A 144,179-nucleotide genomic window follows, 5' to 3' on the forward strand; every position below is an offset into this window, starting at 1 on the left:
GTGATGGTGTTGTGGTTTCTTGTGTTTTTGCCTTGCCTTACTTGGCCTTGCTTTGTCTTGTTTTTGTGTTGTCTGTCTTTTTGTAAATAATCCAGACGAGGCGTGTTGGCTGAGTTCTAAACGTTTACTCATAAAGCGTGCTCATCACAACATTCTAGCTCCCGGCATGGCCACATACACCACCACATCTCTGGCTACCGCGCATGCTCATAACTCCCGTTGCATGCTGGGTAGTGTAGTTCTTATATTACCTGGAACATAACATCACATCTTCCCCCCTATAAAGAAATAGTGTTTAACTCAACAAAGTGTTATTTTTTTTTTTTGTTTAGCATTGTAACCACATTTGCAATCATATAATTTTCTCTTTATAGACATCTCTTTCAACAAAGACACATAAACAGTTATGTCAACACTTTTTTTTTTTAAACTCTCAAGACCTCAGAATCCTTAACAAGTCTCAATCAGCCTCTTTGGTGGCTGAACATGTCTCTTCGGTCTAGAGTTAGACAGTCTCTCAACAGCAGGTGACGCGGACGCTGCTGTCAGTCCTTGGTCAGCAAGGTCAGGCTCCGTGTCAGCAAGTTCTGCAGGTCCAGCTGAGTCCTGTTGAGCCTTCTCCTGAGCTGCAATGTTGCCTTCAGTCAGCTGTAGTTGAAGATCCGTGCGGTTCCTTCTCAGAGTCGGTCCATTTTCCATCTGGATCCTATACGAACGTGGAGCAACTTCCTCTTCCACCTGTCCTTTTTGTCTCCAGGTGCCTGTAGAAATGTCTCTGAGACGCACGACGTCTCCTGGCCTCAGCATAGGCAGGTGTTTTGCCGTTCTATCATGCAGCTGTTTTTGCTTCGCTTTTTGTACTTCCTTAGTGTGTCTGATTTTGTGTGCGCCTTTGGGTGTCAGCAAATCCTCGTTGACTGGTAGGTTGGAGCGAATGCGCCTACCCATCAGCATTTGGGCGGGTGACAGTCCATTTTGTAGAGGTGCACTACGGTAGATCAGTAAACTTTTCTGAAAGTCATCTTTGTCCTGTGATTTTTTTAACAGGTTTTTTACTGTTTTTACAGAGCATTCTGCCAAGCCGTTGGACTTTGGATAAGTTGGACTTGATGTGGAGTGTTGAAACCCCCATTCCTTGGCAAAGGCAGCAAACTCACAGCTAGAAAACTGGGGACCATTGTCGGAAAACAGTTCGCATGGAACACCATGTCTGGCAAAAACAGTCTTTAAATAACTGACAACTGCTTTGCTCGTTGTTGACTGCAACGCTCCAATTTCCGGATAGTTTGAAAAGTAGTCTGTGACTACCACGTAGCTCCTTCCATCAAAGTCAAATAGATCCGTTCCTACTTTGTAGTAAGGTCTGTGGGGCACTGGATGAGTCATCAGTGGCTCCGCTTGTTGTTTTGGCCTGTAAGTTCGGCAAACTCCACATGACGCTGTTGTTTGGCTAATATCCTGATTGATCCTTGGCCAGAACATTACTTCTCTAGCCCTCCTTTTACACTTGACTTCACCGAGGTGGCCTTCGTGTATCTTTTCGAGCATCTGTTTGCGCAGTGAGTACGGAATAACAAATTTGCTCCCTTTTAGCACTATGTCATCCACCACTGTAAGCTCAGCTCTACAATTCCAGTAGTCTTGTATTTTCAAGGGGCAATCCTTTTTGTTGTCAGGCCATCCATTCTGTACTGTGCTCTTGAGTTCTTTCATAGTTTCATCAGCAATAGTCTCTTTCCGTATTTGTTCTGTTCTGTCTGCAGTCACCGGCAAAGATGTCACTACCATATCTACATATGCCTGTATCTCTGTGCTATTATCACTGTCTGCAAGTTCTCTCTTGTCCACTGCTCTAGACAATGTGTCGGCTGTGTACATATATTTTCCTTGTGTATATATCATGTGCACGTCATATTTTTGCAGTCGAATTAGCATGCGCTGTATTCGTACTGGACAATCATTCAACGGTTTGTTCATGATAGACACCAACGGTTTATGATCGGTTTCCACTTGAAACATCTGTCCATATACATATTGATGGAAACGCTCACATGCATACAAACTTGCTAACAGTTCTTTTTCAATTTGAGCATACCTGGTCTCTGCACTTGTCAGTGCTCTGGAAGCATAGGCGACAGGTAGCCACTGCTCTTCATGTTGCTGCAGTAGCACTGCTCCCAGGCCGTACTGCGATGCATCTGCCGAGATCCTGGTGCTCTTCTCGGGGTCATAAAACTTTAACACGGGCTCCTGTGTAAGAGTCTCTTTCAGTTTCAGAAAACATTGTTCTTGCTCGTGGGACCATATCCATTCATTCTTTTGTTCAAGAAGACTCCTGAGAGGTGCTGACTGTGTTGACAGTTGTGGGACAAACTTGGCAAGATAGGTGACCATCCCCAGGAAACGTCTGACCTCATCTTTGTTGGTTGGCCTTTCCATGTTGTTGATTGCTGAAGTTTTTCTCGGGTCTGGCTTCACGCCCTCTTCACTCACAACATCTCCCACAAAGGTAAGTGACTTCACTCCAAACTCACATTTTTCTTTGTTAAGTTTCAGGTTCACCTCCCTTGTCTTGTCTAGCACTTGTCTCAGTCTTTCGTCGTGTTCTTTTCGGGTTGAGCCCCACACTATGATATCATCCATCATTGTCTCAACTCCGGGTATGTGCTCAAAAATCATGTGAATGGTCTTATGATATACTTCAGGCGCTGACAAGATGCCGTATGGTAGACGAAGAAACCTGTACCTGCCCTCCGGGGTGTTAAATGTGCACAGTCTTGAACTCTCCTCGCCAAGCTTCATCTGCCAGAAACCTGATGAAGCATCTAATTTGCTGAACCATTTTGCTCCAGCAAATTGTGCCATGATCTCTTCCCTGGTTGGTAACTTGAAATGCTCTCTTCTGATTGCTTTATTTAGGTCTCTTGGATCCAAGCATATTCTTAGGGCACCTGTTTTCTTTTGCACAACAACCAGCGAGCTGACCCATTCAGTTGGCTCATCTATTCTTTTAATGACTCCCAACTTTTCCATTCGCGCTAGTTCATCTTTCAGTTTTTCACGCAGAGCAAATGGGACTTTCCTGCATGGGTGCACAACAGGAAACACATTTTTATCTACACATATTTTATGTAGTCCAGGTAGACATCCAAGTCCTTGAAAGCAGTCCTTATACTCTTCCATGAGTGTGTCCTGAGCATTTGTAGTTTCTTGAGATGTCACCACAAACACTCTTTTGACAAGATTGAGCTTGGTGCATGCACTGAGTCCCAGGATTGGTTGTACACTCATATCCACGATCAGTAGCTGTGCTCTCATTTGTCGACCCTTGTGTTTAAAAGTTGCAATACATCCGCCTTTAACAGGAACTCGTTCTCCAGTGTATCCACTTACTTTGGTTTTTACTGGATGGATTTTGCTCTTTACAGTCAGTGTTTTGTAATCTTCCAAAGATAGCAGGTTTACGTGAGCACCTGTATCTAACTTGAATGGTATTGTTGTCTGATTCACTGTAATTGGAACAATCCATTCTTCTTTTTCAATTGTGCATGCTTGCACCACATTGACAATAAACTCCTCCTTATCATCATCTTCTTCAACTGTGTGAACTTTCTTTCTTGAAGCTGCTTTGCAACACTTTGCATAGTGATTGCTCCTTCCACAGTTGTTACATGTTTTTCCATATGCAGGACAATATTTCGGCTTGTGGCTGCCTCCACATTTACCACATTTAAATTCCATGGATTTGTCTTTTTGATCCTTTTGTTTGGTACACATTTTATTTTTCCATTGTTCTTTATGTATGGCATGCACTGTTGTTTCACCTCTCCGTAGCTCTTTTGCTTGAGCTCTGGTGGTCTCAGCTGCTCTACACATACTGACACACTTATCTAACGTAAGCCCAGTTTCTCGAAGCAGTCTTTCTCTCAGTGCATTATCCATTGTACCACAAACAATTCTATCTCTCACTAATGAGTCTCTCAGAGTGTCAAATTCACATGTTTTGCTTAGCGTGTGAAGCTCTGCCATGTACTGATCAAAAGGTACTCCTTGCTTTTGGTCATGTGTGAAAAACTTATACCTCTCAAATGTCACGTTTTGACGAGGCACAAAGTATTCTTCAAACTTTGTCATTAGCTGTTCCAGAGTCAAATTAGCTTCATCCAGCTGAAAGCTATTATATATGTCCAAAGCATCTTCTCCAATAACATGCAAAAGAATGTGAGCTTTCAGCTTTTCATTATCAGCTCCTGCTCCGCTTGCTGCTAAATATATATTAAATCTTTGCTTAAAACGCTTCCAGTTATCGGCAAGATTAGCATTTAGTAGCATTGGGCTAGGTGGACTTAGCTTTTCCATGGCTGTACTTTGGGGTAGTTACCGGGACTCCACAGCTCTTTGTGTTGTTGGCTTTCCTCCAACTCGGGCACAAGATCCTCTTCTATTCGTTCAATCTGTCCCTTGTCCTCTGTGTCACTTTACCGCCACTCAAAGTCTTCACACACGCAGCAAACTCCTCAGGAATGTGGCGTCCTTCGCACGTTTTCACTCACGCGACCGGAGACATCTTCCTTCCGCTCGTCTTTCGTGGCTCCCTCGTGGCAAACATTCCGTCCGACGCTGCTCACGGCCACTTCTGACACCATGTGTTGTCTGTCTTTTTGTAAATAATCCAGACGAGGCGTGTTGGCTGAGTTCTAAACGTTTACTCATAAAGCGTGCTCATCACAACATTCTAGCTCCCGGCATGGCCACATACACCACCACATCTCTGGCTACCGCGCATGCTCATAACTCCCGTTGCATGCTGGGTAGTGTAGTTCTTATATTACCTGGAACATAACATCACAGTTTTTGCGATCGATAAACTACTACCTAAGAAAGGGACCCTCTGTTTGCAAAGTGCCTGCATTCTCTGCATCCTGCACCGTCAACAACAACTGTGCACATTGTATAATGATTTTAGCACTTCCTTCAGCAGGTTGAACTTCTTTAGCAAGACATTTATCACAATTATAATTGGCAATATCAATAACAATATCAACACAATATTTAAACTACAAACCCCGTTTCCATATGAGTTGGGAAATTGTGTTGGATGTAAATATAAACGGAATACAATGATTTGCAAATCATTTTCAACCCATATTCAGTTGAATATGCTACAAAGACAACATATTTGATGTTCAAACTGATAAACGTTTTTTTTTTGCAAATAATCATTAACTTTAGAATTTAGAAAGAAGTTGGGAAAGGTGGCAATAAATACTGATAAAGTTGAGGAATGCTCATCAAACACTTTTTTGGAACATCCCACAGGTGAACAGGCAAATTGGGAACAGGTGGGTGCCATGATTGGGTATAAAAGTAGATTCCATGAAATGCTCAGTCATTCACAAACAAGGATGGGGTGAGGGTCACCACTTTGTCAACAAATGTGTGAGCAAATTGTTGAACAGTTTAAGAAAAACCTTTCTAAACCAGCTATTGCAAGGAATTTAGGGATTTCACCATCTACGGTCTGTAATATCATCAAAGGGTTCAGAAAATCTGGAGAAATCACTGCATGTAAGCAGCTAAGCCTGTGACCTTCGATCCCTCAGGTCACTGCATCAACAAGCGACATCAGTGTGTAAAGGATATCACCAGATGGACTCAGGAACACTTCAGAAACCCACTGTCAGTAACTACAGTTGGTCGCTACATCTGTAAGTGCAGGTTAAAACTCTCCTATGCAAGGCGAAAACCGTTTATCAACAACACCCAGAAATACAGTCGGCTTCGCTGGGCCTGAGCTCATCTAAGATGGACTGATACAAAGTGGAAAAGTGTTCTGTGGTCTGATGAGTCCACATTTTAAATTGTTTTTGGAAACTGTGGACGTCGTGTCTTCCGGACCAAAGAGGAAAAGAACCATCCGGATTGTCATAGGCGCAAAGTTGAAAAGCCAGCATCTGTGATGGTATGGGGGTGTATTAGTGCCCAAGACATGGGTAACTTACACATCTGTGAAGGCACCATTAATGCTGAAAGGTACATACAGGTTTTGGAGCAACATATGTTGCCATCCAAGCAACGTTACCATGGACGCCCCTGCTTATTTCAGCAAGACAATGCCAAGCCACGTGTTACATCAACGTGGCTTCATAGTAAAAGAGTGCGGGTACTAGACTGGCCTGCCTGTAGTCCAGACCTGTCTCCCATTGAAAATGTGTGGTGCATTATGAAGCCTAAAATACCACAGACTGTTGAACAACTTAAGCTGTACATCAAGCAAGAATGGGAAAGAATTCCACCTGAGAAGCTTAAAAAATGTGTCTCCTCAGTTCCCAAACGTTTACTGAGTGTTGTTAAAAGGAAAGGCCATGTAACACAGTGGTGAACATGCCCTTTCCAAACTACTTAGGCATGTGTTGCAGCCATGAAATTCTAAGTTAATTATTATTTGCAAAAAAAAAAAAAAGTTTATGAGTTTGAACATCAAATATCTTGTCTTTGGCATTCAATTGAATATGGGTTGAAAAGGATTTTTAAATCATTGTATTCCGTTTATATTTACATCTAACACAATTTCCCAACTCATATGGAAACGGGGTTTGTATTTCATTATATTCTTTTTTTTTTTTTTTTTACTTTTTTCATTTATTTATTTATTTATTTCAGGCAATGACATAAAAAAGTACAAAGTTGACAACACATAATAATATAAATGAATATAGTGCAAAAGGTAATGTATAGTATGTAATGCATGGTTGTCCAGTTTTGCCTGAAAGGGAGTGGGAAGAAGATCATTTATTTAATCCCACCCCCAGTTCTCCATTCAGTGATTATTCACATGAGTTTCACTCTTACTTTGTTCAAGGATTATAATACAGATGTTGTATCATAGTGGCATTACCACAGGTAACAATAATTATTACACTGTAACAATAATTTGTATCAACAATGTAGGAATAATGAATATACCAACAATGGTAATAGACAACATAGCAATAATGGTTAGGAAACATTGAGCACATGTAAACACTTTGAGACAGAGTATAGCAGCAGGTAAATTTAAAGACCCTCATCTCTATATTTGAACCAGACCCCATGTTTGTATAATAGTTTAAATTGATTAATAGTTTGGCATTGCTTGTGTTGTAAGTCCAGTTTGTTCCATAGTTTTATTCCGCATACGACACACAAAAACGTTTACGAGTGGTTTGAGCTCTCGGCAATAAGAAATATCCAAAGCCTCTCAAGTTATGAGCCTGCACTTGTTTTATAAAAAAACGTTGTAGATTAGGCGGCAATAATTTGTTAAATGCTTTATATAAGATTATTAATGTATTATATTTAACAAGGTCATCAAATTTGAGCAACTTTGATTGCATAAACAGATTCTCACTAACTTCTTGTGTGGGGAAAACAATAGAAAGTTTTGTGCTGAAAAAGCTTATGCCAACTGTGCTTGACGTGTGTAAAAATCAATATGCATATCTGCCTAAGCACAGTACTACAACAGGGCAATGCACACCTGGCTTACCGAAACCGACTCCAAACCAACGATGGTGAGAGTACTGTTGGCAGATATGTCGAGAGCTTTTGATGTAATTGACCATGGGATCCTGATGCAAAATATACTGGATCTAGGACTGTGCCCATATCTGACAACCTGGCTACATAGTTACATCTCAGGAAGGAGACAGAGAGTGGTGGCAAATGGAGCTCACAGCCCCTGGATTGAAGTTACATCTGGGGTGCCACAAGGGGGTGTTGTCTCCCCATATGTCTTCCTCCTTTACATGGCCACCCGGGATGCTGTGTTTGAGGACACCCTTGATGTCGGTTATGCAGACGACATCGGGCTATCGAGAGCGATCCCCATATCCAGCATCATGTCAGACACAACGATGTGCCAGGAGGCACAAAGGCTGGACGAATGGGCAGCAAATAAAAAAATGATACTCAATGGGAAGAAGTCGGTAGAACTCCAGATATGTTTTGCCCGAAATCCATCACAACCTCCTGCACTGATGTCGGGGGGACAGGAAGTCCCTGTCGTGGAAACAACAAAGTACCTGGGTTACCACCTCGATCAAAACCTGACTGGAGATGTGGACATCGAGAAGGCAATAAAAACCGCCTCCAAGCGGTTGCACTACCTCACAGTCATGGCGAGACATGGACTACCTGCAGACGATCTTGTTACAATCTACACCACTCTCATCAGGCCGTGTCTGGAATATAGCTCAGTGCTCTTAGTGGGCTGCTCCAAAAAAAACAGGCAGAGCTAGAGCGAGTCCAGAAACGTGCCTGTAAAATCATTACGAGGAGAGCTGGAAACATCTCACAACCCCTACCATCACTCCAGACCAGGAGATAGGAGTCTGCAGTGAAGCTGGTCAGGGATATGCATGATGAGCAACACCCTCTGCATGACCTGCTACCTCCAACACGAGGCAGCCGCACTGCCAGGACATTGAGGAACCAACATAGGCTGGCTGAACCTGAGCCCAAAGCTAAGACAAAGAGACTTAAAAACTCTACCCTGCATACTGCAATTAAGCTGTATAATGACACTATCTAATTAAATAAGTAATACAGTCATATACCAGAATGCTAATAGTTTCCATGCTGCTGTTGCCCTGAAAATGTTTTGTTATATAAAATACTGTCTGTTCTTTTCATTTTTTTAATTTTTGTTTGTTTGATATTCATTGTAAAGTTCAGCTGTTTTTCAGTGGGGCCCTGGCTCCACTGCAAGCCTGAATTAATAAAGTCAAGTCAAGATTATGAATATGTTCTAAATAACCAACGTTGTGAATGATCCGCACTGCTCTTTTCTGTAGTATGTTCAGAGGATGAATTGTGTTGTGGTAAGTATTCCCCCATACATCAACACAGTATGTAAGGTATGGCAGTACCAAGGTGCAGTATAGAGTACGGAGTGCATTTTCATTGAGGTATAATTTTGCTTTGTTTATAATTGAGAGGCTTTTGGAGATTTTTGTTTTAATGTGTCTGACATGAGGTTTCCATGATAGTTTACTATCAATTATTACTCCCAAAAATGTATTCTCATTTACGATTTCAATTTGGTACCATCAATACTTATTTTCTGTTCAGACGTTATGTTGCGATTTCCAAACATCACTATCTTAGTTTTATTTATATTCAAAGATAATTTATTTGTGTCCATCCATTTTTTTTACTATGTTTAGTTCTGTGTTTACTGTATTTATGAGCTCATTATAGTTATCACTACTGTAGAATATATTTGTGTCGTCTGCAAATAGTATAAATTTCAGTACTTTGGATGTATTAAACATATCATTAATATATGCATTAAACAGTTTTGGCCCCAACACGGACCCTTAGGGGACACCACAAGCAATGCCAAGAGTATCAGATAAAAATTTACTCATTTTAACAAACTGTACCCTCCCTGTTAAATAACTTTTTAACCAGTCGCCAGCCAGCCCCCTAATTCCATATCTTCCCATTTTATCTAGTAGAATTGAATGATTAATTGTGGAATTATTTTATTACATACAATTGTTTGATCAAAACAAAGTCCACTTTACACAATACCTAAACAAAAGTAAAAACTACTATCCAGTATCGATCATATACTGATACTTTCCTTGGCAACGAGACCACCGAATTATGGATGGATCCGCCCTCCTGTCACATGTTGTGTACTGACTGTGACAAAGCTGACACAACAACAGTTCTCCTCAATTCTCTCTCTTTAGGCTAGAGATGGGCAATAAAATTCCACAATGACACCGGTGCCAACGTAGATGGAAGTAACTAGACCAGGGGTCGGCAACTCAAAACGTTGAAAGAGCCATATTGGACCAAAAATACAAAAAACTAATCTGTCTCGAGCCGCAAAAATCAAAAACGTATATAAGTGTTATAATGAAGGCAACACATGATGTAAGTGTCTATATTAGCTATATTAACCTACTATCAAAATGACTATGTGTCGCAGGCTGAAGCAAATCTTCGTTGACAGAAATGTTGAAATGTAATAGTTATTCTACACATTTTTACAACATTAGAAACTATTAGTAAATCAGAGGCTACTCAGAAGGTCAGATAACTCCTGGAAATTACTGGCTTTTAATGGCCAAAAGTATAGATCTGTGTGTCTAAGTTAAAGGAAACAGCATGCTGTCTTCTTTTAATAGATTTATTACAATCTTTGGCAAGCTAGGTAATGTTTGCTGTGGTCTGGAACAACATGGCACACAAACAACATGAAAAGCAACCAATATTACATACAGTTAATGTGTCGTGAGACATGCAAAACTAAATTATATACAAAGAGGATAAAAGTAAAGGATATTAAATGAGCTCAAATATACCTACAAATGAGGCATAATGATGCAATATGTACATACAGCTAGCCTAAATAGCATGTTAGCATTGATTAGCTTGCTGTCATGCACTGACCAAATATGCCTGATTAACACTCCAACAAGTCAATAACATCAACAAAGCTCACCTTTGTGAATTCACGCACAGCATGAAACTTTTGGTGGACAAAATGAGACAAAGTAGGAGTGGAAGATTTTACATGTAAACAAACTGTTGGCACAACAATTGGGAATTTTTGTGTCATGTTTGTCCTCAAACAAAAAACATCCTAAAGCAAAAAAAAATATTTTTTCCCCATCTTTTTCCATTTTCAATCCTGTTTTAAAAATGCTCATGGGAGCCACTAGGGCAGCACTAGAGAGCCGCATGTGGCTCGAGAGCCGCGGGTTGCTGACCGCTGAACTAGACCGAAAAAAAAAGCCATCAGTGCCTAATGTCGGTGTACACGGAAGTGTTCTCTAGCAATGCTACATTATCAATAACTATTGTTCATATTTGTTGTTTTATGTCTTGCTGACTAATACAACAATTGTTGCACGCCATTTTCGTACGTAAAGATTGGATGAGGGAAATGTCGTTAAATACCTTTCAAAATCTTCTTTCTGGGTTTTGGTGGTAAGTTTGATGTCACTGGTCCGTAGTAGAAGTAGAGGATGTGGGTTTTTTTTCAAATATTCTTATAAGATGTTTTTATTACGTGTCTGCTCTTAGCTGGAAGTGACCGAGGGAACGCCCGACTTGGGCGTGACATCCTACTGGACTGATGCAGCGGGTAACGTAGCGTTTGGTCCGAACGCTTCAAAGAAAATGAAAAGTACAGTCACAGCAACGAAAGTGCAGAAGACAAAAGGTAAGCAGGCTGACATTTAAACAAGATGTCAACGAGTAAACCGTAACAATGTTTAGTTCCAGTGGGAAAGATGGAGAAGAATCAAACACAGAAGCCAGGAGAAGAAGACGAAAACTTTATAGGCAAAGTTACATTGGAACCCAAAAGTGACCCTGATGACCACATAGCGACCTCTAAAGACACTACTTGAAGAAAATACAAAGCATTAATAGTATACACATACAATATCATTGAATAGCGTACACAGTGACTAATATTCTATTCATAACCATCAAATATATGTATTGTTTATCGGTGTGTTTCCAATGTTGTGCCTTTTTTCATCATATCCATGCCAAATAAAATGCTTGCAAAATTCAAATGAAATGTTCAGTCATTTAGTTCAGTCGCAAAAACAAAGCAAAGGATGAAAGTCTTCAGGTGCGGAAGTTGTCAGGCAAAGAGGAAGAAGAAGCAACATCATCATCAAGTCCAACATACAGCAATTCAATTCAAATTCTAATTCAGTGCAAAACTAATAAAAATCATTAAGAGTCATATTCTACCTGTGTTGCTTGAAGTTTTGTTTGTTTTTCTTATTTATATTTTCCCATCCAGACTGGGGACATGCCCACTCCAAGTCAAGGAGACACAAGCGTTGTCATTTGAATAATTTAATTGATGAGCAGTCCCGGCCCAAAGAGTCAGCCATGCCCGTCCTGGGCTGGAAGCTGTTTATTTGATTTGCATCTTTTTTTTTTTTTTTTTACATCGTAGCAGTTAAAATAAGATGATAAGTCAAGGAGACACAAGCATTGTCATGTGATTCATTTAATTAATGAGTAGTCCCGGCCCAAAGAATCAGCCGTGCCCGTCTTGGGCTGGAAGCTGTTTATTTAATTTTTAATTTTTTTTTAACATCGTACCAGGTCAAATAAGATGATAAATAATCAAAACAAAGGCACAGATATGTTAGTTGACGCATAAAAACGAGACGAAAATGTTGACCGAAACGAAATCCAATCATATTTAATTTAATCTTCTTGATGAGTGGACGACTAGTTCGGAATATGTCCAATCACAGCTCTTCAACGGCTTACATTGAAAGAGGGTTTGAGGTTAGTTATGAAGGACAGCCAATCAGGTGCTTTTCAACACGGGATGAGGAAGTCACCGCCAAAAACAAGATGTGTGTGTTATGGTAAATGGGTTATTCTTGTATGCCGCTTTTCTACCTTCAAAGCGCTTTGACACTATTTCCACATTCACACACTGATGGTGGGAGCTGCCATGCAAGGCCCTAACGACGACCCATCAGGAACAAGGGTGAAGTGTCTTGTTCAACGACAACGGACATGACGAGGTCAGTAGAAGGTGGGGATTGAACCAGGAACTGGCACGGCCACTCTCCCAACCGCACCACGCCGTTGGGAGAGTGTTGACATGTTCCACATCGTAATGTGTGCATAACTGGGAGCAAGTGAACACATTTTATTTTTACTGCTTTTCTGGCATCAGCAGGCACGTCATCGATCGTCATCACCAACTGTAAGTCAAATATTTTATTTGCTGCTTTCGCTGTTTGCCAAAAGCTGATTCCCGCCCCGTGAGCGAGCATCGCTCGATAACACTGCACTGCCGGGGCGCCATCTGTCCACAACTGATTACTACATGTAAGACAAACCCTTTAAAATTGTGGATCTTGTAACAGTGTGTGTTTAAAATAATTGAAGCCTTCATCGTGTCCAAAAAATAAAACAATTGGCCATTTCTATTTTGGTATTGTATAGGACTGTAGCTGATGCGATGATGTGCTAAAACCTCTTTCTTGTTTAAAAGCAACATACAATATTGACCGGTATTTCTGATTATCAGAAGGCAAAATACTTGGTGCCAAGTGCACACAAAGATACCCTTATGTTTGAACATGGTAGAAGAGGGGTCAGCGGGGCTGCAAAAACAGGAAATATAAGTCATATTCGGCCGCCATTTTATTTTTTTTTATTTTTTTAAGCTGTCCGCCATCTTGGTGTAGTCCATACATAATGATTTATTCCTACAGACAGAAAGGGGTATTTTTGTAGTTTTATGCTGTCCGCCATTTTAGTTGTAATTACAGTTATTATAATTATAGTTATACTGTTTTTAAGGCTTTAATCCACCCTTTTTTAATTAACTTTAATTGTACTTAAGGTAGTTAGTGCATTTATGCTACTATTTCACAGCATTTCAACTCAATTACAAAAGTTTCTGTCATGTCTGTGTGATCATGTTTTGTTTTAGTCATGTTCGGTTTTGTTTTTGGACTCCTTGTGCACTTTTGTTTGTGTTGTCACCATAGAAACCCATTAGTTTTCACCTGTCATGTCACGCAGCTGTTTTCACTGATCATGTCAGTATTTAAGCCTGTCTGTTTCTGTTGTTCGTCCTGGTGACATCTTCTATCATTTCATACCATGCTTCATCTATCCATCCATGCTACTGCTACCCACGAGATTAATGTTTATTATAGTTTATTCTTCATGCCATGCCAAGTAAGTTTTTGTTATTGTTCTTAGTTTTTTGCCTTTGTGCATGTCTTTTGTTTTCATAGTCAAGTTTTGTACTTCCGCCATTGTGCGCGCCTTTTGTTTATTCTTTTTTTGAGTGTTAATATTAAATCATGTATCTAAATTCACGTCTTGCCTGCGCCAACTTTCCGTTGCCTTCTGGAAAAACAAATCCCAAGGACCAAGTCCTGACAGTTTATTTCTATGCCATCCCAAACCCATATATTATCTTATTTTAGTTGTCTTCTACTACCAAGGGTGTTTTATAACGGATTTGAGTTATAATAGATATGTTTAACTTAATATAATTTAAATAAAAGTTTACTATTTTTTCTTATTCTAAAAGTATAAAGTTGTATAATTTTATCTTAAATAAAAGTGAACTATTTTCCTTTCAAAATAATTTTGTATTTAGGCTGTTTTATCTTAAATCAAATGTAACTGTTGCATTCGTATTAAAAATAGTATACTGTCTACTTGTTATCTTAAATAAAAGTTTACTATGTATCATATAAAAGTTTCTTAACTTTTATATTTCTTAAAAAGTATATGGTATAAAGGTTGTTGTCTTAAAAGTTTATGAGCTATTTTTCTATTTTAAAATAATATTTCAGTTTACTCATGTCTAAAATAAAAGTTTGAAACAATTGTTCTTATTTTGAAATTAGAATTATGTATACTTTTGTCTTCAATAAAAGTTTGTCAACTTGAATTCTGTAAGACTAATGTAACAACTTAAACATCATGTCTATTTTTTGGTCAAAAATGTTTTTTTATTTTTTATTTTTTTTAAAAAGGTACACTATTAGCTAAACGACTAATGAAACAATCCACGCTCTGTATCTGTCAGCTACTTGCTGTAAGTGTTGTGGCCTCAAAAATAAGAATCCAAATGCAGATCTGTAAAAAATCTAATTAATTGCAAAAAAATCACTGGACAAAATAAATCAATTGTAACGAAAGATCAGCTCCAGGAAAACCGGGTCAGAGGTCTGTCCTCCACCTGAGGAAATACAAAAGACAGGATTACAAAAGGTTCAGGGCAAAAGACCGAGTAAGTGAGCTCAGGGCTAGATTCTACCGCAGGCACCGGCTGAGTGGAGATCCAGGGTTTAAGTCTGGTGGTTGATTAGCAACAGGTGGGCTCGGATGACTACCAGCAACCTGGAACTAATGACAGGGTAGGAGACTTACAGACACAAGAGGGGAGGGGAGTAGGATAACAAGAGGAAAAAAAGCAGGAGAACTGCCCTCATGACAGTAAGACTAATGAAACAATTTAAACATGTTTAAACTATTAGCTATGAAACTAATGAAACAATTTAAACATTATTCGTATTTGTCTACTGTTAGCCATTAACTTTAACGACATCCAGTCACAGAACATGCAAAAATATAAATACATACTTAAATTTGATTCGTGTATTTTGCTCAAAGTTGAATCATAGTGTCGGCTCTTCGCTGCTCCTCAACTGTCTGGGGCCCATCAGGAAAACCCACAGCACTAGAACACCCCCCACTTCTCTCTGTCCCTCCCACCTATCCCCACAGACACACACAGTCACACTTTCACGTACTGTATTTTCTGTATTTTTATCAAGTCAGTCCCATTTTTTAATCCATGGTAGAGACAGGTATTGTTTTTAAAGCCTTTGTTAGAGGTAGCTTTAACCACTTTGTATTACCAAAGGTTGTTTTGTAACAGTTTCAGTAACAGAGAGTAAAAATACCCTATTTTAGGCATTGCTTCAAAGACATTTGTCACCGGAAGGAGTTGAGGGCCAAATGGTGATGCTCTCCAAAAAGTTTAATGGCTCTTTACTACTTTGCTTTATTTTCCTGGATACATGATGACTTAACTTGATGTTGTGTTTAATTATATCAAAACACCAGTAATGTCTAAGCCACATAGTTCTTTAAATAATAATTAACACATTATTTTTAATTGTCTGTCATTACACTGTAGGAATATTGGTAGTTTTCCTCTATTTCTATATATTCTTTACATGTTTAATATACATATGGTGAATTCAAGATGCATTCGAAGTGTATTCTGGATAGATTTCAGGGTGTATATCGGCTGTTTCTGCTTTAATAAAGGTTTATGAGCTATTTTTCTATTTTAAAGGAATACTTCTGTTTACTTGTGTCTTAAATAAAAGTTAATGGAACAATTGTTCTATTTTAAAATTATAATTATGTATACTTTTGTCTTAAATAAAAGTTTCTAAACTATTTTTCCTATTTTAATAGCATTATATTGCAGTTTAGTTCTTTTTTACTTGAATTGTATTCGTTTGATTTAAATTTCATATTCCGTCTATTTATTTAAGTCTATTTTCTGCTTGATCTACTATTTATTTTATGGTGCCTTTTTTTTTTTTTTTTGCTGCAGCTGTTACATATACTATAATACTGTACATCAGGGGTGTCCAGCTCATTTTAGCTCAGGGGCCACATGGAGGGAAATCTGCGCACACGCAGGCCGGACTATTAAAATCATGGCATTAAAACTAAAAAAATATAAACAACTTCAGATTGTTTTCTTTGTCTTACTTTGGCCAAAAATAGAACAAACACATTCTGAAAATATACAATAAAAGTATAGAAAAAAATACCCGGCAGCGCTAAAGTTTACTACGGCCCACCAGCGTCCAAAATCTGGCCTGCGAGAAGTCTCAAGTTTTTTCTTTTTATTTGTCATTTCTAATCTATTTTTTACCGCTTGTTACTCTCGGGGTCTCCTATAGTCGCCCAGGCAAATCATATTGTCTAAAAATGCATTTTCCCATCGATAACGTGACATCATCGCGCTCGCGCTGCAGTGTCGGGTGAGCGTGCGGCAAGTGCGCACTCTTTTAGTCAATTAGTGCATGAAGAATGTATATATGTATATACATACATATATACGCACACACGGGAGGAGCTGGACGAAGTGGCTGGGGAGAGGGAAGTCTGGGCTTCCCTGCTTAAGCTGCTGCCCCCGCGACCCGACCTCGGATAAGTGGAAGAAGATGGATGGATGGATGGACATACACACACACACAGCCCGGCCCCTGGCCAAATACGGCCCCTGAGTCAAAAAGTTTGGGGACCCCTGTTTTAAACAATTAGACATTGTTTTGGATAGCATATGTCATACATACAGTTATGTATGTCTAAAATACTGTATATTAGTGATGTATGTATGTTTGGTTTTACCACTTATGGAAAAAAGATGTAATGCCAATCCTTCAAGTAAAGACAGTATTTAAGTTAAAATGCTTCATTTGAAAGTGATTACCAATTTTTATGTTTTAGAAAGACTTAGATTTTAAACAATTAAACATTGTTTTGGATAGCATACCATAGTTATGTCTGTCTATTATATATTACTGAGGTATGTGTGTTTTTTACCCTTATGAAGAATAGATGTAAGGCCAAAGTCTAGCAGTCGCATTTTGTACCAACTGTAATCTTTTAATGCTAGACATAGGGAGACCGAAAATAATACGTTACAGTAATCGAGACGAGACATAACGAACTCATGAATAATGATCTCAGCATTGGTGGTGGACAAAATGGGACGAATTTTAGCGATATTACGGAGATGAAAGAAGGTTGTTTTGGTAACACTCTTAATGTGTGACTCAAATGAGAGTTGAGTCGAAAATAATACCGAGATTCTATACCGAGTCGCTTTGTGTAATTCAATACTTGGTGGTGAGTCGGATTGGGTGACTGGCGATGATAACTACTGTTAAGAAAGAAAAGATGTGTTGTAACATGAAGAGATGATGCATATAAAAAAGTGCTGTCCTGTTCTGACTTGGGGTTGTTGGCATGAGTGCATTATGTAGAGACAGGAGACAACATGTGGGTATAAATCTAATTTATTAAGTACAAATACAAACTTGTGCAGCTTGGAAGTGCACAAAAGACCAACACCTTTTAAGGTAGAAACAGACAATGATGACTGTGTCTGTGGATGACTGTGTTTTGTTCAGAAGAAAACACACAAAAGCTAATATAAATAATTATACAATAAATGAACAAATTAAGAGATCGTTTGGCAAAAACAGACTATCTTAGAATCTCAGTAAAACTAAAATAATGCTATTCGGTAACAGTAGAAAAGAAAGTCAAACAAATTCAAATAGACGGAGTACAAATTTAGAGGCTAAAAGAAATCACATGTTTGGATGTAATAATAGATGATAAAATGAACTGGAAATCTAATACAAATTTCAATAATAAATACAGCAAAATATGTTCTGGACCAAAGATCACTCCATATTCTCGACTGCTCGCTAGTGTTACCATATCTGAGTTACTGTGTAGAAAAATTGGAAACAAACTACAAAAGTACACTTCATTTGTTAACCATCTTACAAAAAAGTTCAGTTAGAATAATAACGGGCGTGCTAGGCAGGGGCTCTGTGGAAATGTGACCTTTTTTTTGTTTTATTAACATTTTTGTTAACTCCAGCCATCAACTTTACAATATTTTTAATAACCTGTTGTGTGCAGCCCCTTTTTTTTGTCATTGCGCCTCTAAATTTCCTCGATGACAAGCCAGGCAGCTCCAAGCCTTGTGCATCTCCGGATCCAGACATCATGGAGGAATCGGTCGTCAACTTAGTCCTCTTTAGGAGCTTAAGTCGGAAGATGGATGGATTGCGAGCCGACATCATTGACAATCTTAAAGCCGTTGCCAGAGGAGAGATAGCGGCTGTTATGGAACCATTCGTGAGCGTTTTCTCGTCCCATAGCAAAGCCATCTAGCCTGGAGCTCGCCGCTAATGCTAATGCTAACAAGCTAACCGACCTCCGTACTAGCCTCAACAAGCTAACTGCCACCGTGGATCTCCTTTCTAAAAAATGCGATGATCGGAAAGCCGCTTGAGGTGGAATAATATCAGAGTGGTGGGCCTTCCTCAGGGGCTGTTAGGGCCCCCGTCTGGGTTAGTGGCTCAGTTCTTGCAGAATGTGCCTAAACTCCACAACAAGCTTGTGGTGGATCGTGCTCATCAATTGAATTTCAATATTTTTGATTCAATAAATAATGGGTTTGTACATTCTCTATATCCAACATTGTTTTATTCTGATTGATCTTTTTTGTAACACTGTTAGTGAATGAAGCACACATTTGTAGTTCTTGCTCCATATTTCTACACAATGACTTAGACACAGTAACACTAGCGAGCAGTAGAGAATATGGAGGGATTTTTGGTCCCCAACATATTTTGCTTTATTCATTATTGATGTGTTTCTTTATGTTGTATTTTTTTTTTACATGAGGTTTCCGTTTCATTTTATCATATATTACTATAGCCAATAATGTGTTTTCTTTTACCATTTCAATATCTACTCCGGCTATTTGTATTTGAGTTTGACTTTTACTGTTACCGAATAGCATTATTTGAGTTTTACAGAGATTCAAAGAAAATCTGTTTTTGTCAAACCATCTTTTTAATTATTTCATTTCTTCTGTTATTATTTCTATTAGCTTATATGTGTTCTCTCCTGATCAAAACGCAGTTGTGTAATCTGTAAATAATACTGGATGTTTACAAAGAAAGGCTCTCTCTACAGGCAGGACTGGATGTTCTTACGTAAGATCGCACCACTGAACAAATGCTCCGCTCAAGATCCCACACTCTTAAAATGAATGTGTTGGAAATCAACACATGTTTTGTCTAATGATGATTTCAACAAATGTTGTGTTAAGTCACAGGATTTTCCTGAGGGGAAAGTTACACAGACATTCTACACAACATTGTGTCATGAGCTCTGACCAATCAGCTCGGTTGCCATAGAGTTTGAAAAAAAAAAGTCCCGCCATTTTGTTGATATACGTGGCTCTGCGACTGTATCCGTCCACATTTCTTAATGAAGGTAAGCATATTCCAGTCTACTTGCACATTGTTGTATCTTAAAGAGTGTAATAGTGGTAGTTTTGCCGGGAATTTGTGACTGTAACCTACTGACAAGATGTAAAGTTTTGCACGTGCAAATGAACTGCTGACAAACAGCTAGCCATATTGTTAACTATACTAAACCTCGATTATTATTACTTTTTAGGGCTCTTTCAAATAGTAGTCTGGTTATGCTGTGTGTACATAATGATGATTAAAGGCCTACTGAAATGATTTTTTTTTATTTAAACAGGGATAGCAGATCTATTCTATGTGTCATACTTGATCATTTCGCGATATTGCCATATTTTTGCTGAAAGGATTTAGTATAGAACAACGACGATAAAGATCGCAACTTTTGGTATCTGATAAAAAAAAGGCTTGCCCCTACCGGAAGTAGCGTGACGTTGTCAGTTGAACATATACGCAAAGTTCCCTATTGTTTACAATGATGGCCGCATGAAGTGAGAGAGATTCGGACCGAGAAAGCGACAATTTCCCCATTAATTTGAGCGAGGATGAAATATTTGTGGATGAGTAAAGTGCAAGTGAAGGACTAGTGGGGAGTTGAAGCTATTCAGATAGGGAAGATGCTGTGAGAGCCGGGGGTGACCTGATATTCAGCTGGGAATGACTACAACAGTAAATAAACACAAGACATATATATACTCTATTAGCCACAACACAACCAGGCTTATATTTAATATGCCACAAATTAATCATGCATAAAAACACCTGCGTGTTTGTTATGCTAGCTCCTAGCTCCTCTGCTAGCTCCTAGCTCCATAGAACACGCCAATACAATTCAAACACCTGATCAACACACACAATCACTCAGCCCAAAAGACAGTTCACCTAACCCAATGTTCATAAAGCTTATATATTTTTTTAAAGTTACGTACGTGACGCGCACATACGGTCAAGCTATCAAATGTTTAGCAGCCAAGGCTGCATACTCACGGTACCTGATATTCAGCTGGGAATGACTAAAACAGTAAATAAACACAAGACATATATTTACTCTATTAGCCACAACACAACCAGGCTTATATTTAATATGCCACAAATTAATCCTGCATAAAAACACCTACGTCTTTGTTATGCTAACTCCTAGCTCCTATGCTAGCTCCTAGCTCCATAGAACACGCCAATACAATTCAAACACCTGATCAACACACACAATCACTCAGCCCAAAAGAAAAAAAAGTTGCGCACATACGGTCAAGCGATCAAATGTTTAGAAGCCAAAGCTGCATACTCACGGTAGCACGCCTGCGTCTTTGTCATCCAAATCAAAGTAATCCTGGTAAGAGTCTGTGTTGTCCCAGTTCTCTGCAGGCGTCTGTGTATCGAAGTCAAAAGTCCTCCTGGTTAGAGTCTCTGTTATCCGAGTTCTTCCATCTTGACTGCATCTTTCGGGAATGTAAACAAAGACGCGCCGGCTGTGTACTGTTGTTGCTGACTTCGTTCGAAAAATACGTCCATTTCGCACCGACAACTTTCTTTGCTTGCTCAGCTTCTTTCTCCATAATGCAATGAACATAATTGCAACAGATTCACGAACACAGATGTCCAGAATACTGTGGAATTATGAAATGAAAACAGAGCTTTTTTGTATTGTATTCAATGGGGAAGGCATACCTCTGTTCCCCGGGCTATGTCACGCGCATACGTCATCCTCAGAGGCGTTTCGAACCGGAAGTTTAGCGGCAAATTTAAAATGTCACTTTATAAGTTAACCCGGCCGTATTGGCATGTGTTATAATGTTAAGATTTCATCATTGATATATAAACTATCAGACTGCGTGGTCGGTAGTAGTGGGTTTCAGTAGGCCTTTAAGATAAGGGGCACAAAGCTGTTCTGGGCTAGCAGACAACAGGTGGGGAGGAGGGAGGGGAAGAGGGGGGTAGAACAGAACGTCTCTGGGGGGTGGGAGCGAGGGACAGATGGAAGAAGACAGCACTTCCGTGGGTTTTGGGGGAAATCGATCTTAACTGCGCTAGTGAACGCTTCTGTACTGGATTGGTCTCACGTTTGTTTTCAAAGCTTTGAAAATAAATCACAAAATACCCATTCCGTCTGGTGGTCAAAATTGAGCTCAGCTTATGTGTCATAAAAATAACTTGGGAGTGACCAGAAACTTAAATTCCCTGGAGGAACATCTGGTCGGACGCAACAGTAGCCAATAAGAGCCAAGGGGCAGGGTGGTGTGTGTGTGTGTGTGTGTGTGTGTGTGTGTGTGTGTGTGTGTGTGTGTGTGTGTGTGTGTGTGTGTGTGTGTGTGTGTGTGTGTGTGTGTGTGTGTGTGTGTGTGTGTGTGTTGTGTGTGTGTGTGTGTGAGTGTGTGTGTATGTGTATGTGTGTGTGTGTGTGTGGGTGATTTGGTAGAAGTAGTAGACAGTCGCCATGCCCCTTGGCTCTCATTGGGTACCTCTGCCCCTTGACTGTAGCTGTTGCCTCTCATTGGTTGGCATTGTTGTAGCCAGGGTGGCACCCACACGCCAGAGTTTGAACCCTGAGTGGGAATGACGGGCCAAATAATGACCATCTCAGGATACCCCTCCCTTAACCAGTTCTCTGTGATAACTTGCTTGAAATGAACTTCGACAGTATTGCATACCCACTGAGGGGGGGGGGCTGGTTTTCTGCCTCAGCAGAATTGATGTTACAATGATCCTGCTTCGGCGATATGTTATATGTGACAATGTAAAAGTCGAGAGTCCCATTAGGGCACAATAACCAATACTAACCCATAGGAAATTTTACTCTAAAACCTAAATCTGTCAAAAGACAAACTTGGATTAGAACCAACATGGTGCTTTACACGCCTTGCTTTATTTGCAAAATGTCTTTCCAACAGTATATCCAAGGTTAACAAAAACAACTTTAACTGCATACTAAGCTATAAACAAATCTAAGGCTCAAGTGTAGAAGTGGTCAAAAACTGTTTTCACCGCCAGTCTCTCAACCCAACATTTTTTTGTCCAATCAATTTCACCTGTGTGCCCCTATATGCTCTCCTCACAGGTGCTGTAAATGACACAGAATGTAAATGACGCTTTCTAATTCAATAAATTAACTTGAAATATATCAAAACATATTTTCATGACAATTCAAAAAATAAATAATTTAACTTAATATATGCAGGGTCACCCTTGGGCAAGGTGTAGCACCCGAATGCCCCCCCGCCCCCCATCAGGGTTACGATACCCCCCCATGAAAGAAACGAAGAGAAGATGCGTTATCCGGCCCGGAGGAAGCCCGGGGCCCTCCTCCAGAGCTAGGCCCGGAGGCAGGGCCCGGAGGCAGGACTCGTCAGCGAGCGCCTGGTGGCCGGGCTAACCACGGAGCCCGGCCGGGCACAGCCCGAAGAAGCTACGTGGACACACCATCCTCTCCGCCACGTGGACCCACCACCCGCGGTCGGAACCAGTGGGGTCGGGTGCGCTGCCAAGTGGATGGCAGTGAAAGTGAAGGCTCCAGACAGACCAATTTGGGGCAGCAGAGGCTGACTTTCGGGACGTGGAACATCTCTACGCTGGTGGGGAAGGAGCCTGAGCTTGTGCGAGAGGTGGAGCGCTACCGGTTGGATCTGGTGGGGCTTATGCATGCAAGGGCTTTGAAACCACACTCCTGGACAAGGGATGGACCTTGTTCACTTCTGGAGTTGCTCAGGGTGTGAGGGCCCAGGCGGGTGTGGGGATACTCACGAGTCCCCAGCTGAGTGCCTGTACGTTGGAGTTCGCCCCAGTGGACAAGAGAGTCGCCTCCCTTCGCCTTAGGGTTGGAGGGGGGAAAACTCTGACTGTTGTTTGTGCGTACGCACCAAACAAGAGTTCAGACTATTCGGCCTTCTTGGATACCTTGTATGGGGTCCTGTATGGGGCGCCGGCAGGGGATTCCATAGTCTTGCTGGGGGACTTCAACGCGCATGTGGGCAATGACAGTGATACTTGGACTGGCGTGATTGGGAGGAACGGTCTCCCTGATCTGAACCTGAGTGGTGGATTGTTATTGGACTTCTGTGCTAGTCACAGACTTGAGATAATAAACACCATGTTCAAGCATAAGGATGCTCATAGGTGTACCTGGTACCAGAGCCACCTAGGCCAAAGATCAATGATCGATTTTGTAATCGTATCAGCTGATCTGAGGCCGTATGTTTTGGACACTCTGGTGAAGAGAGGAGCTGAACTGTCAACTGATCACCATCTGGTGGTGAGTTGGGTCAGATGGCGGGGGATAACCTCTGGACAGACCTGGCAAACTCAAGCGTGTAGTACGGGTGAACTGGGAACGTTTGGAGGAGTCCTCTGTCCGGAAGGACTTCAACTCCCACCTCCGGCGGGACTTCTCTGCCATCCCTGTGGAGGTTGGGGCCATTGAACAGGAATGGGCAATGTTCAAAGCCTCTATTGCTATATCTGCAGCTGCGAGCTGTGGCCAGAATTGTCTTAGGTGCCTCAAGGGGCGGTAACCCTCAAACACCCTGGTGGACAGCAGTGGTCAGGGAAGCTGTCCGACTGAAGAAGGAGTCCTACCGGGGTATGTTATCCCAGGGGACTCCGGAGGCAGTTGCAAGGTACCGACAGGCCCGAAGGGCAGCGGCCGTGGCTGTGGACGAGGCTAAGCAGAGGGTGTGGGAGAAGTTCGGGGAATCCATGGAGAAGGACTATCGGGCGGCACCAAAGCTGTTCTGGAAGACCATACGGCACCTCAGGAGGGGGAAGCAGGGAACCATCCAAGCTGTGTACGACAAGGATGGGACTCTGCTGACTTCAAGTGAGGAAGTCGTAGGGCGTTGGAAAGAGCACGTTGAGGAACTCCTGAACCCAACTACATCAGACACACCCTCCCTGACAGGAGCAGAGCCTGAGGAAGATGGGGGATCGACGTCGATCTCTCGAAGTGAAGTCACTGAGGTAATAAAACAACTCCACAGTGGTAAAGCTCCGGGGGTTGACGAGATCCGTCCAGAAATGCTGAAGGCTCTGGGTGTTGAGGGGCTGTCTTGGTTGATACGCCTTTTCAATATTGCGTGGAAGTCTGGGACAGATTCGAGAGAGTGGCAGACTGGAGTGGTGGTTCCCCTTTTCAAAAAGGGGGACCAGAGGGTGTGTGCTAATTACAGGGGTATCACACTACTCAGCCTCCCTGGGAAAGTTTACGCTAAGGTACTGGAAAGGAGGGTCCGGCCGATAGTCGAACCTCAGATTCAAGAGGAGCAATGTGGATTCCGTCCTGGTCATGGAACCACTGACCAGCTTTTTACTCTTGCGGGAATCCTGGAGAAGGCCTGGGGGTATGCCTATCCAGTCTACATGTGCTTTGTGGATTTGGAGAAGACGTATGACCGGGTCCCCCGGGAGATCTTGTGGGAGGTGCTGAGGGAGTACGGAGTGAGGGGAACCCTGCTGATGGCCATCCAGTCTCTGTACAACCAAAGCGAGAGTTGAGTCTGGGTGCTTGGATGTAAGTCGGATCCGTTTCCAGTGGGGGTTGGTCTCCGCCAGGGCTGCGCTCTGTCACCTATCTAGTTTGTGATTTTCATGGACAGGATTTCTAGGCAGAGTCGTGACCATGTCGGAGAGGGTATACGTCTCGGGGGGCTAAAGGTTGCGTCACTGCTGTTTGCAGATGATGTGGTCCTGATGGCACCTTCGGTTCGTGACCTTCAGCTCTCACTGGATCGGTTCGCAGCCGAGTGTTCAGCGGCTGGAATGAGGATCAGCATCTACAAATCTGAGGCCATGGTTCTCAGCGGGAAACCGATGGTTTGTACAGTCCAGGTAGAGGACGAGACTCTGTCCCAGGTGGAGGAGTTTAAGGAACTCGGGGTCTTGTTCACGAGTGAGGGAAAGATGGAGAAGGAAATCAGCCGGAGAATCGGAGCAGCTGGGGCAGTATTGCAGTCACTCTGCCGCACTGTTGTGACGTAACGAGAGCTGAGCCAGAAGGCAAAGCTCTCGGTCTACCGAGCTATCTACATTCCTACTCTCACCTATGGTCATGAAGTGTGGGTGATGACCAAAAAAATAAGATCGCGGATACAAGCGGCCGAAATGAGTTTCCTCAGAAGAGTGGCTGGCATCTCCCTTAGAGATAGGGTGAGAAGTTCAGTCACTCGAGAGAGACTCGGAGTAGAGCCACTGCTCCTTCGCTTGGAAAGGAGCCAGCTTGGGTGGTTCGGGCATCTCGTGCGGATGCCTCACGAGTGTCTCCCTAGGGAGGTCCTCGTTGCACGTCCCACTGGGAGGAGACCCTGTGGCAGGCCAAGGACCAGATGGGGGGATTACATCTCCTCTCTGGCCTGGGAACGCTTCGGGATTCCCCAGGAGGAAGTTGCTAATGTTGCTCTGGAGAGGGAAGTCTGGAGGTCTCTGCTGGAGCTGTTGTCCCCGTGACCCGATTTCGGATAAGCGGTTGAAGATGGATGGATGGATGGATATGCAGTACTACAGATGTATAAATAACACAAAAATGGCTACCAAAACCATAATGACCAACACCAAAGTGCAGTAGCACAGTAGGCCCGAGTATTCATCAAACACCTCCACAACGACCACCACCAAAGTGCAGTAGTGCAATAGGCCCAAGTATTCATCAAACAACACCACAATGAACAACACCAAAGTGCAGTAGCGCAGTAGGCCCAAGTATTCATCAAGCAACAAATAATTTAACTTAATATATGCAGGATTACAGAAATATACATAACACAAAAATGGCTGCCATAGGTAAGGTTAAATAAACTCTGCCTCTTCCTACTTTTTTTTGGACCTGTTGTAATGACAAAATGGAAATATTTGAAATGTGTATCACATCGTAACTGCTTGCATGTTCGAAATAAACCTAAACAACAACAACTGGACTGTTCGGTTTGTCATAGAAGACGTTTCGCCTCGTCCAATCAGACTAGGTCTAATCCAATCTAAGTCTATAAGCATGAACTGATGAAGCCTACTTGGATGAGAGGCAGAACGTCTTTTATGAAATACCGAACAGTCCAGCTGCAATGGATTAAATTCCCTTAAAAGACAATGATGATCCTTTTTCTTTCCACAGGAACACATGAGAAGTGCAATGATTGGCAATCAGGGATGGGCATGTCCTGTTTGGCAAGCAGGGACAGGGAGGGAGAGAGGCATCGCTCAGGCCAGAAGTGAAGTGGCAAGAAATGGGAGCAAAACAGAAAGAGGAAACAATGAAAAAAGAGCGTTGGAACAGAAACAATACCAAGAACAGGAAAATATTAAACATAAATATAGGTTTTTACACTTTTATGAATTTTAAGACGCTGAATATTACAAATGAATGATTGAAAACATGAAAATAATATCTAACTGTATTTATCTGGGCTGTTTTTCACCTTTTACATGAAGAATAAAAAATGTACTAAAAATAAAATAATACAGACCACACCCGCTTGCACAATTGTAGGAATGTGTGTGTGTCTGCATGTGTCTGTGTGTGATTGCACCGACAGGATTGATCAGTGTTTTCTCACGCTGCAGGTAGGCTAAAAGGTGTGTCAGCATGTAAAATGCAGCATTATTAAATTAGTCACAGCAGATTTTTCTTTTCATTCAGACGTCCACTCATCACTTCTTCACCTCTTCATCCTGTAAGTCTAACATGTGTCTTATTTCCACTTCTTCTGCAGACTTGTTGTCCTGTCAGTCTTCACCAGTTCTTTCATTGCCTTCTTTTTGTCAAAGTTCTTGTCTTCTTGCTTAATAGTTATTTCTTTGATTTTTGTTCACAAAGTTTTCTTGGTCTGTTGAAGTTTATCTTTGTGTTTGCAACCGTAGATTCTCTTAATGTCTCTTGTGTCTGCCATCCTCGGTAGCATTGCGGTGAGTTACTGGGAATCCATACCGTTAATCAATGGTAGCAATTTTCGGTATTTTTGAGTGTGTTCATATGTTAATAAAAGTGAACTGTTAACAATATGTTTATGTTACATTTAGCAGTGAGCTGATAATAATAACTGTGTTGTCCAGTTGTTATGTTTAGTTGCGGTACACTTCTAAGTATAATTTGCAAGTATACTTTCATTCCAGTTTGTCCTCAGTGTGTTGCTGTAGTCAAAAAGTAGTAGTCTTTGGCATTGAGTTGAATTTAAATTAATCTACCCACCCATTTTCTATAACAATTATCCTCATTAAGTCACGGGTAACCTGGAGAGTATTCTAGCTGACTTGGTACAAGAGGCGTGGTACATCCTAGACTGGTCGCCAGCTAATCACAGAGCACATACAGACAAACAATTATTCACACTCACATTCATACTTACGGACAAGTTAGAACCTTCAATTGACCTAGCAAATTCAGCAGTAAAAATTTACATAAAAAAGTACTGAATTCAGTATTCATCCCTACTGCCAAGTAAGTGAAGATCTTTGTTTGATTGTGATGTCATCTTCTGGCTGCTGACAAACTTTCACTTCATGTATTTTGTCATTATTACTGTAGCTATATTAGATTATCTGTCCTGTTGGTCATCGAAGATTAGTTTTGTTAGACTGTCTCACAACTGCTTTATATTGCTTGTATATCCAAACCACTCTGTTTATACTTAATAGTCTTCTCTACTTTGATCAGGGGTCTCAAACATGCGGCCCGCGGGCCAATTGCGGCCCGCGAGACGTTATTGTGCGGCCCGCACCTCAATATAAACGTTTAATGTTAGTGCGGCCCGCGAGTTTTATATGAATGGCGCTTGACAGCGTTGTGTGCGCAGAGCTGAAGCATTCTTGCCAACCCTCCCAATTTTCACCCATCAACATTACTGAGGACATCAATATTGAGGGCACAAGGTTTAACACTAGAAGTCCCAGCATTTTTCTGTCTACCTAGAAGACCCAGAGAGGGGTCATTTGGCCCGACGCTTTTCCCGAATACACTAATCACTCATTTTGTTATGGTAATGAGGCTGTTAGGGGCAGTTTGTCTAGGTAGACAGAAAAATTATACATGTGGGAAATGCCGAAAGGAGCAATGGCAGTGCCAGGATTGTGAGTGACTGCTCAAATGTATGTCAGTCACGTTTACATGGACATGGTTTTTCATTCTTTGTAAATATGCTTTTTTCTTTGTAAATTTTTTTTTTAAACTATTTTTGGCACACAAAAATAACAATTGCTTCTGCAACAACCCTCCACACCAAAACTGGGAAAACAGTTGCTTTTTCATTCTTTGTAAATATGTTTTGTTTTGTATTTTTTTTAACAATAAATGTCAGAGTGTTGATCCCTTCATTCTGTTGATCCTTGCAAAAACACACACAACCTACCTCAGAACTAAAGCTTGAGCTGTAAGGTCCCCTCCCCCACACAGGCTCAAGTGGCCCCCTGCCGTGTGCCACTAACAGCCACATTTTCATAACAAAAGGAGTGTCCACAGGGGGGACTAGGGGTCAAATGACCATCTTGTGTGTTGTCTAGGTAAAAATGTCAATTGACCCTTCTCTGGGACTTCGCGTGTTAAAGTACCTCCACTTTTTCTCCGTACAAGTAATGTGCCTGCACAGTGACATGTTGTATGGGGCTTCAACAGACTCACGTAAGCGACTGCAGTGCATACTTACTCAACAGCCATACATGTTACACTGAAGGTGGCCGTATAAAAAAAACTTTATCAATGTTACAAATATGCGCCACAATGTGAACCCACACCAAACAAGAATGACAAACACATTTTGGGAGAACATCCACACGTAACACAACATAAACACAACAGAACAAATACCCAGAATTCCTTGTAGCCCTAACTCTTCCAGGCGACAAGGAATCTACCAATCATGGTGTGGTATATGGCTCTCGAGGGCCGAACATTGATGTCACTTGCGGGATACAAGCAGAGAAACGTTTTGCTGCTTTTCCACGAGACCCGCACGGCGCTCTTCCTCCCTCTCTCCCTCCCTCCCTCGCTCTCACTCTCTCTCGCTCTCGCTCTCTCGCTCTCTCTCTCTTGCTCTCTCTCTCGCTGTAAACTCCACACCCCCCCCCATTGGCTCCAGACAGAGACGATTTGTGTTATTTGGGTCCAAAATACTCCTGCGTTAGTGGAAAAGCGGCAAATGAGTGAAAGTGAGAGAAACGTTGCCATGGAGACGAGGGTTGTCTTACGTGCCGGGCTGCGGTCACACGGTGACACCTGTCCGTCAGTAATAAAGTCCCTGATAACCTGGACCAATTCAAACCGTTATTTGTTTTTTTAATTGTTTAATTTGCATTGCCTCACACGATAAACACTACATATATTTTTATATGACGCCATATAACACTCCGGGAGCCGTCACTTTTTCCCGGTACTTTCCGCCGACCGCCGTGTTTCTGTCGGGAGGAAAAGCGGAACGACACACATTGCGGAAATAACATTATTCTCCGTGCGTCGGCTAAATACAAATATATTCCACAACCCCAAACATGTCTTTTTCAAAGCGTGCAGTGAAGAGAAAGGTTAGTGATGAGCAAAGACAATTCCAGGAAAAGTGGGAGATGCAATATTTCTTTGTTGAGCACAGGGGCACCCCGACGTGTCTTATTTGCACAGAGAAAGTTGCAATGCACAAGAAATACAATTTAAAACGTCATTATACCACTAAACATGCTGAGGAGTATGCAAAATATCAGGGAGATGAGAGAGTGAACCGGGTTGCACATTATGTATACATTGTTGCTGACTGGAGAAATCGAATTATTATTGTTAGAATAGAATAGAATAGAAAGTACTTTATTGATCCCTGGGGGAAATTGAGCACCACAGTTCGCTCACAATAGACAAGAATAACAATAAATAATATAATATATATATATATATATATATATATATATATATATATATATATATATATATATATATATATATATATATATATATATATATATAATATAAATATATTCTACATATACTACATATACTCTACATTTAAGTGCAGTCAAGGAACATATGCATTATACAGTCTGATGGCTGTCGGTATGAAGGACTTCCTGTGTCGTTCCGTGTTGCATTTTGGGAGTCTGAGCCTTCCACTGAACGTGCTCATTGTCTCTGCAAGGTCCGAGTGTAGTGGGTGGGAGGTGTTGTCCATAATGGCTACGAGTTTTTGCTAGACTTCTCCTCTCTTGTTATTGCTTATGACTGATTTATTTACTTAATTCTCATTTTGTTCATTTATATTTTGATTTTATTTTGTGTTGAAAATAAAAATAAAGACATTTAAAAATATTTTTTTTAAGAAATATTTTTTTAAAGAAATCTTTTCTTGCGGCCCAGCCTCACCCAGACTCTGCATCCAGTGGCCCCCAGGCAAATTGAGTTTGAGACCCCTGACTTTGATTATGACTGTGTTCAGGTAAAGGATGAGCAGAAGGGTTAAAGGACACTTACCTGGTCAAACACCTGTATTGTTGGTGAACTACCTTAACCAAGACAGTGCTGCTTTGGTTGGTCTAAGACTTAGACCAACCAAAGCAACACTTGGACACTAAGTGCCCTTGATAGCATAGAGCAATGCTTTACTAATCCAGCTTCTTCATTCATTTCCCACAATTTCATTCTCAGTTCTTTGTGTTTTGTCTAAGTTAAGAAAACAAATATTTTGGTCAAAGTCATGTTCTTCTCAAGGATCAGGACTGCAATCTGGTCCAATGTGTACCTGGTCTGAAGCCACACTGGCTCTTTACCTGAGCTCTTAGTCTTCTTTTTAGTATTTGTTAAGAGAACTTTTCAACGTGACCCATTAAATAGATATATCTGTAATTCTTACACAAAACCTCAATAACCTCTTGGTTATTGGCTCCTCTATAACTTCAGAAGATGAGCGATTTGTAGACTTCTTGTAGACTTTGCACGTCTCTCCTTTCTTGACCCACTTTTGGTAATTCCTGAAAGAATTCTATGCAGTAATTTCTTCTGCTTTTACAGAATTTAGACGTACCGTAATTTCCAGTCTATAAGGTGTTACTTTTTACCCAGACTTTGAACCCTGCGTTTTATATAAAGATGCACGTAGTTTATGGATTTTCCAGGTTCACAAGCTTCACATCCCGCCAATAATTAGTCTTGCCACATCAGACCCATGAAATTGTTCACATTCAATTAAATGCACTGTGCACTTGCCTTGATGTTGTCTTTCTCTCCTGGATTGTTGTCTATGACTTTTGCACTGGAGGCCAAAGTGGCCCGAATCTGATTTTTTCGATATCTGAATTTTTCCAGCTCACTGTTTATACTGCAAGCAAAATGGGATTTTTATCTGACTCCATTGTAAATGCACAAACCAATTATGCAGATTGAATAGCTTGTAAATTGTTTTTTCAATAGACTCCTTGATAAAAACTGATGAGTGATGATATCATTTCCTCATTTCTACATATATAGTCAAATACAACGTGCATTAGTATTTCAATACATGCGGGAGGATGACATTTGTGTTGTTTGATCAATAAAAAGTTGATATATTGTTAAACGTCAGTAGACAAGAAACACACATTGGTTCTAAATAGACGTTGACGTGCGCTTTGTCGCACATTGTTAAAGATCGACCAAATTTTGCAGCGAATTTGGGGGCAATGGACAAAGTCAATGCGCATAGTTTGCAGGGATTGGTTGAATTTGAGTGATTTGGCATGATAGCAAAATTGTTGAGGGACTGTATAAAGTGTTTTTTTTGCCATTATAGATCATTTTAAATCAAGTGTAATGATTAATAGTGTTTCTAATTTTACAATCCAACTTTTCTTACAATATCTATTGAATAGATTTATATATATATATAAAAAAAAAACAAAGCCAGCAAAGATTTGGGACTGGTTATGTGACAGTCATGTGACCACAACATAATATTCCCCAAAATAGTTGTATGTCAAATAAGCTAGCACATTTCCAAAAGCTTTTTTTATTACAATTAAAGTCCAATTTAAAGCAATTTAACAAATGCAATGCTTTAACAGAATCTCAACCCTTTTAGAAATGAGTCACATTGGCGATTGCCTAAGGCCTTTTCTCTAGTGAGCGCCAAATGGATGAGGGGGAATATAGATTCATATTTGTAACAATTGAACAATTGCAGGTACAAGTGTTGGTATTGTTATCAGTACTGACAATACTTGGTAATAATAGGGATTATTTAACATGTGTTGAATGAAGTTTATTTTCTTTCAGACAGACATCATTATGGCATCAGGACCCTCTCCAACCGAAGCCAACGGGGTTTTCTCTTTGGCTTTGTTTCAAAAGCTGAGTGAGGAGGGCAAGTCTGCAAATGTCTTCTTCTCGCCATTTAGCATCTCTTCAGCGTTAGCCATGGCTATGTTGGGTGCCAGCGCTAACACATCCGCCCAAATGTTGCAGGTAACACGTGCTCATCAGCAAACATTCAAAGACTGACTGGAAGTATTTCATATCTACAATTTTACTAGCTGACTTGATGTCTAAAGGAGAAAAAAATGATGAGATAAAACTTTATAAGAAATACATCACCAACACTTAAAATGTACTAAAATTAACTTTGAACAACTTTTTGATCAATCAATCAATCAATCAATGTTTATTTATACAGCCCTAAATCACAAGTGTCTCAAAGGGCTGTACAAGCCACAACGACATCCTCGGTACAGAGCCCACATAAGGGCAAGGAAAACTCACCCCAGTGGGACGTTCATAATCGACGTACAGGAAACATCCAGGAGTGCTTGTCATGTGACTTTCCAAGTGTTACGGGCGCATACTTGCCATCCTTGAGACCTCCGAATTCGGGAGATTGGGGGTGGGGGGGTCGGGGTGTTGGGGTTAAGGGGAGAGGAGTATATTTATAGGTAGAATTCACTGAAATTCAAGTATTTCTTTTTAATGTATATATATATATATATATATATATATATATATATATATATATATATACAAACCCCGTTTCCATATGAGTTGGGAAATTGTGTTAGATGTAAATATAAACGGAATACAATGATTTGCAAATCCTTTTCAACCCATATTCAATTGAATGCACTACAAAGACAAGATATTTGATGTTCAAACTCATACATTTTTTTTTTTTTTTGCAAAAAATAATTACCTTAGAATTTCATGGCTGCAACACGTGCCAAAGTAGTTGGGAAAGGGCACGTTCACCACTGTGTTACATGGCCTTTCCTTTTAACAACACTCAGTAAACGTTTGGGAACTGAGGAGACACATTTTTTAAGCTTCTCAGGTGGAATTCTTTCCCATTCTTGCTTGATGTACAGCTTAAGTTGTTCAACAGTCCGGGGGTCTCCGTTGTGGTATTTTAGGCTTCATAATGCGCCACACATTTTCAATGGGAGACAGGTCTGGACTACAGGCAGGCCAGTCTAGTACCCGCACTCTTTTACTATGAAGCCACGTTGATGTAAGTGCACGTGGCTTGGCATTGTCTTGCTGAAATAAGCAGGGGCGTCCATGGTAACGTTGCTTGGATGGCAACATATGTTGCTCCAAAACCTGTATGTACCTTTCAGCATTAATGGCGCCTTCACAGATGTGTAAGTTACCCATGTCTTGGGCACTAATACACCCCCATACCATCACAGATGCTGGCTTTTCAACTTTGTGCCTAGAACAATCCGGATGGTTCTTTTCCTCTTTGGTCCGGAGGACACGACGTCCACAGTTTCCAAAAAAAATTTTAAATGTGGACTCGTCAGACCACAGAACACTTTTCCACTTTGTATCAGTCCATCTTAGATGAGGTCAGGCCCAGCGAAGCCGACGGCGTTTCTGGGTGTTGTTGATAAACGGTTTTCGCCTTGTATAGGAGAGTTTTAACTTGCACTTACAGATGTAGCGACCAACTGTAGTTACTGACAGTGGGTTTCTGAAGTGTTCCTGAGCCCATGTGGTGGTATCCTTTACACACTGATGTCGCTTGTTGATACAGTGACCTGAGGGATCGAAGGTCACAGGCTTAGCTGCTTACGTGCAGTGATTTCTCCAGATTTTCTGAACCCTTTGATGATATTACGGACCGTAGATGGTGAAATCCCTAAATTCCTTGCAATAGCTGGTTGAGAAAGGTTTTTCTTAAACTGTTCAACAATTTGCTCACGCATTTGTTGACAAAGTGGTGACCCTCGCCCCATTCTTGTTTGTGAATGACTGAGCATTTCATGGAATATACTTTTATACCCAATCATGGCACCCACCTGTTCCCAATTTGCCTGTTCACCTGTGGGATGTTCCAAATAAGTGTTTGATGAGCATTCCTCAACTTTATCAGTATTTATTGCCACCTTTCCCAACTTTTTTGTCATGTGTTGCTGGCATAAAATTCTAAAGTTAATGATTATTTGCAAAAAAAAAAAAGTATATCAGTTTGAACATCAAATATGTTGTCTTTGTAGCATATTCAACTGAATATGGGTTGAAAATTATTTGCAAATCATTGTATTCCGTTTATATTTACATCTAACACAATTTCCCAACTCATATGGAACCGGGGTTTGTATATATATATATATATATATATATATATATATATATATATATATATATATATATATATATATATATATATATATATATATATATATATATATATATATATATATATAAGAAATACTTGAATTTGCACTGACATTCAAGTATTTCTTTTATTTATATATATATATATATATATATATATATATATATATATATATATATATATATATATATATATATATATATATATATATATATATATATATATATATATATATATATACACTACCGTTCAAAAGTTTGGGGTCACCCAAACAATTTTGTGGAATAGCCTTCATTTTTAAGAACAAGAATAGACTGTCGAGTTTCAGATGAAAGTTCTCTTTTTCTGGCCATTTTGAGCGTTTAATTGACCCCACAAATGTGATGCTCCAGAAACTCAATCTGCTCAAAGGAAGGTCAGTTTTGTAGCTTCTGTAACGAGCTAAACTGTTTTCAGATGTGTGAACATGATTGCACAATTGATTGATTGAGACTTTTATTAGTAGGTTGCACAGTGAAGTACATATTCCGTACAATTTGCCACTAAATGGTAACACCCGAATAAGTTTTTCAACTTGTTTAAGTCGGGGTCCACTTAAATTGATTCATGATACAGATATATACTATCATATATACTAACATCATAATACAGTCATCACACAAGATAATCACATTGAATTATTTACATTATTTACAATCAGGAGTGTGGAGGGGGGGTGGGGTGGGGGGGGTATGGACATCAAGTAGTGGACATAGAGAGAGAGAGAGAGAGAGAGAGAGAGAGAGAGAGAGAGAGAGAGAGAGAGAGAGAGAGAGAGAGAGAGAGAGAGATCAGAAGGCATAAGAAAAAGAATCTGCATTTGATTGTTTACATTTGATTATTAGCAATCCGGGGAGGGTGTTAGTTTAGGGTTGTAGCTGCCTGGAGGTGAACTTTTATAGCGGTTTTGAAGGAGGATAGAGATGCCCTTTCTTTTACACCTGTTGGGAGCGCATTCCACATTGATGTGGCATAGAAAGAGAATGAGTTAAGACCTTTGTTAGTTCGGAATCTGGGTTTAACGTGGTTAGTGGAGCACCCCCTGGTGTTGTGGTTATGGCGGTCATTTACGTTAAGGAAGTAGTTTGAGGGTTTTCTAATCATCAATTAGCCTTCTGAGCCAATGAGCAAACACATTGTACCATTAGAACACTGGAGTGATAGTTGCTGGAAATGGGCCTCTATACACCTATGTAGATATTGCACCAAAAACCAGACATTTGCAGCTAGAATAGTCATTTACCACATTAGCAATGTATAGAGTGTATGTCTTTAAAGTTAAGACTAGTTTAAAGTTATCTTCATTGAAAAGTACAGTGCTTTTCCTTCAAAAATAAGGACATTTCAATGTCCTTATGGATGAATTTGTATATTCATCCATCCATCCATCCATTTTCTACCGGTTATTCCCTTCGGGGTATACATACATATATATATATATATATATATATATATATATATATATATATATATATATATATATATATATATATATATATATATATATATATATATATAATGTAAATATATATATATAGGTGGGATCAAGTCATTGTTTTGCAAGTCACAAGAAAGTCTCAAGTCTTTGCCCTCAAGTCTCGAGTCAAGTCCCGAATCAGGACAGACAAGTCCCAAGTCAAGTCCAAAGTCAAGACTGGAAAGTCTCAAGTCAAGTCCCAAGTCCTGCATTTTGAGTTTCAAGTCCTTTCAAGTCCTTTTATCCACAGACTAATATATTTACACAGATTGTGTATGCTTTTAAAACGCTGTCTTTATTTATTAAAACAAGTGCATTTGAAATTGTAGGAAAAAAAATAGTGCTGACATTGCACTTCATAATAGCACTATTAACCAGTCATTTTAAACATTTAACTCATTCCTTTACAGAATAAACACATTTGAAAAAACAAGTGCAACTATAATTTTTTGTACAAAAGTGTTAACATTGTATTTCCATGGCATACTGCATTGTAACTAGTTCCACAGCAGTTTATATCCTGTTCTTACCTTATCTCATTGATCTCATCTCACACAGTTGTACTTTTAAGATGTTAGGGCCCTATGCAATATGTACACATTTTCTTAATATAGTATACATTTTAACTGACCTTTATTTGACTATGTTTGTCTTTTTGTAGGTGGCTAAAATACGCGGTGCTGCTGACCGCCGTCTAACGTTACGTTACTGTGTGTGATACATTGACTAACGTAACGTTTTGTGTAGGTACCTCATGCAACCCTGCTTAAAAAAATCACTTGACAAAAAGTATGAATAAGGCAGCGAACTGCAGTGGATGCAACAGATTGCCGTGTTTGCAATGAGTTATAACCATAGACATCTTATAAGTAGACGCAGCATTGGCTGCTGTGACGCGAACATTTTGGCCGCCATCTTGAAGTGGTGATGAGGAGTCGGTGAGCAGCCTAAACTGACAGTTGACAGGTAGAAAAAAAAGATGCCGGGCTGGTGTTCAGCGTTTTCCTGCTCAAATGGGCGGACTGTTGAAAATAGGAATCGGGGGATTACTTTTCACAAGTAAGATTTAACATTAACGTACATTACATACATGTTGTATTTTGTGAAAAGAATATTACCACAGAGTTGAGAAGGAGCAAAGATCTTCAATATTTGTATGTGAAAATCACAAAGAAATCTTCTGGGGGAGGATGACCCCCCTACAGGGGTTTGGTTTACAAACTTTTTGCCCCACCTAAAACAAAATTCACCAGCCGCCACTGATTATGATGCATTCTCATTTTAGGCAAAATATAACAATACTTTCTTAACAGTATAATTGTAACCAGGAATAAGTCTTCAAGTAACAATATTCAAATACTAACATTGTTGGGTAAAACAGAATTTGGTTTTATTCTGAATCCAGTGAAACAGATTGGTGGTTTTAGCTGATATAAAGACTTTTAGGTGTTTATACATGTTTAAGTATTTGGCAGACGCTTTTATCCAAAGCGACGTACATAAAAAAATACATATAAAACAATCACTGTAAACATTATCATTTAAGGGAAGAATGTAATACAAAATATCAATACAAAGTGTCAAGACAGAATAAACTCTCTGCTGCTGCAGCAACATAGATACAGTCTATAGGTGCCTAAGATATATAGATATCTAATGTATTCATACATTGTTTATGTAGGATATACGCATGTATATATAACCTAATCATATTGTTTCTTCAACTTAAAAAATAGCTTACTGTTTTTTTCCCCCTTCTCTGGGATTATATTCCCAGTTTTGATCTCGGACGTCTGGTCACTTATAGCGTATAAGAATATTCTATTACTGTTAAGCAAACTATGAATAATAAAACACACCAGAACATGTGTCCTTTATCATAGCTAGGAAGTAGCGCTCGATGCTGCGTCTACTTATAAGATGTCTATTGTTATAACGTCAGCAGTGAGTTTACAGCCTCACTGATTTAACTACACAGCAAATAAAAGTTTACTTTACTTAGCCAATAAACGTTAGCTTACATTCAAAATGTACCCTTCTTTGTGAATCTTCAAATGTCGAACGAAGGAAGTTGGAAGCTGTTGCGTCTCCGTCTGTAATATTCGAACGGCATGTTTAGCATATTGCAATTCGTTTTTTGTTGACCAAGTCGTAGTTTTTATACCCGAACGAAACCAACTTTGGCATAATTTTTTTCTGACTGGCGCGTTGTTCGACAACTCTTCTTTGTTGGTTTTCCTGCAATTTGATTGGATGAATGCTGTGGGATGAAAACAACGTAGATCCAAATTGATTGGCTATTGTACTGAGAGCACACACGCTGATAGACACACACGCTGACAGACAGACACGTACAAAATGGAAGATACGGAGCGCTCCTTTTTAATCTTTGGGTTTTGGGGAAAGTAGCAAGTCATGTCAAGTCAAAATGCTCAAGTCCAAGTGAAGTCACAAGTCTAATTCAAGTTGCAAGTCTCTTTACATTTTGTCAAGTCGAGTCTAAAGTCATCAAATTCATGACTCGAGTCTGACTCGAGTCCAAGTCATGTGACTCGAGTCCACACCTCTGCTGACTATACACTGGAAATGTACTGACAAAATGGCTGTGATTTTACCTTCAGGTCCTGGGCTTCACGAAGCCAAAGGAAGCGATAATGCAAGAACAAGAGAAAGAAGAAGAACAAGATCCGCGACAAAAGATGCAGAACCCGATGCAAATGCAGATAAAGACGCGTCAACAGATGCGGATGCAGATCCAGCAATGCAGCAGACTGCCACAATATCTGAAAAAGGTACATTTATAAAGTAGTTTCAAAAATAGCTTTTTTCCAGATCTTTATTTCTGTGAAAATCTGCCTTAAAAATTATTAACATAACATAACTTGGAGTCAGATGTTAGTAAATATAATTTGAACATCTAAAAAAAAACTATTATTGGGGTCATGAAATGTTATACACATGAAAAAAAAATATACTCACAAATATATATATACATTTATATATTCACAGAGATATATTTATATACACACACATTTATACATATATACACACACACATACACATATGTGTATACAGTTTATATATATATATATATATATATATATATATATATATATATATATATATATATATACATACATACACACATATATGCACAAGACTGTATAGTACACACATACATTTATACACACAAATATAGATGCACACGCACACATTTTCATATATATGCACTCACATATTTATATGTACACATAAATAAATATATATATATATATATATATATATATATATATATATATATATATATATATATATATATATATATATATATATATATATATATATATATATATATATATATATATATATATATATATATATATATATATATATATATATATATATATATATATATATATATATATATATACATGTATATATATATATATATATATATATATATATATATATATATATATATATATATATATATATATATATATATATATATATATATATATACACACACACACACGCGTGTGCGCACACACGTTACACACATACACAAACCTTAATTACAGGTAATTTTCCAAACACTGTTAAAAAGTAAGAAAAGACAACATTCATCATAGGTTGCCTTTAAGGTTGTAGACAGAAAACTAACTTGGGCATGTTGAGTCAGTGAAGTGCGTCTTTGTTTCCTTTTGTTGTTCACAGGTTCTGAAAGGCGACAGGCCGAGTCATGAAGAGGTGCACACCCACTTCAAACAACTTTTGATCGAGTTCAACAAGACCAACGCTGAATACGCCCTCAGTCTTGCCAACAGGCTTTATGGGGAGCAAACGTACACGTTTGTTGAGGTATGTATTGTGGTTAGGGTTGGTCCCATTTGTTACTCAGGAGTGGTGTCGGTCTGATACAAACCAAATGTATTGCATCAGATATCAGGGGAAAAATATAAGACCTCTGATCAAACCCAAATCACAAACTGTTACATAAAAGTTCCGTTTAACTTCGTTGTAAGTAGAAACACGGGATCTGCAATGCCTGCAGCACAGGGGCTTCGATTAGATGGAACTATTTTGATCACCTTAGCACATGCCCTAAGAGCATATAGATTAAGTTCCATTGGCAGCATATGTAACCAGTACTGTGTGCATATAGTTCAGTATATAAGACTGTAGTGCCAGGAGTATAAAATATAGCTATTAAATAAATAAATAAATAAATAATAATAATTATATGTAAAAAAAAGTATTTTGTATTTGTGTCAAAATATTAAAGTTAGAAGTTATTTTCTGCGAATAATTGATTTTAATCAAAATACAAAGTTTGATTAATCTGATTTTAAAAGTCAATGTTTCGGCAGCACAGATTATAATTAAAAGCAACTAATGATTGCACATTGTTTATGTTGAAATTTACACTTCAACATGAGTCTTCAAGTTTAAATCAACATGAGTACATTGTTTAAATGCATTTAAATGTACACAACTTAAAGGCCTACTGAAACCCACTACTACCGACCACGTAGTCTGATAGTTTATATATCAATGATGAAATCTTAACATTGAAACACATGCCAATACGGCCGGGTTAACTTATAAAGTGCAATTTTAAAATTCCCGCCACACTTCCGGTTGAAAAACTCCTTTGGATATGATTTATGCGCGTGACGTCACAAAATCCACGGAAGTGGTTGTACCCCATCTGACCCGATATAAAAACCTCTTGTTTTCTTCGACAAAATTCCACAGTATTCTGGACATCTGTGTTGGTGAATCTTTTGCAATTTGTTTAATGAACAATGGAGGCTGCAAAGAAGAACGTTGTAGGTGGGATCGATCGGTGTATTAGCGGCTAAGTACAATACTTACAGCAACACAACAAGGACTACTTACTACGCCTAGCCGATGCTTGCCGCCAAACCCACGGATGAAGTCCTTCGATGCGCCGTCGATCGCTGGAATGCAGGTGAGCACGGCTGTTGATGAGCAGATGAGGGCTGGCTGGCGTAGGTGGAGCGCTAATGTTTTTATCATAGTTCTGTGAGGTCCGGTTGCTAAGTTGCTAAATTAGCCTTAGCGTCGTTAGCAACAGCATTGTTAAGCCTTACCAGGCTGAGAATTTTTAACCGTGTAGTTACATGTACATGGTTTAATAGTATTGTTGATCTTCTGTCTATCCTTCCAGTCAGGGGTTTATTTATTTTGTTTCTATCTGCATTTGAGAACGATGCTATCACGTTAGCTCAGTAGCTAAGTGTGTCACCGATGTATTGTCGTGGAGATAAAAGTCACTTTAAATGTCCATTTCGCGTGCTCGACTCTCATTTTCAAGAGGATATAGTATCCGAGGTGGTTTAAAATACAAATCCGTGATCCACAATAGAAAAAGGAGAGAGTGTGGAATCCAATGAGCCAGCTTGTACCTACGTTACGGTCAGAGCGAAAAAAGATACGTCCATCACTGCCTCTCTAGTCCTTCACTGTAACGTTCCTCATCTAAGAATCTTTCATCCTCGCTCAAATTAATGGGGTAATCGTCGCTTTGACGCTCCGAATCTCTCGCTCCATTGTAAACAACGGGGAATTGTGAGGAATACTAGCTCCTGTGACGTCACGCTACTTCCGGTACAGGCAAGGCTTTTTTTATCAGCGAGCAAAAGTTGCGAACTTTATCGTCGATTTTCTCTACTAAATCCTTTCAGCAAAAATATGGCAATATCGCGAAATGATCAAGTATGACACATAGAATGGATCTGCTATTCCCGTTTAAATAAAAAAAATTCATTTCAGTAGGCCTTTAAGGACATTATGTTTAAATGTACACATAAGTACAATGCTTAGGTTTAAATGTACAGTACACATTAACATAATACATTGTTTAGGTTTTACTATTTTACGAGGGGGATGAGCGTGCAGGTAAAACATTATTTAATACATTTATTTATCATAATTTAATAAAGAAAAATAGTGCAGCAGGGAAGCACACGAAAGCATACGGAATGCTATGCAGCATGGAAGCAAACAAAGCACTGAAAATAATTTTAACTTTTTCTGAGACGCAAAAGCGGTTTATAAACCCCTCGGATTAGTGATCAGTAGCAGGTAAGTTTCCAAATCACTAATCAGAGGCAGGTGTGCTCAATCAGCGTACACAGCATGAAGTGGCTAAAAAGGAAGGAAAGAGCCCTGAAACAGAAATAAACACAAACTCAGGAAAAACTAATTTACAAAGTCTGACCTATCATGTCAGGTCGTGACAAAATGTACACATAAACATATGTACATTGTTTAGGTTTTAATGTACAGTCGACGTAAGTATTTTTCTTTGTTTGATTTAAATGTACACAATACATACATCAATTGTTAAAATTTAAATGTACACGTCAGCAATAGTATACTGTTTAGGTTTAAGTGTACACTCAAGTACACTGTCAACACCGGTTACCATCCGGTTTGTGTAACCCTCTCCATCTTCACGCCAACTCCTACAGCTTTTTGATCATATTCTATTTATTCTTAACTGAGCATCAAGTGTGACTTGTAGTGTAAAGATTGTATTATTAGATTATTATTAGTATTACTATAGTATACAAGTCACATATGTACATTGTTTAGGTTTTAATGTACAGTAGACGTAAGTATTTTTGTTTGTTTGATTTAAATGTAAACAATACATACATAAATTGTTAAAATTTAAATGTACACATAAGCAAAAGTACACTGTTTAGGTTTAAGTGTACACTCAAGTACACTGTCAACAATGTTTACCATCCGGTATATGTAACCCTCTCCATCTTGCCATCTCCTACAGCTTTTTGATCATATTCTATTTATTCTTAACTGAGCATCAAGTGTGACTTCTAGTGTAAAGATTGTATTATTAGATTATTATTAATATTACTATAGCATACAAGTCATTCTATGGACGTTATTTTACAGTGTGCGTACAAGTACAATATACCCAGTGTGTGAGAATTCAGTTATTGTGTGTTCTCATACATTCCAGGAATTCCTTGAGGAAACCAAGAATTTCTACTTTGCGGAAGTGGAGTCTGTGGATTTCAAGAAAAATGCAGAGGCGGCAAGGCTAACAATGAATAGTTGGGTGGATGAGAAAACTCAAGGTACTTTTAATATACACTTCATTATCCTTTTTGTGTGCCTTTATTTTTATTTCATTTACTTGCACTATTGGAAGACATGATTTTGTTCCTCTGTATACATATATTCTCTATCATACATTTCATACATATACACCTGTCTCATTGCAGCAATTATTGTATTACAGTATATCGTCTCTGGGACAATATTATTGGACATAATTGAGAATAGTCAGTGTACAGGTTGTACAGCAACACTTTATACTGTAACTTTTCCCAGGGGGTGAACAAGGGGATGGGTCAAATGCAGAGGACAAATTTTGCCACACCTAGTGTGTGTGTGACAATCATTGGTACTTTAATATCCACTGAGAATGATGGGCCACAACATTAGGTACACCTGCAGACTGCAGCACGGATTTCATATTTCATTCATTCACAACTCCTCCAACACGAACATTATTGTTTTTGCACTTTTGGCTTCTTATTAAATAACTTTTTCAAATAGATTCAATCTTGCACGTGGAAACTTTAAGTGTGGGCTTTAGTTGATATAACACTCCCGTCAGGGGGTGCATTCTACGCCGGGGGTGCATTATCCGGCACAACACCTGGACGCTACAATATACACCCCCACTACCTCCAAACCCCGCCGCCCCCCACACACACACACACACACACACACACACCTTGTAGCATCCCGGAAGAGTTACTGCTGCAAAGGGTTCTGGGTATTTGTTCTGTTGTGTTTATGTTGTGTTACTGTACGGATGTTCTCCCAAAATGTGTTTGTCATTCTTGTTTGGTGTGGATTCACAGTGTGGCGTATATTTCTAACAATGTTAAAGCTTTTTATACTGGCACCCTCAGTGTAACCTGTACCGCTGAAGATCAAGTATGCGTTGCATTCACTTCTGTGTGCGTGCCACAGCCGCGCATATTATGTAACTGGGCCTGCACTTGTTGGACTGGACGAAAAGAGGATGTTATAATTCCCGAGCGGGTCACTGAAATTTGGGAGTCTCCCGGGAGGTTTGGCACTGAAATTTGGGAGTCTCCTGGGAGGTTTGGCAAGTATGAGAATTAGCTGTGTACCCCGGCACCGCCGCTATATATAATCGGCGGGTCAGCTCTAGTGTTAATTTAACAACGTCTCACGGGCCAAGTGAAATTACATGGCGGGCCAAATATGGCCCGCGGGCCAGAGTTTGACACCCATGCTCTAGTGACTCAAAGCGCTTTACATAGTGAAACCTATTATCTAAAATACATTTTAACCAGTGTGGGTGCTACTTGGAAAAGGTGGGTAAAGAATCTTGCCCAAAGACACAACGGCAGTGACTAGGATGGCGGAAGCGGGGATCGAACCTGCAACCCTCAAGTTGCTGGCACGGCCACCACGCCAACTGAGCCACGCTGCCCCACCCAGTAAGCATGCAGACACATGCAGCGTGAGGAAGTTCACATTGACGCAAATAATGGTATCCTACATATTAGTTTTCATCACTGTTTAAAGAGGAATAAAAACTAATAGCTCTTTTCGACAAAACAGCTCATTTTGACAGAACACATGAAGCAGCAAATATACACAGCTTTAACTTACAGTTGAGTCATAGCATAGCATCAAATAGTGTCAAAAATAAAATGTGTCATCTTCGGTTTCTCCCAGGTGTTCACATATTACGATGTAGATAGAACATGTTAATTCCACACTTTTGTTTTGGCGCTGCTGCCGCCGGTGATGAGTTCACTTCCTCATTGCAGAAGAAAAAGCATCTGATTCACCCACCTTCGTCGCTAACTACCACCCTTGTTTTTGATTGATCGAAACTTTTATTAGTAGATTGCACAGTACAGTACATATTCCGTACTATTGACCATTAAATGGCAACAGCCGAATAAGTTTATCAACTTGTTTAAGTCGGGGTCCACATTAATCAATTCATGTACATTATTAAAGAAATGCGAATGGATATATTCCAAACCTTCATCCATCCATCCATCCATCTTCTTCCGCTTATCCGAGGTCGGGTCGCGGGGGCAGCAGCCTAAGCAGGGAAGCCCAGACTTTCCTCTCCCCAGCCACTTCGTCCAGCTCCTCCCGGGGGATCCCGAGGCGTTCCCAGGCCAGCCGGGAGACATAGTCTTCCCAACGTGTCCTGGGTCTTCCCCGTGGCCTCCTACCGGTTGGACGTGCCCTAAACACCTCCCGAGGGAGGCGCTCAGGTGGCATCCTGACCAGATTCCCGAACCACCTCATCTGGCTCCCCTTGATGTGGAGGAGCAGTGGCTTTACTTTGAGCTCCCCCCGGATGGCAGAGCTTCTCACCCTATCTCTAAAGGAGAGCCCCGCCATCCGGCGGAGGAAACTCATTTCGGCCGCCTGTACCCGTTATCTTATCCTTTCGGTCATAACCCAAAGCTCATGACCATAGGTGAGCATGGGAACGTAGATCGACCGGTAAATTGAGAGCTTTGCCTTCCAGCTCAGCTCCTTCTTCACCACAACGGACCGATACAGCGTCTGCATTGCTGAAGATGCCGCACCGATCCGCCTGTCGATCTCACGATCCACTTTTCCCTCACTCGTGAACAAGACTCTTAGGTACTTGAACTCCTCCACTTGGGGCAGGGTCTCCTCCTCAACCCGGAGATGGCACTCCACCCTTTTCCAGGCGAGAACCATGGACTCTGACTTGGAGGTGCTGATTCTCATCCCAGTTGCTTCACACTCGGCTGCGAACCGATCCAGTGACAGCTGAAGATCCTGGCCAGATGAAGCCATCAGGACCACATCATCTGCAGAGACCTAATCCTGTAGCCACCAAACCAGATCCCCTCAACGCCTTGACTGCGCCTAGAAATTCGGTCCATAAAAGTTATGAACAGAATCGGTGACAAAGGGCAGCCTTGGCGGAGTCCAACCCTCACTGGAAACGTGTCCGACTTACTGCAATGGCAATGGCAATGCGGACCAAGCTCTGACACTGATCGTACAGGGAGCGGACAGCCACAATCAGACAGTCCGATACCCCATACTCTCTGAGCACTCCCCACAGGACCTCCCAAGGGACACGGTCAAATGCCTTCTCCAAGACCACAAAGCACATGTAGACTGGTTGGGAAAACTCCCATGCACCCTCAAGGACCCTGCCGAGAGTATAGAGCTGGTCCACAGTTCCACGACCAGGACGAAAACCACACTGTTCCTCCTGAATCCGAGGTTCGACTATCCGGCGTAGCCTCCTCTCCAATACACCCGAATAGACCTTACCGGGAGGCTGAGGAGTGTGATCCCACGATAGTTGGAACACACCCTCCGGTTCCCCTTCTTAAAGAGAGGAACCACCACCCCGGTCTGCCAATCCAGAGGTACCGCCCCCGATGTCCACGCGATGCTGCACAGTCTTGTCAACCAAGACAGCCCCACAGCATCCAGAGCCTTAAGGAACTCCGGGCGGATCTCATCCACCCCCGGGGCCTTGCCACAGAGGAGCTTTTTAACTACCTCAGCAACCTCAGCCCCAGAAATAGGAGAGCCCACCACAGATTCCCCAAGCACTGCTTTCTCATAGGAAGACGTGTCGGTGGGATTGAGGAGGTCTTCGAAGTATTCCCTCCACCGATCCACAACATCCGCAGTCGAGGTCAGCAGAACACCATCCGCACCATACACGGTGTTGACAGTGCACTGCTTCCCCTTCCTGAGGCGGCGGATGGTGGTCCAGAATCGCTTTGAAGCCGTCCGGAAGTCGTTTTCCATGGCCTCGCCGAACTCCTCCCATGTCCGAGTTTTTGCCTCCGCGACCGCTGAGGCCGCACACCGCTTGGCCTGTCGGTACCTGTCCGCTGCCTCCGGAGTCCTACGAGCCAAAAGAACCCGATAGGACTCCTTCTTCAGTTTGATGGCATCCCTCACCGCCGGTGTCCACCAACGGGTTCTAGGATTACCGCTACGACAGGCACCAACTACCTTGCGGCCACAGCTCCAATCAGCCGCCTCGACAATAGAGGTGCGGAATGTCCAGCACCTCCCTCGTGACATGTTCAAAGTTCTTCCGGAGGTGGGAATTGAAACTCTCTCTGACAGGAGACTCTGCCAGACGTTCCCAGCAGACCCTCACAATGCGTTTGGGCCTGCCAGGTCTGTCCGGCATCCTCCCCCACCATCGCAGCCAACTCACCACCAGGTGGTGATCGGTAGAAAGCTCCGCCCCTCTCTTCACCCGAGTGTCCAAAACATGAGGCCGCAAATCCGATGACACAACTACAAAGTCGATCATGGAACTGCGGTAAAGGGTGTCCTGGTGCCAAGTGCACATATGGACACCCTTATGCTTGAACATGGTGTTTGTTATGGACAATCTGTGACGAGCACAAAAGTCCAATAACAAAACACCACTCGGGTTCAGATCCGGGCGGCCATTCTTCCCAATCACGCCTCTCCAGGTTTCACTGTTGTTGCCAACATGAGCGTTGAAGTCCCCCAGTAGGACAAGGGAATCACCCGGGGGAGCACTTTCCAGTACTCCCTCGAGTGTATCCAAAAAGGGTGGGTACTCTGAACTGCTGTTTGGTGAGTAAGCACAAACAACAGTCCGGACCCGTCCCCCCACCCGAAGGCGGAGGGAGGCTACCCTCTCGTCCACCGGGTTGAACTCCAACATGCAGGCTTTGAGACGGGGGGCAACAAGAATTGCTACCCGAGCTTGTCGCCTTTCACTGCTTTCAACGCCAGTGCTGAAGAGAATCCAGCCCCTCTCGAGAGAACTGGTTCCAGAGCCCTTGCTGTGCGTCGAGGTGAGTCCGACTATATCCAGCCGGAACTTCTCTACCTCGCGCACAAGCTCAGGCTCCTTCCCCCCCAGCGAGGTGACGTTCCACGCCCCAAGAGCTAGCTTATGTAGCCGAGGATCGGACCGCCAAGTGCCCTGCCTTCGGCTTCCGCCCAGCTCACAATGCACCCGACCTCTATGGCCCCTTCCATGAGTGGTGAGCCCATTGGAGGGGGGACCCACGTTTCCTCTTCGGGCTGTGCCCGGCCGGGCCCCATGGGGACAGGCACGGCCACCAGGCGCTCGCCATCGTGCCCCAACACCGGGCCTGGCTCCAGAGGGGGGCCCCGGTGACCCGCGTCCGGGCGAGAGAAATCTGAATCCTTGTTGTTTCGTTCCCATAGAAGTCTTCGAGCTGCTCTTTGTCTGATCCCTCACCTAGGACCTGTTTGTCTTGGGAGACCCTCCCAGGGGGCATGAAAGCCTCCGGACAACATAGCTCCTAGGATATGGATATATTCCAAAACTTGTCCCACCCATTTACAAGACAAAATTAAATATGATTGGATTTTGTTTATGACCAATTTTAGTCTCTTTTTTATTTGTCGACGCAGATTTACTGAGGGCTGTGGGGAGGGATCTGTGAGTCTGTGTGCGTGCGGATTCGCACAGCCTCTGACAAAGGTGATGGAGAGAGGGTAGACGACATCATAAGAGTGTTGTAACGTGTCCCTTTTTCAGCGGCTTTATCCACAATTCCGGATTATTTTGTGAACTTGTCATGCATATATTTTGTGGGTATATAAAACGTACTTTCTCAGCTTTAAACATTTTGATTTGAGGGGGAAAGACATTTATTTGAGGAGAGCCCTCTCTCCTCCTATGTAGAGCCTGCCCGGGTGTCAGCGCTTATAATAACAGAATCACTAATACTTGGTTAATATTCAAGTCACAAAATGTAAATGGAGTTTTGTTGGCGGTTTTTGAATGGTTATTTATTGGATTTTATAGGCAAAATAGTTTAGCTCAAATTGGCTTTGCTGTAAGCAGACTTTTATTTACGTTTATTTAATATTTAGAATGCATTAAAAAAAATCCATCCGTCGTCATGTTTTTCATAGTGATTGTGAACGAGAGGCAAAATTACCCCAAAAATGCTGTTCCCCTTTAAAATGTTTCCACTTTTACCATTCCCATCATTTTGTGCCTATTCCTGAGGTTTATTGTATTCTAAAAGGGTCTGTGACTGAACGAAAGTCCAAGAACCACTGCATTGTTCTGTTGATTAATATTGTGCTGCATATTGCTGATTACCAACATTGTTGATCAGGTAAAATCAAGGACATACTGCCGAAGGACAAGGTGTCTGACACAACCAAGCTGGTGCTGATCAACGCCATCTATTTCAAAGGCAACTGGAACCAAAAGTTCAATGAAGAGTTGACTGTTGATGCTCCATTTAAAATCAACAAGGTAACATTGTGAATATGATAAGATGTGTTTGATAGTCGGGGTTTACACTTTACACCTGCATGGGGTGCATTATCCACTTTAGCCGCTGGATAGAAGTGGAGTATTAAACATTTTTAAAATGTGTTTTGTTGCAGTTCCAACTTTGACCACATTGTCAGTTACTATGTTGAGTGGTGATCATTGCATTACGAAATAATTACCCCCCTCCTAACCTAATGTGAGATCCACCCAGGAAGGGGGCTATATGAATCCCTTTCCTATTGTAATTTAATCTGTATTGAAAGTGAAAACTAGAATTGAGCCCTTTATTGTCATGGCGCGATAAGTTAGTTTAAAATGGAACTTTGAAAGAATATTTATCAAAATGAATTGAAAGTGAGTTAGACCAAAATAACACTGAAGGGCTCAATTAATATCCATGGTGTGTGGACACAGACAAACATTAATGAACAGTGGAACCCCTTTATTTCAACATAAGCGGTTGTCTACATAATTAAAAATCAAAAACTAAATTAACTATTGCTTGCACATTGACTTGTGACTCTGCGCACAGACGTTAGGAGCACAGCTGATATTACAGATGTTTTTGTTGATATTATTTTCCTCCATTTGTGCGCATTTGTATATTCTTATGTAGTCATGATATTTTATCTAGCAGAGTTGTTTTGGTAATTGCGCTATATTATTTGACGTCATATAAGCACACATTTTTGTTTCGATAGCTAAAGAAAATCAACTTAAGCAGCACATTTGAGTAATAATAACAGTAACAAGTTCAAACCCTGGCCGAGTCATACCAAAGACTATAAAAATGGGACCCATTGCCTCCCTGCTTGGCACTCAGCATCAAGGGTTGGAATTGGGGGTTAAATCACCAAAAATGAATGGCACCGCTGCTGCTCACTGCTCCCCTCACCTCCCAGGGGGTGAACAAGGGGAGGGGTCAAATGCAGACGACAAATTTCACCACACCTAGTGTGTGTGTGACAATCATTGGTACTTCCTGAGGGAACTCTCCTGAAGGAATCAATAAAGTAGTATCTTTAACTTAACTTTAGTGGATAAGTTGGTCAACATGTTGTTGACATAAACTTCAACAGATTCCACTGTATTATGAAAAATATTTGAAAAATATATTTTTGTTCAAATAAGTAAGTACATACATTATTATAAATATGCGTGGTGGTCAAGCTAGCTCTGTCCTCAATGGGTACTAGGGCGCCTTTAGCCGTTCTAGAAGAGAAAATACTGTATGCTTGTGTTGTTTTTGCTGTACGAGTCGTTCAAATCACGAAAAGGATAAACATTTCTTCAGAGTTCCTCTAGACGTAATTAAAAAAGGGAGGAAGAGTGCAAGATTTTGCAAAACAACGAGAAAAGCATGCAGCTTAACTCCAGTCCAGGGGAGCAGAGTCAAAGAATTCATGAGTTTGCAGTGAACACTTCCTTAAAGTTTTTTTTAAATATTCTTTTAATGTTTATAATTTCCCATTTAAGTGTTATCTTGATATTATTTGTATATCTTAAACACATGTTTGCTATGAGTATTTTGAAAAGCACCAACTCAGCGAGTCTAAATTAAAGAAATCAAAAGTGAGCAAAAACCTAAAAGAGTTAAGTTTTTACCAAAGGCAACAATCATAAATGAAGATTTCAGCACATTCACAATGTTCATATATATACTTATATTTTGATAAAAACGGGAAAAACACGCTACTCGTAAACAGCTCGCACAACCACAGCAACAAACATGTGTTGGGCAGTAGCTCGTTACATGTAGCGAAGCTACGTAGCTTAACTATATTTCCTAGGAGCTTGGCAGTAGCTTAGCTACTTTTTAAACGAGTCAAGATTTCTGTAGCTTAGCTATTTTTAGACCCATGTAGCGGGTAGCTTAGCTACAAATCTACAAAAGAAAGAGGGAGAAGAGAAAGATAAAAGAAAGAGACAAATGGACTAGTGCAACTGAACCGGCAGGAGAAAAAATATACGGAAAAATTAATGATGTTTGGTTGGTTTACGTGGTTTATGTGGGATCTGAGCTGAGGATGTCGTTGGGGCTTGTGCAGCCCTTTAAGACACTCGTGATTTAGGGCTATATAAATAAACTTTGATTGATTGAGTGATTGATACGTATAAGAAAATCCATGATCGGTTGGTTTACTATGATGAGTCACGATTGGTTAAGATTAGGGCAAGATCGGGCGGGTCATCGAACCAGTAAGGGAAATCACAACAGACACGGACATCTCAAATGACAAAAGGGAGTCGGAGAAGAGAAGAGTAAATATTCAAGCAGGCAATTAAAAAAAAAAAAAAAAAACTAGTGGAAGATGGCAGAGGGATTCTCTTTGTTAGATTTTTCTTTTAGCGATGTAAACAACGTCCAGGAAACCCACAATGTGTCTACTTAGCCACATTTGGACAAATGTATGTTTTTTGATAAAACAATGCCCAAAACATAAATTTTAGTTGTTTACCTTTTAAGCCCAAATCAAAACTTTTCTCAACATGGAAAACGTAGAACACACATTTAAGAACACACATTAATGTGAGTTGAGTTCGAAGTTGGGCAGCACGGTGGTTAAGGGGTTAGTGCATGTGCCTCACAATATGAAGGTCCTGAGTTCAATCCCGGGCTCTGGATCTTTCTGTGTGGAGTTTGTATGTTCTCCTTGTGACAGCGTGGGTTCCCTCCGGGTACTCCGGCTTCCTCACACCTCCAAAGACATGCACCTGGGGATAGGTTGATTGGCAACACTTAAAATTGGCCCTAGTGTGTGAATGTGAGTGTGAATGTTGTCTGTCTATCTGTGTTGGCCCTGCGGTGAGGTGGCAACTTGTCCAGAGTGTACCCCGCCTTCCACCCGATTGCAGCTGAGATAGGCTCCAGCACCCCCCGCGACCCCGAAAGGGACAAGCGGTAGAAAATGGATGGATATATGGAGTTCGAAGTTTTACTGCACATAATAACTATTATCAACTGTTCCCAAACAACACACAAGTCATTGTTTTTATGTCAAGATATATAGATGGGCGCTGTTTTTATTTACTGTAGGCAGAGAAAATTAGTAACATTATAGGGGTGGGCCAAAGAAAAGGCACACTAAAATAAATACATACAGTGGGGTGTGGGGAACCCTCAGAGGGAGTTGTAGGGTGTCCCCGGCTAAATGACAGTAAGTAATGGGGCTATGTGGTTGCATATGTAGACTGTCAGTTACATTAATAATAGCAATAATAATAATAATGAATTACATTTGTAACACACTTTACATTTGTTAAAATCTCAAAGTGCTACAAAGTAGAAAAAAGAAAAAGAAAAAAGAAAAAAAAAGAAAATAGAAAGTTAGAATATATAATAGAAAATTAAAATAGAAATAAAAACATGAAAAACACTAGATAAACACTAGATAAAACAGAAACGTAGATAAAATAGAAATAAAAACATGAAAGCACTGGATAAAACAGATAGGCAAGCAGTGCATTTAAAAACAAGAAGGCAGAGGAATTAGATAAAAGCTGTGCTGAAAAGGTGGGTTTTTAGTCCCTTCTTAAAACGGTCGACCGACTGTGGTGCTCTAAGATGGTCGGGGAGAGCGTTCCAGAATTCGGGTGCGGTCGAGCAGAAAGCCCGGCGGCCCATTGATTGTAAGTTTGTCCTGATGGGTTTGAGGAGGTTGGTGTTTGAGGAGCGGAGGTTGCGGGTAGGAGGTTGAGGGAAAACTAGGTCCTTGAGGTAGGTGGGGGCGTTAATAGGTAATAATGTTAATTGCTATACAGGTATATAAGAGCTTAAAATGTAGAAGTTGGGGAAGAATTTTATTTTGTTTGACTATGTTCCACAGTCAGGAAAATACTTTTACTTTAAATATGTTCAGTTTTATTGATTTCCATTCATGTAAAGATGGAGTTTGTTAAAGAGGAAGTGCACTTTAAAAAATGTTTGCCTATCGTTCACAAACATTATGAAAGACATGACGATGGATATATTTTTTCTTAATGTATTCTAAATTCTAAATAAATGCGATCAATGGAGCCTAAGGGAGCCACGCTATTCTGCCTATAAAGCCCTTAAAAAACTTCCAAACACCTTTATTAAAGGTGCCATAGGTAATAATGTGGCCAAAAATGGTACTCCAATCACGGTCAATATTCTGTAGTCCTCTCCCTCTCTCCCTGACTGAGGTTGCCAGATACACAGCCAAATCCAGCTCAATCGACTGGGCTACTCCAAGGAACTTCAAACTTCCACTGCCTCTTACTAGGGGTTGAGGTGCAGGGACCATAATAGCTGAATAGACGAGTTATTTTGGTAATAACAAATCTCTAACCAACACATTTTAAACAGAAATTAGGCTATTTTCAGAAAGAAGTATGTCATGCCTGCGTACAATATCACAACAAATAGCAATCATATGGTTATTGTCAGTACTACCAGAAAACAAAGACTAAAACAAACTACAACCAACGCTAGCAATGGTTATACTGGTGAAAAAAGGGAGAGCATGCTTAGCAGCCTAATGTACGCCCAAAACTAAAGAGACACATTTTACCAAGGTATGCCTATAGGCTACACGAATGAGGAATTATTTTATCATGTGATTTGGCTGTCTCCATACGTTTCACATTGCCATGATGACAGCCGTACTAATGTTGGAAGCCATTTCCTCTTTGTGTCAGCATATTGAAAACAAAATAGGAACTGACACTACCCATATCCACATAGGTTTTATTTGACGAAAATATATTTTGCCCTGTTAGCTCGAATACACATCGACATACAACTTTGTTAGACAAGATTATAGACTGTATTGGACATTATAGTTTACATACAAAATGTCAATTTCCATTTATTACAAGTAATAAGAAAACATAAATGGCTGACTTACTTTAATTTTCTAATTTCCTCCTTGCTAAGGAGAAAATTAGCAAGTTTGGCGTCAGATAAAAAAATCTTCTCAGCCTTCAATTGTCTCCATCTTTCAAAGGCATCCCCGATTTTTGTTCCTGGTTTTGTCATGAATAAATTGAGATTCGTAACGACGCCGTCTAGATTTACTAAGGTTTGACATGTTTAGTAACTTTACCAGTGGCAGTAGCCAGACGAAGAGGACGGTGGGTAACTGGCAACCTGGATGTGACACACTCACGGACTTTCTAATTGGTCAAACGGTAGAGGGCGGGACATCGAAATGAAAACAACAATATTACGGGGCTGTAAATCTAATTTTGAAATGAGCATATCCCCGGCTGAACAGCTGTTATCAGTTATAGAGGTATTCGAAAAGAACATGATTTTTTAATGCCTTTTGACACATCAGGGCCATTTAATGATGACTTGACATTATATTATTACAAATGGCTCTTTTAAGGTTGTATATCCATGCTGTAAGTAAATAGGTAATGTAGTAACAGGCACATGTATAATAAGATGTAATATTTACATATTTTGATCATTTTAAGCATACATGGTGCATTCATTTAAAAAACACATCACAACGTAAGCGTTTGTTTTTTCTCCAGCAGCATAACTGATTACTACTAACTGCAGACTTGATGAGAGCCAAGAAACATAATAAAACATCACTTACTGAACCATGTCTGCCGTCATTTGGATGCCGATTGATACAATCTTGTAATATTCCCGTTTAGATGAAGAATGACTCATAATCCTCACAAAGAAATGGGAGGTGGATTAAGCGTCTTTTTGTGTCGTTCTCACCATTACCGGGTCTAAATTGGCTGTCAAAATGTACAAACTTGTCGGAATTTGCCTCTATCCAGGTGAGAGGCATGATTTATGATCTAAAATAAACTTTCAAGGGAGGAAGCAGCTGACCACTTGATGATGTAAACATAGCAGTATAAACGTGTGATAGTATATAATAGTTTGTCTGGGTTTGCGCTTATAATAACAATATCACTAATACTTGGTTTATATTTAAGTCACAAAATGTAAATGGAGTATTGTTGGCGCTTTTTGGATGGTTATTTATTGGGTGTTATGGGAGAAATAAAGGACCTCCCTTGCCTCTGCTGTAAACTGACTTTTATTTACGTTTATTAACGAGTTAAAATGTTTTGTTTTTTTAAAAGAATTAATCCATCGTAATATCTTTTTTTTGTGAACGACAGGCAAAATTCCAAGACAGTTCAGTTCCCCTTTAATGTCTTTTCGTGAGACACATTTTTTGTTCCTTTAGCCAGGTTATTGTCATTTTGCCACTGTGGTTTCTGTTAAAACAGTTATTTATCCTGTGCTGAAAAATCTCCATTAGTGTATTTATCAGAGGTGTGGACTCAAGTCACATGACTTGGACTCGAGTCATGAATTTGATGACTTTAGACTCGACTTGACAAAATGTAAAAAGACTTGCAACTTGACTTGGACTTTAACATCAATAACTTGTGACTTCACTTGGACTTGAGCCTTTTGACTTGACAAGACTTGCTACTTTCCCCAAAACCCAAAGATTAAAAAGATATTCAGGAGCGCTCCGTATCTTTCATTGTGTACGTGTATGTCTGTCAGTGTGTGTGCTCTCAGTACAGCAGCCAATCAAATTACATCCACGTTGTTTTCATCCCACAGCATTCATCTAATCAAATTGCAGGACAACCAACGAAGAAGAGCTGTCAAACAACGCGCCAGTGAGAAAAAATTATGCCAAATAGTTTCGTTCGGGTATAAAAACTACGACTTGTTCAACAAAAAAACGAATTGCAGTATGCAAAACATGCGGTTCAAAGATTACAGACGGAGACGCAACAACTTCCAACTTCGTTTGACATTTGAAGTTGTACAAAGAACGGTATGTTTTTAATGTAAGCTAACGTTTATTGGCTAAGTAACGTAACTTTTATTTGCTGTGTAGTTAAATCAGTGAGGCTGTAAACTCACTGCTAACGTTATAACAATAGACATCTTATAAGTAGACGCAGCATGGAGCGCTACTGCCTACTGGCGCTGACGAGACGCGGGGCCGCCATCTTGGAGTGGTGATCCGCTCCACTCAGTGCAATTAATTTGGCACGAACAATGAACTGTCAGCGCATTTAATTCATCTTACCTCACTGAATACCTTTGATTTTCACACGCTTTTTTGTCATACGTGTAGCTATGATAAAGGACACATGTTCTGGTGTGTTTTATTATTCATAGTTTGCTTAACAGTAATAGAATATTCTTATATGCTATAAGTGACCAGACGTCCGAGATCAAAACTGGGAATATAATCCCAGAGAAGGGGGAAAAAAACGGTCAGCTATTTTTAAGTTGAAGAAACAATATGATTAGGTTTTATGTACATGCGTATATCCTACATAAACAATGTATGAATCAGTGGCGTGCCGTCACTAGAGGCAGGGGAGGCGGGGCCTCACCTGCCGTCATGGAAAGAAAAAACATTTAAAAAGAAAAAAATAATAATTAAATTGTTATATGTATCCAGTGATTATACTAAAGTTATTTTCCATTTAACTTCACCAGTTTTAGATTATTTGTATTTTTATTTTCACATTTGCCGTTCAAATACTGAGAAGAGACAGTGCGGTGATCAGCAGCCAGATGAGGCACGTCACTGATTTGTGCCTCAACATGGATTGTGCACAAGACTCGGCTAACTGCTGAGCTGCTGTGTAGTGAGACTGTATTGCTATATGAATTATATCAGCTAACTAAACTATGGCTTAGTTTAGTTAGCTGAGGTATATAATGTACAGTGTATTTTGTCAAAAACTGTATGTGTGTAACGTATTTCTTGTGCTGAGCATTCATAAATCTGCTGCAATAGACGTACTGGTTGAGGCTCGCAGTAATCCGGCCTCCTGGTGGTAGAGGGCGGTAGTGATCCCAGAGATCATTCCTCGGCCGCAGAAGAAAGAAAAAAAAAGAAAAAAAAAGTTTGCAAGCGATTGTTTATTTCCTCTAGCCTGCACTTTTATTAAAAACTAAGAGGATTACATATGTAAAATAAAACAGTTTTCTAAACTGGACTTTCAATCGAAGCAGGAGGTAATAATTAAAGGTATACCAACGCCGGAGCTAAAAGGTTTGCTTTTGACTTCGGGACAGAAGACCCGTTCTTTTCAAACGGCGTGGTACACACGCAAAGGCTGTCCAGCAAGAAAGGTAAGACCATAATAATGTTTTTTTTTATTAAATGTGCTTTTTTGTGTGCTACAGTTGTGTAAAGAATGCTGGTATGAGCTTTTAAACATAACCCGTTAACTGCTGCCAATCACATGGTGAATAAGATACTATTTAGGGTTCATATGTTTGTAAATCTGACTGTGATGATGCAGTGCCTCACCAGACATTAACCTCACCGCACGCCACTGGTATGAATACATTAGATCAGTGTTTTTCAACCTTTTTTGAGCCAAGGCACATTTTTTGCGTTGAAAAAATCCGGAGGCACACCACCAGCAGAAATCTTTAAAAAAACGAAACTCAGTTGACAGTAAAAAGTTGTTGTCGCAATTGTCGGATATTAATTCAAACCATAACCATAACCAACCATGCATCACTATAGCACTTGTCTCAAAGTAGGTCTACTGTCACGACCCGTCACATCCCGCCGTCACATCCCACCGTGACTTATTTTGAGTTTCTCTGTGTTTTCCTGTGTGTAGTGTTTTAGTTCTTGTCTTGCGCTCCTATTTTGGTGATTTTTCATGTCATGTACGGATGTACTCTGTGGACACCGTCTGCTCCACACGCTGTAAGTCTTTGCTGTCGTCCAGCATTCTGTTTTTGTTTACTTTGTAGCCAGTTCAGTTTTAGTTTCGTTCTGCATAGCTTTCCCTAAGCTTCAATGCCTTTTCTTAGGGGCACTCACCTTTTGTTTATTTTTGGTTTAAGCATTAGACACCTTTTTACCTGCTCGCTGCTTCCCGTTGTTTCCGACATCTACAAAGCAATTAGCTACCGGCTAACACCTACTGATATGGAAGAGTATTACATGGTTACGACGCAGAGCTCTAGGCAGCACCGACAATCAACAACAACACATAATTTGCAGACTATAATTACTGGTTTGCAAAAAATATTTTTAACCTAAATAGGTGAAATTAGATCATCTCCCACGGCACACCAGACTGTGTCTCACGGCACACTAGTGTGCCCCGGCACAGTGGTTGAAAAACACTGCATTAGATATCTATATATCTTAGGGACCTATAGACTGTATCTATGTTGCTGCAGCAGCAGAGAGTTTATTCTGTCTTGACACTTTGTATTGATATTTTGTATTACATTCTACCCTTAAATGATAATGTTTACAGTGATTGTTTTATATGTATTTTTTATGTATGTCGCTTTGGATAAAAGTGTCTGCCAAATACTTAAACATAAACTTGTATAAACACCTGAAAGTCTTTATATCAGTTAAAACCACCAATCTGTTTCACTGGATTCAGAATAAAACCAAATTATGTCTTACCCAACAATGTTAGTATTTGAATATTGTTACTTGAAGACTTATTCCTGGTTACAATTATACTGTTAAGAAAGTATTGTCTTATACTTTGCCTGAAATGAGAATGCATCATAATCAGTGGCGGCTGGTGAATTTTGTTTTAGGTGGGGCAGAAAGTTTGTAAACCAAACCCCTGTAGGGGGGTCATCCTCCCCCAGAAGATGTATTTGTGATTTTCACATACAAATATTGAAGATCTTTGCTCCTTCTCAACTCTGTGGTAATATTCTTTTCACAAAATACAACCAATAGTACATTAATGTTAAATCTTACTTGTGAAAAGTAATCCCCCGATTCCTATTTTCAACAGTCCGCTCATTTGAGCAGGAAAACGCTGAACACCAGGTAGAAAACATCTTTGTTTTCTACCTGTCAACTGTCAGTTTAGCATCTTTGTTTTCTACCTGTCAACTGTCAGTTTAGCATCTTTGTTTTCTACCTGTCAACTGTCAGTTTAGGCTGCTCACCACTTCAAGATGGCGGACGAATTTCTCACGTCACAACAGCCAATGCTGCGTCTACTTATAAGATGTCTATGGTTATAACGTCATTGCAAACACGGCAATCTGTTGCGTCCACTGCAGTTCGCTACCTTATTCATAGTTTTTGTTAAGTGATTTTTTTTAAGCAGGGTTGCATGAGGTACCTATACATAACATTACGTTAGTCAATGTATCACACACAGTAACGCAACGTTAGACGGCGGTCAGCAGCACCGCATATTTTACCCACCTACAAAAAGACAAACATAGTCAAATAAAGGTCAGTTAAAATGTATACTATATTAAGAATATGTGTACCTATTGCATAGGGCCCTGACATCTAAAAAGTACAACTCTGTTCATTGTTATGTTCATGTATTTGTTATGTTTTTCACGTTTACGCACACATAAACGCACATACAGTATGAGATTAGATCAATGAGATAAGGTAAAAACAGGATAGAAACTGCTGTGGAACTAGTTACAATGCAATATGCCATGGAAATACAATGTTAACACTTTTGTGCAAATAAGTACAGTGCACTTGTTTTTTCAAATGTGTTTATTCTGTAAAGGAATGAGTTAAATATTTTAAATGACTGGTTAATAGTGCTATTATGAAGTGCAATGTCAGCACTATTTTTTTTCCTGCAATTTCAAATGCACTTCCATCCATCCATCCATCTTCTTCCGCTTATCCGAGGTCGGGTCGCGGGGGCAGCAGCCTAAGCAGGGAAGCCCAGACTTCCCTCTCCCCGGCCACTTCGTCCAGCTCCTCCAGGGGGATCCCGAGGCGTTCCCAGGCCAGCCGGGAGAGATAGTCTTCCCAACGTGTCCTGGGTCTTCCCCGTGGTCTCCTACCGGTCGGACGTGCCCGAAAGAACTCCCTAGGGAGGCGTTCGGATGGCATCCTGACCAGATGCCAGAACCACCTCATCTGGCTCCTCTCGATGTGGAGGAGCAACGGCTTTACTTTAATCTCCTCCCGGATGACAGAGCTTCTCACCCTATTTCTAAGGGAGAACCTCGCCACCCGGCGGAGGAAACTCATTTCAGCCGCTTGTACCTGTGATCTTGTCCTTTCGGTCATGACCCAAAGCTCATGACCATAGGTGAGGATGGGAACGTAGATCGACCGGTAAATTGAGACCTTTGCCTTCCGGCTCAGCTCCTTCTTCACCACAACGGATCGATACAGCATCCGCATTACTGAAGACGCCGCACCGATCCGCCTGTCAATCTCACGATCCACTCTTCCCTCACTCGTGAACAAGACTCCGAGGTACTTGAACTCCTCCACTTGGGGCGAGTTATCCTCCCCAACACGGAGATGGCACTCCACCCTTTTCCGGGCGAAAACCATGGACTCGGACTTGGAGGTGCTGATTCCCATCCCAGTCGCTTCACACTCGGCTGCGACCTGATCCAGTGAGAGCTGGAGATATTGGCCAGATGAAGCCATCAGGACCACATCATCTGCAAATAGCAGAGACTTAGTTCTGCAGCCACCAAACCAGATACCCTCAACGCCCTTACTGTGCCTAGAAATTCTGTCCATAAAAGTTATGAACAGAATCGGTGACAAAGGGCCGCCTTGGCGGAGTCCAACCCTCACTGGAAACGGGTCCGACTTACTGCCGGCAATGCGGACCAAGCTCTGACACTGATTATACAGGGAGCGGACCGCCACAATAAGACAGTTCGTTACCCCATACTCTCTGATAACTCCCCACAGGACTTCCAATGGTACACGGTCGAATGCCTTCTCCAAGTCCACAAAGGACATGTAGACTGGTTGGGCAAACTCCCATGCACCCTCAAAGACCCTACCGAGAGTATTGCGCTGGTCCACAGTTCCACGACCAGGACGAAAACCACACTGTTCCTTCTGAATCCGAGGTTCGACTATCCGGCGTAGCCTCCTCTTCAGTACACCTGAATAGACCTTAACGGGAAGGCTGAGGAGTGTGATCCCAAGATAGTTGGAACACACCCTCCGGTTCCCCTTCTTAAAGACAGGAACCACCACCCCGGTCTGCCAATCCAGAGGTACAGCCCACGATGTCCACGCGATGTTGCAGAGTCTTGTCAACCAAGACAGCCCCACAGCATCCAAAGCCTTAAGGAACTCCGGGCGGATCTCATCCACCCCCGGGGCCTTGCCACTGAGGAGCTTTTTAACTACCTCGGCAACCTCATCCCCAGATATAGGAGAGCCCACCCGGATTCCCCAGGCACTGCTTCCTCATAGGAAGACGTGCTGGTAGGATTGTGGAGGTCTTCGAAGTATTCCCTCCACCGATCCACAACATCCGCAGTCGAGGTCAGCAGAACACCATCCCCACCATACACGGTGTTGACATTGCACTGCTTCCCCTTCCTGAGGCGGCGGATGGCGGTCCAGAATCGCTTCGAAGCCGTCCGGAAGTCGTTTTCATTGGCTTCACCGAACTCCTCCGCGACGGCTGAAACCGCACACCGCTTGGCCTGTCGGTACCTGTCTGCTGCCTCCGGAGTCCTATGAGCCAAAAGAGCCCGATAGGACTCTTTCTTCAGCTTGACGGCATCCCTCACCGCTGGTGGACACCAGCAGGTTCTAGGATTACCGCCACGACAGGCACCAACCACCTTGCGGCCACAGCTCCAGTCGGCCGCCCCGACAATAGAGGTACGGAACATCGTCCACTCGGACTCAATGTCCAGCGCCTCCCTCGTGACATGTTCAAAGTTCTTCCAGAGGTGGGAATTGAAACTCTCTCTGACAGGAGACTCTGCCAGGCATTCCCAGCAAACCCTCACAATGCGTTTGGGCCTGCCAGGTCTGTCTGGCATCCTCCCCCACCATTGCAGCCAACTCACCACCAGGTGGTGATCGGTAGAAAGCTCCGCCCCTCTCTTTACCCGAGTGTCCAAAACATGACAACAACACAGTCGATCATGGAACTGTCCATATGTGCCAAGTGCACATATGGACACCCTTACGTTTGAACATGGTGTTTGTTATTGACAATCTGTGACGAGCACAAAAGTCCAATAACAAAACACCACTCGGGTTCAGATCCGGGCGGCCATTCTTCCCAATCACGCCTCTCCAGGTTTCACTGTCGTTGCCAACATGAGCGTTGAAGTCCCCCAGTAGAACGAGGGAATCACCCGGGGGACACTCTCCAGTACTCCCTCGAGTGAATCCAAAAAGGGTGGGTACTCTGAGCTGCCGTTTGGCACATAAGCGCAAACAACAGTCAGAACCCGTCCCCCAACCCGAAGGCGGAGGGAAGCTACCCTCTCGTCCACTGGGTTGAACTCCAACGTGCAGGCTTTGAGCCGGGGGGCAAAAAGAATTGCAACCCCAGCCCGTCGCCTCTCACTGCCGGCAATGCCAGAGTGGAAGAGAGTCCAGCCCCTCTCAAGAGAACTGGTTCCAGAGCCCTTGCTGAGCGTCGAAGTGAGCCGGAACTTCTCCACCTCACGCACTAGCTCAGGCTCCTTCCCCCCAGCGAGGTGACGTTCCACGTCCCAAGAGCTAGCTTATGTAGCCGAGGATCGGACCGCCAAGTGCCCTGCCTTTGGCTGCTGCCCTGCTCACACTGCACCCGACCTCTATGGCCCCTGCTATGGGTGGTGAGCCCATTGGAGGGGGGACCCACATTGCCTCTTCGGGCTGTGCCCGGCCGGGCCCCATTGGGACCCAACTCCGGGCCTGGCTCCAGAGGGGGGCCCCGGTGACCCGCGTCCGGGCGAGGGAAATCTTGGTCCTTTGTTTGTGTTCTTCATAGAGGTCTTCCAGCTGCTCTTTGTCTGATCCCTCACCTAATATAATAGTTGCTATTATGAAGTGCAATGTCAGCACTATTTTTTTTCCTGCAATTTCAAATGCACTTGTTTTAATAAATGAATACAGCATTTTAAAAGCATACACAATCAGTGTAAATATATTAGTCTGTGGATAAAAGGACTTGAAAGGACTCAAAACTCAAAATGCCGGACTTGGGACTTGACTTGAGACTTTCCAGTCTTGACTTTGGACTTGACTCGGGACTTGCCTGTCTTGACTCGGGATTTGACTCGGGACTTGAGGGCAAAGACTTGAGACTTACTTATGACTTGCAAAACAATGACTTGGTCCCACCTATGGTATTTATTATAATGTTTATTTATCATTATTACTGTATCACTGCCTTTTATTTATTTTGTTTCCTGTGTTTGTCCCTCATTTTGTACATGGTACGCATTTTAAAAGACATTTTAAAAAGCGAGACAAAGGGCATGTTTCTGGCTCCTGTTTATTTTAATAAACAATCAAAATTAGCATTTTTTCTCTTGTTGGGTGGAAAGTTGTACATGAAGTTATATATTTCTATAATGTAGCTTTAATGTAGCAAGCTACTTTTGTCGTGTAGCTTGCTACAGTTCTCTGGGGATAGCATCCCCTGTAGCTTAGCTGCATTTAATCAAAAGTTACTTGTAGCTTAGTTAACTACATTTTCATTCAATAATAACAATAATAGAAATAATGGTCAAAAACATGGCATAAATTGTTAAGAACAAACTTGTAAAAAAAAAGTAACATTTTAGCAATTTTTCAGTGTATATTTGATTAAGGTTTTACTGATTTTAGAATGACACCAAACCAGTGAAGATGATGACTCAGAAAAGTAAATTCCCTATCGTTTTCATCCCAGAGATCAACTGCCAGGTAATGAAATTGTTTGTTTGTTTAATGACGAACATCAAATGGATTAAATTATATGTCATTATGCAGATTAATTTGTGTTTATCAAAATGATGCTTTGACAGATCCTAGAGCTGCCTTACAAAGGAAAGGATCTAAGCATGCTTGTCTTCCTGCCCAATGAAATTGAGGACGACATGACAGGCTTGGAGAAAGTACAACACACATTCAGTGAAAGAAGCAACAACACTGACGATAACGCATTATTTAATATCACAATTTCCCCTCCTGACAGTTGAAGACAGCCCTGACATATTCCAAATTAATGGAGTGGACTTCTTCGCCCATGATGATTGTAGAAGAGGTCGAGGTGAGCCTGCCAAGATTCAAGATGGAGGTGACCTACGACTTAGAGAGCATTCTGGGCAGCATGGGCATGGTGGATGCGTTTGACAGCAGCAGGAGCGACTTCTCTGGTAAGGAATGACTCATTTGGGCAGACAAAAATTAATAACAATACAGTCATTTGGACTCAATTAATCAATGAAATAGCGTAGCCGGGCCGATATTTGGCATTTTGACATATAATGATATTAGCCTTCTTTTATCCAAAGACATGCACCTGGGGATAGGTTGATTGGCAACACTAAATTGGCCCTATCATGTGAATGTGAGTGTGAATGTTGTCTGTCTATCTGTGTTGGCCCTGTAATGAGGTGGCGACTTGTCCAGGGTGTACCCCGCCTTCCGCCCGATTGTAGCTGAGATAGGCTCCAGTGCCCCTCGCAACCCCGAAGGGAATAAGCAGTAGAAAAGGGATGTATGTATATATATATATATATATATATATATATATATATATATATATATATATATATATATATATATATATATATATATATATATATATATATATATATAATTTTCTCCCCATCACCCCTTGCCCGCTCCCCACCACCACCACCCTCCCCCCTTTCTCTCCTTGGAGTGCTGATCGCCAACAGCATGTCTCTTCTGCTTACAAGAACTTGTCAGAACTTCCCTTTTTTGCCGGAAATTCCAGTTTTTGTCCTTCTCTCCTGGAGTCTTCCTCCCGTTTTATGCATTTTTGCTACTACAGCGATCTTACGACAAGTCTTCGTCCGCTACACTCGCGGTGTGGGAGCATAGCGAGTTGTTATGTTTCGTGATTCAGTCAAATAACAGTCCAACACAGATGGATGGACATGAAGATGACAGAAAATCTATCTCTGCCAAAAATACACACGTTGTGTACATTGACAAATAGGGGACTTATACAATACGTAAAGAAGACCAGGCAGCAGCTCATTTCTGTAATATTGAAGAAGAAATGGTCGGCCAGCTTGAAAAATGTCCCACCTTAGCTACATGAAGGATCCCAGAGTTGTTTAAATGTTTGCCATATTTAGAAATTGTGTATTTCATATAAATCATACAATTTAGAAATCATTTATTTAAATCATTGATTAGATTGTGTAACAAATTGACAACAGGAAGTGAACAAAGTGTATGTATTCATAATTGCTATTAAGTGGAAAAGGGATAGGATTAAATAAGCTTTGCTTCTTCCTTCTCCTTTTCGGACATGTTGTAAAGACAAATGAAAATATATAAAATATGTGATGTATCATATTGAAACTTTATACATATTCGAAGTAAACTTCAACCTACCAACCAACCAACCAACCAGGGAAGTGCACATGATTATAGAGGGGCAGGGGCTCAAAGTCAGAAAAGGGCAGGACATTTTTTTTTGGTCCTTTACACAATATGGAAATTAATGTAAAATTAAATTTGCTAATAGGAAGCTAACTACTTAGCTGTGTGTCCCTTGTAGGTAAAAGTGATTGCCATTTCTTTTGTGTCAACAAATTATTGTCATAATGAGTTCATTCACATTATCATAGGCTTGGAAGACATGAAAAGCAACAAAACACTGGTTTATTATTAGGCTGTTTATTGTTAAAGATAAGCACTTTAATATTGAACATTGAACAGTGCAACATGAACATTGAAAAAAAATACAAAAATAAATACCCAAATGGAAAAAACTTCAATGTGAAAATCTGTCCTTCCCTTAACTTGATGAAAACACCATCAAGTTGTAACTTATGGTCTTTCTCACTCAATGCTCGGACTAAACAACTGAAACGCAATACAGGGCCAAAAATATGGACCAGGGGCCAGTAGAGGGCTGTAGGATGGAGGCCACCCATACCCAAATATGCTCCTCAATGTAAATTCAGGGCTTCCATGAAATGCTGTGAAATCATCAATTTTAGCCATGCATTAAGAGGTCTGCTACCCTTAGCTGCTTCCTGGCGCTCCTTCTCCTTCCTTTTCTGCATCATTTCTTTTTTTGGCATTGTGCTGCAGGCATAATCAACATGAATCAAGTTTAAATACAGATGGTAATATTCCTAACAGATAACCTACATCTTATATCCCCAGAATGCTGAAATTATTATTATTATTAATAATAATAATAATTATTATTATTATTATCATTATTATTATTATTATTATTGTTATTATTATCATTATTATCATTATTATTATTATTATTATTATTATTTTGCTAACCCACACAGTAATAGCAAAGTCACAATAAACTGTATATCTAAACCTCTACTATGAGAGAAATGTGATCCGCCGTAAACACAGTGCATTTTATTTTGAAAATTAACCCGTGTTTTATTTTGTATTTTATACACTACTTCCTGTCCCGCACGATCCGCTCTGCTCTGTGCGGAATTGATGTGCCGTGCTCAATTGATGCGCCGTGCTCCGACGTCCGGCAAAAACAGAAGCTGACACATTGAATAATAGAATATTACAGCGTTTTTCTGAAATATCACCCATATTAGTTGCTGAATGAGTGGACGGCGATTAGACCATAACATAACTCACAGGTTCAAGTTGCTCCACTGTCACGTCTCCGGCTCAGGGGCGCAGTTGGCTCTCTCTGCTCTCACTTACTCACTCACTCGCCCTCTCTCTCTCTCTCTGGCGGAAGCGGCAGGCTCAAACAACCCCATATTACAAGAAAACGTGGAGGTTTTTTTTGGGGGGTTTTTTTTTTTTACATCCCTGACAGGAATTTATTAATGTTGTTTAAAGAAAAGAAGGAAAAAAAAAGAAAAAAACACACACAGGCAGAGGGCACTTTTTAAGACGAGGCAAAAAAGGGCAGGGGCTCGAGCACCCATAGGGCCCTATTTGTGCACATGCCTGCAACCAACCAATATAACAGGGTTCTTCACAAGGAAACCTTACAATGTATTAAATCCATAAACTGCTGTAAAATTGATTAGAAGTGGAGTTGTTATGATGTAGAACAATCCCATATTTTTGACCAATTATCAGGAGATTTCTCATATTTTCAAATGCCAATGTTGGTGTTCTTCTTAGACACACATAATGAAGGTGTTTGTAAAATCCTCTCATGTTTTTTGCTGCCAAATTAACCACAACATTAGCACCACATAAAATATTAAGTTGCTACTGGTCCGCTGCTTCCTAAAAATAATGTTTCAAAAACCCAGCCTAAAGCCTTGTCCAGCTGTTTACTGATGTATACTATTCATGTTTAAATAAGTTTTATTGCAAATGACGGCTCCAAATATCGGTTACAAACTGACTACTAATAATCGGTATCGGCATCGGCCCTAAAAAAAAAGTATATCAGTCGATCTCCACTAAAAAAAGACGTGTGGTTTATACAGAAAACCTGCTTAAGGGGGTCCTATGAAAAAATAACTTTACTTATCTGTTGGTACCTGTTTATATGTATTTGGGAAGTCCCGAAAATGTGAAATCAAACCAAGGCATGGCGTAGATATGTATAAAACAAACTTGCTTTCATCCAAACTTGCTCTGAATTAGCTACTGTATGTGGAAATTGAGACGATTGTGATGTATTTTGCCTTAGTTAAGTCAGCAGATACCCCCATATATGGTAAAAGTTCACCCGAAGAGCTTTGCGCAAGTCCGACTTTGTAGTCTGACGTTGTAGTCAATAAGCACCTTCTTTTTGTCTCTCCTCTTGTTGTGGGGCAAACTGGCTTCTACATGCACATGTATCCTCCGCTGTTGCCATTTGTAATACAAAGTAGCGCATAGTTCGAACTTGTATCTGTCAGCTATGGAGGCGTTAAAAAGTACAATATGGCTGATGGGGAGAAGACGCAGTCGAAGTGGGCTTGGCCTACAGCAGGACTTCAGCACGTAAATATGACCACCCACAAAACTGCTCATTCTGAAAGACAGTCAGAAAGTGGCTTGAAAATGGTCTGTAAAACAAAATAGATGCAAAATGTTGACAAAATAACCACCATTACATCTTATGTAGACCACAAGAAGTGTTTTAAAATAAACAAAAAAAACATAATAAGACTCCTTTAAGTCGACAGAGTCCTTATCAAGTCCTTGTACATCATGTTCTTCTTACTTAATAGTGTGCACTAAAGTCCAGCATACTAAATGTTCAACAGTTTATCGCCACATAATTAAAAAATCGAGGTAATTTATAATGTGTTATGTCAACATACAATGTCAACATCCTCATTAAAAGCACTGTTAAGTAAACAAAACTGCAGTACAGTAAATCTCACAAATATGAGAGCTTTCTTTTCTCTGCTTTAGTTTGTAAATCATTTTTTAAATGGTTTTACATAAATAAATCGAGGTGTGATGGCCATAGCTTCAGGGTGAAAAGAGTGCTGTCTCACAGGTCAAGAGAGGGGTTTAGATTTTTTTACATTTCACGCATTGCCAATATCCATATTGAAGGGCAGAAGTTAGTGAAATGCTAAATGTCTCCAACAATTTATCCAATAATATTCAAAATGCCGACGTGTGCCATTGTCAACTGCCACAATAGAGGTGGAAGGAATAAAAGTAGCTTGTATCGCATTCCTAAGCGTATTACTGGACAAACGGAAGTGGCTGAAAGAAAAGTTAATGGCGAAGACGAGCATGGATTGCTACTATTAACCAGAGGTGGGACCAAGTCATTGCTTTGCAAGTCACAAGTAAGTCTCAAGTCTTTGCCCTCAAGTCTCGAGTCAAGTCCCGAGTCAAGACAGGCAAGTCCCGAGTCAAGTCCAAAGTCAAGACTGGAAAGTCTCAAGTCAAGTCACAAGTCCTGCATTTTGAGTTTCGAGTCCTTTCAAGTCCTTTTGACCACAGACTAATATTTTTACACAGATTGTATATGCTTTTAAAACGTTGTATTTATTTATTAAAACAAGTGCATTTGAAATAGCAGGAAAAAAAATAGTACTGACATTGCAATTCATAATAGCACTATTAACCAGTCATTTTAATAGTTTAAACAATTTTAAACATTTAACTCATTCCTTTACAGAATAAACAAAAACAAGTGCAACTGTACTTATTTGTACAAAAGTGTTAACATTGTATTTCCATGGCATATTGCATTGTAACTAGTTCCACAGCAGTTTCTATTCTGTTCTTACCTTATCTCATTGATCTCATCTCATACTGTATGTGTGTTGATGTGTGCGTACATATGAAAAACATAACAAATACATGAACATAACAATGAACAGAGTTGTACTTTTTAGATGTCAGGGCCCTCTGCAATATGTACACATATTCTTAATATAGTATACATTTTAACTGACCTTTATTTGACTATGTTTGTCTTTTTGTAGGTGGCTAAAATACGCGGTGCTGCTGACCGCCGTCTAACGTTATGTTACTGTGTGTGATACATTGACTAACGTAACGTTATTTGTAGGTACCTCATGCAACCCTGCTTAAAAAAAATCACAAAAAGTATGAATAAGGTAGCGAACTGCAGTGGACGCAACAGATTGCCGTGTTTGAAATGACGTTATAACCATAAACATCTTATAAGTAGACGCAGCATTGGTTGCTGTGACGCGAGCAATTTGCATCTTGAAGTGGTGATGAGGAGCCGGCGAGCAGCCTAAACTGACAGTTGACAGGTAGAAAACAAAGATGCCGGGCTGGTGTTCAGCGTTTTCCTGCTCAAATGAGCGGACTGTTGAAAATAGGAATCGGGGGATTACTTTTCACAAGTAAGATTTAACATTAATGTACTATTGGTTGTATTTTATAAAAATAACATTAGCACAGAGTTGAGAAGGAGCAAAGATCTTCAATATTTGTATGTGAAAATCACAAAGAAATCTTCTGGGGGAGGATGACGCCCCTACAGGGGTTTGGTTTACAAACTTTCAGCCCCACCTAAAACAAAATTCACCAGCCGCCACTGATTATGATGCATTCTCATTTTAGGCAAAATATAAGACAATACTTTCTTAATAGTATAATTGTAACCAGGAATAAGTCTTCAAGTAACAATATTCAAATACTAGCATTGTTGGGTAAGACAGCATTTGGTTTTATTCTGAATCCAGTGAAACAGATTGGTGGTTTTAGCTGATATAAAGACTTTCAGGTGTTTATATATGTTTAAGTATTTGGCAGACGCTTTTATCCAAAGCGACATACATAAAAAATACATATATAACAATCACTGTAAACATTATCATTTAAGGGAAGAATGTAATACAAAATATCAATACAAAGTGTCAAGACAGAATAAACTCTCTGCTGCTGCAGCAACAGAGATACGGTCTATAAGATATATAGATATCTAATGTATTCATACATTGTTTATGTAGGATATACGCATGTATATATAACCTAATCATATTGTTTCTTCAATTTAAAAATAGCTGACCGTTTTTTTCCCCTTTCTCTGGGGATTATATTCCCAGTTTTGATCTCGGACGTCTGGTCACTTATAGCGTATAAGAATATTATATTACTGTTAAGCAAACTATGAATAATAAAACACGCCAAAACATGTGTCTTTTATCATAGCTACACGTATGACAACAAAGCGCGTGAAAATCAGTGGTATTCAGTGAGGTAAGATGAATTAAATTTGCTGACAGTTCATTGCTCCTGCCAAATGAATTGCACTAGTGGAGCGGATCACCACTCCAAGATGGCGGCCCCGCGTCTCGTCTGCGCCTGTAGGCAGTAGCGCTCCATGCTGCGTACCCTTATAAGATGTCTATGGTTATAACGTTAGCAGTGAGTTTACAGCCTCACTGATTTAACTACACAGCAAATAAAAGTCACGTTACTTAGCCAATAAACGTTAGCTTACATTCAAAACTTACCCTTCTTTGTGCATCTTCAAATGTCGAACGAAGTTGGAAGTTGTTACGTCTCCGTCTATAATATTCGAACTGCATGATTTGCATAGGGCTATTCGTTTTTTGTTGACCGAGTCGTAGTTTTAATACCCGAACGAAATTAACTTTGGCATAATTGTTTCTCACTGCCGCATTGTTTGACAATTCTTCTTCATTGGTTGTCCTGCAATTTGATTGGATGAGAGCTGTGTGATGAAAACAGCATAGATCTAATTTGATTGGCTGTTGTACTGAGAGCACACCAGCTGACAGGAACAACACGCTGATAGACAGACGAAGAAAAGGAAAAATACGGAGCGGCGCGCTCCCAAATAACTTTTTAATCTTTGGGTTTTGGGGAAAGTAGCAAGTCATGTCAAGTCAAAAGGCTCAAGTCCAAGTGAAGTCACAAGTCATTGATGTTAAAGTCTAAGTCGAGTTGCAAGTCTCTTTACATTTTGTCAAGTCGAGTCCAAAGTCATCAAATTCATGACTCGAGTCTGACTCGAGTCCAAGTCATGTGACTCGAGTCCACACCTCTGCTATTAACCGAGATGTGACGTGCTGACAACTTTTTGTTTGTTTGGCTCATTTCAGGTAAAACATTTGTAAGTAAAAAATAATCCAAAATAAATGACAGCTCCACTATGCATTAACTTCATGTGCTTGGTCGAAGAACTTTGATAGTAGTTGTATTGATAAAAGTAGTACTCTTATCCGGACTGCAGCCTCCACATTAAACAAAAGTAAAGCTACATGAGAACACGATTCTCTGTATCCTGGCTAACAGTCACAGCGTGCTGAGGTGACATTAGATTGGTTAACTTATCTGTGATCATCCAGCATGTTGAACTTGGGTCGGATCATTTCTGAGAGTCCATTACTCCCGGCTGGCTTGATGACACGATGTCTACTGGGTTTATACAGATAAACATAAACGTCACAAACCCATCCACAAACAAACTTGACTCCAATAATTTTGAAAGTCTTTCCAATTGTGTAATGGGCTGGGTTGAACAATTAAGTAGTTCCCAAAGTCCAGGTATGAGACATCAGGGAAGATGTCATGCATGGTCTTTGCTCCACTCAGATTTGTTGATCTTGTACGGATCTTTGCATCCAATTACAGCTGTTTGCTCCTTATAACGACAAAGGGACTTCTAATCTAATGACTCATGGTATTTCTCCATTGTATCACAGCAATGTTATTTTCCACTGAATAGTTCGGAAATATTACATGTAGCGCTATCGTGAACGATGATGCTCGTCCTTCAAAATGGCTGTGGCGATGCACTTCCGGGAAAAGTCGAAATCCCTCTATTCACTCAATATTTTTAGGCGTGATGTTGTCTAACTACACGTTTTATAAAAATATGTTTCCAACAACTGTAAAAGGAATACTTTAGGCTCTCTAAACGACAAAAATATTTTTTACTACCTATTTTGATTAACTCACCAAGGGGTTATATTAGGATTGTTTTAGGTGTTAATAGTTTTGATTTCAGCTGGTGGGGGGGCATAATTGGCTGAGTGCAGGGGGCAACACTTTAAGAGGCGGGGCATGAATTGCTTGAAAAGTGCCATCAAACAAATCTACCCTACACATTGAAGCATCAAAACAATATAAAGTTGAAATATGTATTCAACTACAGACTCAAAGGGTCAAGCGTAACCTATTCTTTAAGTAACTTAAAGATACAATTGGATAAGAATTTCTCCATTCGGACACCTAATTAGCATACTGCACATACACACAGATACAGATTCATGTTCATGTAAACTAAATGTGATCATTTCTGGACGAATTGTGTGTGAAGTCTGTAAAAACTGCTGCCGAACTGAAATGCCATCAAAAAAACTGAAATGCTGATTAAATCAGAACAAATTATCTACATGTCAGTCATTGTTTAAGACCGACACGAGGAGGAAATACATAAATAAGTACAGCATCTTTGTATTTGTTTTTTGAACACATGCTCCCAATAACACTCTAAATGCAACTCCCATAGATTTAAAAATCTTATGTTTGGTCAAAGTCACAAATGTAAGCGATGGTTATTTTTGTTTGCTGTAATGTTGACGACCGCTAATGTTGAGATCTGTCAGCAGTCCAAGAGCTGTCCGGGCGGGGTTTCTTAAAGGCCTCAAATGTCCGGCATTTTGAATCAGGGTTGCGTGTATTTTTAATGTACGTCCTGGGTTGAGAAGGGGTTAAAAACAAAACAAATTGTGAAGGTGTGCGCACACACGCAGTAGCTTTCGTGAGGGAGAGGCAGAGACAGAGAAAGCGAGAGAGCGAGGGAGTGGATTGAGATTAACTGATTGATTGAAACTTTTATTAGTAGATTGCACAGTACAGTACATATTCCGTACAATTGACCACTAAATGGTAACACCCAAATAAGTTTTTCAACTTGTTTAAGTCGGGCTCCACGTTAATCAATTCATGGTACAAATATATACTATCAGCATAATACAGTCATCACACAAGTTAATCATCAGAGTATATACTGTACATTGAATTATTTACAATCCGGGGGGTGGGATGTGGAGGGGGTTGGGGCAGGGGGGTTAGGGGGGGGACAGACACAAGAGAGAGAGTGGAGAGACAGACAGAACACAAGAGAGAAGCCGAAACGTAAATGCAACTTCACGGATGATTTGCGGGAAAAGTATCCGTGTTTTCGTCCTGGCCGTGACACATGGAAAGCAGAATGCTCTGTGTGCAAAGCAGGAACGTATATCTGTGGCAAATAAAGGGGCCAACTATTTACAAGCCCATATCGACCTTACAAAGCACAAAACAGCTGTGCAGGGCGAGAGCTCGTCTCCTGTTTTTTGTTTGAATTTCATTAACTTGTTTTAAGGCATTATTTATGTTTACATTATATACAATCAGAATCAGAATCAGAATCAGAAATACTTTATTAATCCCCGAGGGGATATTAAATTTTAGAGGTTATTTTGAATATTTGTACCTCTGCACTTTTTTTCAAAATTGTGAATGTTACAGAATATAAGTGTGACTTATTTTGTTATATTGTCAAGCAGTGTTGGCATTAACGCACTTTTTGTGTCTTTTTAATGCGTTGAAATCAGAAAGGACGCAGATTTTTTTTTTTTTTTACCATTTGCGGCCCACAGCTAATGTTTTAAAGGCCCACGGCACATTCTAAAAATACTATTAAAATAAACAAAAACATAACAAAAGTGAAATAAAAAATCTTAAAGGTGAAATGTAATTTATAAAAAGTTGCAATGTTGACTAATAAAACAAAGCTGTTTTTTTTTCTTTCAATCTGTCATTGCTCAAAACATAATATTGAATCAAAATCAATGTTACTATGAATTATTGACCTATCCAAGGTTCGATTACGTCACATCAAATATTCTACTTTGAAAAATCTTTTTGGTGGCAGATTTTGCATATTTTGTGTGTTTGCCATAAAAAAAACATAGTTTTGTTTGACAAAAAAGGGCGGAAAACAAACAAACAAAAAAACAACATAAAAAAACTAAAACATTTTGAAATGAGGAATAGATCTGAAGTTGATGTAGACTCCAGAGATTTAAGCGTTAAATATAATGTATGTATGCCCTGGCACACCATTATCATCATTTCATACCGAAGCAAAACACTTTTTACACTTTTATACTGAAATAAATACACTTACAACTTATTAAATAAAAACATAGAAAACACTACCAGCAGCGGTAAAGTTTAGATACATGAAGGAAAGAAGAAAGTGAATGAATGTTTATAACTGAATACATTTACATATGCATACAAATGTGTCTTCTTTTTTTACTATTTATTTTAATGAATTAAGTAACGTTTATGACAACCTTTTTCCAAAACACAATATAGAATGTGAGATATAACAGGATAATGCATACATTTATCATTTGTTTTCAAAACGCTTACAAAAAAGTGGGACCCCAAAAATTTACTGTGGGACCCCATTTCTATGACTTGATGGATTTTGAAAATTCCTAGCGCCAACACTGCTGTCAACAGAGGAGAAAAAATGCTTTATTTAAATAAATATATCATTTATAAGGCAAGTTCAAGTATCATTGGCAAATTTTCACCTAGTCCCGGCCTTGGCGTGCTGCCCGCCTTGGGACGCAAATGTGTCCTCTTTTTGGGATTTCAGAATATGGTCAGCCTAGTGTTTAGTGTTCATTCTTGTCTAGCGCTCTTATTTTTGTTCCACTTCCTGATTTGATTGTGCCTTGCCGTGACTTCACAATTACTTCTGAGCACTGTTCCCCACACATGCTCGTGATTAGTGATCAGAGGACTCACCTGCCTCTGATAATTAATCAGGGGGATTTATCTGTCAGTGTCGCCTTCCTTGCGACAGTGGTTCATTTGTCTATTGTGACGAATGTACATGTTGTGCCTTTTGTTCGTTAAACCTCCTTATTACCTGCACGTCAACAATGTTGAAATATTATTTTTGCTTTAGGCATGTCTGCTGCCAATGACCTGGTCTTGTCCAAAGTCATCCATAAGTCATTTGTGGAGGTCAACGAGGAAGGAAGCGAGGCTGCTGCAGCAACAGCCCTCATTTTTGTGGAGCGCGCATCAGCTATCTCACACACCTTCATCGCTGACCACCCCTTCTTCTTCTTCATACGATACAACCCCACCAACACAATCCTGTTTGCTGGCCAGTACTCCTCCCCTGAATGAGACAGTATTGTATGTAGTTCTATTGTTGTAGCGATCGCTCTTTTTAGTACTGCTATTCTGTTCTCTCCTGCAAATTGCAACCGTGTTCAAATCATGACGTGGATTAAAATGCCGTTTTTGCTGTCGTTGTATTCTTCATCACAATGTCTTCTTGCAACTTCAATTTCATGCCTGTGGATTAAAAATAATTCAAAAGAAAATGCATGCCATTTTTTTTCATCTTCTAAGACAAGCATGTCAAACTTGTTTCCATTGAAGGCCACAGAATTTTACTCTAACATTTGCGGTGTGTTTTTTTTACAACATTTTTCACTGTAAATGGAATAGAAAAACGGTAACAGCAGTGTTTTACAGTAAAATCTATGATTATCATTTTTATAGTGTATTAATTTATATGGCAAAACGGTATTGAAGTTATTTATGCGGTAAAAATGGCATCTCAGTCACCAGTATTTTAAAGTCCATGGTAATTTTTACGTTGTAAAATTTGATGGATTACTTGCATTGAAATCATTTGTCAAACAAATATTTAGGTATTTATTTAATTTTAACCAAAAACATTTTTGGAATGTATGATAATATATTTTGTTGCATTATTAGATCAAATCAAGATTTAAAAGGTATGCAATTGCATTCAGTACAGGTATTTTTTTTAAATGTCAGAATGGAAAGAACAAATAATTTAGCAAGAAAAGATGTACTTTATAAGCACATATTGTTTCCAGGCTTTCACAGAACACATAATGGTAAATGGATTATGCTTATATAGCGATTGTCTACCTTCAAGGTACTCATAGCGCTTTGACACTATTTCCACATTCACACGCTAATGGCGGGAGCTACCATGCAAGGCCCTCACCACGGCCCATCAGGAGCAAGGGTGAAGTGCCTTGCCCAAGGACACGACAGACGTGACTAGGATGGCGGAAGCTGGGATTGAACCTGAAACCCTCAAGTTCCTGGCATGGCCACTCTACCACCCGAACCACGCCGTCAGCCTAAGAAATGACGTGGCAGGCCAGATCCGGCCCCCGGGCTTTGAATTTGACACCTATGTCCTAAGAGTTTAAAATCTCTGTACTTTCTTCCATTTATCTTGTTGACAGACTGATAAGGTTTTAAATGACAAAACGTTTATTAGTGTCTTGGTTCATTTAAGGCAGAGGTGGGCAAAGTTTTTGGCTTTTGAAATTTGACAGACGGGCCAGGCGAGCAAGTTATGCATTTCAAAGCATGTCATATTGATCATATTACGCCTATACTGGCTCACTTGCACTGGCTTCCTGTGCACTTAAGATGCGACTTTAAGGTTTTACTACTTACGTATAAAATACTACACGGTTTAGCTCCAGCCTATCTCGCCGATAGTATTGTACCATATGTCCCGACAAGAAATCTGCGTTCAAAGAACTCCGGCTTATTAGTGATTCCCAGAGCCAAAAAAAAGTCTGCGGGCTATAGAGCGTTTTCTATTCGGGCTCCAGTACTCTGGAATGCCCTCCCGGTAACAGTTAGAGATGCTACCTCAGTAGAAGCATTTAAGTCCCATCTTAAAACTCATTTGTATAATCTAGCCTTTAAATAGACCCCCCCTTTTTAGACCAGTTGATCTGCCGTTTCTTTTCTTCTCTCCTCTTCTCCCCTGTCCCTTGCGAGGGGGAGGCCATGGATGAAGTGCTGGCTGTCCAGAGTCGGGACCCCGGGTGGACCACTAGCCTGTGCATCGGTTGGGGACATCTCCGCTCGGGATGGTTTCCTGTTGGCCCCGCTGTGGACTGGACTCCCGCTGATGTGTTGGATCCACTGTGGACTGGACTTTCACAATGTTATGTCAGACCCACTCGACATCCGTTGCTTTCGGTCTCCCCTAGAGGGGGGGGGGGGGTTATCCACATATGCGGTCCTCTCCAAGGTTTCTCATAGTCAATCACCGACGTCCCACTGGGGTGAGTTTTTCCTTGCCCGTATGTGGGCTCTGTACCGAGGATGTTGTTGTGGCTTGTACAGCCCTTTGAGACACTTGTGATTTAGGGCTATATAAATAAACATTGATTGATTGATTGATATTGGGACGGCGTGGCGAAGTTGGTAGAGTGGCCGTGCCAGCAATCGGAGGGTTGCTGGTTACTGGGGTTCAATCCCCACCTTCTACCTTCCTTGTCACGTCCGTTGTGTCCTTGGGCAAGACACTTCACCCTTGCTCCTGATGGCTGCTGGTTAGCGCCTTGCATGGCAGCTCCTGCCATGTGAATGTGTGTGTGAATGGGTGAATGTGGAAATACTGTCAAAGCGCTTTGAGTACCTTGAAGGTAGAAAAGCGCTATACAAGTATCACCCATTTATCATTTATATTTTGTTGGAAATAAGAGTAGGCTTCTCAAACAATCATAATTTTAATCATAATACATCTATATTTCAACAATAGCATATCAGAACATCAAAGAAACTTGAAAATGGTATTAAAGGGTTAACACCTACATTCTCTTTTAGGGTCAGCAGTGTTGTTGATCACCCTTTTCCCCCCAGTATGTGAAAGTCTAGTAGTATTTTGTTGTGGCAATTCTCAAAACAAATCTTTGCTCAATTCTGTTTGAATATTTGGCTCCTGGATTAAAGGGACCAACAGGCTGGATGTGGCCCGTGGGCCATAGTTTGTCCACTGCTGATTTAAAGTGTGAAGATGTAATTAATATAGCTAAATAAGAACTATAAAACACTGTATTAGAAACACCATGCAGTAGACATAAACAAAATGTGTTATCGTTTTAAAAGCTGATTTTTCAATATAGTTCTTATACTGTGCTAGATAAAGTGTTCAGTTAATGTATACTTTGGTTACAATAGTAAGGTCATTTTAGTTTTCAAATTGCTGGGTTGCATATGAGGTCATATCCGTTTTTCTTCTTCGCGGCTTAATTCACACGATGGTCAAGCAGCTTGAACATGGTATTAACAAGTGGAAGTGAGTGTCGAGTTTGAGCAGAAAATGCTGTATTGCTGTTCTGTTATTGGGTGTTCGGGTCGTTCAAATAGAGAGATAGGAAAGAGCTTTCATAGAATCCCGAAAGAAGTGGTTCATAAAGATAATAAAGTCAGGGGGGAAACAAAAGTGTGTCGAAGGAAATGTCTGTTAAAACTATCACTTTCATCATGGAATACATTCGGACCATGTGCGTGTTTGCAGCGATCACTTTGTAAAATGTGTGTTTGAACATTTGAATTGTTTGAGAAACTTTCTGTGATACAATCAAGTTTATTCTCTACTGTATTAGTAGTGTTTGAGAGCAGAAATAAACGTTAAGAAAGGACAAGAGATAGCATTAGTTTGTGTTCTTTTGTGGTAGCTATCCCTAAATATAACTACGAAGACCTGGTTGTGCAAATAAACTAAAGTCACGCGACCCCGAAGGGAATAAGCGGTAGAAAATGGATGGATGGACGTTAAGTCCTAGTAATAAATATTGTGGTTGTTGGTCCAATCCACCGTATTTTCATAACATAAACTAAAACCTTAGTTGTTGTTGTTGTGCAGGAAAGTCAAGTGCTTTATTCGACACGGATGACCACATCATAGCGTCGATCATTGGTGATATTTGTTAGCAACAAAAAAAATATTCTTAATAGTATTAATAAACAAGATTAATAAATATCTCGTAGGCTCAACAGCATATAGTGAATCTTGATATTGCTAGCAAACATTGCTGAACAACAGGGACATTTATAGCTAAATAATGAGACAAAATATGAACTTCAAACCATAAAAACAACTGCAGACATGAATTGTAGATGAGACTAATATTTGTATCAAAAAATCAATTGCAAACAAACTTATCCTGTGTCTCATTAGTGTCACGATCACAGCAGCACGGCACTCGTTATGTCAATCAAATATGTTACTTGCCGATGCACGAATAAGTCCATAACTTTGTATTTCATAGATTAATGCTTAATTTTTGGAACCCTCAGATGTACTGTAACTACATAATGTGCCTCTAATCCTTTCTTCTCTAAATTAAGTTAGGTAGTAGCGAGCAGTCTTGGTGACGATAAATGTTTTAAATCATTAGATATATATATATTATATATATGTATATATATATATATATATATATATATATATATATATATATATATATATATATATATGTATGTATGTATGTATGTATATATGTATGTATGTATGTGTATATATATATATATATATATATATATATATATATATATATATATATATATATATATATATATATATATATATATATATATATATATATTTTTTTTTTTTTTTTAAGAGTGTATAAATCCACTCCATCCCATTTTAAATATTATTAGCACACCACTCGCTAAACCTGCATTGCTGGGCTTTGTTTATTCACAAGGGATGACTACGTGTGAGACAAACACTTTATCTTAGTGGTTATTGTAACGCTATGTGTTTGACATTATTTAAGCTTTTACCGTGCCCGAAAAATGACTGTTTGCCTTTTCTGTGGTGTCAATGGGATTTCAAAGGACCGTTGTTTATCCGATGTTTATGTGCTGAAACCTCTTTCTTGTTTAGAAGCTACTGACGTGAATTAATTAACTCATATTATGTTCTACATATGGTGAATGTGTATATTCCCCTTGGAGAAAGCAAACCACCAAGTTTAATTAAATATTGGTACTTCAGTTTGAGTACATAATAAGATAAGGCTCCTTAGTTTGACATTCGCAGGTGGATTGGATCACTTCTCGTAGAAAAGAGGCCCTAATTGGGAATTCGGAATGCAAAAGTGAAAACCATATCCTTGAGAAAAGACTACCTGTATAGTTCAACGCCAACATTTGAGTTATGACTTAAAGCAGTTGTTTTCCAGACACTTACACATGAACATCTCCTTTTATGGTCAGGATGTGCTATCCTGACTTAGCACACACCCAGACAAAGAAAGAAGGAATATATAACTGATGGTTTGCCTTCTCCAGGTCCTTCATTTTTTGACCAGAGTTCCTCCAGGTACTGCAGACATAAATAATGATGCTCGCTTGTAATAAAACAACTTTTGGTTCAGTAAAGCGTCTCCGACGTCTCTTCTGATCCAGCCGCACTGCCGAGTCATCCTTCTGACCGGACGAGGATGACAAGACCTGAAATACACTTCACTACGTACAAATGTTATTTCTTCGAGCACATAATAAATATTTATAATGTGTTTGGATGTATTCATTCATTTAAACTTTCATTAAATATTTTATTGTTATAGTTCGATATTGACACATTTTATCTGCATAATTTACTGGAATACCCGTATGAGCATTACATATATCAAAATGAAGTATCTTCTGCACTGTTTAATTGTTGAAGTACCCTTTTTATAGCTAAAATCTTCAAAAACGACTACTTAGTTGTTGCCAAAAATGTATTCAAAGTAATATTTTGATATTGAAACATCTCTTCTCTGCATATTTTACTGGAATACCCTCATGAGCATTACATATATCAAAATCAAGTACCAAGTACCTACTGTAATGTTTACTTGTTGAAGTAAGCTTTTTAGAGTATAAAAAAAATAGATCTGAGCATTTTAAGTCTATGAGCATGAACTGATGAAGGATACTCGGATGAGAGACAAATCGTCTTCAAAGACAAACCGAACAGTCCAGTTGCGATCGACTGATTGCCCTGAGATGACAATAACCTGGATGAATGAGAACCTTATATATATATATAATATATATATGTACTCCTCTCTGCCACCTTACCGTGGTGGAGGAGTTTGCGTGTCCCAATGATCCTAGGAGCTATGTTGTCCGGGGGATTCCATGCCCCCTGGTAGGGTCTCCCAAGACAAACAGGTACTAGGTGAGGGATCAGACAAAGAGCAGCTCGAAGACTTCTATGGGAATGCAAGAACAAAGACTCCGATTTCCCTCGGACGCGGGTCACGGGGGCCCCCCTCTGGAGCCAGGCCCGGAGTTGGGGCACAATGGCGAGCGCCTGGTGGCCGGGCCTGTCCCCATGCGGCCCAACCGGGCACAGCCCGAAGAGGCAACGTGGGTCACCCCTCCAATGGGCTCAACACTCATGGGAGGGGCAATAGAGTTCGAGTGCATTGTGAGCTGGTGGAAGCCGAAGGCAGGGCACTTGGCGGTCCGATCCTCGGCTACATAAGCTAGCTCTTGGGACGTGGAATGTCACTTCGCAAGGGGGGAAGGAGTCTGAGCTAGTGCGCGAGGTGGAGAAGTTCCGGCTGGATATAGTCGGACTCACTTCAACGCACAGCCAGGGCTCTGGAACCAGTTCTCTCGAGAGGGGCTGGACTCTCTTCCGCACTGGCGTTGCACGAATTGAGAGGCGACGGGCTGGGGTAGCAATTCTTGTTTCCCCCTGGCTCAGAGCCTGCACATTGGAGTTCAACCCAGTGGACGAGAGGGTAGCTTCCCTCCGCCATCGGGTGGGGGGACGGGTCCTGACAGTTCAGAGTACCCACCCTTTTTGGATACATTCGGGGGAGTACTGGAAAGTGCTCCCCCGGGTGATTCCCTTGTCCTACTATGGGACTTCAACGCTCATGTTCGCAATGACAGTGAAACCTGGAGAGGCGTGATTGGGAAGAATGGCCGCCCGGATCTGAACCCGAGTGGTGTTTTGTTATTGGACTTTTGTGCTTGTCACAGATTGTCCATAACAAACACCATGTTCAAACATAAGGGTGTCCATATGTGCACTTAGCACAAGGACACCCTCGGCCACAGTTCCATGATCGACATTGTAGTTGTGTCATCGGATTTGCAGCCTCATGTTTTGGACACTCGGGTGAAGAGAGGGGCGGAGCTTTCTACCGATCACCACCTGGTGGTGAGTTGGCTGCGATGGTGGGGGAGGGTGCCGGACAGACCTGGCAGGCCCAAACGCATTGTGAGGGTCTGCTGGGAACGTCTGGCAGAGTCTCCTGTCGAGAGAGTTTCAATTCCCACCTCCGGAAGAACTTTGAACATGTCACTATGGAGGTGCAGGACATTGAGTCCGAGTGGACCATGTTCCACACCTCTATTGTCGAGGCAGCTGATTGGAGCTGTGGCCGCAAGGTAGTTGGTGCCTGTCGTGGCGGTAATCCTAGAACCCATTGGTGGACACCGGCGGTGAGGGATGCCGTCAAGCTGAAGAAGGAGTCCTATCAGGTTCTTTTGTCTCATAGGACTCCAGAGGCAGCGGACAGGTACCGACAGGCCAGGCGGTGTGCGGCTTCAGCGGTGGCGGAGGCAAAAACTCGGACATGGGAGGAGTTCGGGGAAGCCATGGAAAACGACTTCCAGACGGCTTCGAAGCAATTCTGGACCACCAACCGCCGCCTCAGGAAGGGGAAGCAGTGCACTGTCAACACCGTGTATGGTGCGGATGGTGTTCTGCTGACCGCGACTGCGGATGTTGTGGATCGGTGGACGGAATACTTCGAAGACCTCGTCAATCCCACAAACACGTCTTCCTATGAGGAAGCAGTGCCTGGGGAATCTGTTGTGGGCTCTCCTTTTTCTGGGGCTGAGGTTGCTGAGGTAGTTAAAAAGCTCCTCGGTGGCATGGCCATCCTTAAGGCTCTGGATGCTGTGGGGCTGTCTTGGTTGACAAGACTCTGCAGCATCGCGTGGACATCGGGGGCGGTCCCTCTGGATTGGCAGACCGGGGTGGTGGTTCCTCTCTTTAAGAAGGGGAACCGGAGGGTGTGTTCCAACTATCGTGGGATCACACTCCTCAGCCTTCCCGGTAAGGTCTATTCAGGTGTACTGGAGAGGAGGCTACGCCGGATACTCGAACCTCGGATTCAGGAGGAACAGTGTGGTTTTCGTCCTGGTCGTGGAACTGTGGACCAGCTCTATTCTCTCGGCAGGGTCCTTGAGTGTGCATGGGAGTTTGCCCAACCAGTCTACATGTACTTTGTGGACTTGGAGAAGGCATTCGACCATGTCCCTCGGGAAGTCCTGTGGGGAGTGCTCAGAGAGTATGGGGTATCGGACTGTCTGATTGTGGCGGTCCGCTCCCTGTACGATCAGTGTCAGAGCTTGGTCCGCATTGCCTGCAGTAAGTCGGACACGTTTCCAGTGAGGGTTGGACTCAGCCAAGGCTGCCCTTTGTCACCGATTCTGTTCATAACTTTTATGGACCGAATTTCTAGGCGCAGTCAAGGCTTTGAGGGGATCCGGTTTGGTGGCTGCAGGATTAGGTCTCTGCTTTTTGCAGATGATGTGGTCCTGATGGATTCATCTGGCCAGGATCTTCAGCTCTCACTGGATCAATTCACAGCCGAGTGTGAAGCGACTGGGATGAGAATCAGCACCTCTAAGACCGAGTCCATGGTGGAGTGCCATCCCCGGGTTGGGGAGGAGACCCTGCCCCAAGTGGAGGAGTTCAAGTACCTCGGAGTCTTGTTCACGAGTGAGGGAAGAGTTGATCGTGAGATCGACAGGCGGATCTGTGCGGCGTCTTCAATAATGCGGGCGCCGTATTGATCCGTTGTGGTGAAGAAGGAGCTGAGCCGGAAGGCAAAGCTCTCAATTTACCGGTCGATCTACATTCCCATCCTCACCTATGGTCATGAGCTTGGTCATGAGCTTGGTTATGACCGAAAGGACAAGATCATGGGTGGCGCGGTTCTCCCTTAGAGATAGGGTGAGAAGCTCTGCCATCCGGGGGGAGCTCAAAGTAAAGCCGCTGCTCCTCCACATCGAGAGGAGCCAGATGAGGTGGTTTGGGCATATGGTCAGGATGCCACCCCAACGCCTCCCTAGGGAGGTGTTTAGGGCACGTCCGACCGGTAGGAGGCCACGGGGAAGACCCAGGACACGTTGGGAAGACTATGTCTCCCGGCTGGCCTGGGAACGCCTCGGGATCCCCCCGGAAAGAGCTGGACGAAGTAGCTGGGGAGAGGTAAGTCAGGGCTTCCCTGCTTAGGCTGCTGCCCCCGCGACTCGACCCCGGATAAGCGGAAGAAGATGGATGGATTAAAGGCCTACTGAAATTATTTTTTTTTATTTAAACGGGATAGCAGATCCATTTTATGTGTCATACTTGATCATTTTGCGATATTGCCATATTTTTGCTGAAAGGATTTAGTAGAGAACATTGACAATAAAGTTCGCAACTTTTGGTCGCTGATAAAAAAGCCTTGCCTGTACCGGAAGTAGCGTGACGTCACAGGTTGAAAGGCTCTTTACATTTCCCCATTGTATATACCAGCAGCGAGAGCGATTAGGACCGAGAAAGCGACGATTACCCCATTAATTTGAGCCAGGATGAAAGATTCGTGGATGAGGAACGTGAGAGTGAAGGACTAGAGTGCAGTGCAGGATGCATCTTTTTTCACTCTGACCGTAACTTAGGTACAAGCTGGCTCATTGGATTCCACACTCTCTCCTTTTTCTATTGTGGATCACGGATTTGTATTTTAAACCACCTCGGATACTATATCCTCTTGAAAATGAGAGTCGAGAACGCGAAATGGACATTCACAGTGACTTTTATCTCCACGACAATACATCGGCGAAGCACTTTAGCTAGGGAGCTAACGTGATAGTATCGGGCTTAACTGCAGATAAAAACAAAAACGAGAATAAGCACAGAATTAGAAGTGCTTTCACTACAACGAGAAGCAGACGCAGCTGAGGCGGAAGCTCAAGTATGGGAGGAGGCTACGGCAGCACAATCCACAGGCGATGACAGGAAAACTGAATCTGAAAAGGCAAAAATTGAACGCACCAGTGAATACGTTCAACAGCAATTGGCATCTCCAGCTGCCTTGTGTCCAGCAATAAATAAGCAACTGTGTTCGTTAACACAAGCTACCATCAACACCTGGCATCTGGATGAAAATACTCCATGTATGCAACCCAGTCCTAATAAAACAAACTTTAAGAGCGATAAAGAATCCCACTTATCCACACCAAACTTAAATAAGCCAGTTAAAGCTACGACAAACTTTGAAGAAAAAAGACAATCTGGCTCAAACATACAAGCTCCGCCCTATGTTCCCCGACAGGTTCCACAAGCCAGCATGTTGTCTTCAGTTGAACCGTTGGCCCACTATTTGGCAACACGAGATCTCATCACCTCAGGACTGTACTACTTCGCCGATAAACCAGAAGATTATTGCGCGTGTGAGTCGTCATTCACTACAGCGGTCAGCGGTGCTCACCTCACAACAACCCAAGAACTAGACCTCCTGACAAAGTGGCTAGGTAAGGAGTCTGGAGAACATGTGAGACGCATCCGCTCAATGTATGTAAACCATCCAGATCTGGCTCTACACAAAGCATGAGAAATACTGAGTGACTGTTATGCTGCTCCTGAAATCATTGAAAAATCACTATTTGATCGGCTGGACAATTCCCCAAAATTTCTAATAAAGACAACGCTAAGCTACGTGAACTGGGAGATTTGCTCATGGAAATTCAAAGTTTCAAGGAGGACGGCTAAGTCACCGGCTTGTCCTATCTGGATACGTCACGAGGAATTAGGCCGATTGTGGACAAGCTTCCTTATAGCCTTCAGGAAAAATTCGGTTCAGTTCGTTCATTCAAAAGATTCGTTCTTTCGAACGAATCGTTCGCGAACGACACAACACTACACTTCCGCTAAATTACTTCCGGTTTGTTGACTTCCGGTATTCGTTCAAAAGCATGTCATACATGTTGCGGTCTTTTGTAGTAATTTCTGTTGCCATCCTACACAAAGTGGCAAAGAAGCAATGCCGTAAGTTGTCTTTAATAAGTTAACATGTCAGACATGTTAAAAAGTGTAATAGTGCCGATATGTTAAATATAATTGTCGAACTAGATACAATGTGTTCAAGTCATTCAGACAGACGGGAGTCTCCCTCTGCTGGACATTTTGGGACATTACCGTTTCATTATATATGTCATTGTAGACAAATATGTACAGCGGCAATAAGTGTGTGTCTCTTTGTTCTGTTCAGTTTTTCACCATCTTGTCTATGAAGAATTGTCAAAAGTAAATGGTCAAACTTACAACGACGCTCTCTTCATTGACTCCGGTTTGGCTTGGTGTTGAGTGGCGTTTCTACACGTCTCACGAGAACACTAAAGTAGTAGTGGGTTTCAGTAGGACTTTAATATACCGGTATATAGATATATATATATTTAAAAAAAATGCATATACATATATATGGATGTGTGTGTACATATACTTTTTTCAGAATGTATATTATTGGTTTGTAGAGAAATGCTTTAACATGTTGTTATAAAAGGGTATTTCAACAAGTAAACAGTACTGTAGGTACTTGATTTTGATATATGTACTGCTTACTGGGGTATTCTAATAAATTTTGCAGGGATGACATGTGCCAATATCAAAATTTTACTTTGAATCCATTTTTGTAAGTGGTCATTTTGGGAGAGTTTAGCTCTAAAAAGGGTACTTCAACAAGTAAACAGTAGAGTAAGTACTTCATTTTGATATATGTATTGCACATAAGGATACGTTAGTAAAATATGCAGAGATGTGATGTGTCAATATCAAAATATTAATTTGAATATTCTTAGGGTAGATTTAAACTTTTTAAAGGGTAGTTCAAAAAGTAAACAGTGCAGTGGGTACTTCATTTTGATATATGTATTGATCATAAGGGTATTCTAGTAAAATATTAATCGATGAGATGTGTCAATATCAAAATATTAGTATAAATCAATTTTTTTCAACAACTAATGGTTGATTGGGTACATTTTAGATTTAGAAAGGGTACTTTAATAAGTAAACAGTACAGTAGATCATCTTTTATTAGCCTACCTATGTATGTATACATTATTGTTGGCTCTCTTGAGAGATAATTACAATATAGGCCAATAGAGAGCGCACTCGTTGTTAGGTTCGCTCCTGTCTACGTCACTTGGCACACTTAGAAGAAGATTGTGCCAAGTGTTGTGTGTGGCTGTTATGTTACAAGACGTTGAGTAAACGACAACTAAGAACAATTCCTGTGCAGTGCATTCATTATGACCACATAACAACATCCATCCATCCATTTTCTACCGTTTATACATATTCCTCTTAGATATACAAATATAAGAACATCATTTGACAACATTTACTCACATAATCATGTAATGAGATTAAACCAAATAAAAAATCAATGATATACAATAATCTACCGGTATGTATAATCTATTATTTTAATAGTTACTCTTTTTTTGTTTTAATCCTGCGCTTCCGGTCATTAAACATATATTAGGTCGGTTTCCGTATGACGTCATTGGCAAACGCGGAAGCTGATTTTACGATTACGTTTTTGGGCGTGTTAGTGTAGAAAAAAATATATGAAACACTTTTTTGACAACCGTCTGAGTATTCTTTGACCACCAAAGGACATCAATCACCGTCTGTCAGTAAGTAATTATTATTTGTCGACGTATTCAACGGTGTGAGCGTAATTGTAATGGTTGTCGTACGTAAAGAAATTCGATATTGTTACGGCTCATTTCCACTGCGGTATCAAGTATAATAATAATTTGTCCTGAACGAAATCTTAATGAATATAGTGATTGTTATCAGCCTGTTATTTATTTATTTCAACCATTCAATTCTCCGACACCATCAAAACAAGTTGTATTTTTGAGAACATTCTGAATTGATAACCCGGTTTTATTTTTTGCAGATACAATGGCGTCATCAGCAGACAATATATCCAAAGCTAACACCTCCTTCTGCTTGGATCTGCTGAGAAGATTGAGCGACAATGACAAGACTGCAAATGTCTTCTTCTCCCCTTTCAGCATCTCTTCAGCCCTCGCCATGGTGATGCTGGGGGCTTCTGGCAACACAGCCTCACAAATGTCAGAGGTACTCTTTCAAATGATCTCTTTCCTCTCACACTACAAGCTTCCCTTGCTTTGCGACATGCAATGGAAGGCAACATGCTTGCAGGGTATAAACATGTGCAATATACATAATACATGCTCACGCTGCAGCACTTTTTATGCATATATGTACGCTAAATGTGAATTATGTTACCAAATGGATGTAAGAAAGGGTCTTTTACCATCTATGTTTAAAAATATGGTAGTCGAATATTATAATTGTTTGTTACAGAAATTGTTGTAAAGTAAAGTAGGATCTTCCCATCTAAGTTGCCCTGTCCTTAAAACAATAGACTATTCTATTCAGTTGGAATGTAGGTGGAACTCGAGATGGTGCAAATATGTTGGCTCATTTTACCAACATATTGCTAAAGCAAAGCCACACCCAGATTAGTCAGAGCGGCTAGACGTGAGTGTGTGTGAGTATGGGTGTGTGTGCGATTGTTCACCTGCCTATGTGTGTGTTCACAACGGCAACCTAAGTGTGTTCTAGGAGTTGGTGAGAGAGAAGTTGGTGTAACAATTGGAATTCGGACATAGGTTAAATTGCTGACTGCAGTGTAAGGGGTAAAGTGCAAGGTGTGTGTTTGTATGTTTGGTAATGAAATGTTCAAAAGGCACCCTGATGAACTTCTGCAAATTATTGGTTACACCTGACAGACACCGAACACATTTAATGTAGCACAATGTTTATAATGTTTGGTATTGATTACTTGTTAGGAGTTGTTTAGAATAGTTAATTTCCAAATAGTTATTTACAGTTGAGATTAAATGAAGTGCATTTTAAAATTTTAATCACTGCGATGAACCAGGAAGTAGCTGCCAAGTAAAAAAACAAACAAAGAAGTGGAGATCTGCTTAGTGACACTCTACTACTTGATGTGGTCATCAATTACTATTAAAACCACCTGCACAGCTGGTTCTGAATGTGAGTGAGTCAAGAGGATAAGTGAGAAGCAGTAAATATCATTGATTCAAACATTAAAAAAAATGTGTAACATAAATGTGCTAACTTATAAAAAAGTATATCGAGCCTTAGTGCATTTTTTTATGCCTTTTTTGTTGCTGTATTGAATCAGTACTTCATGATCTGTGTATTTTATGTAATTCATGTGATTTGTGTACAGAATGACAGACTTAGGTCTTTAAGTACATTAAAATGTGACTTACTGGTACACAGAGGACCGCCTGTATAACACAAGTTTGGTTCAATCAAGTTTGGTTCAATGTTTATCGTTTTAGTTACATTATGAACAACCATGATTTGCTATGTTTTGCACACATGTTGATGATTTTTAACTCCATGAACTCACACCCTCCAGGTTCTGTATCTCAATGAAGCAAAGTCCCAACAGGCAAAAACACAAGATATGCAAATGCAGCAGCAGGTCCAGTCCAGTCTGCCAATGTTTCTGCAGAAGGTGGTAACTTACAGTACATAGAAATAAGGCACTGGAAGCATGTGGAGCTTTGTACTAACAACTAACTCGGGTGAAAGCAGGTGGAGGAACAAAGGTTCTAAATTTGTATTGCGCAAAGGGAGCAGCTTTATTTGTTACACAGAGTGTTGCTAGTAACAATCTTGATGTTGTACAATGTCCACAACTTTTCTCTTCATGGTTTTCTCATTGCGGCTGCTCAGAATGATATGACAAATGCTTCTGGAATTTAACAATACTTAACAACGGTGTCTATATTTTCTGCGCCATCAAATTTTAAGATGCAGGTTTGACTTTTCTTTATTCTAATTTGGTGTAGGTCCAACTATGCTAAGCTATTGAATATACTGTATATTCAGTCATAATTTTGTTAGTGTGATAAAACATTCAATATTTTTTCTCTTTTCAATGTGGCCCCAATCCTCATTGATGATGTTTAATTTAATGTATAGATAAAAATGAGTCTGTTGGGCCTACTTTGGACACCCCTGGAAGAAGATACAGTATGTTTTTTGTTTTTTTTTTCAAATATATTGTATTGTTTTGTACAAGGGATTGGCATAGTAATCAATCTATTATATGACTGTCAATTAGTGTGCTGTATTGATAGTTGATAAATCATATTTAAAAGGAAATATCTTACTAAGAGATCAAATATCTCAACTTCTTACAGAACATAAGCACTTTAGGTTTTATTGATATAACTTAATGAAATGCTAACATGGGAAATTCCATCCTAACGACTGGTCTCGCTTCATTGCATCTTAACAGCTATTCTTTTGCACCACAATGAAACGACGCCATTCTTGTCTGAGCATGTTCCCTCTTGCAGGAGATATGAGCATGCTATTATAATTTCAGTACCATTACAGCCCTGAGTATCTATTAAATCGATATTTGGATGGATGTGTTCACCCCAAAGGGGAAATTGAGTAAAACCATGCAATTGCTATGCCAACTCCTGTGGCATTGAAACGGAGAGATTTAGAACATCCTCTCATCCTGTTGCTCTCTTATTAACAGTTTAACTGATCTTTTTTTTTTTTGCCCAAAGTCTATCCAGGAAATTGACGTGCTCATCCCTATTGAATACTAATTTAAACATTGTAACTTGCTAAATATAACGAACACTATCAGTCTATAATTGAATTGTAAACAGAATACAATGGTGTGTAATGTAATGCTATTTGCAGGTGAATGTGTGCAACTGTGCACAGATTATTCACTTATTAATGTCAGCACGACTTGAATCGATCTGCTTGCTGTGTAACTTCACGTCCTCTTGATCCACAGGTTCTGAAAACCAAAGGCCATGATGAAATCCATGCCAGCTTTGCCAAAGTGCTGCTGGAGCTAAACAATCCAAAAGCACTTTATGCCCTCAGTGTTGCCAACAGGCTGTATGGGGAGCAGTCCTACCCGTTTGTTGAGGTTTGTGTTGTTCTATCAATCATGTTTTGTTCCCGCCAACAAGATAGATTCAAATCTTAAGAGCTTTGCATGAAAAATGAGGACAATGACCGCACTATTGTGATAAACAGGATACTCTCCATTAGTGCAAGATAAAAGGATCCAAGAGTTGGAGCAGAAATTAAGGCTTTGCAGTAGAAGTGTGCGATACTACAAATGTTGAAATATATCCAACACCAAATATTACAAATCCAATATCAATACAGATATTTTTATAATAATAATTTTTATTACTACATTTGTTTGAGCAAAATGAATTAAACAGTGCAAAATATCCATCCCTTTTTCTACTGCTTGTCCCTCTCGGAGTCACGGGGGTGCTGGAGTCTATCCCAGCTGCCTTCGGGCAGAAGGTGGGGTACACCATGGACAAGTCGCCACCTCATCGCAGGGCCAACCAGCAAAACGAAAATTATAAATATAATATGTATTCATAGAGATCATTGTAATGTAAAATAGGGCATGTTCCTAGGTTCAATAACAGTTGGGAAACACTGATGTAGAGTTACACGTTTGTATTTAATGAAGTTAGAATGAGTATTTCCACCTGTGCTAGTTATGGATGTTCATAAATTATGTGTTCTTTCTGGTGTTAGGATTTTCTAGCACAAACTAAAAAGCACTACAGAGCGGAGCTGGAGTCTGTGGACTTTATAAAAGGACATGAGGCAGCCAGGGTCAACATCAATAAATGGGTGGAAAAGGAGACACAAGGTAGACTGCTTACCACAAGTACACAATGTTCACACAATGTTAACACAATGTTGATGGTTTCCACTGCTGCTCCTTACCAGGTAAGATTACGGATATACTGATCCCAGGTGTGTTGGACAACATGACCAGGCTGGTGCTGGTCAATGCCATCTACTTTAAAGGCGACTGGAACAAGAAGTTTAAAGAGAGTTCAACACGTGACGCTCAGTTTAAGATTAACAAGGTAACACTGCTGTTAAAGTACTTTTTGTGCTCATCTTTACACTTCCATCCATAACCCATAATGCCAAACAACAAAAATAATGTCATCAAAACAACATGAACTAAATTAATTCAGTTTAATTCACAATAAAAACAAATTGTAAAAAAACAAAAAAAATGTTTACCTTATCACAAAGTGGGTTCACACTTTTCATTTTTGTATTGATGAATTGTCCACATTGCTTCTGCTTTAGCTTGGAAAATTATAATAGTTAAAAATGAGAGTGAACTACACTTTGCTTTGAATAAGAGGAACAGAAAAAGTGTAAAACATTGTTATTTATGGATCACACACGTGTTAATGACATTGGATCATCCATCTTAATGGTCATACATACTGTACCTTATTTTTGGACCGTAAGGCACACTGTCGATGAACGGGCCTATTTTTATACAAAAGGTGCACCGGATCGTAAGGCGCATTAAAAGGTTCATATTATGATTTTTTTTCTCTACATTTAAAACACTTCCTTGTGGTCTACATTACCGGTACATATAATGGTGGGTTTTTTTAGTCAAAATGTTGCATGGATTATGTTTTACAGACCATCTCTAAGCCGCTTTCTGGTTGTCTCTTCAGGATGCGCCATTTTGAGGGTGGTCTTATTTACATGCCTTCACTCTGAGAGGATCCTCTCCCCGTCATCTTTAATGTAGTTTGCTAGCGCTTCCATTTAGAGTTTACTAACAAATATAAGTTCAAACTATACACTACTTTATAATAGAAATGGCAACAGCGGAGGAGGAATGCCCCACAACAAGAGGATGGAGAAAAATTATCTAATTGACTACGGTGCGGACTACAAGAGCGGACGCGCGCAAGGCAGTTTGGATACATTTATACCATATATGGTCAATCCGGTGACCGTTTTGCCAACCGGTGATGTAACGGCTTGTTTTGAAGAAGTATGGAAGGCAAGATTGTTTCATAAATATCTCCGCAATGCCTCCCGGTTTGATTCCAAATTTTCTGGACTTAGGCAGATCCCAAATTCGCAACAGCAGGTACCAGTATGTAAGAAATGTTGGTTTTGCATGTTAGGGCAAAACAAAATGCCAGATAATGTCTCCCAAGAGCTGCCATTTTGGGGTCGTTATACAAACACCATGATGGTAATACCCATATGTTGAAAAACAGTACATCTGACTACAGTAGCTGTAATATCCGACAATACGTCAAGCGGTGCGGCTTTGTTGCTTACCAAAGTCATAACACAACATTTTGACAGATTTTGGAGCATCGTGTGCAAAGTTTTGGTCTTGCTTGCTTACTTGCTAGCATCATTTATTGAAGAACAGGCATTAACATGAAGTCCACACGCATCTCTTATGTGTGACTGCCATCTACTGGTCACACTTATCATTACACCATGTACCACATAAAATTGGTTTGAGGTCAGTAAGCACAACCAGAATTATACATACATTAGGCGCACCAGGTTAAGGCGCACTGTCAATGTTTCAGTAAAAAGTGATCACTTTTGTTTTAGCACATATACACTACCGTTCAAAAGTTTGGCGTCACATTGAAATGTCCTTATTTTTGAAGGAAAAGCACTGTACTTTTCAATGAAGATAACTTTAAACTAGTCTTAACTTTAAAGAAATACACTCTATACATTGCTAATGTGGTAAATGACTATTCTAGCTGCAAATGTCTGGTTTTTGGTGCAATATCTACATAGGTGTACAGAGGCCCATTTCCAGCAACTATCACTCCAGTGTTCTAATGGTACAATGTGTTTGCTCAGAAGGCTAATTGATGATTAGAAAACCCTTGTGCAATCATGTTCACACATCTGAAAACAGTTTAGCTCGTTACAGAAGCTACAAAACTGACCTTCCTTTGAGAAGATTGAGTTTCTGGAGCATCACATTTGTGGGGTCAATTAAATGCTCAAAATGGCCAGAAAAAGAGAACTTTCATCTGAAACTCGACAGTCTATTCTTGTTCTTAGAAATGAAGGCTATTCCACAAAATTGTTTGGGTGACCCCAAACTTTTGAACGGTAGTGTATGCGTAACACTTCATTTGCAGATCTACGTATAGACTGACAATTCATATTGTATGTTTTGTGTTCTATTTAATATCAGAATGGTGCAGTTATTTTCAATGGGGCTGGGCGATTATATGATCGTGCTCGATGATCGCGATTGATTTCAGTTCAATCACGGTGACCAGCTATTAGCATATTTCTTCAATCAAACATGGCGGTAATGTCTGTTAGAAGATACCACAGTAGTAAAGAGTAAGAATGCAATGATGCTCGAGATAATCCTACATGGAGCAGTCCGCCTGTGTTTTTGTGTACATGTTCGGTGTTTGTGTAAATGTGTTTGTGTACGTGTGTGCACGACTGTCCCTGTACTTCGTCACGAAAGTCAGGCTTGTCACGACATTACTAATGTTCAATCAGTGTTGTGCCTCTTCGCCCTTACACGACTGTGAGTGCAGGCCAGAAGAAAAAAATGAAGCAATATGGCCAACATTAGCATAGAAGTTGAAACACAACATTTAGAAGAAGCAGCAACTTCAGTGACAGACTTTAATCTCACTGTCTGCTGCAGCTCATGTTGTGGTGCATGCGGTAATCCTGCCCTCAATGCGGAATCGCAGGCACTCACAGAATGCCTTTGTGACTGAACTTCTGCGTTGTCCCCGACTGGGAGAATAAACACTCATAAATTAATCAAGAAAAAAAGTACCGTACATTTTTATATCTAAATATTTTTGACTCAGACTTTTTGTTTGTGTTTGTTCCTCTTATATAACATGTACTACAAAAAACTGCAGAAATTGTTGGTTCAAAATTTTTTTTAGTTTGTGGATAAAAACATTTTGTGCCTTTTTCAAATAATCAATAAATGTGTTTTATGTGCTGTTACACATTATTTTACAGTACCTCAAATTCAAACTGCACTTTAATGTACTTTTATTGAATATGATACATAATTTGCGATTTAATAAACGCCAAAATCTGGGTCACCGCTTGTTGAGTTGGCTTGTCGTTTGCCAAAGCACTGGTGAGAAGCACTGATGTGTACAAGTAAATGAAGAATACAAATAATAATTTGCCATTTGAAAGTGTTGTTGATTAAATGTTAACTTGAAATAAAACTCTGATAATATTCAGTACATCACTTGTTTACTGCAGAATGAAGTTTGTGATGACAAGCAAAATAACACAAGAACCTTGAGAGATAAAAAAGTTGTTCTCCCCCAAAACGTACTGTAAAAGAAGCGAAACCGTGGCCCTAAAACTGAGGTACGGACCGTAGTGTGGGTTACCTGTACCGTTGCACCTCTAGTGAACATAATCATAGATGTTGACAAAATGACAGTTGTCAGCTGTTGGTAGGGCAATATAGCCTAAAAATAAAATCCCCGATATTTTTCACCAAAAATTTGATTTATGATTTTTTTCAGTTTTTTTACCTCCTACTTTTTTAAGAAACCGTTGAAGACAAATGACAAATATAATATATTGTGGGGCGGCGTGGCTCGGTTGGTAGAGCGGCCGTTCCAGCAACCTGTGGGTTGCAGGTTTGATGCCCGCTTCCGCCATCCTAGTCACTCCCGTTGTGTCCTTGGCAAGATGCTTTACCCACTTGGTGCCAGTGCCACCCACACTGGTTTAAATGTAACTTAGATAATGGGTTTCACTATGTAAAGCGCTTTGTGTCACTAGAGAAAAGCACTATGAAATATTATTAACTTCACTTCAAATATAAGTCAAAACAAGTTGTTCTTTTATTTAATCAACTAGTAGTTTGAAACTTACTCTTAGCAAAATTCTAATTTGTATGATGATGTTCTTTTTAGACCAGATATAAATTGTACTTTTATGGAATAATTTTAAAAGAACTAAATTAAGAGTTTCCCTTGGGAAGCAATACTTCTGCTTGAATAGAATACTTTAATTTACAAAAGTAATTGTAATTGCACATTGCTAGCAAAATAAACAATCTCCAAATTCGAGATCATTAAAGTACAAACTTCTATATTATTAAATTCATATTTCTGTAAATTAAAATGTAGTATTATACATTGTATCCAAATAAATAATGAAGTAAAACATTGAGAGGACTGTAGTTTGTTTTAGAAAGTAGACAAAGTAAACCATACTTGCCAACCTTGAGACCTCCAATATCGGGAGGTGGAGGGGGGGCGTGGTTATTTACAGCTAGAATTCACCAACTCGAGTATTTCATATATATTTCATATATATGTATATATACAGTATATATATATATATATATATATATGTATATATATATATATATATATATATATATATATATGTATATGTATGTATGTATGTATGAAATACTTGACTTTCAGTGAATTCTAGCTATATATATATATATATATATATATATATATATATATATATATATATATATATATATATATATATATATATATATATATATATATATTAATTACATAGAAAAAATAAATAAATACTTGAATTTCAGTGTTCCGGTGGCTATCCATTAGATGGCAGTATTGTCCTGTTTAACTTCTCCGTTCATGATGAGTATATCATTTCGGCCACCGTGTTCAATGGAGAAGTCTGTTCTACAAGATTTACAGGCAACATACACCTTCCCCTTCAAAGTGTCCTGGATGAACTGAAATTCTTGTTTCCTTTCGTTTTGGAACTTGCAAGCGTATTTCTTCATCTTGCTCGTCGACGGCGTCGCCATGTCTGTAATTTCCTCGTTCTTCTGCTTCGTCTCCTTGTTGTGTGCGCAGTTGTGCACTCTACTCTCTAAAAGCCGTAGATGTTATGACGTCATTGGGCAGGCAAGCTGTTTATATTTTGGGAAAGCGGACGTGAGAACAGGCTGTCCCCACTCAGTCTCAGGTCCCCATTGAGCTGGAGGGGGCGTGGCCTCCAGCTCCGGCTGAATACCGGGAGTTTGTCGGGAGAAAATCTCTGCCGGGAGGTTGTCGGGATTCTCCCGCTAAAAACGGGAGGGTTGGCAAGTATGAAGTAAACACAGCCTTTTCCATTCACACATCTTGGTGATGTGTGAATACCGAGCAACTGCTTCAGTGATCGCTCTACGCATTGTGCTTCTTTCTCATCATACATGGCATCATCATACATACCTGGTATAAAAGATTGCACAATAGTAAGGTGTTTTTTAGCCTTTAGTTTGTTTGTTGCTGTCTTGTTTGCCTGGTAAAGAATTGTATTTCCTTCACTCGACTGGAAGCTTCAGTCTCAGAAGCTGAAATAAGTTTGATGTGCTGCTGCCTTATTGAAATAAACTTAGCAGCGTGCAGTTACTTGTTCCACGCCTGTTGCCGCAAAACCAAAGTACTGACAACACGTTTCTTTTCTTTGGAACAAACGTTGCCCTCTCATTAGCGTTAGCATAAGCCATGTTTTGCTATGCGTGCCGCTAGCTAAGGAAGTAAAGGGACGGTGTAAGCTACGGAAGCTCCTGGGGGGCAAAAAGTATGCCAGAGCAAGAGGAGAAAAAAAATCTATTTTTTAATTGTATGAATCGTCTGCAATAAAAAACTTTAATATATTGATAAATCCTATATATAGCTCAGGCCTAACTGTTGGCATATATTACCTCGATCAAGCATGGCAGAAATGTATGTTGCAAGATACTGCAGTAGTAAACAGTAGGGATGCAACGGTACTCGGTCTAAACCTGCACAGGACAATTCGAGTTTTGATAAAAAATTGTGATATTAATCGAGATCGAATGATATGAAATAATTAATAGTGATCTTTTTTTTTGCCATATCGCCCAGTCCTACTTTTCAATATGATAGAGGGTCAGCAACCTTCACAATCAAAATATAACACCGATGATAAACTTTTAAGAGTGATGATCTTTTTTTAATTTGATAGACAAAAGGATATTTCCGTGCAGAATTAAACTATAATTTTTTTCTAACATTTCTCTTGTTTTGGGTTATATTGTCACACACAGGGTTAGGGTAGGGATTAGAGTTTTTGCTTCTTTCTTTATTGCTTGCTTTCCTCATGGTCATCTAATCACCAGGGGTCATCAGGACACATTCATGGCCTCACAGACCGTAGGAAATAATACGAATACAGTGTTTCCCATAAACTGCCAAGATACCTGTGGCGGTGGGGGCGTGGCTATGGGCGTGGTCGCCATGACATCATCGAGCAATTTGCATAATTTACTACAATGATATGATTTTCTCTAAAAAGGCTCAAAAAATGTATACTTAATAATTAATAACAGTTTTGTTTTAAACGTCCATCCATCCATCCATCCATTTTACAATATAATTACAACACTTTATGTACATATTTATATACAGATTTGAACAATAAGTTATTCACTGAAATATATGTATTAATTGTGGTTCTTACAAAAAATATATCTTATAAAATATAAACGCTAAAATGTCTCTTAAAGCTCTGCCCCTTTAATTAGTGCATACTAAATAATTTAACTTTAGCCTACAACTACAACCATATTATTGACCAGCAACATAAAGTGAAACAGAGGCAGAGGTGTCCTGCCACATTCAGTAACAAATAAACAGAAAACAGTAGTGGTCAAATACAAATAAGGCAACAAGAGAAGTATCCTACACTTCTCTTTTGTAAAGTAAATCTCAACAGCCTATATGGGCATCTACATCAACTATATGATTTGCCTGAGAAGCTGGACAGGACAAAAAAAAATTTTAATTTGTGGCGGACGTAATTCTTTCGTGGCGGGCCGCCACAAATAAATGAATGTGTGGGAAACACTGGAATATTTTTAAAAAGCAACATTCTGTCAGTCCTTTAGACAAATATACAAATATACTTATTGAGTGCGAGTTGCTGATGCCTGAATATTCAATTTGATTGATTAGATCACTTCTTGTTGGATGAAACCCACGCATGACCTGATGTAATATTGTAAATGTAATATTCTACTGTTAAAACTAAAACTTCTAAACTTCTTACAAAGGAATTGGAGTCATGGGAAAGTGTGTTGTTTGCAGCATTATAACAAAGGAAATATTGTTTGCCTTAATTTGATGATGTGATGATTATATTTAATGTTTAATTCATTCATCGTTTGATGAGCTCTATTGTTGTTCTTAGAATGCAACCAAACCAGTGAAGATGATGCACCAAAAATCCAGATTTCCTTTGACTTACATCCCTGAAGCCAGCTGCCAGGTAAAGACAGGAAGAAGATGTAGTTGTCTTTTTGTGACTGTGAAGAAACGACACGTTGTCTTTTTGTGACTGCATCAAATATGTTGTGGTAAAAAAAAATCTGCTTCTGTTGGACAGATCTTGGAGCTTCCTTACAAAGGAAAGGATCTCAGCATGCTCATCTTTCTCCCCATGCATATGGAGGATGACTCAACTGGTCTGGAGAAGGTATAGGACATGCATTATGAACACACAACACAACCCACACTAACTTTGGACTGTGTGTCTGCCACAGATAGAGAAGCTACTGACATATGAGAACTTTGTGGAGTGGACTCGTGCAGAGATGATGGATGAAGTTGAGGTCCAGGTGGGCCTCCCTCGATTTAAGATGGAGGAGAAGTACGACATGAAGAATGTCTTGCTCAGCATGGGGATGTCAGATGCCTTCAACATGTCGAACAGTGATTTTTCTGGTAGGATACAGTATGTGCCGGATTGATCATTATTATGTCATACTTGCCTACAAATCATCCCAGAGGAAGGAATGGAACTAACAATGATATGTTCCATGGTCAAACTTTTCACACGACATCTCATAGCTTTCAAGTAGAACTTATTAAGTAGAAAAAAATCCCCCCAAAAAATCAATCAAAACAAAAATCAATTGTGTTGATCATATGTAGGTGCAGTCTAAATACATGGGGATAAAAACTTCCATCCATCCATTTTCTACCGCTTGTCCCTTTTGGGGTCGCGGTGGGTGCTGGAGCCCATCTCAGCTGCATTCGGGCGGAAGGCGGGGTACACCCTGGACAAGTCGCCACCTGATCACAGGGCCAACACAGATAGACAGACAACATTCACACTCACATTCACACACTAGGGCCCATTTAGTTTTGCCAATCAACCTATCCCCAGGTGCATGTTTTTGGAGGTGGGAGGAAGCCGGAGTACCCGGAGGGAATCCACGCAGTCACAGGGAGAACATGCAAACTCCACACAGAAAGATCCCGAGCCCGGGATTGAACTCAGGACTACTCAGGACCTTCGTATTGTGAGGCACATGCACTAACCCCTGTTCCACCGTGTTGCCCTGGATAAAAACTTAAATGTAGCAATTCTCTTACAATCCTAGAATTTAGTTAAAAATAATGTAACAACATTCAAAATTCTACAATATGCAGAAATTATTGTAATATGTATGTTGCTCCCTATTAGGCTAGAAGTGCACTTTACTGTGTCTTTAAGAGAATATCTCTTTGAATATGTCATGTTTATGTTGCTTTCTGTTAGGCCAGGGGTCGGCAACCCAAAACGTTGAAAAAGCCATATTGGACCGAAAATAATAAAAAAAAATCTGTCTGGACCTGAAAAAATTAAAAGCCTTATTTATATAAGTGTTATAATGAAGGCAACACATGATGTAAGTGTCTATATTAGCCTACTATCAAAGGCTGACGCAAATCTTCGTTGACAGAAATGTTGTATTTTAATTTTTATTCTACACTTTTTTGCAACATTGGAAATCATTAGTAAAATGGAGGCTTGTCAGAGGATGAGATAACTTATGGAAATGACTGTTTTAGAATTGCCAAATGTATAGCTGTGTGTGTCCAAGTTTAAGAAAACGGCATGCTGTCTTCTTCTAATGGATTTATTACGATCTTTGCAAGCTGGGTAATGTTTGCTGTGGTCTAGAACAACATGGCACACAAACAACTATCAGAAGTGCAGCCAATATTACATCCAGATAATATGTCATGAGACATGCAAATATAAATTAAATACAAAGAAGACATAAGTAAAAGAAATTAAATGAGTTCAAATATACCTACTGACGAGGCATAATGATGCAATATGTACTACAATATGTAGCTAGCCTAAATAGCATGTTCTATCATCGATTAGTTTGCAGTCATGGATTGACCAAATATGCCTGATTAGCACTTCAGCAAATCCATAAAATCAACAAAGGTCAAGCATTAAACCTTTGGTGGACAAAATGAGACAAAGAAGGAGTGGCATGAAACACATCTTTCTGTGGCAGCATCGGAGAAAGTTGTACATGTAAACTAACTACGTTGAGTTCAAGGATCACTGAAATTAGTAGGACAAAACGGTGCTTGCCAAATACTCTCATCAGTGAAGCATGTTTAATATAAACAGTGGGATTTCTAACAATTAGGACGGTTTGTGTCATGTTTGTTCTCCTACAGAAAATATATTAAAACAAAAAATAAATTTTTTTCTTCATCGGTTTCCTTATTCACACATCTCTGAAAGAGGTCCAGGGAGCCAATAGGGCGGCGCTAAAGAGCCACATGCAGCTCTAGAGCCACGGGTTACTGACCCCCGTGTTAGGCTAAAAGTGCACGTTACTGTCTCTTTAAAATAATATTGCTTTGATTATGTCATGTTTATTGTTGCTCTATTAGGCTAGACATATATGTTACTGTCCCTTAAAGAGAATATGTATTTGATAAATTATTGTTGATGTTGCTTTCTGGTAGGATGGAAATGCATGTTACGGTCTCTTTAAGAGAATAAATATTTGTCCACCGATGGCACAGGGGTTAGTGTGTGTGCTTCACAATAAGAAGGTTCTGGGTCTTTCTGTGTGGAGTTTGCATGTTCTCCCCGTGACTGCGTGGGTTCCCTCCGGGTACTCCAGTTTCCTCCCACCTCCAAATACATGCACCTGGGTATAGATTGATTGGCAACACTAAATTGGCCCTATTGTGTGAATGTTGTCTGTCTATCTGTGTTGGCCCTGGGACTTGTCAAGGGTGTACCCTGCCTTACACCCGAATGCAGCTGGGATAGTCTCCAGCCACCCTAGTGACCCCGAGAGGGACAAGCGATAGAAAATGGATGGATGGATATTTGTGCACATTGGTGCGGATGAAAGCTCATGAAAGGTTTGAAGCTCACACTTTTCATACTGTAGTGTTAGAGAGCTGTGAGGTAAAGCTACTAACGAGTATATTCTTCTTTCCATCTCAGTCCTGTGGAAGTGTTCTTACTAAAGCACACCAGTAGGCCCATTGGACTTTTTATGAAACTCGTCTCCCAAAACGGTGACTTGACTCACTTAGAAGGAACCATGAAAGAAGTTTTGTAGTGGCAAAAAAAAGTGATACCGAGAAGAGCATATTGCTAATTGTATCGTAAGGTTAAATATTGTGATAGTTTTCAATACTGATACATTGTCACACTTCTACAAACCCCGTTTCTATATGAGTTGGGAAATTGTGTTACATGTAAATATAAACGGAATACAATGATTTTCAAATCATTTTCAACCAATATTCAGTTGAATATGCTACAAAGACAACATATTTGATGTTCAAACTGATAAACTTTTTTTTTTTTTGCAAATAATCATTAACTTTAGAATTTGATGCCAGCAACACGTGACAAAGAAGTTGGGAAAAGTGGCAATAAATACTGATAAAGTTGAGGAATGCTCAACTTCCTCAACTTTATCAGTTGAGGAAGTTTTATGGACTGATACAAAGTGGAAAAGTGTTCTGTGGTCTGACGAGTCCACATTTCAAATTGTTTTTGGAAACTGTGGACGTCGTGTCCTCCGGACCAAAGAGGAAAAGAACCATCCGGATTGTTATAGGCGCAAAGTTGAAAAGCCAGCATCTGTGATGGTATGGGGGTGTATTAGTGCCCAAGACATGGGTACTTACACATCTGTGAAGGCGTCATTAATGTCGAAAGGTGCATACAGCTTTTGGAGCAACATATGTTGCCATCCAAGCAACGTTACCATGGACGCCCCTGCTTATTTCAGCAAGACAATGCCAAGCCACGTGTTACATCAACGTGGCTTCATAGTAAAAGAGTGCGGGTACTAGACTGGCCTGCCTGTAGTCCAGGGGCCGTACTTATCAAGCTTCTTAGAATTACTCCTAAGAAGTCTGCTAAGAATTGACTTAAGAGTAAATAAATTATTCGCTGAAAGCTGCACTTAAAAGTTAGTTATCAAGCGTCTTACTCACACTTTCAGCGAAGTGTAGGACTGAATCTTAAGTGTCACACTCAGAGCTGAATTACGACATTACTATGTGCCGTAAACGGAATTTTAGGTGACGTAATTTCTGTGTCCATAGAAATGACCAATCACGGAAGGGAATCCCTTGTCTAAGAATAAAGAAATATCTTAGAAATATTTAAGTGGACAATGGGAGTGTATATTTTGACAATAAACTACAAAATAATACAAAACAAACAAACAATATTGGCAATGAATCAAAAATAAATGTTTCCTTTTTGTTGCACCTTTCCTGCTTCCTGCTCCCAGACCGTAACAAAGAGGCAGGGGAGACACTTCTCCAGGATGTATGCTCGGGGCAACACCCTTCACTTTACCCGGCAGTGGGTCTCCACAGCGGACGACTTTAGAGTGAATGATGAGTCCGGCGATTAGTTGCAAATCTTGCTTTATTGATTGCTTGCACACAGCCAATCCAACACAAAACAAACTAGTCCCCGCTCGCACTCACAATACCGCTTCCTCTCTTCTCTCGCCCACACACTCACTGACGTCACTCACCTCACATGCTGTAACCTAGCGTATGTGTGCCACACACATACGCTACTCTCATAAAATTTTCTTTCCAATTCATTAATTAGGCAACTAATTTGAAACTGGTGTGGGTGGCTCTATATATACTAGTCCACTGCAGCCACATGCAGAAATCAACAAGGAATCGAAAATTATTAAATCTGTGACAAAAATAATACCTGCTCTGTCTAAACGATACCGTTTGATCAGCTGCTCGTCATCAAACAAAGATGAACGTTCGCGCACATCTCTCGCCTCAGTACCATCCCCTGCTGGCAACTCCTAACCACTTAAGACACCTCTGAAGGTCTCTTAAATATTGTGGAGAGTAGGAGTGATTCTTAGACTTAAGAACGTTGATAAAAAGCGTTTATTCTTAAGTTTGAGAGTAGGACTAAATTTCGCAAATTTTCAGGACTTAAGTGTAAAATGGCACTCTAAGAAGCTTGATAAGTACGGCCCCAGACCTGTCTCCCATTGTAAATGTGTGGCGCATTATGAAGCCTAAAATACCACAACGGAGACCCCCGGACTGTTGAACAACTTAAGCTGTACATCAAGCAAGAATGGGAAAGAATTTCACCTGAGAAGCTTAAAAAATGTGTCTCCTCAGTTCCCAAACGTTTACTGAGTGTTGTTAAAAGGAAAGGCCATGTAACACAGTGGTGAACATGCCCTTTCCCAACTACTTTGGCACGTGTTGCAGCCATGAAATTCTAAGTTAATTATTATTTGCAAAAAAAAAATAAAGTTTATGAGTTTGAACATCAAATATCTTGTCTTTGTAGTGCATTCAATTGAATATGGGTTGAAAAGGATTTGCAAATCATTGTATTCCGTTTATATTTACATCTAACACAATTTCCCAACTCATATGGAAACGGGGTTTGTAATATAAATACCAATATTAACAATTTATCAACATCCATCCATCCATCTTCAACCGCTTATCCGGAACATGAACAACTAAACACAGATATTTGTGAAAATAAACACAGAAGACAATGAAAAAGTAGAGACCTCATCAGGCAAGTATCATTCTGATACTGGTCCTACCACACTCAATGTTTAGATGGAGGCATGAAGCTGTCCACTCTTACCTGGTACAGTGTACTACTTAAAGTTTACATAACATATAGCTCACCTTCGCCAAAACTTTTTCCACTAATTTTGGATCAACATTTGCATTCAAATTGAGTGTTGTAATTTGATGACCTCCAATAACACTCGGGTCACAGTCGTCAACATCACACTTGGTGTCTAATCAAAGGGGCGGTTTGCCACATTTACACAGATGTCTAGAGGGCGCTAACTTTCCAATGTTATATCCCGCCCTCTTACGGCTTCATAATTATGTACGTACGTAACGCACAAACGAGCATTAGCTTGAGGTGTTGCTAGCTAATAATAATACTAATAGACAGGGTTACTGACCGCTGTAAACATCAATCATTTTATCCGTGCCTGTAAATACATTTTTACACAAACTTAGCAATTGTGAAAAATAGACTGTTTTAAAACCAATATGTTCTGTTAAACCACTAACGGTTACATAAGCTAGCCAATGGTGGTGTTGTTACTGTGTAACTATGAGCAAGCTGCAAACAGCCCCTTTAATTACACAAAGTGCTCAACTCCGATAAAAGGATAGATTAAATATGAATTATACATTTTTGTCAGATTTTCACTTAATTCAGTAAATACAATAAAAATTAATGAATAATCCTATTGTATTTTCTGTTCATTATTAATTCAAACTTATTTCATATTTGTTGATATATCTCTACTCGCTGCACAAGCGATACTCGTGCTACTCCCTGTTTATATTCGATTTTGTGCCACGTCTTTCGCTTTCAAATGTCTTGTTTGACACTTGCTGTGTGTTCGCAGGCATGTCTCCTGCCAATGACCTGTTCTTGTCAGAGGTGATCCACAAGGCCTATGTGGAGGTGAATGAGGAAGGAACCGAGGCTGCTGCCGCCACCGCCGCTGTCATGATGTTACGCTGTGCCTTGCGAACACCTGACTTCATCGCTGACCACCCCTTCCTCTTCTTCATCCGCCATAACCCGTCCATGAGCGTGCTTTTTGCAGGCAGATATTGCTCCCCCGTGTGAGCTTATGTTCCTCCGCTACATATTAACCACTTGAGGAAGAAATCCCTGCTAACATCCTGAGTGATTCCAGGATGCTTCTGCTTTTAACCACATGTGCCTGCCTGTCGGGCGTTCAATTACTGCCTGTTCAGGTGCTCATTCACACTTTCGCAGGTGATGAATTGTTAATTACAGCGCTTTATGCTGAATCGTTTACACTCTTTGCTTTATTCAAGTTGGGTTGAACAAAACCTTAGAACACACAAACATATCCTGCAGTGTTTGAATCTGCTTGGCTCATTTTATGACAGTGATGGACAACGTGTTCGTGTTTTTGACCAAAGAGAATGATGAAATAAAATGTTCTGTTAAGTTAAGCACCTGTTATCAACCAAAATCCACACAGATATTTACTAACCTCACTCTAACACCTTCAAAGTTTGCACCGGACATTGAGTTGACAGCTTGTGCTTTTAGCTCGATGTCTAGCGCGCTCGTCTGCAGGACCAGTCCGGTTCCAGCGGTGCCATGACCTGCATGAGAGTGAGGTTTAGGGCGGTGAGTGGCTGTTCGAGTGTACGTTGATTTAAAATACTCCCTGGCATCTTTAAAAGTTGGTGCTAAATATCAAGTTGACAACTGACTTTTCGCTCAATGCCTAACAATCCCAATGAAAGGACCCTGTTTTAAGACCCAGACAGAATGGAAGTGAAGATGGTCTTGGATCAGGTGAAACACATCAAATTAGTCTTGTGTCTGCAATAAAAGTTGGTGGTGTTTGGACAACAAATTGTATCTCCGGTTGTATTACATTTTTCCCAATATACCATAATACAACATTTTTTCACTACATAAAGAGAACCATAGCTGATGTTTGTTTTGAATATACAGTAAGTTGTTTTTGGAATGTGTCATTTTTTAAACCATAATTAGTGCTTGACAAGCACTAATTATGATTTAAACAATTAAATTGTACAAGCAATGCTTGTACAATTTAATTTTTTCTACATTATCCACCGTTCCATAAAGTCCAGCAGATGGCGGTAATGTACCTAAGATGTAACCACTGGTAAAAACCAAAGTAGAAGAAATGATCGTTGCCAGACGTACGATAAGTGTTGTATTTGTACACTGACTTCACCCACAGTACAACGCACTATCCATCCATTTATACTGCTTGTCCCCCTCGGGGTTGCAGAGGTGACTGGAGTCGCTCGCGGCTAACATTCATTTAAAACATGTAACACAAACAGTATACAAACAATACTTCTAGTGGAGTGCATTGTCTCATCTGCCCTCTTCGAAACTTTCGTCAGTGGCAGTTTTTTTCCAACAGTGTTGTTTGTTTGAAGCTAAAACGACAATATAAGATGTGCTATACATACAATGGTAATGTATTCTGTATAAAATGGTCCTGACCAACGTCAAATCGAAAATGTTCGGTCATTTTGAACCTGTGGTACAATAGCGTGTCTATGCCCATCTGGCAACGTTGAGTGTTTCTTTACCATTTTCTAGGCAAAATAAAAATCATTTCCGGGTAACATGTAATATAAAAGTTTTTGAAATATTTCCGAATTTTTAACCGGCAGTCATGACAGCAACTTTACAAAAGCTTCGTGTATATCGTAAGGACAACATATGATCTACACAATGGGGAGTTTTTTTGTCACGTCCCAACTGAGAGACCAAGACGTAGCGAGCTAATGCTAATGTGGAACCGAGCAGCTTTCAAAGATGGAGACGCTATTATTTAAAATGACAGAAAAACGTTTTCTTTTCACGGCTTCTGTCGTTATACGCCTCGCCTTGGTCGTCTATGGAGACTTCCATGACAGGACTATGGTAGTAAAGTACACTGATATTGACTATCATGTGTTCACGGATGCTGCAAGATTCATCACGAAGGTAACAACTTGCTAATGTTTTCTAAATAAACATTTAGTCTCAATTCGTGCTCTTCCATAAATATGCATTGAACATATTACACTAAGTGTAAAGAATGGAAGTTCAAGAAATCAACGGCCTATAAATCATGCTAAATAATAACAACATGCAATGAACACAAGCACTTAAGTACTTTAATATTTGTGTGTTTGTGTGAGGCAATAATGTAACACACATTCCCCTAACGCGACAAAAAGATTTACATTGACCTGATTTTTTAAATTAAGTATTGTTTTGGTTATTAACATGGTGTCGTCATTATGTTTAACCTTATTGAGCTATCCACTTGATTAACACTGAAAATGTTCAAACAGCATACATTTTATTGTCATTGAGTGTTGCAACAGAAAGTTGTACGTATTGTAGCAAAGTATTAATACTCATTCAATGACAATTCGCACAATTGGCCATGACACATGTCATCACAAATAAATTGATGTATGAGAAACTCTGAAATAGTTGTTGGACACAATAGGACTATGGGGACAAAAAGCCAAAGTATTGGAATGACAGTGAATAGGAAATAATTTATCATTTTAATTGCATTACAATTGTATGAAATAAAAGGCAATTAATGAATTCTTCAGAAATAAGTTTTTTTGCCAATTTTTTTAAATTCTGATTACAACCATGATCAACAATTTAAAGTAGGACATATACATCGATAAGAATCTCATTACATTGTTTGGGTGTACCTGACATACTGAACGAGACATTTTTATCCTTACATTGTGTTACCAGGGTGAGTCTCCGTACAACAGATCTACATATCGTTACACACCTCTACTAGCCTGGATGCTTACTCCGAACATTTACATCAACTTCATGTTTGGCAAGCTGCTCTTCATCCTGTGTGACCTTCTGTCTGGCCTGCTGATCTACGCCATCCTGAGCCTGCGAGGTCTGCGTTCAGAGGTTTGGTGTTTGAGGAAATCTAACCATCACTACTTTAAGTATTAGCTCTTTAGTTTTTACCACAGAGAAGTATGAAAGTGGATATTATCTGTTCCAGTGTCAAAGCAACACAAAACCTTTTTTTTTTTAAACATGCTGAAAAAGCCACACAAAAAAGCTATATGAGCAGTTTATTCAACCCTCATATGCTGCATTATTTTTAAGTACGTAGTTACAATTTTTGAGAAACATCTTTTTCCTGACAAACTCAACTGTAAATGAAAATGAAAATTAACTTTTATGATCAGACAGCACAACAAATGTGTTCCCTGTGGCTTCTCAACCCTCTGCCTATGGGAGTGTCCAGTCGCGGGAATGCAGAGTCCATCCTGGCTGCTTTGGTGCTGGGGATGCTGCTTTGTATGGAGGGTAAAATGTTTACCTTATTTATTATTATATATAGTTTATGTTGGTCATAAAGTATGTTTGTCTTACATTATATATTATTAAATACTTTTTTTGTCTTCCATCATCCATCCATTTTCCAATATTATTTATTATATACTTAATGGCACAGGACTTAGTGTGTGTGCCTCACAATATGAAGGTCCAGGGTTCGATCCCCGGGCTGGGGGTCATTCTGTGTGGAGTTTGCATGCTCTCCCCGTGACTGTGTGGTACTCCCGCTTCCTCCCACATCAAAGGCATGCACCAGGGTATAGGCTGATTGGCAACACTAAATGGTCCCTAGTGTGTGAATGTGAGTGTGAATGTTGTCTGTCTATCTGTGTTGGCCCTGCTATGAGGTGGCGACTTGTCCAGGGTGTACCCCGCCTTCCGCCCAAGGCAGCTGGGATAGGCTCTAGCACCCCCGCAACTCCGAGAGGGACAAGCGGTAGAAAATGGATGGATGAATGTTTGTCTTACATTTTTTATTATATACTTCATGTTCGTCCGTATTTGTTCCTACATGATATAATATTATACACTTTATTTTTGTCTCATTTTATTCATAATTATATACTTAATGTTTGTCTTATATTATTTATTATCATATAATTAATTATAACTTCATGTTATAATATTCACTTACATTGTTTACTATTATATACTTTGTTTGTTCGTACGTATTCTTACATTAAATATTATTGTATACTTTGTCTGACATTATATATTAGTGTACTGTATACTCTTCATGTTGTCACTTGTTCTTACAATTTTTATTATTATATCCTTCATGTTTGTCCTATACTATTTATTATTATAATTTCATGTTTGTTCATATTTGTTATTACATTATTTGTTATATACTTCATGTTTGTCTTACATTATTTTCTCATAATCATACTTCATGTTTGTCGATATTTGTTCTTGCATTTTCTTTTTCATAAGTTATGGTACTTCATGTTTGTTCATAATCACTCTTACATATTTTTTCGTTAGATACTATACTTCATGTTTGTTACATTGTTTTGTCATACGGTAAGTTATCCTATTTCATGTTTGTAATATTTTTCTGTAGGTGGCCGCATAGTTTGGGCGGCGCTACTGTATGGGCTGTCAGTTCATATGAAAATCTATCCTGTCACGTACGCTCTTCCCATTCTTCTGAGTCTTCGCTCGTCACAAAGAAGATCTGAGGAACAACAAAAATGGTGGAAAAGATTGTTGGGACGTTTCTTCAACAGAGAATTGTTCCTCTTTGCAAGTGTTGCTGGGGGCATTTTTTGTGTTTTAACCGCACTTTTCTATCACATGTAAGATCAAACATCAGGTGATTTCTGGTTATAATTGTAATGTATTTACGCCGTGACTCACCTGTGCGGTCAGGTATGGTTGGACGTTCCTTCATGAGACCTACTTGTACCATCTAACCAGAAGAGATATCAGACACAACTTCTCTCCTTACTTCTATATGCTCTACCTGACTGTAGGTATGTCTACTTCTCATAGTTTTTTGGGAAATCATCATCATAATGATAATAATAAATAATGTTTGATTCCGCAGACAACAGGTGGAGTCAGTGTCTTGGCCTGGTGGCCTTCTTGCCTCAGTTGACCCTTCTGTTGGTGACATCATGGTCTTTTCACCGTGACCTTGCTTTTTGTTGTTTCCTGCACACTGCCATCTTTGTCACCTTCAACAAAGTCTGCACGTCACAGGTACTCAAGTCAAGATCATACCTTACATACCTGAATAACTACACAAAAAATATATGGATACGGTGTAGTCCAATTGTGTAGATGAATTTCTACAAAGTAAAGATGCCATTTTATGATTTTTTTATGAATATTGTACGCATTTAAATTATTCATTAACCCTCTGAATAAATTTATAAACACTTCCTATATTTTTAAACCCTTCATAAACCCTAAAACCGTGCTTCCTAACCTTAGGGCCTGGGCCAAATGTTGGACTTGCTTTCTCAGTTCCATCACTTGTGGCAGTAATCACAATCTCAAACCAGAGTCGTGTATAAAGAGCATATGGCCAACTCGGTTTCAGGCAATCTCTTCAATGATTGGTCAAAATGCACTGGTGTGACTACACGTTTGCGGCCTCTTTAGTTTTTGAACGTGTAAAAATGCCTTGTTGTGCAGCATTGGGCTTCTCCACCTGCTAGGATTGTGGACAGCTTTTACACCGCTTTCCCCACAACTCGGAAATAAGATAATTAATTATGGGATGTAAAGGTTTGCTATCAACACTGGGGCCCTGCCACCGAGGAGCTTCTTAACTACCTCGGCAACCTCAGCCCCAGAAATAAGAAAGTCCCAAGGCTCTGCTTCCTCATTGGAAGACGTGTAGGTGGGATTGAGAAGGTCTTCAAAGTATTCCTTCCACCAATCCACAACATCCCCAGTCGACATGAGCAGCACACCGTCCCCACTGTACACGGTGTTGACAGTGCACTGCTTTCCCCTCCTAAGGCGGCGGGGTAGTGGTCCAGAAACGCTTCGAAGCTGTCCGGAAGTCGTTCTCCATGCACCCTCCTCCATTGTCCCGAGTTTTTGCCTCTGCTACCGCCAAATCCACACACCGCTTGGTCTGTCAGTACCTGTCCGCTGCCTTTAAAGTCCCAAAAGGCAAAATGACACTATAGGACTTATTTTTCAGCTTGACGCCATCCCTCACCGTTTGTGTCCACCAGCGGGTTCTGGGATTTCCGCCACGGCAGGCACCGACCACCTTGCGGCCACAGTTCCGATCGGATGCTTCGACAATAGAGGCACGGAACATGGTCCACTCGGACTCAATATCTAGTGCCTCCCTCGTAACATGTTGGAAGTTCTCCCTGAGGTTGGAATTGAAACTCACTCTGACGGTAGACTCTGCCAGACATTCCCATCAGACCCTCATTATACATTTGAGCCTGCCAGGTCTGTCCGACATCCTCCCCCACCATCGGAGCCGACTCACAACCAGGTGGTGATCAGTTGAAAGCTCCCTCCCCTCTCTTTACCCGAGTGTCCAAAATATGAGACCACAAATCCGATGATACAACCACAAAGTCAATCATCAAACTGCGGCCTATGGTGTCCTGGTGCCAAGTGCACATATGGACACCCTTATGTTTGGACATGGTGTTTGTTATGGAGGATCTGTGACGAGTACAAAAGTCCAATAGCAAAACACCACTCTGGTTAGGATCAGGGCGGCCGTTGCTCCCAATCATGCCTCTCCAGATCTCACTGTTGTTGCCAACGTTAGTGTTGAAGTCCCCCAGTAGAACAAGGGAATCACCAGAGGGAGCACTCTCCAGTACTCCCTCTAGGGACCCCAAAAAAGGCGGGGACTCTGAACTGCTGTTTGGTGTCCTGGTGCCAAGTGCACATATGGACACCCTTATGTTTGAACATGGTGTTCGTAATGGACAAACAGTGACGGGCACAAAAGTCCAATAACAAAACACCACTCGGGTTCAGATCCGGGCGGCCATTCTTCCCAATTACGCCTCTCCAGGTTTCACTGTCGTTGCCAATATGAGCGTTGAAGTCACCCAGTAGAACGAGGGAATCACCCGGGGGAGCACTCTCAAGTACTCCCTGGAGTGAATCCAAAAAGGGTGGGTACTCTGAGCTGCCGCTTGGCGCATAAGCGCAAACAACAGTCAGGACCCATCCCCCCACCCGAAGGCGGAGGGAAGCTACCCTCTCGTCCACTGGGTTGAACTCCAACGTGCAGGCTCTGAGCCGGGGGGCAACAAGAATTGCCACCCCAGCCCATCGCCTCTCACTGCTAGCAATGCCAGAGTGGAAGAGAGTCCATCCCCTCTCGAGAGAACTGGTTCCACAGCCCTTGCTGTGCGTTGAAGTGAGTCCGACTATATCTAGCCGGAACTTCTCCACCTCGCGCACTAGCTCAGGCTCCTTCCCCCCAGCGAGGTGACGTTATACGTCCCAAGAGCTAGCTTCTGTAGCCGAGGATTGGACCGCCAAGTGCCCTGTCTTTGGCTGCCGCCCAGCTCACATTGCACCCAACCTCTATGGCCCCTTCTATGGGTGGTGAGCCCATTGGAGGGGGGACCCACGTTGCCTCTTCTGGCTGTGTCCGGCTGGGCCCCATGGGGACAGGCCCGGCCACCAGGCGCTCGCCATCGTGCCCCACCTCCGGGCCTGGCTCCAGAGGGGGGCCCCAGTGACCCGTGTCCGGGCGAGGGAAATCTGGGTCCTTCGTTTTTATTCTTCATGGAGGTCTTCGAGCTGCTCTTTGTCTGATCCCTCACCTAGGACCAGTTTGTCTTGGGAGAACCTACCAGGGGGCATAAAGCCCCCAGACAACATACCTCCTAGGTCATTGGGACACGCAAACTCCTCTACCACGGTAAGGTGGCAGCTCAGAGATTAGCAATAATAATAATATATAATAATAATAATCGATAATAGATTTATTTATTGTAAATAAAGTAATGCAGACAGTTCTAAAATTGGGCTGACTGCAGCGAGCCACCTCACAGAGAGATCCGACCAGATCCTTTATTTTTGGGCATTGACGTTCCAGTTTTCCACACTTTCATTAATTTAATAAATATGAGAAATAATTTAGCTGTTTCTTATCACAAATGCACTGTTTTTTAAAGTTGAAAGTGATATACGCTTATTTAGTGAAACGAAAATAATTGTAGCTCCTAAATTGTTATATGTAATGGAATTGTGAGGTGCCCAAATATTCCCACCTCTACTAATTATGGTGGTAATTAGAGGTAGGGAAATAATCGTTTTTAGAGTCGTTTGGTAAACCTCGATAATCGATGTATTTATTGTAAATAAAGCAATGCAGACAGTTCTAAAATTTGGCTGACTGCAGCAAGCCACCTCACTGAGAGATCCGACCAGCTCCTTTATCATAGGTCCAGTTTTGCACACAGTTTCATAAATTTATTAAATGTGGGAATTAATTTAACTGTTTCTTATTCCAAATGAATTTTTTTTTTTAAGTTGCAAGTGATAAACGCTTATTTAGTGAAACGAAAATAAATTTAAAACTGCATCAATATACATAAATTAAAGATGCAACAATAATACATTTTTAATCGAATCGTAGCTCCTGAATCATAATTGTAATCAAATCGTGAGGTGCCCAAAGATTCCCACCTCAAGTGATAATGTTTTAAGATGTTCAGTGAATGACTAAAAACACAAATAATTGAAGCACTCCAGAAATTTCAGCAGCATAACTTGTGAATATTATTTACAAATTAACGTTAACAGGTGTTTCTTTCACTGTGCAGTACTTCCTGTGGTATCTGAGTTTACTTCCTCTGGTCATCCCTCACCTGAGTCTTTCAGTCAAACAAGGAGTAGGACTGCTGCTCCTCTGGTTTGCAGGACAGGTAATTTGATTTTTAATATTTGAATATACAAGGTGACTAAATGTACTTTTCCATCACCAGGCTGCATGGTTGGCTCCAGCCTACTTCCTGGAGTTTGAGGGCTACAACACCTTTGTGTTTATTTGGCTTTCTGGATTGTTCTTTTTAACCGTGAACTGTATCATTCTCATACAGATTATTGTACACTACAACAACAATCAAGTCAACAAGAAAATAACAAAGTTGATATAAACCTTTATGAAAGCTTTTTTAATGTATTTTTGCTTGTGATTGCACGTGATTTACTAATCAAATATACAGTAAGAATAACTAATTAAATCATGACGGCTCAGACAATAAGACGATTGTAAGAATTACACTAAAGGCACAAAACCAATTTCAAGCAAACCTTAGAGGATCTGCATAAAAGGTTGATAGAATAAAATATTGATGTCTTTATTTTTGATTATGTTTTGTGTTTTTCTTTTGTTCGTTTGTTTCGGGAGTAGACTTGCTAAGTTTTATTTTGCTTATTCTGTTGGTAAAAAGTAAATACACATGGTTAGTGACAAGGTAACATTTGTATCGTTTAATGTTAATGGCCTATTGAACCCAATTAAACGCAGTAAAATCTTATCAAAGGTGAGGACAGAGCAAGCTTACATAGTGTATTGACAGGAGACCCACTTGGCTGACAAGGAGCATGTAAAACTAAAGAGAATGGGCGTCACTAATTTGTTGTTTTCTTTATATAAATCAGGACATAGGAGAGGAGTTGCTATCCTCATCTCAAATAAGCTACATTTTGAAAAAGTATTAAATTTGGTGATAAGGAGGGTAGATTTATTTTAGTAAAGGGGAAGATCGATGGGAACTCAATCACCCTATTGAATGTCTATGCACCCCCCGGGAGTGCTATTAGTTTCTTCTAAAAAAATCACCAATATTATGGTAACGAAAACCAAAGGTCTTTTGATTTGTGGTGGGGATTTAAATACATATTTAGAGCCAAAATCGGACTCATCTAGTATAAAAACTCATAACGCCATATAAGAAAATAAACACACTTTTCGAGGAAGTAGGCTTAATTGACATCTGGCGAGACTTTTTCCTTGACAGAAGGGATTATACTTATTTCTCTACACCCCACTGTCTTTATACAAGAATATATTATTTTCTAACATTTGGGAAGGACAAAGATCTAAGTGACCATGCACCAATATACTTATCTGGGCAAAAAATTATACATGGAAACTAAATTTTAAGTTTGCTGAATGGCCTATCCTTTAAGGCGCAAATTAAATCTGAAATGAGTCTCTTCCTGGAGTTCAATGACACGGAAGAGGTCTCACCTCCCATGTTATGGGACACCTTGAAGGCTGTTGTAAGAGGGAAAATTATAGCAATATCTTAATTTAAGAAAAAAAATTAGAATACAAAATCAGATGACTTAAAAAAAAACAAAAGGAATTATAAGAAAACATAAATTAGATTTGGCATAGGATACATTAAGGGAAATAAGAAATATTAGGAATGAAATTAACAGTTTGGCCACACAAGAAAAAACTATCAAATGTTTCTCAAACATAGACACTATGAAAGTGGCTCCAAGTCTATAAAAATTTTGGCTTGGAAACTGAAAATAACGATAGCGGCAAACACAATTCAAGAACAAAAGTGATAAAAACTAAACCAAACGAAATTCAAGAAGCTTTTGAATTTTTTTTAATAAAACCTTTTACTCCAAGGTCTTTAAAGGCCTATTGAAATGAGATTTTCTTATTTAAACGGCGTTAGCAGATCCATTCCATGTGTCATACTTGATCATTTCGCGATATTGCCATATTTTTGCTGAAAGGATTTAGTAGACAACATCGACGGTAAAGTTCACAACTTTTGGTCGCTGATAAAAAAGCCTTGCCTGTACCGGAAGTAGTGTGACGTCACAGGTTGTGGAGCTCCTCACATCTGCACATTGTTTACAATCATGGACACAAGCAGCGAGAGCGATCCGGACAGAGAAAGCGACGATTTCCCCATTAATTTGAGCGAGGATGAAAGATTTGTGGATGAGGAAAGTGAGAGTGAAGGACTAGAGGGCAGTGGAAGCGATTCAGATGGGGAAGATGCTGTGAGAGGCGGTTGGGACCTGATATTCAGCTGGGAATGACTAAAACAGTAAATAAACACAAGACATAAATATACTCTATTAGCCACAACACAACCAGGCTTATATTTAATATGCCACAAATTAATCCTGCATAACAAACACCTCCCCCCTCCCGTCCATATAACCCGCCAATACAAACCAAACACCCGCACAACACATTCAATCCCACAGCCCAAAGTACCGTTCACCTCTGCAAAGTTCATACAGCACATATATTTCCCCAAAGTTACGTACGTGACATGCACATAGCAACACACACGTACGGGCAAGCGATCAAATGTTTGGAAGCCGCAGCTGCGTACACACAGTAGCGCGTATCCAACTCAAAGTCCTCCTGGTAAGAGTCTCTGTTGTCCCATCTCCACAAGCATGCGTATCCAACTCAAAGTCCTCCTGGTAAGAGTCTCTGTTGTCCCATTTCCCCACAGACCAATGGTAAAGCTTGACTTTCATCGTTCGGGATGTTAACAATGAAACACCGGCTACGACGTAGCCGCTACGTGTTTGTGTTGCTGCAGCCGGCCGCTAATACACCGCTTCCCACCTACAGCTTTCTTCTTTGCTATCTCCATTGTTCATTAAACAAATTGCAAAAGATTCACCAACACAGATGTCCAGAATACTGTGGAATTTTGCGATAAAAACAGACAACTTAATAGCTGGCCACAATGGTGTCACGCGCAAACGTCATCATACCGAGACGTTTTCAGCAGGATATTTCGCGGGATATTTAAAATTGCACTTTACTAATCTAACCCGGCCGTATTGGCATGTGTTGCAATGTTAAGATTTCATCATTGATATATAAACTATCAGACTGCGTGGTCGGTAGTAGTGGGTTTCAGTAGGCCTTTAAGGAGCGTAACCCAAATTGATAGCTTCCTGAATTTTCTGGATTTACCTACTTTAGATGAAGAACAAAATCAAACAATGTCTGCAGATGTAACTGGAGATGAATTAAAAGTTGCAATTAGTAGGCTTAAATTAAGTAAGTTTCCAGTATCAGACGGTTACACAGCAGAGTGGTATAAGGAATTAAAAAAAATATTAATACCTCTTTTACTCCCCACACTGAATTGGGTTTTAAAAAAAGCACAAACGCCACTTAGTTAGAAGGAGGCAATTATCTCAGCTATACCAAAATATGGCAAACATAGAATTGAGTGTGGATCTTACAGGCCAATATTTATTCTCAATGTAGATTATAAACTATTTACTTCCATCATGGACAAAAGAATAGAAGATGTTTTACCTATATTGATACATAATGATCAAACAGGTTTTATACATCAACGCCAAACACAAGACAATATAAGAACGACACTACATATTATGGATCATATACAAAGAAAAAACATTGAAGCAATTGTTATAAGTGTAGATGTTGAAAAGGCCTTTGATTCGGTCAATTGGAATTTTCTTTACAGAGTTCTATATAAATTAGGCTTCCTGCAGGATACAATTATTAAAACTATACAGGAACTATATAACAATCCTACTGCTAGGATTAAAGTCAATGGATACTTATCAAATAGTTTTACCCTACAAATGGGTTCTAGACAGGGCTGTGCATGGTCACATTACTATTTGCATTATATCTGGAGCCACTAGCTCAGTCCATTAGACAAAATGAAGATATCAAGGTAATTATTATTAAAGGGAGAGAGCATAAATTGCCTTGTTATGCAGATGACATTTTGGTATACCTCGGGCACCCAACATACTCTCTTCCTAAAGTAATGCAATCATTTGAACAGTATGGTCAATTATCAGGATATAAAATCAATATAGGTAAAACCCAGCTACTCATATATTTATAGCCCACCAGGAGAAATCAGAAGCAGCTACCCCTTGGCATGACGAAATGTATTTCTGGCCTTGTCACCTTCTCCTGGGCAGGAGGGCGACACGGCAGTGCGGCTGGATCAAAAGAGACGTCGGAGACGCTTTGCTGAACAAAAAGTTGCTTTATTACAAGCGAGCGTCAGGACTGCAGTACCCGGAGGAGGTTAAGTCAAAAAAATGAGGCACTCCTAACCTGGAGAGGCCGAACCACAGTCTTATATTCCTTCTTCCTGCGTCTGGGTGTGTGTTAATTCAGAAGGACACAACCTGACCATGTAAGGAGATATTCATGTACCTCCAGGTTCTGTAACAGCTTCTTCCCTCAGGCCGTAAGACTCTTGAACGCATCATAATAATCCCCTCAATTCCCCCCAAAAATGGATAAACTCGCTGGAATATAAAGACAATATATATATACATCCATAAACGTGGATGCATATGCAAAAGTGCAATATATTTATCTGTACAGTAATCTATTTATTTATATCTGCACCTTATTGATTTTTTTATCCTGCACTACCATGAGCTAATGCAACAAAAGTTCTATTAAAATGAACATACTGCCAAAACTGTTGTATTTATTTCAAACCCTGCCAATAGGGATTAACCAAAACCAATTCAATGAATGGGACAAAATACTATCCCGGTATATATGGCAAAGTAAAAGGCCAAGAGTTTGTCTCAAAACTTTACAGCTGGCCAAACAAAAGGGAGGATGGGGTTTACCTTGCTTCAGATATTACTATTTTTCAGCACAGATGAGAGCAGTGATATGCTGGTGCAACCCGTCATATGTTGCACAATGAAAACATATTAAAAAAGAAATGCCCTCCAACCCCATACAAGCAATCTTGGCGGATAACAATTTACAAACCCAAATAAATAACACTGATAACCCATGGGTGAAATGGACCCTTTAAGTGTTGAAAATGAACCTAAAGGAATACAAACTCGAAAATGATATTACAGTTCTCAAATGGTGTGCCTATGATTCAGAGTTTACACCTAATAAATTAGACTCAAGATTCAAGCACTGGATATTGAAGGGTAAAACAGATTCATGTAAAGTAATGAAAGATTAAAAAAAGGCTCAGTTTTAAAACTATTAAAAGGACACATTAATTAGAAAACCAAGACTTCTATCGATATTTGCAGTTGCGGCATTTTGTTAATATGAAGGTGAAAAATGTAACAAAGACAAGCATATGTTTAATTCACATGTGTCAAACTCAGGGCCCGCGGGCCAGATCTGGCCCTCCACGTCATTTTATATGGCCCGCAAAAGCCTGGAAATAATATGTGTCAATAAAATACCTTATATTTTCTTTCTTTACTTTCTTATTTTATTACTAAAGGTATTAGGGTTTTTTTCTAGTTTGACAGGGCAAAAATAGTGTCCAATATTGCAACAAATATAATATTATCAAACTTTTTTGGTAAAAATCCAAATATATACTTAAATATCTGCTTAACTTATGATTTTGAAGCAAGTTATCCATCAAATTGTACACTATAAAAATGACCAAAGGATTTTCTGCAAAAACTTTTATTTACAGCGTATTACTGTAAGTTGAAAAAAAACGACCAATGTTTGTTTTTTTACAGTAAAATTCTGTCGACTGAGCTGTCAGTTTTTTGTTTTGTTTTTTTACTGTAAAATCCATGGTTGATGATTTTATGGTACCACATTTTATTATGGTAAAAAACTAGCAGCTGAGTTGGCAAAATAAAATTAAACAGCGGTACTGAATTTATATATATATATATATATATATATATATATATATATATATATATATATATATATATATATATATATATATATATATATATATATATATATATATATATATATATATATATTTGTATATGTTGTAAAAATAATAATAATTTAAAAAACACCATATGTTTTACAGTAAAAGTCTGGCAACTAAATGCCATTTTTTTTGTAAAAAACAGTGGTAAAATCCACAGAATTGTTTTACGCTTTACGTAAAAAAAAGGTAAAATATTTAAATTCATAGGCAAATTCATTTATTATTTACTGTTACAAGCGGCCCTCTAATGGCAGCCATGACTGCTGTGTGGCCCTCAATGAAAACAAGTTTGACACCCCTGGTTTAATTGAACTGTTTACAAAAGCCTTTAATTCAGAAAATATTGATATAACTGTTTCATGCTTGTATCAGGGTCTGTTGAATCTGAAATCATATTCAACTTCATATATTAAAACAAAATGGGAGAAGGAAGGAGGGATAACTATATCTGAGGAAGAATGGACAATAATATGGAGATATCAATGGACTTGTACAATAATATGGAGATATCCCCTGTCTGTTGGAGAAATTGTGGGAATCTAAATGCAAACCACTACCATGTTTTCTGGGACTGCTCTGCCATCAAGGACTTTTGGAAAGAGATACACCAAGCTCTACAGGATATCTTCAAATGTAAAATACCCCTTGAAAGTAAGACTCTGTTCTATAGACATCTACCTCAGGATTGGCTGAAAAAAGATAAACACTTAATGAATATCCTACTAGTGGCTTGTAAAAAGACCATTACCAGGAAATGGATATTACAGGAGAGCCCAACTTTGAAGCTATGGATGGAAATCACAATGGACATTTATAAAATGGAGAAGATAACTGCTTTCATTAATTATAAATTGGAGAAATTTACTTCATACTGGGAAAACTGGGTCAATTATGTCACGCCCCATAAGCCTGATTTTATTGTCTTGAATTAGTGATTGTACTGTTTAAAATAGATTACTCCCTAATATGTTTACCGGTATATATGTTTTTATTTTTTTATTTTATTTTATTTATTTATATTCTTGTATTTCTTATGTTATTATTATTATTATTATATTTTTTTAATAGATTTATTTATTTGTTGTTAATATTATTATAACTTTGGTTTGTTTTTTATTTTGGTTTTTTTGCTGTTTTTCTCTTTTTCTTTTGGGGAAGGGGTGGCATCGTTGGGATATAAACAAAAAAATATGATTTTGACATTTAGTGCAGACAATATGATGTATGCAAATGTAATGTAATGGAAAGGAATGTCTGATGCTGGATGTCAATAAAACTAAATTTATAATAATGAAATATTGAGTCATTATCCACAATCATAATTACACAAATTGTCTGCTTGTTTATGAACCAGTAAATAACTATCACAACTCTTCTATTTTTTTCCATTTCATGAACATTAAAGACACAATTATTTATGGGGTCAAGAAAGAGTAAACTTTTCATACTGTGTGTGTGTGTGTGTGTGTGTGTGTGTGTGTGTGTGTGTGTGTGTGTGTGTGTGTGTGTGTGTGTGTGTGTGTGTGTGTGTGTGTGTGCGTGTGTGTGTTTGTGTGTGGGTGTGTGTGTGCGTGCGTGAGTGCGTGCGTGCGTGCGTGTGTGTGAAATAACAAGAATATATCATGTATTTTGTAAAATAAAATTAATAAACACACTAAATACAAATAATATACCATATATATATATATATATACATACACACACACACACATACAATATATACATGTATAATATGTATATATGTTAATATATACCTATTTAAATATAATAAATGTATGAAATATATTTAACTTGAATAATTCATAGTTAATAATAACATATAATATATTTACTGTAAGTAGAATAATTTATAGTAAATAATACGAATATATGATATATTTAAGTAGAATAATTCAGTAAATAATACGAATATATAATATATTTACTGTATGTAGAATAATTTACAGTAAATAATAAGAATATATATTATATTTAAGTAGAATTATTCACAGTAGATAATAAGACTATATAATATATTTAAGTAGAGTAATTCAAAATAGATTAGAAGTATATGTAACATAATTAGTAGGGCTGTGAATCTTTGGGTGTCCCACGATTCGATTCAATATCGATTCTTGGGGTCACGATTCGATTCAAAATTGATTTTTTTTTTTTCAATTCAACACGATTCTCGATTCAAAAATTATTTTTTTCCCGATTCAAAACGATTCTCTATTCATTCAATACATAGGATTTCAGCAGGATCTACCCCAGTCTGCTGACATGCAAGCAGAGTAGTAGATTTTTGTAAAAAGCTTTTATAATTGTAAAGGACAATGTTTTATCACCTGATTGCAATAATGTAAATTTGTTTTAACTATTAAATGAACCAAAAATATGACTTATTTTATCTTTGTGAAAATATTGGACACAGTGTGTTGTCAAGCTTATGAGATGCGATGCAAGTGTAAGCCACTGTGACACTATTGTTCATTTTTATTTTTTTTTATAAATGTCTAATGATAATGTCAATGAGGGATTTTTAATCACTGCTATGTTGAAATTGTAACTAATATTGATACTGTTGTTGATAATATTCACTTTTGTTTCACTACTTTTGGTTTGTTCTGTGTCGTGTTTGTGTCTCCTCTCAATTGCTCTGTTTATTGCCGTTCTGAGTGTTGCTGGGTCGGGTTTGGTTTTGGAATTGGATTGCATTGTTATGGTATTGCTGTGTATTGTTTTGTTGGATTGATTAATTAAAAAAATTATTAAAAAATTAAAATATTTTTAAAAAACTTAGATTTTAAAAAATGAGAATCGATTCTGAATCGCACAACGTAAGAATCGTGATTCGAATTCGAATCGTTTTTTTCCCACACCTCTAATAATTAAGTAGTATATTTTACAGTAAATCATACATTTAAGTGGAATATTTAATTGTAAATATTAAGAATATATAACATATTTAAGTAGAATAATTCACAGTAGATAATAACAATATATAATTTATCTAAGTAGAATAATTATCTATAAGAATATATCATTTATTTAAGTAGAATAATTAACTTTAAAAATAAGATTGTATAATATAATTAAGTAGAATAATTCAAAGTAGATTTTAAAAATATATAATATATTTAAGGAGAATAATTCACAGTAGATTATAAAAAATATGTAATATTTTTAAGTAGTATATTTCACAGTAAATAATAACAATCTATAATATATTTAAATTGAATATAGCAAATATTAAGAATATATAACATATTTAAGTAGAATAATTCCCAGTTAATAATTAAAATATATCATTTATTTAAGTAGAATAATTATCTGTATATGATAAGAATATATCATTTATTTAAGTAGAATAATTCCCACTGGTTAATAAGGATAAATAACGTTGGGTTTTTTAATTCTCCCCAAATCTTGTATTATTTGTATTATTTAATTATTTAGGTCTTATTATAAACACTGCACTGCATTAACTACAACATTTTGGCATCATTTTAAAAATATTGTAAAAACAACAATGCCAAATGTATTTTGATGTGTTGTGTTGAAAAGTAAATTTTTTAATATACTACGAAAATTGTAATCCTTATTATTTCCATGTTTAACTTCATTGCGATTGTGCTGCAAGATATTCTTTACAACATTTGAAATCCCCTTTGTTTTTAAAACAATGCATTTTGCAAATGTTTTGTTAATTCCCCAATATTAATTTTACTGTTTCACAAAGGGACAAGCGGTAGAAAATGGACTTTACTCACTTTTACTATGTTTTATATATCAGAGAAATCGCAGCTGCAGTGTTCAGTTTGACCACACGATAGCAGCTCGTAATTACAGATTGATTGTCTGTCCTGATGTAACCTATCAAAAGCATACAACTCCATCAAGCTAAAGTGCTGCTGCAAAACACACATTTGCTGCAGCTAGCATACTTGCACAACCCTGCTTAAGATGTGAAGTGCATTCACTCACTAACACATCTGCATCATTTATGTTATCAAAAATAGAAAATCAACATTTAAGATAGGAACACCTCCTATCTTAAATGTTGATTTTCTATTCTATTCATTCACTCCCTAATACATCTACACAAACCTAAACCATCCAAAAATAGGCAATCAACCTTTAAGATGTGAGGTGCATTGACTCATGATCAGTACAACTGCAAAAACGTACAACATCAAAAATAGGCAATCAACCTATGAGGGGTACATTCACCCACTAATACATATGCACAAACGTATAATATTAAACACAATCAACCTTTAAGTTGTGAGGTGCATTAATTCACTAATACATTTACACAAACTTATAACATCAAACATTAACAATCATTCTTTAATAAGTGAGGTGCATTTACTCACTAATACATTTACAAAAATGATACAATCAAAAATAAACACTCAACCTTTAAGAAGTGAGGTGCATTCACTCACTAATACATCTGCACAAATTATACCATCAAAAATAGACACTCAATCTTTAGTAAGTGAGGTGCATTAACTCACTAATACATCTGCATTAATTATAACATCCAAAAAAAACAATCCATTTTTAAAATTTGAGGTGCATTCACTCACTAATACATTTGCACATATTTATAAAATAAAAAATAAACAATCAACCGTTAAGAAGTGAGGTGCATTCACTAACTACCACATTTGCAAAAACGTACAACATCCAAAATAGAAACTCAATCTGACTCCCTCACTAATAAATATGCACAAATTATAACATCAAAAATAGAAAATCAACATTTAGGATAGGAGGTACATTTACCAGCTAATACATCTCCACAAACATATAACATCCAGAAATAGACAATCAACCTTTATACTGTATGTGAGGTGCTTTCACTCACTAATACATCTGCAAAAGTTATAACATCCAAAACTGGACAATCAATCTTTAAGATGTGCAGTGCAATCACTCACTGATACATTTGCACATATTTATAACATAAAAAATAGACAATCAACCGTTAAATAAGTGAGGACCATTTACTAAGTATAATATTTTCACAAACTTACAACACCAAAAATAGATAATCAACCTTTTAAGAAGTGAGGTGCATTTACTCAATACTACATATGTACAAATTATAACGGAAAAAATAAACAAGCAATGTTTAAGAAGTGAGGTGCCTTCACTCACTAATACACCTGCAAAAATTATGACATCAAGAACAGACGATCAACCTTTAAGATTTAAGGTGCATTCACTCAATAATACATCTGCACAAACTATAACATCCAAACATGGACAATCAACCTTAAAGATGAAAGGTGCATTCACTCACTAATACATCTGCACAAACATATAACATTAAACCCAAGCAATCAAACTTTAAGATATGAGGTGCATTCACTCACTAATATATCTGCACAAACTTATAACATTGAAAATAGATAATCAACCTTTAATATGTGAAGTGCATTCACTCACTACTATATCTGCACAAATTATAACACAAATAGACAATCAGGATGTGAGGTGCATTCACTCACTAATAGTTCCACACAAATTATAACATAAGAAATAAACAATCAACCTTTAAGATTTGAGGTGCATTCACTCACTAATACATTTGCACATATTTAAAACATCAAAAATAGACAATCAACCTTTAAGATGTGAGGTGCATTCACTCAATAACACATCTGCGCACATTATAACATCCAAAAATGGACAATCAACCTTTAAGATGTGAGGTGCATTCACTCACTAATACATCTGCACAAAATGTAAAATCAAAAATAGACACTCAACCTTTAAGATGTGAGGTACACTCACTCACTAATATTTTTCCAAAAATTATAACGTCAAAAACAAACAAGCGACGTTTAAGAAGTGAGGTGGATTCTCTCACTAATACTTCTGCACAAACTTATAACATTGAAAATAGACAATCAACCTTTAAGATGTGAAGTGCATTCAGTCACTAATATATCTGCACAAAATATAACAACAAAAATAGACAATCAACCTTTAAGATGTGAAGTGCATTCAGTCACTAATATATCTGCACAAAATATAACAACAAAAGTAGACAATCAACCTTTAATGTGTGAGGTACATTCACTCACTAAAACATCTGCAGAAAATATAACATCCAAAATAGACAATCAACCTTTAAGATGTGAAGTGCATTCACTCACTAAAACATCTGCACAAATTATAACATCCAAAAATAGACAATCAACCTTTTAAGATGTGAAGTTCATTCTCTCACTAATATATCAGCACAAATTATAACATGAAAAATAGACGATCAACTTTAAGATTTGAGGTGCTAACACTCACTACAATGTTTGCACAAATTAGTAATATCCAAAAATAGACAATTAACCTTTCAGATATGAAACACTAATGTATTTGCACAATTTTTTAACCTCAGTCACTTATACATCTGCACAAACATGTAACAATAAACACAAACAATCAAACTTTAAGATGTGAGGTACATTCACTCACTAATACATCTTCACAAATTATAACATCAAAAATAAACAATTGACCTTTAAGAAGTGAGGTGCATTTACTCAGTAATACATCTGCAAAAATTATAATATTCAAAAATAGACAATCAACCTTTAAGATGTGAAGTATAATCACTCAATAATAAATCTGCACAAATTATAACATCAAACATAAAAAACCAACATTTAAGATAGGAGGTGCATTCACTTACTAATACATATACACAAATTATTAAATCAAAAATAGACAATCAACCTTTAAAAACGGAGGTGCATTTACTTAGTAGTACATTTGCACAAATTATATTAATCAAAAATAGACAATCAACCTTGAAGAAGTGACGTGCGTTTACTCAATACTACATCTGCACAAATTATAACGTCAAAATGAAACAAGCGACGTTAGAGAAGTGAGGTGTATTCATTCACTAATACATTTGCACAAACTCATAACATCAAAAATAGACAATCAAGCTTTAAGAAGTGAGGTGCATTAACTCAATAATGCATCTTTACAAATGATAACATTGAAAATAGACAATCAAACTTTTAAGATGTGAGGTACATTCATTGAATAGACAAAAAGGTCAGATATTGTTACCTTTTTTGTATGTGACAAAAATATCTACTGAAGTTTTTTATTTTTTAATCAAATGTTGACCCTTTTACTTTCACCCCAAGTCCTTAATCAAACAGCATCACACCGCCTTCTATTTGTTCTCATTATTATTGTTCTTTTTTTTCAGGTGTATTTAATATATACTGTAGTTGACCCAAAATGGTCATTGAAGCCTTCTATAGACATTGACGTGACTAAATAAAGCGAGTAGGGGCGTGGTCTATGTTAATGAGTTTAATGTGCGGGATTGCGTGACCTCCCTCCATATGCTTAGTAGGTTGCGTGTATATGTGCATGACAATATGTATTTTTGTGTGTATGTGCATGACAATATGTGTATGTGTGCATGTCATGTCTGTGTCATACCCTCAAGGATTCTCCTGATTGTCATCAGGGGGATGTGGGGTTGTGTGTGTGCGTGTGTGTGCTGGAGAGAGACACACGCAAAAACTCTGGGAGTGGGTGTGACCAATTAAGACAAATGGTGTGCAGAGCAGCAAAGAGAATGAACGGTCACGCAACCTTGCATGGTATAGGATTACAGGACACACACACACACACACACACACACATTCACACACAGCTGTCAACAAGCATCACACACCTTGCTACTACAATTATCCCAAGCTCTCAATTGCTTTTTTTATATTTTTTTATTAGCGCTTACCTTTATTAACTTCTTTTTTCTAGCCTTATTCTTACCTCCTTTGTCGGGAACAACAATATGATATGATGTACGATGTGATGTATGATACGATGTACGATGTGATATATGATATAATGCACAATGTAATATATGATACGATGTACGATGTAATATATGATATAATGTATGATGTGATATATGATACGATGTACGATGTGATGTGTGATATGATGTACGATGTGATATATGATATGATGTACAATGTGATATATGTTATAATGTATGATGTGATATATGATATGATGTACAATGTGATATATGTTATAATGTATGATGTGATATATGATATGATGTACAATGTGATATATGTTATAATGTATGATGTGATATATGATATGATGTACAATGTGATATATGTTATAATGTATGATGTGATATATGATATGATGTACAATGTGATATATGTTATAATGTATGATGTGATATATGATATGATGTACAATGTGATATATGTTATAATGTATGATGTGATATATGATATGATGTACAATGTGATATATGTTATAATGTACGATGTGATATATGATATGATGTACAATGTGATATATGTTATAATGTACGATGTGATATATGATGTAATGTACAATGTGATATATGTTATAATCTATGATGTGATATATGATGTGATGTACAATGTGATATATGTTATAATGTATGATGTGATATATGATATGATGTACAATGTGATATATGTTATAATGTACGATGTGATATATGATATGATGTACAATGTGATATATGTTATAATGTACGATGTGATATATGATATGATGTACAATGTGATATATGTTATAATGTACGATGTGATATATGATATGATGTACAATGTGATGTATGTTATAATCTACGATGTGATATATGATATGATGTACAATGTGATATATGTTATAATGTATGATGTGATATATGATATGATGTACAATGTGATATATGTTATAATGTATGATGTGATATATGATATGATGTACAATGTGATATATGTTATAATGTATGATGTGATATATGATATGATGTACAATGTGATATATGTTATAATGTATTATGTGATATATGATATGATGTACAATGTGATATATGTTATAATGTATGATGTGATATATGATATGATGTACAATGTGATATATGTTATAATGTATGATGTGATATATGATATGATGTACAATGTGATATATGTTATAATGTATGATGTGATATATGATATGATGTACAATGTGATATATGTTATAATGTATGATGTGATATATGATATGATGTACAATGTGATATATGTTATAATGTATGATGTGATATATGATATGATGTACAATGTGATATATGTTATAATGTACGATGTGATATATGATGTGATGTACAATGTGATATATGTTATAATGTATGATGTGATATATGATGTGATGTACAATGTGATATATGTTATAATGTATGATGTGATATATGATATGATGTACAATGTGATATATGTTATAATGTATGATGTGATATATGATATGATGTACAATGTGATATATGTTATAATGTATGATGTGATATATGATATGATGTACAATGTGATATATGTTATAATGTATGATGTGATATATGATGTGATGTACAATGTGATATATGTTATAATGTATGATGTGATATATGATATGATGTACAATGTGATATATGTTATAATGTATGATGTGATATATGATATGATGTACAATGTGATATATGTTATAATGTATGATGTGATATATGATATGATGTACAATGTGATATATGTTATAATGTATGATGTGATATATGATATGATGTACAATGTGATATATGTTATAATGTATGATGTGATATATGATATGATGTACAATGTGATATATGTTATAATACCATACCATACCATGTATGATGTGATATATGATATGATGTACAATGTGATATATGTTATAATGTACGATGTGATATATGATATGATGTACAATGTGATATATGTTATAATGTATGATGTGATATATGATATGATGATATAATGGACGATGTGATATATGTTATAATGTCATATTCGGCGGTCACTCGAACGAGTATGACGATCCTCCTGGTAGGGGTGTATCACTTTATGGAGGATGCCTGTGCGTGACTTTGTTTAAGGTGGGGAGACTGGTGCACAGACAGTCACCACACGATCCTTGACAGAATCAGGTCAGGGTCCAGTGACATGGGGACCCTTTTCTGCTGCAGCCTTCTGCCGCCATCGCAGCCGTTGTGGTAGTTCTTAAATCTACCGTCTTCCGCCTGCTCCGCCGTTGAGGTCTTCACCGTATCCCTGGCTAGGGGGCAGTCAGGTACTAGGCCTTTGCCAAGGGCCACCTGGGATAACAGTAGTAAAGGGGTTAACCTCCTAGTGCCCCAAGACCCTGTAGAGGAGCCTCCACTGCCGGATGCACTTTAACGTCATGCCCAGGATAATGTATGATGTGATATATGGTATGATGTGATTTATGATACAATATACAACGGTGTGATATATGGACATGATGGTATTAGTTTATTATTTTATTTGAAACACACATAGTTACAATAAGGCACATCACCGACAGTATTTTCAGTTTCTCATTACAGCTTGTCTGAAAAGCAGCAGGATGAAGCAGCGCTTGTTTTAACTCTCCCCAACACTTTTGTTTGATTGTTCACTTCCTGTACTCAATTTGTAGCACAAAAAAATAAATGAATAGTCAATAAAGTTATCATGATAAATAGTTAAGTAAGTTGTTATTCACATATATCATCTTATTTACCAATAATGTTCATTGTGTGAAAATGATAAAATTGCACGTACTGTTGGGGAGGGTTACAAATTTTAACCCTCCCCAACACTTTTGTTTGATTGTTCACTTCCTGTCCTCGATTTGTAGCACAAATAAATACACGAATAGTCAATAAAGTTATCATGATAAATAGTTAAGTAAGTTGTTATTCACATAATTAGATGAATAATATGACCTTATTTATCAATAATGTTCCAGATGTTCGCCACTGTTTAACACTTTGATTTACTACTGAAGGTGGCCATGGAAACATCCCACATGACTCATTCATCCAGGTCATTGTCATCTCAGGGCATTCAATCGATCGCAACTGGACTGTTTGGTTTGTCTTAGAAGAGTGCAGCGGCTGGTGCCAAAACCACAAATATTTATACTCCAAAACCAGGAGGGTGTGCCTGGGCAAGGATGGTTTTGCCCTATCGTAGTGAGAAAAACAACTGTTTTCATGCAAACGAGCAATCCTAACTGTCAAAGCTATCGACAGTCGTCAAAGTGTAATTTCCCCTCGTTAGCATTGAGGTATTGTGTAGCAGAACGATTGCTGTGGGTCGACTACTATCAGTCCAAAATAGTCTAAATCCCCCACGTAAGCATTCCATTCACTTGTAAACAAATGGCCCAAATGGCATTCTAGTCACCTTCTGTGATCAGAAGGTTCCTAACTCCTGTTATTTGTTGGAGTCTTTTAGGAATGGTTGAAAGGACAGTGTTGTATGTGGGAGACAGGTGGTGTCGCGGACCACCTCCGTCTGCATCGTCTGTCTTTGCGGCGCAATCCACTCTTTTCTCACACCCACGTGTGTACCTGTCAGTTTGCACATCCTTTCCAGTCGTGCTAAATAAAGACACAAATTAGCGCTCGCAGAGCAGTGTCAGCCTTGATAAATCACACTGCGAGTGGTGAATGGTTATAATCGCATCTTCTTCTCCCAGTATTGTGAACGTTGTAATTATCATCACATATTCAACAACTTCATGAAGACACACACACTAAATGGATTGTGCACCTAATTCTACTCACTTAAAAGACACAATCCTCTGCGCACATATTTAGTAGGTCAGCTTTGTGTGTACTATTACGTGTGCACGTGTTTTAGTACACACAAACTTTTACTATATCAGTTTAAATGTTTTAAGTGTTGCACATGCATCCAAATTTAGAGTTACATTTTTTCCCTAAGGTTATATTTATCCTCTTTTGTGGAGAATAATTGCTGTACATTCTTGGATAGCAGATTATAGTTTGCTGTGTGCATTATTTTAGTGTATGGATGTGATAAATGGCGTGTTGTGTGAATGATTGCGTGCAGTATTTATTAATCATTTAAAGTCGGCCTCATTATGTCAAGCCCCGCCCCCGCTTCCTCATCAGTATAATCAATCAGAACATAAACATGCTTGTTATATGTGTAATATATATTGTATATTTGTTATATGCTATATACTTGTTATATATATGTAAAATATGTTATATACTTATGTTATATACTTGTTAAATGTGTAATATACAGTATGTTATATATTTGTTACATATTTGTTGTATGTTACAGTATATACTTCTTATATGTGTAATATATATTATATGCGTGTTAAATGTGTAATGTTTGTTGTGTATTTATTGTATATGTGATATAGTGATATATTTGTTGTATGCACAATATATGTTCTATATTTGCTAATATGTAACATACGTTTTATATTTTTATATGCATAATGTATGTTATATATTTGTTATATATGTAATGTATGTTACATTGTAAATGTATGCTACTTGTTATATATTATATACTATTTACTATATATGTGCTATATACTTGTATATGTGTAATGTATGTGATATTTGTGTAATGTATTTTATATATGTTATAAAGTTGTTATATGTTATATACCTGTTATATGCTATATACTTGTTGTATTTGTAATGTATGTTATATTTTTTTGTATGTGTAACGTTTGTTATATATACAGTCGTGGTCAAAACCTTGTAAAGAACATAATGTCATGGCTGTCTTGAGTTTCCAATCATTTGTACAACTCTTATTTTTTTGTGATAGAGTGATTGGAGCACATACTTGTCACAAAAAACATTCATGAAGTTTGGTTCTTTTATGAATTTATTATGAGTCTACTGAAAATGTGACCAAATCTGCTGGGTCAAAAGTATACATACAGCAATGTTAATATTTGGTTACAAGTCCCTTGGCAAGTTTCACTGCAATAAGGCGCTTTTGGTATCAATCCACAAGCTTCTGGCAAGCTTCTGGTTGAATTTTTGACCACTCCTCTTGACAAAATTGGTGCAGTTCAGCTAAATTTGTTGGTTTTATGACATGGACTTGTTTCTTCAGCATTGTCCACATGTTCTCGATGGGGTTTAAGTCAGGACTTTGGGAAGGCCATTCTAAAACCTCAATTCTAGCCTGATTTAGACATTCCTTTACCACTTTTGACATGTGTTTGGGATCATTGTCCTGTCGGAACACCCAACTGCGCCCAAGACCCAACCTACGGGGTGATGATTTTAGGTTGAATTTGGAGGTAATCCTCCTTTTTCATTGTCCCATTTACTCTCTGTAAAGTACCAGTTCCATTGGCAGCAAAACAGGCCCAGAGCCTAATACTACCACCACTATGCATGACGGTAGGATTTGTGTTACTGGGGTTAAAGCCCTCAGCTTTTCTCCTCCAGACATATTGCTGGGTATCGTGGCCAAACAGCTCAATTTTTGTTGCAGCTGACATCACATGGACTTCTGGAGAAAAGTTCTGTGGTCAGATTAGACAAAAACTGAGCTGTTTGGCCACAATACCCAGCAATATGTTTGGAGGAGAAAAGGTGAGGCCTTTAATCCCAGGAACACCATTCCTACCTTTAGTCAAGCATGGTGGTGGTAGTATTATGCTCTGGGCCTGTTTTGCTGCCAATGGAACTGGTGCTTTACAGAAAGTAAATGGGACAATGAAAAAGGAGGATTGCCTCCAAATTCTTCAGGACAACCTAAATTCAGGTTGGGTCTTGGGCGCAGTTGGGTGTTCCAATAGGACAATGACCCCAAACACATGTCAAAAGTAGTAAAGGAATAGCTAAATCAGGCTAGAATTAAGGTTTTAGATTGGTCCTCCCAAAGTTCTGACTTAAACGTGTGGACAATGCTGAAGAAACAAGTCCATGTCAGAAATCCAACACATTTAGCTGAACTGCACCAATTTTTTTAAGAGTGGTCAAAAATTCTACCAGAAGCTTGTGGATGGCTACCAAAAGTGCCTTATTGCAGTGAAACTTGCCAAGGGACACGTAACCAAATATTAACATTGCTGTATGTATACTTCTGACCCAGCAGATTTGCTCACATTTTCAGTAGACCCATAATACATTTATAAAAGAACCAAACTTTATGAATGTTTTTTGTGACCAACAAGTATGTGCTCCAATCACTCTATCACAAAAAATAAGAGTTGTAGAAATTATTGGAAACTCAAAACAGCCATGACAGTATGTTCTTTACAAGTGACCATGACTATATATGATATACTTGTTATATATGTAATGCATACTATATACATGCTGTATGTGTAATGTATGTTTTATGCATGTTATTAGAATTTACTTTATTTCTTACACTGGTATTTGACCTTGTATTTACCCAGGTATTTACCCTGATATTTACCCTGGTTTTTTCACTGGTATTTACCCTATTTACGACGGCGTGGCGCAGTTGGGAGAGTGGCCGTGCCAGCAACCTGAGGGTTCCTTGTTACGTCTTGGGGGGCGCATGGCTGCACTGGTAGCGTAACCTCCAAGGCAGAAGACAAGCAGGAGCGGCGTGCAGCTAAGATTAAGGTATTTAATTATTTTAAGGCAGGATCAAAAATACAAACCGAGGACGCTAGCAAGCGTGGAGCTAAACAAAACACAAAATGTCACCAAGGGTGAAAAACGAGGAATGCTAGCGTGTACAAAATTACTACAGCGAGGAGGAAAAAACAGGAGAATGTAAATGTTGCCTGTAGCAAACATTGACCCAGCAACTACTGCTGGGTGACAGGAAACTATAAAGGGGAGTGATTAACCAAAACACCTGGTGGGAACACTAATTGCAAAACTAAGACAGGTGAGGAGAATCAGTGGCCATGGAAACCAACAGTAAACAGGGAGAGAGGGTGCACCCAGGAAACAGACTAAAACAGCAAAACTACCAAACATAAATCATGCCATGACCCGGGTAACGGATCATGACATTCCTGGTTCAATCTCCACCTTCTACCAACCTTGTCACATCCGTTGTGTCCTTGAGCAAGACACTTCACCCTTGCTCCTGATGGATCGTGGTTAGGGCCTTGCATGGCAGCTCCCGCCATCAGTGTGTGAATGTGTGTGTGAATGGGTGAATGTGGAAATAGTGTCAAAGCGCTTTGAGTACATTGAAGGTAGAAAAGCGCTATACAAATAAAACCCATTTACCATTTACCATTTACCATGTTATTTATACTGGTATTTACCCTGGAATTTGTCTTGCATTTACTCTGCCATTTACTCTAGTATTTACCCTATTATTTACAGTGATATTTACACTGGTATTTACCCTGGTCTTTATACTGGTATTTACCCTGGTCCTTATACTGGTTTTCAGAGTGGTATTTGCCCGAGTATTTATCCTGGTATGTACACTGCTGTCGACCCCTAAAGTTGTCTTTGTATATAACCTGCCATTTGCCCCTGTAATTGCTCTGTATTTATCCCGGTATTTGCCCTTTCATTTACTCTGGTATTTGTCCTGGTATCTCCCTTGTATTTTCCCTGGTATTTACATTTCTATTTGCCCTTGTATTTACCCTGGTATATATCCCGGTATTTGCCCTCGTTAGTTACCGAGGTATTCATGCTATTATTTGCCTTTGTATTAGTCCTGGTATCTATATTGGTATTTGCCCTTGTATCCACCCTGGTATTTACCCAAAATGTTACCCTGTTATTTACACCGGTATTTGCCCTTTTATCTACCCTGGTATTTGCCGCTGCATCTTGGATATTTGTCCTGGTTCTTTACCCTGGTATTTAAATTTGTTTTTGCTCTTGTATTTAACCTGGTAATTATCCTGGTATTTTCCCTTTGCATTTACCATAATATTTATTTTGGTATTTGGCCGGTATTTACCCCGGTAATTATCCCGGTATTTCCCCTTACATTTACCCTGGTATTTATTCTGCGTTTGCCCTTAAATTGGTCCTGGTATTTACATTGGTATTTGCCCTCCTCCATGTATTGGACTTTTATCCCAATGTTTGCCTTTGTAATTTCCCTGGTAATCATCCAAGTATTTACCGTTATATTTACCTTAGTATTTGCCCTTATATTTGGCCTGGTATTTATCCTGGTATTTGCCTTTCATCAATCATCAATCAAAGCTTACTTATACAGCCCTAATAACAAATGTCTCAAAGGGCTGCACAAGCCACAACAACATCTTCGGCTCAAATCCCACATAAGGGCAAGAAAAAAACTCAACCCAATGGGAACAACGAGAAACAGGGTTAATGCAACGAATGCCAAATGGATACGGTTAATATTGTGAGAGTCCAGTCCATAGTGGGGCCAGCAGGAGATCCTCTTGCATTTAGACATATTGGGGCACCGAGCCTTCACCGACTGATGCATAAGGAGTGAGCCACCCCGGGTCCCCACTCCATGTGAAAGTCCAGTCCAATGGGAGGCCAGCAGGGAATTTACTTGAATGGAGACAAGTCAGCAGTGCAGAGACGTCACAAACTGATACAAAGAGGAGTGGTCCACCCTGGGTCCCGACTTGGAACAACTAGCGAATCCTACGTGGTGAGGTCACCTGATAACGTCTCCACACAGGAAAGGGGGTCAGAGCAGAAAAGAGAGACAGCAGACCAACCGGTCTAAAAAAAAAAAAAAGGGGGTCTATTTAAAGGTATACAAATGAGTTTCAAGATGGGACTTACATTTTTCTACTGAGGTAGCATCTCTAACTGAGGGCATTCCAGAGTACTGGAGCCCGAATAGAAAACGTTCTAAAGCCTGCAGACTTTTTTTGGGCTCTGGGAATCACTTATTAGCCAGAGTTTTTTGAACGCAGATTTCTGACCGGGACATATGGTACAATACAATTAGGAAGATAGGATGGAGCCTGACCGTTTAGTATTTTATACATAAGTAGTAAAACTTTAAAGTCGCATCTTAAGTGCACAGTAAGCCAGTGCAGGTGAGCCAGTAGAGGAGTAATATGATCAAACTTTCTTGTTCTTGTCAAAAGTCTAGCAGCCGCATTTTGTACCAACTGTAATCTTTTAATGCAAGACATAGGGAGACCCGAAAATAATTTGTTACAATAATCGAGACGAGACGTAACGAAGGCATGTGGTGCGCCGGTGTTGGACAAAATGGAACAAATTTGAGAGGTATTACAGAAATGAAAGAAAGCTGTTTTAGTAACACTCTTAATGTGTGACTCAAATGAGAGAGTTGGGTCGAAGATAATACCAGGATGTTTTACCAAGACGCTTTGTGTAATTGTTATAAAAACAAGGACCGATAATCAGCATTTCTGTTTTCTTAGTGTTAAGATGCAAAAAGTTGCTGGACATCCATTGTTTAATTTAATTTAGACACGCCTCCAGGTGACTACAATCTGGCGTGTTGGTCAGCTTTAGGGGCATGTAGAGTTGGGTGTCATCACCATAACAGTGAAAGCTAACACAGTATTTGCGTTTGATGTCACCTAGCGGCAGCATGTAGATACTGAAGAGTGCAGGGCCAAGAACCGAACCCTGTGGAACTCTGCACGTTACCTTAACATACTCCGAGGTCACATTGTTATGGGAGACGCACTGCATCCTGTCAGTAAGATAGGAGTCAAACCAAGAAAAGGCTAAGTGTGACATACCAATCAAGTTTGGATACGTTCTAATAAAATTTTATGATCCACGGTATCGAAAGCAGCATTAAGATCAAGATACAGCAACATGGATGATGCATCAGCATCCATAGTTAGCAATAGATCATTAGTCATTTTTGTGAGGGCTGTCTCCCTAGAGTAGTTTGCCCTGAAACCGGACTGAAAGTGTTCATAGATATTGTGAGACGCTACGTGTTCATTTAGCTGCTGTGCAACTATTTTTTTAGAGGATTTTCCCGTAGTTTACCCTGAGGTCAGGATCGAGATAAGGTCTTTAAGCTTAACAACTTTTTAAATGATAGGGGAACAGTACCAGAGGAAAGTGATACGTTAATAATATTTTCTTGATCAATTTCTCAGGAAGTGGGTCAAGTAAACATGTTGTTATCAAGTTGGAGGAGATCCCCTAATGTTATTTCTTCAAAAAGAGAGAGATTAGTTTGGAGGGCAATATCCGTAGTACATACATTCGTATCTGCGTTAATATAACCCAGTTGGTGCTGGGACAGCATTATCTTTGATTTCCTTTCTAATGAGTCCAATTTTCTTAGTAAAGAATTTCATAATGTCATCAGCTGAGTGGGTGGAGCTACTCAGAGGAGTCCCTGTTGGGTTAGTGATGCTACTTTACTGACCAAATATTTAGGATCATTTTTATTCAGGCGGATGAGATTGGAGTAGTAACAAATTTTAGCTAAGGTCAGCGCATTTTTCTAAGTTATTAAACTATCACTCCGTGCTTGATAGAAAACCTCAAGTTTAGTCGCACGCCATTTGCGTTCCAGCTTTCTACATGATAGTTTAAGAGCTCTGGTTTCTTCTGTAAACCAGGGGTAGCTTTAGTGGTGCTATACTATCAAGGGCATTGCGCAGGGCATCGTTAAAGTTGTTAGTGAGGTTATCGATAGAGCCCAAATAATTTGGGAATGGTGCCATTACCGAGGGCAGAAGGCCAGCAAGAGTCATGGTTGTAACAGCAATAATGTTGCGGCTGCTAAAGCATAGCTTGTTGACAATGAGTCAGAACTTTTATAAGGTAATGATCGGACATTTATTTTAGTGTACGGGAGTACCATAACTTTGTAAGTGGTGACACCCCGGACAAGAACTAGGTCTACCGTATTACTGTTGCGATGCGTGGGTTAATTTATTATTTGTGTAAGACCACAGCTATCCATTATAGTCTGGAGCGCCATGCACGGCGTGTCTGACGGGGTATTCATACGGATATTAAAATCCTTATGATAATTATATTATCTGTGTGCGTCACCAGATCAGCCACAAACTCTGAAAATTCACTGATAAAGTCCGAATAGGGTCCATGGGGGCGATAGATAACAGCCAGACGGAGAGGTAGCAGTGTGGCAGACCTCAGCAATATGTGCACTCCTATAGTTAGGAGGAGATGCCTCGTTAAGCGGGAACATTTAATCTGGGTTTTAGCCAAGTTTCGCTGAGACCAATGACGTTAAAGGCCTACTGAAATGAAATGTTCTTATTTAAACGGGGATAGCAGGTCCATTCTACGTGTCATACTTGATGATTTTGCGATATTGCCATATTTTTGCTGAAAGGATTTAGTAGAGAACATCGACGATAAAGTTCGCAACTTTTGGTCGCTGATTAAAAAGCCTTGCCTGTACCGGAAGTAGCGTGATGTCGCAGGTTGAAGAGCTCCTCACATCTGCACATTGTTTACACCAGCAGCGAGAGCGATTCGGACCGAGAAAGCGTCGATTACCCCATTAATTTGAGCGAGGATGAAAGATTCGTGGATGAGGAAAGTGAGAGTGAAGGATTAGAGTGCAGTGCAGGACGCCAGGGTGTATCTTTTTTCGCTCTGACCGTAACTTAGGTACAAGGGCTCATTGGATTCCACACTTTCTCCTTTTTCTATTGTGGATCACAGATTTGTATTTTAAACCACCTCGGATACTATATCCTCTTGGAAATGAGAGTCGAGAAAGCGAAATAGACATTCACCGTGACTTTTATCTCCACAACAATACATCGGTGAAGCACTTTAGCTTCGGAGCTAACGTGATAGCATCATGCTTAACTGCGGATAGAAACAGAAGAAACATGCCCCTGACTGGAAGGATAGACAGAAGATCAACAATACTACTATCACTTCTACTATCAGGAGACACCGAACCAAACCCTGGACCTGTAACCACACGGTTAATGCTGTCCAGCCTGGCGAAGCCTTGCAATGCTGTTGCTAACGACACCATTAGCTACGGGACCTCGACAGAGCTATGTTAAAAACATTAGCTCTCCACCTACGCCAGCCCTCATCTGCTCATCACGACCCGTGCTCACCTGCGTTCCAGCGATCAACGGCGTGACGAAGGACTTCACCCGATCATCGGTGCGGTCGGCGGCTAGCGTCGGATAGCGCGTCTGCTATCCAACTCAAAGTCCTCCTGGTTGTGTTGCTGCAGCCAGCCGCTAATACACCGATACCACCTACAGCTTTCTTCTTTGCTGTCTCCATTGTTCATTAAACAAATTGCAAAAGATTCACAAACACAGATGTCCAGAATACTGTGGAATTTTTCGATGAAAACAGAAGCTGTTTGTATTGGGACACAATGGTGTCCCAATACTTCCGTTCAATCCGTGACGTCACACGCAAACGTCATCATACCGAGACGTTTTCAGACGGATATTTCCCGTGAAATTTAAAATTGCACTTTATAAGTTAACCCGGCCGTATTGGCATGTGTTGCAATGTTAAGATTTCATCATTGATATATAAACTATCAGACTGCGTGGTCGGTAGCAGTGGGTTTCAGTAGGCCTTTAAGATTGCTGTCTCATGACCTCATTAACTAATAACGTTTTGGGAGACAATGATCTGATGTTTAAAAATCACATATTATAGGTAGTGGGCTGTTTTGAGGCATTTTTGTTAATGGTATCCGTAGTACTGATATCAAAAATGTTATTTCTATTTTGTGTAGTGTGCCTTAAATAATTTCGATCACATCTAGGTATTGATATGATGGGGATTTTGAGATTATTTTCTTGGTGCTGCGATAGGTTTAACGCGTCGTAATTTGCAACCTAAGTAGAATGCATGAGCACCGCTGGCACAGTCACTACAGAAAAAAATAATAAATAAAAATTTATTCTGATAGTTGCCCTTGTGTTTGCCCTAGTATTTAGCCTGGTTTTTATTCTGGTATTTGCCGTAGAATATATCCTGGTATTTATTCTGGAATTTGCCACGGTATTTATCCTAGTGTTTGCCCTTGTATTTGCCCTGATATTTTTCTTATATTTGCCCTTGTATTTGGCCTGTTATTTACACTTATCAAAATTTACCCGTGAAAAAATGTGGTCATCAGAATCGTTTTTAATATAGTGTCAAACATTTTTGTGCCAAAGAACACTAATTGGTATAGTTTCTACTTAGCCGGTTTAGCATGTTTATGCCAGCGTGCGGATGCAAACATATGCAGTCAGTTAAAAATATATATTTTAATACGCAAAGCTACATAAAGTTGTCAGACTCTTTCAAGCGTATTTTCAGCAGGACTCTGAGGCAGCGACTCAAAACAATCTTCAAAAATATTCTATGGAAGAACAGCCAGGAAGCTGCAAAACTGAATGAATAGCATAGTGAAAGGATGAAGAAACTTAAGTAAGATTATATGATAAGATTATGAAAATCAGTCTGATTTGAAGACATTACTATAATATTATGAAGACATTATAATGACCTTGGAGGACATGAGAGCTCACAGAACACAACCTTTAGGGGAATGCATCTAAGGTAAACACAATGAGAATTGAAGCACAAACAATTTATTTATTTGCAACACAGAACAACACAGTTTTCCATATCAAGAAAATTATGTTTAATAGATAGCAAGTCTGATTTGCAAAAAGACGTAGAAACATTGGAAGACACTGCATGTGTACTCAACTTGTTTACCCTCAATAACACACGTTGCTTTCACCTTTACAAAACAGTAGCAAGAAAAAGCCACATGGATTTACTTCAAAACTTCAAACTGCAGATTTCAAATGTCACACGTTTGCCTTACAATAAATAGGATTTCTCAACGTGAAATGAGCACACATAAAGAAAAGGACAAATTCATAACGGCGACAAAATGTACGCTTGTGCATGTCGACTAAAATAAAACAAGTGAACTTCAACCAAACTACTCTCAGTTTACCTTGAATTCATTTTGGTGCAAAAAACACTGATTGTGACATTTTGTTGACTTAACATTGCTAACACAACAAAAAGTGTCATATTTGATGATCTTAAAGTGAACACTATTACAAACTGTACAACATAAGCTGTGACATTAAAAGACATTTGATCTCATTTCAACGTTTAGGAAGTTATTGTGCGCTTTGACAGACGACTAAAAATGTCAACAACAACAACAACCAAAAAAAAGTATTCTCCTTCGTTTAAACAAACAAAATAATGTGTATAATTATAGTAGGGAAGGGATTCATATGGCCCCATTCCTGGGTAGATGTTGCGTGAAAGGAAGTGGGGGGGTTGATCCCTTTGTAATACAGTTTGCTGAGAATGATGGAAAGCCCCACTCTCCATAGCAACGGATGCTGTGGTCAAAGTTGGAATTGCCACAAAACACATTTTAAGATATTCAACACTCTACTGCCAATCTGGCACCCCCCTCCCCGCCCCCAAATCGTCCCGTTCCGTGTGTCAGGTAAACCGTGACGAATGGGGCCATGTGAATCCCCTTCCAACTGTACAATGTGCGTGTAATTCAGTGTCAAGAAAGAATACTCAAACATCAAAGCATACAAGTATATTTTGTATTTAGGATACCATTTGGATATTTGTCATTTTGTAAAAAAAAAAATAGGCTAAAACCAGTCCAATATGCTAATAAGTTATATATATATATATATATATATATATATATATATATATATATATATATATATATATATATATATATATATATATATATATATATATATATATATATATATATATATATATATATATATATATATATATATATATATATGTAAAAATGA

General features: G+C 39.3%; 5 protein-coding genes across 17 annotated transcripts in view; 4 read left to right on the forward strand and 1 right to left on the reverse strand.

Moving 5' to 3' along the window:
- LOC133630132 (uncharacterized protein K02A2.6-like) overlaps positions 1-4,825 on the reverse strand; it is a 5,112-nt gene extending 287 nt beyond the window's left edge. Inside the window, exons 1-2 of one of the 2 annotated variants that reach the window (XM_062021476.1) lie at positions 800-4,825; positions 564-761 (exon numbers count right to left, since the gene is read on the reverse strand). In XM_062021476.1, the coding sequence (XP_061877460.1) occupies positions 707-761; positions 800-4,359 (3,615 nt within the window). In that variant the 5' untranslated portion in view covers positions 4,360-4,825 and the 3' untranslated portion in view covers positions 564-706. The other variant, XM_062021475.1, reaches the window with a different exon arrangement.
- LOC133630133 (myomesin-1-like) overlaps positions 1-11,562 on the forward strand; it is an 89,451-nt gene extending 77,889 nt beyond the window's left edge. For all 5 annotated transcript variants that reach the window (XM_062021479.1, XM_062021477.1, XM_062021481.1 and 2 more), the window contains 2 exons: positions 11,083-11,221; positions 11,278-11,562. In XM_062021479.1, the coding sequence (XP_061877463.1) occupies positions 11,083-11,221; positions 11,278-11,411 (273 nt within the window). In that variant the 3' untranslated portion in view covers positions 11,412-11,562. The remainder of the gene's footprint in view (positions 1-11,082; positions 11,222-11,277) is intronic.
- Positions 11,563-27,161: 15,599 nt separating this feature from the next.
- Positions 27,162-76,749, forward strand: LOC133630467 (leukocyte elastase inhibitor-like). 5 transcript variants are annotated; one of them, XM_062022066.1, is made up of 10 exons: positions 27,162-27,271; positions 32,818-33,006; positions 39,290-39,460; positions 40,386-40,529; positions 43,684-43,801; positions 49,883-50,025; positions 64,608-64,685; positions 64,787-64,876; positions 64,957-65,137; positions 76,354-76,749. In XM_062022066.1, the coding sequence occupies exons 2-10, from the start codon at positions 32,830-32,832 to the stop codon at positions 76,578-76,580; spliced, it is 1,329 nt and encodes a 442-aa protein (XP_061878050.1). In that variant the 5' UTR covers positions 27,162-27,271; positions 32,818-32,829; the 3' UTR covers positions 76,581-76,749. The 5 variants fall into 5 exon arrangements, with proteins under 5 accessions (XP_061878050.1, XP_061878051.1, XP_061878055.1 ...); XM_062022067.1 differs by lacking the exon at positions 27,162-27,271 and adding an exon at positions 27,971-28,035; XM_062022070.1 differs by lacking the exons at positions 27,162-27,271; positions 32,818-33,006; positions 39,290-39,460; positions 40,386-40,529 and adding an exon at positions 41,543-41,643.
- A 12,066-nt stretch (positions 76,750-88,815) lies between these two features.
- Positions 88,816-107,935, forward strand: LOC133630134 (leukocyte elastase inhibitor-like). Of its 3 annotated transcripts, XM_062021483.1 has the most exons (11): positions 88,816-88,955; positions 89,225-89,409; positions 90,749-90,847; positions 91,318-91,368; positions 92,159-92,296; positions 92,932-93,049; positions 93,130-93,272; positions 100,414-100,491; positions 100,609-100,698; positions 100,766-100,946; positions 106,940-107,935. In XM_062021483.1, exons 2-11 carry the CDS (start codon positions 89,230-89,232, stop codon positions 107,164-107,166), a joined length of 1,305 nt encoding a protein of 434 aa, XP_061877467.1. In that variant the 5' UTR covers positions 88,816-88,955; positions 89,225-89,229; the 3' UTR covers positions 107,167-107,935. The 3 variants fall into 3 exon arrangements, with proteins under 3 accessions (XP_061877467.1, XP_061877468.1, XP_061877469.1); XM_062021484.1 differs by lacking the exon at positions 91,318-91,368; XM_062021485.1 differs by lacking the exons at positions 90,749-90,847; positions 91,318-91,368.
- Positions 107,936-108,390: 455 nt separating this feature from the next.
- On the forward strand, positions 108,391-116,266 carry pigm (phosphatidylinositol glycan anchor biosynthesis, class M). Of its 2 annotated transcripts, none has more exons than XM_062021487.1 (8): positions 108,391-108,534; positions 109,834-110,007; positions 110,295-110,415; positions 111,509-111,743; positions 111,817-111,920; positions 111,995-112,149; positions 115,719-115,820; positions 115,881-116,266. In XM_062021487.1, the coding sequence occupies exons 1-8, from the start codon at positions 108,532-108,534 to the stop codon at positions 116,049-116,051; spliced, it is 1,065 nt and encodes a 354-aa protein (XP_061877471.1). In that variant the 5' UTR covers positions 108,391-108,531; the 3' UTR covers positions 116,052-116,266. The 2 variants fall into 2 exon arrangements, with proteins under 2 accessions (XP_061877471.1, XP_061877470.1); XM_062021486.1 differs by lacking the exon at positions 108,391-108,534 and adding an exon at positions 108,610-109,053 and having other exon boundaries at positions 115,881-116,264.
- The last annotated feature ends 27,913 nt before the right edge of the window (positions 116,267-144,179 follow it).

This window comes from Entelurus aequoreus, linkage group LG15, assembly GCF_033978785.1.
Source record: "Entelurus aequoreus isolate RoL-2023_Sb linkage group LG15, RoL_Eaeq_v1.1, whole genome shotgun sequence".
Taxonomy (NCBI): Eukaryota; Metazoa; Chordata; class Actinopteri; order Syngnathiformes; family Syngnathidae; genus Entelurus; species Entelurus aequoreus.

Coding starts and splice junctions, on each gene's coding strand:
- pigm (XM_062021486.1), top strand. CDS start 108,883: ATGGAGACGCTATTATTTAAAATGACAGAAAAACGTTTTCTTTTCACG. Junction 111,744..111,816: donor ACCGCACTTTTCTATCACAT/GTAAGATCAAAC, acceptor CTGTGCGGTCAG/GTATGGTTGGACGTTCCTTC. Junction 115,821..115,880: donor TCCTCTGGTTTGCAGGACAG/GTAATTTGATTT, acceptor TTCCATCACCAG/GCTGCATGGTTGGCTCCAGC.
- LOC133630134 (XM_062021483.1), top strand. CDS start 89,230: ATGGCGTCATCAGCAGACAATATATCCAAAGCTAACACCTCCTTCTGC. Junction 91,369..92,158: donor CACCCCTGGAAGAAGATACA/GTATGTTTTTTG, acceptor CTTGATCCACAG/GTTCTGAAAACCAAAGGCCA. Junction 93,050..93,129: donor GGTGGAAAAGGAGACACAAG/GTAGACTGCTTA, acceptor GCTCCTTACCAG/GTAAGATTACGGATATACTG.
- LOC133630467 (XM_062022066.1), top strand. CDS start 32,830: ATGGCATCAGGACCCTCTCCAACCGAAGCCAACGGGGTTTTCTCTTTG. Junction 43,802..49,882: donor GGTGGATGAGAAAACTCAAG/GTACTTTTAATA, acceptor ATTGTTGATCAG/GTAAAATCAAGGACATACTG. Junction 64,686..64,786: donor TCCCAGAGATCAACTGCCAG/GTAATGAAATTG, acceptor ATGCTTTGACAG/ATCCTAGAGCTGCCTTACAA.